Source organism: Paroedura picta, chromosome 10 (genome assembly GCF_049243985.1).
Source record: "Paroedura picta isolate Pp20150507F chromosome 10, Ppicta_v3.0, whole genome shotgun sequence".
Lineage (NCBI taxonomy): Eukaryota > Metazoa > Chordata > Lepidosauria > Squamata > Gekkonidae > Paroedura > Paroedura picta.
The window spans coordinates 26,265,824-26,375,159 of NC_135378.1; the positions used below are offsets into that span (position 1 = coordinate 26,265,824).

The window sequence follows — 109,336 nt, forward strand, 5'->3', positions numbered from 1 at the left end:
TGCCAGCCATTTAAAGATGATCACTTGGTGGGTCAACCTGGCAGCAGTTTGGATTAAATGGCTGTGAAACATTAAACATGTCCATTTCGCTCCTCCCTGCCTCCAAACTGGCGCAGGGGGGAGCTGCCAGTCATTTAAGCCTTCCCATGCAATCTCCCTTCTCCCAGTCCTGGAGAACGGGATCCAAACTGGATAGTTTGGGGGAATTCCAGCTTGGTTTGGGGCTGCTCAGAACTGGACCTTTTAGGTTTATGCTCCTCCCTATTGGATAATCAAATTAATGACTCTTAATTAGTTTTCTGCCTTTTCTAGCTGCCATTAACATGGTTAGTAGATGAAAATATAGGCTAGCAATTCCAGCTTTCATGGCTGTGGAAGAGCTTTTCAGAAGCATTTAATCGATGGAAAGGTTCCATTGGAAGTTAGCAACTGGGTTCAAACATTGTGTAAGTTTGTTTCTAGCTTAATCTTTATTTGGTACACTTAAATGGGAAAACACCTTAAACACAAAACTACAGCCAACTCTTGAAAATGGAAACCAGGTGACTGAAAGGATCTTTGCTGTGTTTGAAGACAAATGTGTCTTACAATATGAACACCCTGCAGAGCCAAGTTAAGAATTCCTAAGTTTAAGAGAAAGAGCTATGCCAAGTCATTTCTCACTAAATGGGGGAAATTGGATGTTTTGTTAAAGAACTAACACTATGTGCTTTGGCTTCATCAGAACAAAACATTCTTACTGGTTCATTTTTTGGGGGTAAAACCTGGGTAGAATACACAGCACCCCTTCAAGAGGAGGCAAGCAGCATGAAGCAAAGCTTTGAACCAGCAGGCATGATCCTTCACTTGGGATGGATTCAGTCTACCAGTCTTTCCTCTGCAAAGTTGCTTTTGTTCTTACTGTAAATTTAACAGAACTGTCTGAAGACTTGCAAATCTCGATGGGCTATAGCCTCCTTCTCACTTCTGCATGGGACGGGTGGGGAGGTTACACTGAGATTAGCCTGGCAATCCAGTTCTGCAGGAGTTGTGCTCACACTTAGAAAATGGCACATTAGCTGAATCTACCCCATCGAAAATATGCACGCTCTTCCCTGCTTGTAGAGTGTGCCCCAAGAAAGCTCAAGGGCCTTCACCCACTTCTTTGAGTGTGCTACTTCACATTTTAATGTTCCCAATAGACAAAAGGTCACAATGTCCATCTCACTGGACAGCTTCCATTAGCCTTCGTGTGCTCTACAACCAGTGTGTGTGTACTCTATTTAACATGTAGCCATTCACTTAATGATGCCAAAAAGAACTAAGGTACTATAAGAGCATCCTTCCAACAAAACTTGCAACATGGTGCTCACTTGTGGCTGGAGAATGCCTCTTTCAGAAAACGGCTTCTGTAACCATCAATCATCCTTGCTGGCCAATTAACCATTTTCCATCTCAAATTGTGTTGGTTTTTTCCCCCTTTCTGCCCAAGACGACAAAGGGTACTTGTAGGAAACTCTCAATGGGAGCAATCCACTTTGTTGTAAAAGGAGTGGGTATCAGAGTGTGGGTCTCTTGAGAATTAAAAACTACACAACACTTTTGTACATTTTTAAAAACACATTTTTTAAAAAAAATGTTGATTTCCACTGCAAATGCTTAATAAATGCATGTTTCCCTGAAAAAAGGTTTTCATCTTACTTTGTTGTAAATGAATAGCTGTCAGAAGAGGGGGAAGGAAAACCCTCACAGCACTGCAAGTTTCAAAAATGAGCCATGGTAACACATTTTTAAATGTGTGTGGGTGTGGAATCCTCTTAAGCAGTTTGTACTTCGGAAACTAGAGGCTACCCCCACCCTCTCAAGCTATGTCCAAATGTGAGGCAAGTGAAAGCTTGGTGTGCTGGGAACCTGGCAAGGGCTAAAGGATTATTAGGAAGTGCACCTGTAAGCCCATGCAGCACAAATCCCATTCTGTCCTTGAGATATAACATTCTTAACTCTTTGTTGTGAGCAAAGATATTTTGTGTATGGGCTCCACGTCAAAATGAAAAGCCTGCATGCTTCCAAGAAAAAGGGTTTTGCCAATCCGTTGGGCTGTATAGGATTTGGATCAACTCGCATACTTCAAAAGAATGCTGATACAAAGGAGGGCTATTTTAAGGCGCATACTTTATTTTGCCAGATCATTTAATACAAATGGAAAATAGGCATCACTAGAATTCATTATGTGTGCTTTTAAATTGTCCTTCAGCTGCTGGCGAATCTCTTTAGTATGCTGCTGGACAAAGTATATGTAGAAATATAGAACCATAGAGTTGGAAAGGGCCCTCCAGGCCAACCCCCTGTTCAATGCAGGATCAGTCTAAACGCATCCAGGGTAAATATCTGTGCAGCCACTGCTTGAAGGCCATCAGTGAGGGGGGAAGCTCATTACCTTAGCCAGCCGATTCCACTGATGAACTTACTCTGACAAATTTTTCCCTGATATCTGGCCGATGCCATTCTCTGTGTAGTTTAAATCCATTGCTGCAGGGTCTATCCTCTATTTCCAATGGGAACTTTTCCCTGCCTTCCTCTAAGTGACAAGTCTTAAAATAACCTTTCAGCTACCTGCTTTGGGAAGCTGGAATGCTGGTCACCACCACCACCACCACCCTCGCTAACTCAGTGGGATGGATTTTTTAGTTTTGGCCAAGAGGCAGCTTCCACAGTGCTTGCTAGCATAGAAGGAATTAAATAATCCAGACCATTCAGATTGTCTGTTTCAAGGGGCAGCAGAAAGGGGAGGAACCGAAGGAATCTTTCCAATCTATCCTTCAAATATGTCCCCACCTTACGAGGCAGAGCACCAGAACGTCAACCTTCTCGTTGGCTCCAGAGATGTATGAGAGTCTGCCTCTTGTATTTTTCTGCACACAGATGGACAAGCTCAGACACAGGCATGTATCTTGACTACTTCTACCAGCATTAAAGCTACTGCACTAGAATGGGTGCACAATGTGCTGCAAAGGCCACATGGTATCCAAAAAGCACAGCACAAAAATGGCCTGGTTTTTAATTTAAAAAATGTAATATAATACAGTTAAATGGTTAAAGTGGGAAGTGTGAAAGCATCATGCTTGCTGGCATTATTGCCCAAAAACTATTTTTTTGAACATGAGTAATGGAGTGTCATAATAGTATGTCATCCTTATGTGCAGCTTGGCCTTTCTCAAAAGACAGCTTGAGTCCTAACCATTCCTAGCCCAAACACCATCTCTGCTAGCACCACACTGCTCTTTTTCAGGAGTCTGGCACCCTTTCCACCAACCACGAAGGGACTGAGGTGATGGTATTTGGATACTGGCAGTATCCAGGAAGCTGCTGGGCTTAAAGATTTACTGGATATACAACACTTTGGACTGGGGCCCCTGTTTGCTGATTCTCAGTGTCTGGGGGGTCCTCTGCAGTTAGGGGAATTTTATTATATTTTTACAGTTCCGAATTGGCTTCCAAAGCAAATTAAAGTCAATAGAGATAACCAGATTAATAAAACAGGCACCTAGGGAGGAAATTCTCATTCAGATCAACCATGTGTTTTGGTACCTCCTCTTTATTCCACTCTTTCCCAAAGGCACAATGCAAGGGTAAAACTTTCTAATAGTAACAACTAATATGACAACTGAGGCCAGCTAGGATATAGCGCAATGCTCTTCTTTTAGGAAGCTCAATCAAAAGCAATCTAGCGGGTACAGGGTCCCCCCTCAACCCTTGTCACACATGTTGGCAAGAGCCATATCCATTCCATTCCAATCTATCTCAGGATGGGGTGGGAAGGAAATAAATCTGATTAGTGAACTCTTCATCTGTTCTCACTGATGGATCTAAAACTCATCACTTGTTCAAACTTATTTGACCTATTGCATTTCTTTGTCTGGAGAGAGACTCAAGTGTTCTGTCAACTGGTGTGTCTTTTTAAGGCTTCAGAGCTTTGCTGACTTGAAGAGACTGCACCAACAGTGTATCAGGGCTTTTATTTATTAGTGGACAAGCCAGGTGAGGTGCCCTGAACCTTTGTTGATCCAATCAATGGCTTTCAGTTCTTTCACAATGGATTAAATTTGGATATTACATTCTGTAGAAACTTGCTTCAGAGAGTTGAAGCACTTAAATCCTCATTCTCTCTTCCCACAGGTGGAGCTACTCTTCTTATGTATGCTAGACCAGTGGTCCCTAACCCCCGGTCTGGAGACCAGTACCGGGCTGTGGATCAGTTGGTACCAGGCTGCGGCTCCTCCACCCTGGCTGCTGCCTCGGGGGCTGCCCTGCCACTCGACAGCCAGCTCACCTTTGATACTCTCCATCTGGGGCTTCCCCTCAGCGTGGCACTGTGCAGCTGCTGCTGGCAGCACCCCCCAGCGGGTGGCGGGAAGTTGGGCGCCAGCGGGAAAGCAAGTGGAGCAGTGGCTCAGGTGGTGGCAACGTCCCTTGGCAAAAGTCTACCCCCCCCCCCCCGGGCCTCAGTAAAATTGTCAAGCGTTGACCGGTCCCCGGTGATAAAAAGGTTGGGGACCACTGTGCTAGACCCACAGTGAAGAATACAAAGCTTACTTGTGAATTCACTGAAAATAGTCCATGAAACAACATCATATAATCCTAATGCTGCTTTAGTGTTTCATAAGTCCTTACCTGTTGTAGGCTTCATTCCAGTTTGAACTCTATAGAGGTGCCATTAGGTACTGCTAGGTAAGAAACAGCTGACTTTAGAGGGAGCAAGCTGAAAGATACTTCTCTCACCTGGATCTCAAAAGTTTTGCTTAATGAGCAACTAAAGATCAGTTTCTGTTTCCACAGTTTCTGTTTCCACAAACAGGTAGAAATGAGGAGAAATAAGCATGCAAGACAGATTTTCTGCTGGACAACTACAGGAAACAACAGGGGATTGAAATTCCCAGCCGTGGTCACCAGGGGTTATTAAAATTAGGGATGCTTACAAAGTGCTCTTCAGACTTTTTGTTTTGAAAACCATGTGGTACTTAATGGTGAAATCTATGATTCTTCTGACACAATATTTTTGGAATCTGTACTGCAAGTAGTCATGAATGCCCTCCAGCAGAATGGAATTACTTTAGATTAAGTTAGGTCATTATTAAAATAAAAATATCAAAAAAAGAAATGGTTATTTAATTTTGTTTTAAATTTAGCACACACTGGGTACTCTGGAATACTAGTGCCAAAAGCGGTTATGGTTTTTAAGTGCACAGGAAGGTGTTTTCCCCAGGAAAGTGGGTAGATGAATGTTTAATGGTTTAAATTGGACAGCAATGCTAGTGCAAAAAGGCAAAATGGGCTGGTGAACAAAAGGATTCGTAATCCCTTACCAACATTCTAAATTTATCTCTTCTGGTAGAAGACATGTGTAAAGGCGTAAGTTAAATCAAGGGACCCCATCTACGACTGGCAGGTAGGCCAAGCAACACAAGGGTGGTGGGTTGGTTACAAGGCCAGCAGCCACCCCCTGGCAACCTGGAATCACAGGCAGGGAGGTTCCCAATGGACGAGTGTTGGACAAGGGTGGATCATGGCTCCAGCAGTTCTAAGTAGGGAAGGTGTGCCCCTGGTCACGAGGAGTTGAATGGGAATGAGGCTTTAGGGGAGGGGTCAACTGCTTGATCACATCTTAAAGCCACAATGCAGCATGCTTGGGGATGTCCAGTGGCTGGGTGAATGTAACTACAACCCACAGGGACCAATAAAGATGTTGCTGAAAACCTTAACCATGGAGTACTGATTTTAACCCAATGAGGTCTTGGCTCCTCCCAAGTCCGAGGCCCAGCACCCAGCAAGCAAGCTGCGAGTCCCCAGTTCCACATAGCCCTATTTTTAATCCATCAAAAGAGAAATTGAACTTTTAAAATAAAAAGCTGTGGTACCTAAGAGTGTTAAACTCTGCTGTTGACACCAAATACCCGTGCAAGCGCAAAACACACAAAATACAGTCGCTCTAATCTTTATGAGCTCCTATTTTTATGACCTGGTCACATCTTTTCAAACTGAAACCGCTTCTGCCAAAGAGTCCAGAATGTGTTCAATTCAGCAAGCTTCATGAGATCAAGAATAGAATGCAGATAACCAACCATTCTTGTGGACCATTTGAATCAGCTTCTCCAACAAGCATTTTAAGCTTCTCAGTGAAAGAAAAGAGAAAATAAACTTTATGGAGCATGGTTAACATGTTTTTTGCCAACATAAATGTGATCTTGTCACAATGTTTGATGTCCTGCAGCCCTTAAAGAGCCAGCCTGGAAAGAAAATGTTTAAAATTCTTACTCACCATTAAATTTAATTCAAGCTCTGTGAAGAGACTGGGAAAGTGTCAAAATCCTATGCCTCAAGATTAGTTTTTAGGTTCTGAGGATTTCACCAGTCCTGCATTATGTAAAACGCTGTGAAAGAGGCAAAACAAACATCCTACAGAAATGTAAGCAAAATGATACCACATGACACCTAGAAGCATTTATTTTATGCAACAAACTTAAATATGATAATGTGTACGTAAAAGTGTACACAGTATGCCAAACAATGCCAGGAAAATTAATATTGATGCAACTGTCTTCTAAATGAAACATTAAAAATGAGCTGGGACAGGAAGACAAAAACGTGAAACAGACTTATTTTTCAATCAGCACAATGCTTAAAATTGAGAGCAATCCTAAACATTTCCAAACGTTCCTTACAAAGCTGCCGAAGTCCAACTATTTTTAAAAATTGATTTTTTACATCAATAATAAAAATCTTGTGACAAACATTATAAAATCAAATACCGGGCTGTCTTTACTCCATTAAAATTTAGAATATTCCAACAGAACCACAGGAGTAAATCCACTTAGAAGTGATATATGTTTTTATAAAACAAACAACAATATGTACATTTATTGCAAATTATATTAAACTAAAACAGAGGGGCAAATTAAAAAAAATGAAATGTCTACTTGCAAATCAATCATCAAGTGATTACTCTCCCACTCTGGTAAAAGTCAGAAAGCAACATGTATAAAAATTGCCACTATGTGACTTTCGTAGCAGGAACCAAAATTTGTACACCTTATTTTTGCTGGAAAGTAGGCAGGTTGAAAGAATTATACATAAGAGTCTCCAAAAGTAAAGCAAACAAGAATTCAGATATCTTTCTTGGGTCTTCGTTTAAAACCTTATTCAGTAGGTTTCTACTTCTCATAAAAAGATGGGCAAAATCTGGTTCTAGGTTTGAGCATTTTAATGTTTTTGTAAGGACCTCCCTCTGACTTTCTTTAAAAAATGCAGCATGAAAATTAATGGAGTAAAACACTTTTAAACTCCAGATATGCAGGGACTGGAATCAAGTGTTAAGCAATTTGCTTAATTATTGACTTTTCATAAAAAAAGTCTCTGGGGAAATAAGTACAGATGCTTTTAGCCTCTCTCTCAAGAGTTTCTGCAGATTAATTTCAACTGAACGGGAAGCAGAGTTCTCCTTCTGTCTTCAGAGCTGAAAGCCAAGTGTTGAAATATTTTCAGTTCCTATATAGGAAGTTTCTTTGTTTTTGCAGAAGCTTGGGGCATGCCTGGATTGGGTCCTCTTTTCCTTCCCTTCTGGGCACATTTTCTTTTTACCTTGTAGAGAAGAAAAATGAAAGTTTCAGGAGGTGTGTTCCAGTCTACCCAAGTCAGGAAAACAAATTTTCCCTGTTCAAGTGCACATTTAATTTCTTAGAATGAATTGTGTATTCAGTGGTATCACTGCTGTAGAAATTAGGGGCCTATCTCCCTGAACACAGGCAATTTGTTTTCGCAGTAAACTCCACAATATTGTTACAAATTGATAAAGGGAGGAAAAAGAACATTCTTTTAATTCAAAGCAAGTGCAATCATAAAGATGCTTTCGCTCGAGTCTAGAAATTGCTCAGCAGTGGATTCGTAGGCAAATGGAGAGAAGCATGCTGGCCTGTATCCAACCACAGTTAAGAAAACTTAAGTTCTCTTAGGTTTTCCTTAAGAGAAGATCAGCAGGCCCTCAGGAACAGCACAAGGAGTCCAGAGGGGCATAGAACTGAACAAAAGAGCCACCCTGTCTAGGGAAAATTTGTGTCACATTTCTTGAATGCCGCTGGATACGAGCCAGGATTGTGTATACCTGCATTATCAAATCCAACATTCTATATCCACCCATTTTACAAAACTACAGAAGAAGGGAGCAACACCTACCATCCCCATGTCAACCCTTTTCATAAAAGGCCTGACTGCCACCACCTCCTTCCAGCACCCCCAGTTATACAAATCCATAAACGGAGCCCTGTATAAGCTGCCTGCTGCACCTTCAGGAAGCCTCCCTCTGTTAGATCTGTATCCTCAGTGTCTTCCTGGCTGCTCTCACAAAGTTTAAACAGATCCATTTCACTGGGAGAATATCCAGGACTTGATTCTATCTCCAACACTGAATCTCCATCACTTCCCAGCACCTGGCTTCTGAAAAAATGTTAAAACGGGAATATCATCTGGGAGTCAAATTCTAACTACATCAAGCTAGGAGCTGTGCTACTGCCCCTGCAGTGGGGGGAACAAGGTGATTCTTCTGCTTTTCAAAACCAAAATCAATTTGAGCTGTCATTAATGTTTTTTCTGAAATCTTTGAAGCGGACAAATGGTCTACAGCAGGGGTAGTCAAACTGCGGCCCTCCAGATGTCCATGGACTACAATTCCCAGGAGCACCCTGCCAGCATTTGCTGGCAGGGGGCTCCTGGGAATTGAAGTCCATGGACATCTGGAGGGCCGCAGTTTGACTACCCCTGGTCTACAGATATCAAATGTATACTACTGAGCTGGATAAAAGTACTGCACAAGGTTTTTAAAAGTTCCACATTTTATTTATTTGGACAATGGCTGCTGTCAAGCAGAGGCTGTTGAGTTTAAATAAGTCAAATGTTTGAACGTTTACCTGTTGAAAGCGTTAAAATACCAGATATTGCTAGAATCCAGACTTAAGAAAGAGCTCCTTAACCCTGGGCTGGAATCCATAAAGCTACTTGACACACAGACAAGGTCAGAGTAGCTCAACTTGTGGCTCAAAAGTTAAATAAAACCCAACAGCCATAAATGGTATCCTACCAGGAGCTTAATGTCTTTATGTCTTCCTGTTTTTATGCCCGACGCCACAAAAGAGAAGGACACACAAAAACACCTGTGGTGTTGGTTAAGCTCCTAACAGCACATGCTGTAAGGCTGGTGGTGCCACAAATTGTGTGGCTTTGTATGCCACAAATAATGTGAGCTTGCACAAGCCCAACTGGATTTAAAGTTCCATTTGCACATTGTTACTCACTTCAAAAGCGGCTTTCTGCAAAACATGGGGAGACCAACCTCACACTTTCAAGTTGGCCTTGATAACTAGTTATTTATGTTCACAAGTAAAGTGGTCATTCCACTGAGTCCTCTAGTACCTGCACTGAATTTGTGGATACTTGACAGGGTTTGGGGTTTAATATTTAACAAGCATCCAGTCAAACCTTCCATGGTTTTGCAGCAGAGTGACTTTGTCTTCTTACTAAATGCCAGATGAAGACTTCTGGCCAAGCTTTTCCCATTTGTCCGCTTATAAGCAAGATGGATAAGGAAACTGAATGGCGATAATTTTAAAATCTTTTCTTCCATGATCAGCAACCGATTTCTAACAGAGGACACATTTTGAACTGACAAAGGGCTGAAGGACCAGCAACTTTGGCACAGGACTACAGGATGAGAGAGGTACACAAATCCCATCCTGCTATAACTCTTCTTAGCACAGAGGAAAGAAAGCTCTCCTCCTCCCACATCCATATCAAGGCACCATGAATTCTTTGCACTACAGCAGTGCGGAAATGGGTTTTCAGGCCCCCAGAAAATCCCCCCAGTCCATTTCACATTGCGAAGAACTCAGAGGGAGGTAGTCATTGTGCAGGATAGTGGAGGAGGAGAGGCAGTCGCTCCAGGCAAGAAGATATGTGAACCATTTGATTAGCTAGTGCCTTTACTAACATGGAAACCAATGCACAAAGGACACTAGTTCACCTGGAAATCAGAAGTGTGGACAGAAATGGAGTTTTTGATAGCCCTCCTTTTAAGCAGTTTTCTGTGCACGAGCCAAGACAGAAACTGCCGAGGTGAATATGGGGATGAATTTGCGGACGTTTTGAACTATGCCAAGGAAGCTGGGTCACAGAGCTCTTGACCATAGTCTCAAACTGAATGGGAGAAAGGAATGGAAGCCCATTAACAGTGGGACTAGAGAGAACCCCAGGGATAAGAAGGACCCTCGAGGGTAAGAAGAATCCTCCGGTAGCCTAACCTGAAGGAGAAGGAGCAGTTCATCAAGAGCAAATCACAAAAGGAACAGCTGATCACCTTCACTGCACTCAACAGTAGCTATTACTGGCCAAAACAAAAATTAGGATTGTGTGTTTTGGTGTGGTTCAGCAATCACCGAAGCCTGAAGCAGTGCATAGGAGGCCAGAGCCGTGGTAAGGAGGGGCGGCAGCAGTGCTCCAGCTGGCACGCAGGTGCAGAGCGGTGCTGGCTGCCTCGGTCTTTGGTGATTGCTGAGGTGACCAAACTGTGCCAAACCCTAATAGAAACGCTGCAATTCCTTAAAAAGTCTCTTTCTGCTTGTTCAACTAAGAACAGTAGGTTGGATCATATTGTCATGCCAACAGAAATGGTGGAAGGCTGAAAAAAGGATGAAGAATCAGGCAAGACTGCTATCATCTCACTCTTCTGTCAATGAGAATCTTGCCCCATCACACTCTTTCCGCCAGCAAGATTAAGTGGATGCCGCTTTGTCCAATTCCTTGTCCAACCATTTTGCCTGACCAAGCCCGCAAACCTGGTCTTTTCTCAGTGACAGCATTTCCCTCACCCCCCCCCATCACAACACTAGTAAGGAACAGAAAGGTTTGATTCCATGAGCAACTTTCAATTGGAATCCGCTCAGTGTTTGCTTGAGAAGAACGAAAACTTGTAATTGGTTGCTCAAGCCACCGCAGGAGAAAGTTTTTGGCAAACTTTTTGTACTTTGAACACTTTGATATTCATCATTATCATCAAGTCAAAGTTGGCATCTTGCTCATTGAAAAATTCAATATCTGGGCTAGAGACAGATTCAAACAATTTTCAGATGGGAGGAGTTTGTTGCCATGTCCCCAAAGTCACTCCTGAAGGTAAGGAATCTACAGAATCAACATGAATGTGGTGGGGGTCAGGCTGCAAAAAGAAAAAGGGTCATCCCAGTATCCTCAATCTAGTTGTTGCTTATTTGATAGGACTATAAATATATTAATTGCATACACAGAATTATGCATCTTTTTTTTTTTTTACAAAGAAATTGGAATAGTATTACAAGGACTACAACTGTAATGGGGGGGAGTGGGCAGGAACAAGAGACAATGAAAATCATCAGGAGCAAGAATACAAGCGCCAGTAGCAAAATCAGGCTATGGAGTTCTTTCAAAACCACAGTTTCCACTAAAGCTAATTTGAGAGCTGTCAATAGAACCATCTGCACCTTTCCAAATTATCACCCAACAAAACCCAAGATTGCAAGCACAACACGCCCAGGCCTTCGTTAACGCTAAAATTTAAAGGTAAATGGTTCTGGTTTACCAGCATCTCACTCCGCATTTACGACAAATCTATTTTGACATTTCAGAACATCCTCAAGAATCGTGGGCATTTTCTTACCTTTGTAGATCAATCTGTCTCTGTGCTGGTACTGTTTTTTTTGCTGTGTCCTGCTGTTTTGGTGCTTTGGCATTACTTGCCTCTAACCCCCCTGGACCTTCTTGACTTGGCGCCACCCTTTTCCGTCCTCTGCCAGACGGTTTACTAGCTTCAGCGTTTTTTGCCGTGGTGCCCTGAGATTCCGACTTGGGAGGACGCCCTCTTCGGGGCTTGGGAGCAACTGACTGTCCCATCTCGTCCGTTTTCTTTTCTTCCGCCTTTTGATGAATATTCTCTGCCCCAGCTGCTGCTGCGGTTCTTTTTTTCCCTCGCTCTGTGCTAACATTCCCTTGTGTTGCCTGATCAGAATTCATCTCCTAGAAAAAGAAAATGAACCCTTAGCCTCTGACCAACTGAATCCCAGATGGTTATATGGCCATTATACCGGCTTCAAAAGCTGTGAGGTGCTTCTGAAGTATATTTCCAAGGGCAACTATAATAGCCAACTTGCAAGCACCACAGCAATGCCTTTCCCAAAGGATTTTATTTCAATGCTATTGACCAGATTTGGATATGTGGTGACAAAGGATTCGCTCTGAATATTTTTCAAGAGTTTGGTTAATATAACTCTGGTGAAGGTAAGTAAGTTGGTGCAGGCAGGAAAGATCATGCAAAACTGCAACCTTCTCTCTTCAGCACACTTGAAATGGGAGTATGCGTCTGAAGGCATTTTTCAACTAGGCTGACAGGCAGCTTGGTTTAGTTCCTATGCGGGATGGATATGTGCGAACAGATAATACTAAGGGCTGTTTTTACCTACGTAAGAATTTACTCAAATTCATTCCGATTCCCAATTTAACACGTTCCTAGTTAATTGGATACACTACGTCTCCCAAGGAGCTCAGGCCAACATATGTGATTGTGTGACGCTGACCCCTACCTTGTGGGGCAGGTCAGACTCAAGAGAAGGTAACTGGAACAGTATCACTCAATGAGGTTCATGGCTAACAGGGGACCCAAGTGTCTCTCCAGTCTGACATCCTGTCTATTACACGCTTAACTTTATTTCTGTTTTGCTTAAAACAAAGCAAGTCAGCCAACGCAAAATATTATGGATAGGAAACAAACCAGAAATGCATCATTACTGTATTGACAGAATGAGTCTTTACATCATGTAAAACACAATACACATGCCTATCTCATACCTAGACAATAGAACACCATACCTGAAAACATAGGAAGATTTCCAATCTTTTGAACAAGCAAGCCTCTATACATGCTGCTCCGCAGAGGACTAAATATCATCTCTGTTACCCTTCCTGCCTCGTAAACATTTGAAGGCTTCTCCTCATTCATTGGATATTCAGGAACTAAGGTAAGCTTTGCTTCAGTAAGTAACTTTCTTTCCATCCTCAGCAAAACTGGTTTTATTAATCTGCACTTTGTTTGAATGGGATGGCAAAGCAAATATAGTGGTTGCATAAAACATTAGGCAGCAATGCACCTTAATCATACCTTGTTCTTAACAGGTTCTATTTTGGCGGGAGTTACCGAAATAATTCTCACTGGATTCTCATCATTTTCACTGACGCCAGTTTCAGATATGTCTGAGCTCTGCTCTCTGTTGGAGGAATTAACACAAGTCAGTATATATTTTATTAGGCATCCTTGTAGGACTTTCTTCCTTTCAGTCTAACTAGGGAACATGTACACTAACAAGTAAGTTAAAAGTGTGAAAATCCTAGTTCTCCCACCCCCCAAAAGACCCTACTTTGAGCTCACAAAATAGCATTATATATTTATTAAATAATTTTTATTTAATAAAAATTAAAGGAGGCTCTGCTTTTTCATTTTAGCCTCACAACCGCTTTGAGAAAAAACAAATGCCTCAGTACAGTTGGAAAATATATGGCAATTGAAGATTTGAACCCAGGATTCTACATCTAGCTGAGAATTAGATGCATTTCAGTTCACCAAGTTCAACAGGCTTGAGTATACCTACCTCTGAGCTACACTGTGGAAATTAGGGTTGTGCGATTCGGCAGCTGAAATGGTACTGGCGCCTACGGGCAGGAATGGCCACTTCGGCTGCTGAATCGCAGAACCCTAGGTGTGGATGAAGTCTTTCCTTTCACAAACTCACCATCTCTACAACCATAGCAAATATAGAAATTGAAAGTGCAAGTCGTCTTCTGAATCATGCACATTTCAGAGATTCTGTTCCACTGTACAGGCATGGCAATACTGCATTACAAAATCCCTATAAACTTCCACATGCTTTTAATCTATTATGTGGTCTGACACTCTACAATCAGTAGAGAGAATTTATTTTGCTTGAGAAAAATTTTCAATTGGCAGCCAACCTTCAGCTTTATCTCATCATCATTATCTATAATTATGGCATTAAACATTTTATTGTTTAATACAAAGCATTGCACTGGTGGGATTACTGCACTAAAGCAGTCACATATGAATTTGAGAATATGCTTCTCCTGCACTTCATACAGCCAGGTACACAAACGCTGAAGTTACAGTAGATACCGAGGCTATAGGAGACCATATAGGCTTCAGTTCAAAATAAAGGTTTGAGTTAATGAAGCAAGCAAGACTGAGAATAATACTCTAACAAGTTAGGTGCTTAACACTGTAGAATCTCTAACAGCAAATACTTTGTTGTTACTGTTAAGTCACAGAATAAACTATATTGCAATGGAATGGGCTAGGGCTCAGTGGCAGAGCATCTGTTTGGCATACAGAAGGTCCCAAATTCAATCCCCAGTACATCTAGTAAAAAGAAGCAGTCAATGTGGAATATTCTGCCTGAGATCCTGGAAAGGCACTGCCAATCAGGGTAGACAATACTGACCTTGATAGACCAATAGTGTGATTTCGTATAAAGCAGCTTTGTATGTTCAAATCATGTAGACAACCATGCCCCCAAAGGATGGATTTTAAAAAGCCATACAATGGGGCTATGTATAGATAGAGGAAATTTTTCTTCTACAAACCCATGGAAGCCGCAAGTTAGAAGAAAAATCTGAATTAAAACACTGAGGAAAACAAAAACTCAAGTGGAAAACATGAGATCTCATAATGTTACATCATGAGATCTCATTTATTTGGGGGATTGCCTAGTAACCCCAGTAACAATGCTACAGAATGTGTGGGCAGCAGAAAAGCCAGTGTGGTGGTTGGTTGGTTATGAAGAGGAAGACAGAAAGGGGAAGTCAGCATTGGAAGAAAAGGCAGCTGAAAATGCGAGCACTAGAAGGAAAGTGGGAAGTAGAGACAAAAGAAGGGAGAAAGTAGCAGCAGAGGATCCTCCATTCCTGAAGATGATTTCTGGATTCTCCCCCCATCACGTATATTATGCCTATTGTACATCATCTAGTCTAGCTGGGAGAATCATCAACATATCAGTAAAAATTGTTTCCAAATAATTTGATTTAACCACAGAAAATTAAATTGCTCTAGCTGAATTTCCTTTGAATTCGTATACAGCAAATTTTTTTAGTGTGTTGCAATTAATTTTCTATGCAAATTCTGGAAGTTTTACATACTTTGAAGTTTTAAATTCAATTTTGGAATATGGACAAACACCATTACTCTGCCCCTAACAACCTGGCATGCAAAAGGATGAAACAACGGCAATTATTCAGACAATTGAAATGAGTGCAGTACAAGAGGAAAGCCTGCTTTTAACATCTAAACTATGCAGCCAATTGAAGTATACCTTGATCGATTTCCTGCAGGAGAGCTCAGCTCTGAGTTTACACTATTATTGCTTCCAGTTTCTGATCCTGTACTTCTAATATATGGTCTTCTTCCAGTTGCAGAAAGAGGTTTATTTACTGCACCTAACACACCTGTTGGTTTGGGCTAAAATATACAAAGTAAGTTTGTTTAATCATATACAGCTTCATGGTACAGATGGTCTGACCATTTGATTTCAAAACTCTTCCTGTATGGTGAAGTACAGTAAATTCTAAAAGTAGCAGCCAATAATTACTAAGCAAACTTGGGATAATTTTGCATATATAAAGTTAAAATGAAAAAATCTTAATCACAAAGTTGAGAAACTAGGACACAATCTACAAATTATTTAACTATATTAGTCCTTTGCTGAAATCAGTCATGTGAGTTTTCCAGCAAAAGTTAAACTGGAAAAATGTCTTATTCTGATTAAATAGTGTTAGCGAAAGAAGGCAAATACACCATGTACTGTTAGGGTTTGTCCATGCTTTATATCCCACATTTAGCCCAACTAACATGAGTGATTTGAAGCACAACAATATTTCTTTTGCACATTTTTAGTTTGCTGGTCTAAGTCCTTATTAATAAATACTGACTGGCAGATTATCCACTTTGTATCACTGGGTTATGTTAATTTAGGTGGGCACATAACCGATTAAGTGAGTTGCACATAATACTTCTGATACCATCAACAATACCTTTCCTGTTAAAAGAAGAACTCTTGTCTCTTCTGAAATATAATTCCTGTCATTGCAAAAATCCTGCAGAACAAAGAAATATTACTTATTTCTTCTTCTTAACCACATGCCCGGTTGAGTAAAATTTGTCAGAGAGCTGTCAAGATTTAGTATTACATCTTCTAAATAGCTATTTCTAATAAATAAAAATTTCATTCAAAAACAGGACAAGGGCTTTTGCCAGTTCAGGAAGCCCAAGATGACTTTATCCTTCACTTTCTTAAACAGATGCCATAGCCAAACACTGCTTTTAAAATAGATTCAGGTGGGTAGCTGTGCTGGTCTGAAATAGCACAACCAAGTTTAAGTTGTGATGGCCCCCTTTAAGACCAACAAAGTTTTATTCAAGGTGTGAGCTTTTGTGTGCATGCACACCTCCTCAGACAGAATGAAATGGAAATTACATGACCACAAATATAAGCAGAGAGTGGGCCATGGTGTTTATAAAATAAATGACAGATCAAGATTCAATAGTTCAGAACACCTCCAAATGACTGCAAGTAAGCTTAGTAGCATTTTTCTTTCATTAGAGAAGGAAAAAACATTGGATGGCTTTAGGATGATTATCAAGTGGATAATTTAGTTAATAAAAATTAAGAGATGCAAGCTCCTTTTTTTTTTGCATCTTGCTGCACCTGAAGTTATGCCAAACTAGAAAATCCAGTTTCAGACTGTTTTTTATCACCTTCCCAAAATCGAAGCTTAATGCAATTACCTTTTCAGGTTGTGTAAAAAATTTGGTCGGCAATACAGGATCCTTTGGAGACTCTGCATTACATAAAGCACTTTTGCTGTTGATTACACACAGGGCCACATCACATACAGTGTAGAGTTTCTGAAGGGAAAAGAGAGATAATGGTACATCTGGATGTTAATCTGACATTTGAAAAGAGCAAAATTGAGGTAACACTTTAATATAGACTTCTTTCTATAGGCTTATTTTGTGCTTATAAGAAAAACTAGATATCCCCTCCCCATATCTCATGGTACACATCTTGGATTATATGCAATACTGTAATTGTGAAGAGTATGTTGTATCAGATGGCTACTGAATATTTCCTGGTTTCCTACTTTCACATTACAGTTGTCACAAATTTATATTATTCCCTTTCTATGGAACAATTAGCACTGCGACAACTGTACCCTGCTAGATCTTTGAAAATATGAGACTGCTAACATGAAATGCTTACAACTAAAATTCTCTCTGGAGATAAATCAGAGATTCTGGCTTAGTACTCGTTTTGACGCATTCTGTCCATCTTGTTCAACAACTGACTTCAAAACCCTTCTCCTTCCACATTTCTTACTTCGTTGGCCTTTGGCTCATCTGGGGATTGTGCATCCCGCGTCAGTTTGATGCTCTCTGTCATCTTTTTCATGAAGGCATGGCTGTTGTTCTCATTCTTTGTCATTAAGACCTCGAGCATGAACCACAGGCACCTAATTGAAAAAAGCACCCAAACATCATAATTCATTCAGAACACTAACTCCTTACCCTATCAGGAAGCAGATTTTGAATGTGAAGGCTCCTCCCCCTCAAGCTCTAAACTGTGAATCCTGCAACTGCAGTTTCATGGTTTTAACTATTCGATAAAACTTAAAAAAACACCCTGAATGTATTTTTATTAAGGGAAAATGAAGAAAGCCAAATAAAGCAAGCCTCATTAATTAAAAGACAGCAAACTGAAGAAATTACCTGCAAAGAAGGTGTTGGACTGGGAGAAAATATGGCCTCAATGCTTAGCAAGGAACAGCTTACACAGTAAAACTATCTTAAATTAGCAAATGCTGGTGTGAAAATGAAATGTGCCCATTGCTGTTAGTGTGCACAACTTTTCAGAAATTAACCCCCACCTAACCTAGAGTCCCTTAAAGATATCTGAAGTTTGGCAGGTCAGATACTGTAAATCGGTGGTCCCCAACCACTGGGCCGTGGCTCCCTGCCTCCGCAGGGCCACGCCGCGCATGCGTGTTTGCGCCATGCACAGCTGCAAACACGCATATGAGGCACTCCCACGCATGCACGCACGCGCGGCTGGGCGATCGCCTTCCCTGCCGCCGCCGGTCCGCAACCTGAAAAAGGTTGCGGACCACTGCTGTAAATGACTGGAACTGGAAATGCCATACAGGTTCCTCTGTGTTCCTCAGAGGAAGAGTTCTGTACTCAGCAAAATAAACAGACATTCAAGGGAATGCAGAAATACACTAAATATTCTGTTGATAACAAAGATGTTCCTAATATTACACGTGTTTCACATTAAAATATTGGTGAAAGCGCTGAGGATGGATTTTTCTTCAGAAACAATACATACAATTTCATACAGACTTGCCCATAAATGCACTGATCTCCATTTACAGTTTTTGATGAGCCTAATATAGGAAAGCACATACTCTTTGATATCACGAAGCTGATCAACATCTTGAGGTTTTGTAAAATCTGGATCATGAGCCAGCAAGTGAATCATGTATGGTACCACATATTCAGGCAGCAGAGATAAAAGCTTTTCTGGAACAATAAGGCATAAAAAGCTGCATAAGCAACCAATGGATATAGTAATATACAGTAATATGTATAGAACATCAGAAGACTGGTTCAGTAGGAAAGGAGTCTTATACTTGTATAGCCCTTCCCCCTCATGCACTTCGAGTTGATTAGTTATTTTATGTTTAGTGCAAAACAGTTTAACTTTCTAGCACAGTAAAACTAGCAATCTATGGTTTGTATGCTTAATCTGGGATTGCAAACTAACTTCAAGTCATGGACCGGCATGCACCATTCTGGTTTGGAGGGCATCATAAATTACAGCTTGCTAGTTCAGGTATTATTTCATTTTTATACCCAACCTTTCTTCCTAACTGGGACCCTGAACAGTTTACACCATTTGTCAATCTTTCATTTTATCCTCCCAAATACCCTGTGGGGTAGGTTAGGGCCAAAGCCAATCGGTGAACTTCCATGGCAAAGTGGAGATCTGAACTTGTGTCTCCCAGATCCTAGTTCCATGTTCTAACTACTATGCTACACTGAAGAGAACAGAAAATAACAGCTTTGTGTCTAACAGGAATTAAGCACCTCTGAGTGTGGAAAGGGAGGGCTCTTTCCTCTGGTTATACAGTACAGCCATGGTTATACAGTACATGCAAACACCCAGAAACATCCCTGTTTTGATACTGTTACAAGAAAGCAATACAGTTATCTCTTTTTAAAAGAAACACCCTACAAAATGAACTTCTGCTTCTTGGGAAAGTTTCTGAAAACAAACATATTTACTCGTATAGAATGCCCCCAACAGTACTTGGAATAAAAATGTCATTGAGAATTGGCAAGAAAGTTTACTAACCGTTGGCCATAGGATTCTGCTTAATGTACTCTCGCCGTATACTTATATTTTTTAGCAAGCACTGTCTTGCATGTGCTCTCCTTTCCTTTACAGGGTCTTTGGCACACAATGCAAAAATTGCCATGTACTCCAATGGGAGCAGTAATTTTACCAGTGCTTTATGAAGCTTCTGAGCAAATATCTGCCTCACCTGGTAACATTCATCCTGCAAGAGTTAAAAGATCTTTTTAAAAACAGTGCCACTGAGCAATAAAAATCTGATAAACACTAAAAACATTTTAAAATATGGTTCCACAGAGTGAAACATTTGCAATGTTCAAGGACAGCCATAAGACAAATGTTATGTTGCAAGAAAGTAAAAGTAAAATATTTTCTTGAATACAAATTCTGGGGCTGGGAATAGGAGCTGCTTTAATTAACCATTCATTGCAAACCTTTAAGGATAATTACTCACATTAATGACCAGTGCACAGAGCTGGAACTGCTCTGGGGTTATAATTTCATGGTAACAAGGCTCCTGTGCAAGCTTCATTATGGCACTGCCTGAAGCCAATCGTAGGCGGGACATATCAGACTTGCTGCATAAAAAAGAAAATAAATTTTCTTCCCTCAGAAGTCACAGCTGTATTTAAAGATATGTATTAAAAAGATCTAACACATCACTCAAATAACACAATTTCTACTTGAGAAGTACCAGCCTGGGCCCCAAAACTTATTTTTTAAAGTAAGATTTTAGATCCTCATCAACAATTTGGCTTTACTAGTAGGTTTATTTATTTACTTTACCTTTCTCCCCAGTGGGGAACCCAAGCAGCTTAAATTGTTCTCCTTCCCTCAATTTGACTTTTACAACAACACTGCGAGGTAGGTTATGCCCAAGGTCACCCATCAAGCTTCCAAGGCAGGAGGAGGGATTCAAACCTGGGTCTCCCAGATGCTGACACTCTAACCACTATGTCCCATAGATCTATATAAAATCTGTAGCATCTAGCTGCATAAGGCTGTGGTGAAATCCTGACAGAGGTCATGGGTAATATCCTCCTGAGATAAGGCCCAAGCAGTTCCCCTGCAAAGGGCAGCTATTCAAGTACAAGGGCTGATCTTTATGCTAAGATCAGTTGTCACAGTGTTATACACCTCTTGAAAATACTAACCACCACCCTAAACATTGACCCAAAAGAAGTCGGATCCCAATCTTCTAAATATGCCACACTGTAGGTGGCAAAAATCACACTCCTATTACAAGTAGGACTGCAAATGGAACAAACACATCTGTTAGACATAGGGATACAAGGCTTCTGTACATCTATTTATTTGTTTTCATATGGCCAGTACACCTCTTAAGACTGTACTTGTTCAGGCACTTCTAAGTGGGGAAAAGAAAAATAGCCCAAACCAGCTGGTTCGTTTTTTGGCTGCTGGTTTTGTAGGGCTCAGGGGCTCATTTCAGAAACACCCTGAAACCTGAAACTAACCAGAATTTCCAGTTTGTGCCCATCCCTAGTCAAATTGTGCAGCCTTTCCCATTCACTCTAGCAGAGCAGCCCAAACTGATGTTTGCGATTTGGTAATATTTAATACAAGTTTGAAAATAATTTGCTGATCAACATTTGTAATCACTTTCTCTTCTCTGAGTTTTGTAATCGTGAATGTTTAAGCTTTCAGAAAACATCTTATTCCAATTTGAAAAAAAAAACCCTCATAGAAAAAGTGAAGGACAACTTTGAATGAGACTTACCTGATTCTCCTCTGTTCTGTCAAGTCTCCCTCACTGACCAACATAGCTGATAATAACCGGAGCGTTGAATTTGCAGATTTTGACTGATTATTTTTCATACCCAGTAACCAACGTACCAGAAGCTTAATTGCTTGAACCTATTAACCAATTAATAAGCCACTGTAATGTTGCTAATAGTATCAAATTAGATCAATTACTTATTGTTTACATACTTAGAGTTTACATACAGAAATTTTAGCACCAGGTCGAAGAGAATATTAATTTCTAATCAGTTTAGGAACAGGAGAAGCGAGATATATTGCACAAAGTACTGGAGAAGGATAACACTTTTGCACTATGTTTTCTCAGATTTCAATACACTGGTGGTTATACATCTACCTGAATACTCATTCACTGAAAAAAATGGAAAATTATGAATTTAAAAGATTTCTACCAAATCTCTTAACACTTACATTATTTTTTAAAAATTCAGGTATGGGAGTAGTATTTATTATTATTATTATTATTATTATTATTATTATTATTATTATTATTATTATTATTATTATTATTATTATTATTATTATTATTATTATTAGGGAGATATGTAGGCCTCCCTTCTCCACAAGTTTACAGCAACAATAAACATATTTATGTTTCCAATAAATAATGTTTAACAAAAATAGCAATTAAAAGTAAACAGTTCTAATTCCTACATAAGGCCAGAGCAGAGTTGAACAGAGAAAATATACCAAACTTGGGCAAAAAATTTAATGAACAGAAACCTTAACAGCATTTAATATAAATCTGATTTGTCAGAATATAGAAAGCAAACCATTTTTTCAATTGGCATTCAGACCTGAGAGCAAATTAAGCAGCCTCACATGTGCTCTTCCCCTCCCACACTGCATCTGGTTTAGAACTAAACCCTATTCCTTATGTTGTTCAAATCAGCTCCTTGTTTCCTACCAATCCACCAGGATTATAAACTACAGTTTAGTAGAGGTTTAGCATTTCAAATAGGAAGCAAACCAAAATTTAATAAAACTCTCAGTACAGCAGTTGCAACTAGTTGTGGCTCCTTATACCTGGGAAGTCTTCAAGCTACAAGCTGCGCAAGACAGGAGAAGGGACGATCAAAGTCACTCAGGCACTGAGCCTGATTAAGAGGGACCGAACCAGATTGCTCCTCTTGATAGTGAAAAGTCTGAATACTTTTATACATTTGTTGGGGAAAACCTCAATATGTCATACATAAAAGAAAATTAACCTACCTTTGCTAGAACCTCTGGAGAAACTTCTTCATCTGGGGACCACAATTTTCCATTTTTCTCACCTGTGGACTGTAGATATGTATGCAAGATCAAAACTTACTCAAGCCAAACACGAGTAAAATGTCTTGATTTAGAAGAGATTTTTAATTTGCCTTCCCACATGATCCTAATTGTATCACATATTTATATAAAAGATGTATTTTTATAAAACTAGTAGAAAGGCCCATTTTAAAAATGGGCTGGAGAAAGGGTGGCTCCCAGCTCTTCTGGAGGTAAGGAAGTGTAGGGGGATCCACCACCAGCAGAGGGGCATGTTTGCCCTACAGTGGTGGCTCAGAAGATTGGTGGAGGCAGCACAGTGTTCATTTGGGCAGTGAGCTGTGCCACTGGGAGGCAGGACAGAGGCAATGAAGGAGAAGTGTCTTCCCTACCTTCCAGTGGGAGACAGGAGGTAAGCTAGAGCTGGGTGGACAGTATGAAGGCTGAGTGGATGGGGTTCCCTGTGCCTCCCCCCAGCACCTGGGAGAGCAGGAAGAGGTCAGAGGGTGGCAAGCACGGTCATGCCCCTGGCAAGTAGAAGGGAAGATGGGGTGGTGGTGGGGAGCGCATACAGGAGGCCTTCCCCTGAGAGCCTAGAGATTGAAGTGGAGGTGGCCAGGGAGTATAGATGGAGGGGCCTCCCCTGGCAGCTAGTAGGGCTGTGCAGCAGGGACAGATGGAGTAGATGGGCAGCTAAAGCTGGGTGGCCGACCTCCTGCTGGCCCGTTGTCCTTGTGGCCTGTGCTGGAAATGGTACAAAGGAGGAGGGGGGCAGAGGAGAGGATTTGATTGGCCCTCAGTGGGAGGGCCCTGCCTCCTGAGGGCCAATCAGAATGCTAGTATATCATCAGAAGACTCCATCAAGACTCAAGACATCTTTATTTGCATAACAGAAGAACCCTTCACATTTTATGTGGTATGATTCTTCATTCTCACCATATAATTTCAGCTTTTATTATATCAAACCTTACCCTGTCATTCATCAGAAGATCTTTGACGATGAAATTTGCAACTACAGATTTCATTGGTGATGCAAACTGGTCTGGTGCTAACATGGAAATGTGGCCCAAAGAGACTAATGGAGTTATCAGTTGTTCTGGAACATCAGCATTCAAACTTCTACTCAGAGGCTAGGAGGAGGGGAAAGCATTTACAATTATATTGTGTATTAGCAAGTATGTACTTCTAAATAATGAAATTTCTTTTCAAAATATCAGCTTCAAGACCCAGAACACAATACAGACTTAGCCTTCTAATTTCAGATTCCAATGTGTTGGTCTGAAGTAGCACAATAAAATCAGAGTCCAGTAGCACCTTGAAGACCAACAAAGATTTATTCAAGGCGTGAGCTTTTGAATGCAAGCACTCTTCCTCAGACTATGAAATTACCATCATGACAGTGGGAATATATAAGCAAAAGTTAATCCAGTTACATTAAGTAGACTGTGTCACAACATCCAAATACAGCCATATGATAATTTCAGTGAGACTTATTGCAGCATACTAATTTGGTCTGAAAAACAATCACTTTGAACACTTCATATATAAATGAGTGACTCTTCCTTGACCACTTACTGATTTTCAACATTTTTATTTATTTATTTTATTTATATGTCCAGCTTCTGTTAATATGCTTTGAATGTTCCTCAAAACACTGATAATTTCTTTTTAGTTTTTTTGGAAAAAATTCTTTCTGTCTCTGTCAGGAAAATCAGCCATAAAAATGACGAGCTGAGATCCGAAGAGCTTCCCTACCCACACAGTAGCATGCATTTGCCAGCTTTCTCTGCCTACCCACTACAGGTCCTGGTACCTCTTCCAGAGCTGGTTCAAGGAGCTCTGACATTCACAAGCAAACTTTTGCCCAAGAAGGGAAAACATGGATTGAACAGTAGACAACAAACAGCAAAAGAGGGGAAACAAACTCAAACTCTTCCCTTTTGTGTGCAAAGGGTCAAGCTACAACAAATTTAAAAAGTAAAATATTTATTAGTGTGCACATATAAAATTAAAAACATTAGGGGGTCTAATGCAAATTGTACAGTCTGATATTCAGACCCCTAATGTTTTTAATTTCGTATGTGCAAACTATATAATAAATATTTTATTTTTAATTTGTTGTAGCTTGACCCTTTTTACAGAAGTTAGAAGGAAACAATCCCATTTGTACAATCCTTTCCAGCTCATGGGAGAAAGGCTGGGATATAAATGCAATACAACAAAGAAATGAAAAATGTTTTGATAACTTTGCTTCAGATATTACATTACAATTTACTTTGTTTCATGTGTCTGCCCCTTACAAACAGGGCAGGGTTCAGTCACACGTTAAAAGCTTCAGATCAGAAAATTACATCAGAAACACTGAACAGCTTTCACTATGATCTCTTATTGTTCAAGCAAATCCTCAGAAAATAATGCTGTAAATGCAGAAATCAAGCTTCCTTATGTTCTCTCAGGGCTCAAGAGAGCTATCAAATTACAGTATGTTTGACAATTTTACCTGTCAACTTTGAAAAACAAGTGAGGAGGTTGAGTCCTGCATGTGATCAGACCTATGCACACCTAATTAAATTATGATCTCTCAGTGTTATGTTACAAACAAAGCAAACGAAGGACACCAGAATAGCACAAAGGTAAATTAAAACTGAAAGCCTTGCTTTGCTTGGAAAATAAATTGATCAAGTTAATGAATATTTTCTTTCAGTTAAAAACCTGGGGAAAGGTGGAGTGCTCAAACTGAGAAGCTGGCTCTTATTGTGTCTTGAATTATTTCCCCCCCCCCTTTAACATAAGAATTGTTTTGAAATCATGGATAAGGATACAAATAGAGAAGTAGGCTGAAAACAACTAGGCTGACCAGTTATTTCAGAATGGCCTCAAGGAGTCACCCCCCCCCCAAAAAAAAGCAGTATTTTGAAACCAGCTCTAAATGAGTAACAAGTGGTGACACACAATTGTCAATTTTTCTACTACCAGACTTCAGAAAGCGGACACTGTCTATTCAGACAACACACATCCCAAGACTGGGGGGGAACAATGTCAAATGTATGAACTTGACAAAAACTACACAGTGAAATTTAGTGATTAAAGTCTTTTCAGACAGTTGCCAGTATTTCAACTAATTTAACTTACATGATATCAAAACATCAACAGAGATGCCTTTTTGAGATAATAAGCAGATCACTTCCAATTTAATAAACTACAGCTACTATTCATTAGTATGAATATAGGACATTTTAAATAATTTTTCTCCATTTCCTCTTCTAGTAGCAGATGAGAACCAAAGTAGCTTGGGAAAAAAGTAATATATGCCTCTAAGTTTTAGCCCACCTACCAAAACCATTAATGCTTTAGGAGATGAATCTGCCAATTAAAATTCGTTGTTTCAAAATATTGTTCAATGGTAGTGTGATGTTAAGTATTTGTAATGTTAAGGATTTAAGAAGACCTTAAGTATGGCCCATAGTGCAGTAATTAGGATCCCCTTCTCCCATGGCTTATATATAACGAACGACTCATACCTACCTCAAAGATCTGTGCAAGCTGCACTTCTTTATTTGAAAATATGGCATGTATACAATGAACAGCTTGTTTTGCTTGGTGAGGTGTTCCTCTCTTTGCTTTCTGATGCAAAATAGGGATTAGGGTTCTTCATAGATTTAACATAAAGAAAGAGAAATTATAGCAAAAATACATTCCTGTATTGTTTGAATGAAATTAAAATATTCCAGCAATCACCATTATATAAGATGGCAAAGGAAATAAAAAAAGCTAATTTCTGTGGATAGGTAGTTCAAGGGTATCAAACTGTTTGGGTATTGATCCTAAGTAGCACAAGTCGATATTGATCCTAAGTAGCACGTGAAGTTAAAGGAAGGCCACTCCCCAGCCCCCCCATTTTATTGCAACCTTCTGTGTCATCCTCCCCATGAACTGTACTTCTGTAGGTCAGTGGGCCCCAGGAACAGTGTGGGCCTGCATTAAGAAGGACCATTTCCGTTGTTGGAACTGCAGCTAACGAAATAGCAACTTAGGATTCAAACCTTTCTTTTCCCCCCCCAAACTGCACCTTCAGAACTTCATTAGGGTCACAGTTATACCTTGGGAGGCAAAAGGTGATCTCCAGTATCTGTGCTAGCCTATGATTTGGATCCTGTGGGCCAAGGAAGTGCCATGCAGGTGAAGCTAGATTTCCATTTGGCACAAGGGAGGAATTTTGGACAATTTTATACCCTAACTGCAGCCCCCTGTGCGCTTTGGGACTTGCAGGAAAGATTGTCGTAGTACCCAAGCCAATAATATAGACTCAACACTTATTTTCTTCAAGATATTCTATTTTTCTCATCGAAATTAAGAAATGATGAGGAATCTTTGTATACAATTGCTGAACTGCTTTAAAGAATGTCACTCATCCTGCAGAACAGTGAGGATTTTGTTGATTCTCTAAGTGAACTCTAAATATAGTTGACCCACTTCCCATGAATTTCCTGTTTGATCCTTGGGTTTTTGTTTCAACAAATCCCATTAGCAGAATTTGTCACTAAGTTCATGTCTGGAATTAAAATCAGTGCATATCATAAGAAATGCATTTCTAGTGAAACGTTGTCTTGGCTGCACCGATTCTCTTTAAGAAGGAAAAATTTGAGTCTGTTCACATGAAAAGATTTTCCTTGATCTTCTTTAAGAATATAGTAAAAAGGTTTTAAAATTAGAACTTTAATTTCCTTACTAGAAATATGCATAGAATAAAAAAGCTGCGTCTTTATATTTAAATTTCCCTAAAGTAATTTTTTTTTGTTATTAAGGCAATAATATTATGCACATTTTATCTATATTAGGCTTGTTACCTAGCATCTTTAAAGCTTGCCACTTTTATCCCATCCAGGCCAAAGACTGTACAAATCTTATGTTCAACTTGGAGGGCATCAAGAATTTTGTTTTACAAACCTTATTTACAGTTAATGATAATGATGCAAAAAATTATGGGTAATGTTGGTTTTTGAAAATCAACATTCCACTTTCCCCTGTGTTCAAATCAGTTTTGAAATTTAAAATAATCATAAAAAATAAAAATCAGTAAAACTGACCAGTAAAAAAGCTGCAGCAGCAATGTAACTAGAAACAGCAACAGTTTTGATTTTTCAGGACAATGCAGGATTCAGAGGACAACCAAAACCATAAGAAGTAATAGACAAAGAATTGCACCAGCAAGGAAAGAGGTTCCCTGGTGCCAATTCTAAAGTAAAAAAAGACTCAAGTAAACTATGTTAAAAGTGTTCTTGGCAACTGGAGGAAGGCACTCACGATCTTATCTGTGGCAGATCTGTCTCTATTTTGTGGCCTGTGTTTCTGAATATCTGAATGGCTGCCTCTGCTACCTTATCATCTTCCATCCTGAGGCACTGCAGCAGTGATTCGTACGTCTCTGCAGAGTGGAACGAGGTAGGATGCGTGAAAGACAAAACCTGAGGATACATATCAAACCAAAAAGCATTTAAACGCAGGTAGCCAGCATTTTTCAGGCAGAGCAAATTATGCATATTCATTTTTCACTTTAACATCCTGAGCAACGTGAGAGAAATCCTTTGAGAAATCCTGATTAAACTCTGCCTTTATTTTACAAAAAGGAAAAATTGTTTGATTTCATGGAAACAGAGAACATGGTGGCAGGCATCCCCCAATGTGGCTCACCTCAGCAATGCCAAGCAAATAACTTGTTTACTTTTATATATAATGCCCCCCCCCCTCAAGTCACATACATGGAAAATAATTTTTGAAGTAAAAGAAATCTTTTCAAATTTAAAAAGCATTTCTACATATACTATACCACAAAGGTGATGGTGGGGGAACGTAGGGGGAAAGCAGTAAAATATTTGTTTCTACATGTTGCCTCGAGTAGTTTTTTTCACTGGATTCAGCTGGGCCTCTCTCAAGGCTTCATTACAACACCCGTTTCTTATCCCCACTATATTGAGCTAGTATCTCCAGTTTTGGAGCACTGCCGTGTGTTCTTCAAAACTGGCATTACACATGGTTCTGCCTCCATGAACCGAGCACTGATCTATGATGCGTCATGCAAGGTAATTCAATATTACCTCAAAATAGCATTGGTGGATGATCTCCAGAGCCAACTGGATCGGCCATACTCCTACGCCTTGATCTGTCAGCTGTGTTTCACGTGGTCGACCACAAGTTATTAGCCCACTGTCTTGCCAGGGCTGGGATTTGGGGAGAAGCCCTTCAATGGCTATGTTCCTTTTTCCAGAACCGGGCACAAGAGGGTGACAGTGGAAGAGACTCTGTTGCGCCCATATGGCTCATCATGGAGGACCCACATCCAGCCAGTGCTGAGATAGCTGCATTGGTTACTAGTTATTGCTCAGATCAAGTTCAAGATCTTGGTTTTGACTTTTAAGGTCATTCGTGGCTTTGGCCCTTCCTATCTGAGGGACTGCTTGTCTGCTTATGCTCCCAGCAGGGGTCTTCCCTCTTTGGGTACTAAACTGTTAATGGTCCCTGGTCTCAGAGAAATATGCCTAGCTTCAACCCGGACCAGGGCCTTCTTGGTCCTGGCCCCAACCTGGTGGAATGAGCTCCCGGGAGAGCTGAAGGCTGTCAAAGTTCCGCAGGGGCTGTAAAACGGAGCTCTTCCACCAGCTCTTCATTTGAGGTCAGGTCTGTTAAGATCAATGGACCCCCTCAGGCTATGCTATTCTGACAAACCCCTTCATGGACAGTTGTGCGGAGGCTGGAAGATTTTGATTTCTACCATCTTGTGTTGGTGATTTTTATAGTTTTGGGTTTTAAGGGTCGCAATTATTTGATCCACCTTGAGTCCGAGGAGGAAGATGAACTATAAATTCAATTAATAAACAATAAATAAAATAGATACACACCAATTTATTAATTGCTATATGGATATAGAAAAAGGGTGTCTGTTTCCTTCCTGTTATCACCCATGAAAAATAACTGAAATCTTAACTCAAATTGTTGGAAGCAATGCCCAAAAACAGTCAGACAAGCAATTAATCTAGAAGCAATGCTGACTGACTGTACAACTGGTACCTTGAGAAGTTCAAGCCCAGAACGAATAGCTGCATCAGGGCTTACGCCCTCCTCTTCATCATCAGCTGTCCCTTCTATGGACTTATTCATCAATTTGACTAATGCACTAAAATAAGAATTAAACAGCATATGTTTAATCAATGTCAACAGCCACGGCTTATATATTACAAAGACAAGGTCTGAACTATTATTCTTTTCATACCAATCAACTAGAACATATTGTCAGAGCCAGGTTTAGGTCCTTTGATCTTGGCTCACTAAATTTTGTACTCAATTTTTCTTATTTCAGATTTTTAAAGGTAAGCATATTTTTCCTTCTTTCAACAAGCAATCATGTAAAAACTTTTTTTTAATGGAACTGAATGGCTTTAGCTGTTTTCCAGCAGCTTTTAAATACCGGGATAAGGAACAAAGATAAACAACTACTCAAGATAGTCCTTAGTCAGCCTCACCTGATGGCTTCTGAGTCGATGTGAACAGGGGCAATTCTTTCCAAAAGAAATTTCACCATCTCCAGGAAAGGATTGGTTGGCTGTTTAGGGTTTGCAAGTTTCCGTGCAATCTCCCTCTGAATAAAAGGGAGAAAAAAGAGGCTGGTTGAAATTGCCAAATAATATATGCATAAATGGTAAAGGTAAAGATATCTCCTGTGCAAGCACCTGGTCATGTCTGACCCTTGGGGTGATGCCCTCTAGCATTTTCTTGGCAGACTCAATACGGGGTGGTTTGCCAGTGCCTTCTCCAGTCATTACTGTTTACCCCTCAGCAAGCTGGGTACTCATTTACCAACCTCAGAAGGATGGAAGGCTGAGTCGACCTTGAGCCGGCTGCAGGGATCGAACTCCCAGCCTCATGGGCAGAGCTTTCAGACTGCATGATTGCTGCCTTACCACTCTGCGCCACAAGAGGCTCGTAAATGGTACTCTGAATAAATGGTACTCTGAATAAAAAGGAATAGTCTTCTTAACAAGAAAAAGCAAGCAAACACCCTATTTTGGTCACAATTCACAATACGTTGTTAATATGAAGAATCAAAATCCGTAGAACAGTCCTGGGTTTTTGCCATATGTGAACTTGGCACAACACACACTTTGATTGCTTTATTTTAAACTTTTTTATTATATAGTTACTTTCTCCTTTATCACCTTCCCATTCTTTACTCTGCCCTCCCCCCTCCATTTAATTTTTCATACCTTCCTTTTTATCATAATTACACTATCTGTAAAAATCCAGAGACACAAGCACAGGTTTAATCAACCATTTTTGGCTATTAGTAGCTACTATAAAACATGCCACCAAGAAAAATGACTTTGTGTTATGGTTTTTTTTAAATCCACTTATGGTTACTCAGTTACAACGGGACCACCAAAACAAAACAGCACTAACACATCTAGCCGATCTGACAGACTTAAAAAAAAATTATACTACACATTTTGAGAAAAAAGGCTGTGTACTTGTATACCTCACAACTTTGACAGACACTCTTGCATGCATCAACACTCAGTCCTTTCAATAATGGGAAATGTTCAATCTGCATACAAGGTCTATATACAGGGTTCATATCCCATATAGAAAGGAATACCAAAGGGGCTATGGAGGGGAAAAGGGCATTAGTGTACTGGTGCTCCTTGACCTACCAATCACTGTGTTAAAGCATCTATGTTTATATGAGAACAGTACCAGATAGTGATGTACGTTATTACTGCCCATGCTGTAGTGGGAGATTCAGTGGGATCTTTGTTATTATTAATTAGATTTATTGCCCGGTGCTAACTGTCAAGCCATCTTGCGACAGTTACATAAAATAATACCCCACAAGTACATAAAACCCCTTCATCTCCATTAAAACAATACCCTCATGGCAAACCATCCCCTACCTCTGGACCGACAATTTCCCCTCCCTGTGCCTCAAGGGACAACTTATGGATGACGACTCCACTGTGGATGGTCTAGTCTAGGGGGGCTCATCTGAACTCCTGTGCCCTGACCTGGTGGAAGAGCTCTGTCTTAACAGCATGAAAAGGTGAAAATCATGTCCTATTGAAATCACAAGGATTTATTTCTGGGTTAAACATACTTATGATGCCGATGCACCACATTTGTTCTATGCATCCATATTCTCCTGGAAATGTACCTAAGGAGACCCAATAGATATCTATTTTTTCAAAAAGTCATCAGTGCTTGCTTACCACGCAGACGTCTGCCTGCTTACAGGAACACGTAGGGCTGATCAACAGCTCAAGCTGAGAACGAAGCTTCTCATCTTCGCCAAGCACTTGATTAAATTTCTTTACAAAGTCCTGCGCTTTCCCTGGATCGGGAAGATTTTCTACAGAATTAAAACACAAACAATTTTAGGTTTCAACAGCAGCTTTTAAAGCTGTATCAAAATACGTAACATTGAACCACAGTTCTTACTTGCTATGGTCATCAGCTTCCCAAACATAGCGGCACTGTTGGTCTCTGACTGAAGAGAAAGAAGTTGAAAGTGAGCATGGAGAGAAAGAAATCAGAAGTGAGCATGCATATGCAGCGTGCTTCCTTGCCCTGCGTCTACTCCTACACATGATTTCCAAGCAGTAAATAACTACAAGTTGGTGCAAATGCAGTGCCATAGCCAAACCAAACTGTTATCTATTTTTGGAAAGGTTTGATTTGATATTGCCAATACCATTGTTTGAACTCTGAAAGCAGCGAAACAAGTTACCCAACAGTGAAGAGGTGACATGTCAGACTGTGGAAGACTGTTTCATTTAACAGCTGGTTATTTTAAGAACAGGGGTACTTTTAGTACAGCCTTATGCTGACAGGAGCTCATGGTAATTGTAGTCCATGGACATGTGGGGAGCCACAGTTTGGCCACCTCTGTTTTAGTAGAACAGATATAATGAGCATTTGAAAAACCAACAAAATAAAGCAATTTAGATTTTCTGAAACCGTACAGTGGGCTGCTTATGCAAGTCCAGTAACTCTCGCACATGACTCCTCAGCATGTTCTGGCACTTCCACATCTCGTTAAGTGCCCTAGACACACAAGAAATGGGAAAAAAAGTTAGTATGCAGTAAATCAGCAGTGGGCCACATGGAACCCACTTTGGCTATGCTATAGCTGGACCTCTTATCCTGCTGGTCCCACCACCCCCTTTCAACAGTTTGATAGCAATCGATGTCTATTTTTAAAACAAAAACAAATGATAAACTTAAAATGTTCTAATATAAGTAATCATTCACAAAAACCTCTTGCAATGGTGGGGGAGAAGGTACACTGAACCAATTTCAGAACTATTTAGGATCCTGCCACTTACTGAAGCGGAATTCCAAGACATAACTGAAAAGTCCACTTTCCCCATTACAAGTCCAGCATGATGAACAAGACAATTTCTGTTTAGAAGGCATTCAAATTTTCAACCCCACTTAAAAACTTGAGCAGTTCTCTCTCCAAAGCACACTCACTTAACAGCATTTGGATCCAAGCTAGCATACAAATAGTATAAGCATTTCATCCTTTCTTCGGTTTCCAAATTATGGGGAACAAGATACTGAGCAAAAATTTTCTCCACTAGTAACCTGCAACAGAAATAGATATATATTTAATTGTTTTGAACTACCCATTTCCCAAAGAGTACACCCACGGCAATTTACAACAGTATGCATCAAGCACACAGTACAATAAATAGTAAAACAAATCAGGTCTACAACGAACAGCCGCTTCCTAAATTATGTTTGCAAAACTGAAACGGCAATAAAAATAAGCAAAAAACCCTCCAGCCAAAACCCATTTCACAGGCAGGTAATAGTCAACATGTCTACTGGCAACCAACTCCACAGAACTGAGGGCAACATTACCTTCAAGGCCTTCCGTGGCTTGGGTCCCATTTATCTGAGGGACTGCTTGTCTCCTTATGTCCCCCCGCAGAACTCTTCGCTCTGCAGGTAGGATTCTGCTGGTTGTCCCCAGCCCCCAGAAGGCGCGCCTGGCCTTGGCCAGGGACAGGGCCTTTTCGGTCCTGGCCCCAACCTGGTGGAACAAGCTTCCAGAAGAGCTAAGGGCCTGATGGAATTGTCAATGTTCCGCAGGGCCTGTAAAAGGGAGCTCTTCCACCAGCCATTTGGTTGACGCCAGGCCAGGAAGAACAGCTCCCTTCCTACACAAGCCTATAGAAAGCTGTTGGCCCGGATACTCTCTGAAGCGACCCTCCTGGAGGGTTGACGGTGAATGAAAGAGTATCCTGCAGACAGTGTTTCTCCACCATCTGGGGGTTTTTTAGACTTGTTGGGCATTGTTTTATGTGGGGGCTTAAATGTTATGTAAACCACCATGAGCTGGCTGTGCTTAGAGTGGCGGTCAACAAATAATAATTGTAAAAGCCTTAAAAATGAACCAACATCTTGAGGGATTATGTTTCCTAACTACTTCCTTCCAATGTTTAAGTCTGCTCTTGAAGATATGCCTCACCATACTCGCATGGGGGAGGAGGAGAGGAAACTCAAGTCTCCTTGGATAAAACGATGAGTCCCTCAAGGAACTCCAACAACATGAATTTTGCTGACATTGGCCAAGGGTGATGTTGCCGATTTGTAGAGGTTTGTTGGGAGCACAGGAAGAACTAAAAGCCCTTGAGTTGCACAGAGAGGTAGACAAGGCCTCTGAAGTAGGTATTTATTTATTATTTACCCTACTCTGCTTCTATTGAGACACACTGCTGTGCTGCAGCACATCTTTTCAAAATCAAAATCAACACAGAGTATTTTCCTCACATTGACTTCTTTGAAAGAGACATACAAAAGTTACATTTTAGGGAAGTGACCAAATAGACTCACTTGTCGTCGATGCTATTCTGATAATATATGTGCAAAAGCTTATCCTTTATCCAGCTCACTTTCTCTGCTGCATCTTTCCCAGCTTCAGCATGAAGACAGTATTTCTTGTACAACTGAGCAAGCCCCATCATGGCTTCTTTCCTTACACGCCACTTACAGAAATAGGACAAAACATTTCATTATCATCACTGCTTTGCTTAACAACAGATGTCACAAGCACTTTTACTTAAAATGCTAGCCACTATAATACGCCTGAAATGCTTCGATATGAAATTATCATGGAAGTGCTAATGCTTTCGTGGTTCTTTTTCTGAGAATTGCAGAATTATAAAGTGCCCAAGACATTTTACTTTCCCCAGAACAGGGCACCTAGTCATAACAGGAGTAAACAACAACATGCTGGGCATCTTTTGATTAAAATGCAGACTATACATGTATTGAAAATGGAGAAAGAATTTTTTTTGGGGGGGAGAGGTAGCAGTTCAGAAGGTCTAGGGATTTACAGCAGGAGTGTGAAAGCTCCATGCCAAAAGGAGTTCATAGGATTCAATACAGCATCAATGCTAAAACTAAGGTAGGAAATATTTGACAGCCAATGAACAAGCAAGTTTTTATCTCCTATGTGCCCATGGATTCCAAACACTGAGCCAAGGGCACATTTCATTTATAATTACACGAATCATCTTAACCCGCAATCTTATCCTCAGATTAAAAGGGGACACTGACATTTGAATGACCGTATCAATAATTAGTCTTAGGTTTTTTTGTTCCTAAAAACCACCATGCAATGTAGACTATGCTATCTCAAACCATCGGAAAGGTGACTTTCATAGCTTTGTCTCTTTATACGTAATAACAAGGAGAGAAATGGTTTCATTTCTTTTACCCTCTTGTCCAGTGTTCTCTCTCGCACAAAGCCAAGTAGCTGGTCATTGACTAAAGAGAGATCCCTCTTGCCAGCAGTTATTATTGTAACAATGACATCATGTCGAATAGCTTCTTCTGGATCATGGGATCTAACTTTTAAGTACTCTGTTCCAAAACAAAACACAAAGCATACTATCACTAAGTTCTATTGAAAGATACAAAAAATGCATGTATTTTGCTTGGTACTAAAAAGAACCACCACTGTAGCAGTACTAAAACCATTCATAAACCTTCATACATATCTTCTGGAGCAGTTTTCAAGGCAACTAGTGAAGACTCTCTCTCAATACAGGTTTCTGGAAGGAGTTGGCAGTTGCTGTCAAGAGTTTGGGTGTGATCCTGGACTCCTTATCTATGAAGCCAGGCATTCTACCATCTTTGCCTGATGTGGCAACTAGCACCTTACCAGACAGCACCGGACCTAGTAACTATGATCCACGCAACAGTCACCTCTGGACGGGACTACAGCAACTCGCTGTACATAGGGCTGCCCGTGAAGCTGCTCTGGAAGCTTTAACTGGTCCAGAGCACTGCAGCACAGAACCTTACCAGGGCCCAGTGGAGAATACACAATCCACCTGTGCTTTTCCAGTTGATCAGGTTCAATGTTTTAGTTTTCAATTACTAAAGGGTATAAACATTCCATATCTGTAGGACTGTCTTCTCCCTTATGTCTCCTAAAGGAGTTAAGAGAAGAATTTTCTCAAGATTCCCAGCCCCCAAGAGGTTAAACTGGCCTCAAGCAGAGCCAGGTAGAATGCTCTACCTGAAGAGAACAGGGCCCCATGGGACCTGGAAGAATTTGTCAAGGATTTCAAAATACAGCTGTTCCACCAAGCATAAAAGGCTGGAAATAATACCAAAATTCTGGTCTTCCTGACCAAAACATCAGTCAAATTATCATCAAATTCTGATTGTTAACATTTATGTATATTCCACCCTCTCTAGATAGAAAATGAGTTTAATTATTTGATTTTAAACTGGAATATTTCTGATTTTAATACTTATGATTATTATATAATATTGTATTATTATATTGTTTATAAATTGGTTTTTATGCAACCTGAGCCTTTGTGGAAGGGCTATTATAAATAAAATATTATTGTTAATAACTGACAGCTAAAGCAACTTGAGCAGGTTTGTTGAACAAAGCTCAGATTTGCATTAAAATGACAATATCAGAAGAATTAGAAATGGCTAAAGATATTTGAAACAACTCACTATTGGTTTAAGTTTAGGCAATGCAACCTATTAGAACCACCATGTTGGCTCCTATTCTTGCATGAAAATGTGCCTTCGATGATCATTTCATAGAATCGAAGAATCATAGAGTTGGAAGGGGCCATACAGACCATTTCAATGTTCAAGCAAAATAATATGGTCACATATTTAGATTTCTGCAAACTTAAATGGACTCCGGGGAATGGTAGAGGACAGGAAGGCCTGGAGGATCATTGTCCATGGGGTCGCGATGGGTCGGACACGACTTCGCACATAACAACAACAAAATTTAGATTTCACAGCTATTTTTCCGTTTATTGGGCAACAATGGCATGATATTGAAACAATTATCTCTATGCAGTTTTGCCAAATTATTTTTGAGTCAAAAAGCTTACCAGTGAGGTCTTTTGCTAAATCTGGATGGTTCATTAAACAATGACTTGCAAATTTCACGCTCTCTAATCTCACAGGGACATGGATATCATTAAATCTGGATGAAGGAAAATATCAATTTGCAATTATGAGCACATTCAATATTAAATATAACCTGAGTATGTTTTTCATAAGTGTCAGTATCTGAACAACCTAATGTAAATATATTACATGGTGAAAATAAAGCAAGAAATGTAGGACAAGAATATGGTCATTCTTAAAACTAAAGTCCCATGAAGTTGAACTGAAACAGTTAAAATGTCTAATGCCAGCAACGAAGTTACTTAGGGTAGAGCAGAAAGTAACTATAAAGCCTTCTCATAACACTTGAATCCTGTATCTGAAAACACAGGCAGCTTTATCACTTCTTCATCCCACCAAACTTACTAAATAAACTACATTCCCAGAAGTTTTGTTCCTGAGGGTCAAAGGACTGTCATGAACAGCATAAGGGGCAAATCAACAAAAAAAACACCCTCCCCACCAGAACCTTTTTGCTGTCAGAAACTGAACGCAATCCTAAGTCACGAATTTTAGAAGTATCTAAAAACAGAAGTTAGTATTAACATGCAGAAGTCAATTCTGATTAAATAAAAAGTGAAACACTGGGGAGGGGGGAGAAGAGACAGAAATGGTTGGAAAAGCATTGCTCCTAAGCCCACTTAAACTGAAAATATATCGGTATGTTTCCTCACCGGCCAAGAAAGCACTGCCAAAGAGGACGGTTCTGTGTTGCGAGGTCAGAATCTTTAGAACCAAACAATTTAGCTAGAAGCCGAACAACAGCCAAACGTTCTTCTCCATCATTGCTCTATGGATGGAAAGAAAAGCAACTTTTGAATAATAATTGGAATTATGAGGAGTACAAATGTCAAGTGCTCCAATATCAAGACTATTCAAGTACTGAACTCTTGGTTATGTTCCCAAAAGAGGCAATAGGAAAAGTCAAAAGCAACATGGCAATCTATGTCACGAATTCTGCTTAGAATTCTCTCCAATTGTTCTCGTATTCCTCTATGAAGAAGTGACTGCTCTAAGAAGAATCCCAGCACAATGCAAGTAACTTATCCGAATATTTATTTATTTATTTAAAACATTTCTACGGTACTTTCCTATAAATATACTCACAATATTCTACAATAAAAACAAAAGATGCAAGTCCAACATGTAATAATCAAAACAGGGCTCGTTCATCAAGAAAAGGTCATTTTCATCAATATGTTCAATATATACTTTCAATTTAGTTTGGGCACCTCTAAGATAATTCTGACCTAACTGTATGAAGACATGCCTAATAACACTGGGAAGCTCAGAGTATTTCTCTCTGTGCGTGTGGGGTGGTGGTGGTGGAAAGGACTGTCTTTTATCAGTCTTCCCCTCTTACTACAAAACTTCAGTTTGTCCCTCATGCTGTTTCTGGGAGTCTCCCTGTCCCCCAGGGGAAAAGCATTTGGGGCTAATAGTGGGCTAGAGCTGGACAGGAGAGGCAACAAGGAGAGAGCAAGCTTGGTGTAGTGGTTAGGAGTGCGGACTTCTGGCGAGCTGGGATTCCATGCTCCGACACATGCAGCCAGCTGGGTGACCTTGGGCTTGCCACAGCACTAATAAAGCTGTTCTGACTGAGCAGTGATATCAGGGCTCTCTCAGCCTCACCCACCTCACAGGATGTCTATGGTGGGGAGAGGAAAGGGAAGGCGACTGTAAGCTGCTTTGAGGCTCCTTCGGGTAGAGAAAAGCCGCATGTAAACACCAACTCATTATTAGTCAAACTTCTCTCTGCTAATGCCTTCCATGCCAGAGATTATCAGTGGGATCCAACTCAATTTCCTTCTGTCTTCTCTACTGATTCTACCAGTTAAGGTAACAGTCTCCCCCCTCTTTCTAAACCTTCCCTTCTCCATTCTTTTCTTACTTGGTAATTAATCTCTCCCTCTCTCATCCTTCTTCCCACTAAACATCATCCATTGACCCTTGTTGGAAGACTACCCATAATCCCCATTGCCAGTTTAATCACTACAAGTGCAGAACATAACCAGGCTGTGTTATTATTCTAGCATTTTTTCCTAAAGACTGTATTTTATTAAAACATTTCTTCCCTGTTTTGTCCACCCCCCCCAAGACCCCACCAAAGCAGGTCACTACTTGATGAAGGCACCCTAAGCACTGTCTTCAGTGCTCCAACACTGGTTCATTGCAAAACTCTTGTATTGTTTTGATATAGCCTAACATGTTTGCCATGTTAATCCAACACTACTTAGCCAATAGCAATTTTGGTCATATTTGATTAATCTGATCCAGCACCTTTATTGGAACAAATCATTTTGCCTTTAAAGTCTGAGATCCAAACAGCTCCTTTAGGCATGCCCAGTAAATATCTTTTTTTTCTTTTAATTATATCTATACAATATTACTAAGGGAGCTCAATCTAGCCCCAAGAGCAGGCAGAATGCCTGAAGGAGAGAATTTACAAACATTTCCACATAGTTTTTAACAGGCCTCCATTCTATTACAACCTTGTTTTGACACACACATATCAACTTTCAAATATGGTTTACAACTTAATGGGAGGCTATTCTTTGATAAAGTTAAGCCCAAAGCACCACTAAATATGTTGACGTATTTGAGAAGTTCTTTGGAAGCAGACCAAAAGATAGACACAGCCATTAGCAACTGGGTAAAATAATTTGTTCTTCCAGGCCACAATTCCACACATTTGACCTTCTTACTCTTATATTAAATGCATTTAAATTCTAAGAGTGCAATTTTTCTCTTACCTTCAGTTTGAACTCAAGCTGTGGCATTACGGATAATAATAAATTAGGATCAATAGCAAAAAGCTCCTGTATTAGATCAAATACATGCTCTGACAAGTCACTTACAGAAGATTTTCCTAGTACCAGAACCTGGTTAAAAAACTAGAAAAAAAGATGTTATTCAATAATTATGTTTTCAGACTTTTTCCTTATCCATCCATGGTTCCTCTATATATTTGTGAAACAGCCTGGGGCATGGAATGTGTCCGGCTGTCCAAGTTGGAATCAAGATGCAGCACCTGATTGGCCCTGCCCCCGCAGCTTCCACCCTCTGTCCCCGGACTCTAGCCTCTTTGCTCTCAGACATGCCTCAGTGCCTGGAGCCTGGAGCAGGTAAGGGGAGAGGGCCCTGGGCAAAGGGTCATGGTGGATGGCCTGCTAACAGCCTCTTGCCCTGCCAGGCTGGGCCTCCTAACGAGGGCCTCCCAGCCTGCTAGGCTGCGCTTGCTAACAGGCTGGCCAGCCCCCGCCCACCCCACTTGATCCAGCTGTGACCCAAAGCCACCTTAAGTTGCCTGGCTGGGGGCCTGGGGAGGAGGCCCTTTCAAGCCCCGTTCTTAGGAATGGGCTTTGAAGCTAGTTAATAAATAAAAGTCCATTAATTACAGCTGTCATTAGTGCTATGCTACAGGGGAATGCAAATATGATAAACTGCCCAGTCTGAAATTGCAGGAATAGAGCTAGGAGTGAGCTGCTACAGGGCAGAAGTTTACCAGTAACCAGCCAGATCCAGTGTAACTAATATGTTAGCCTCGCTTTCAGTATAATCTTCATATCACACATTTATATTTTAATGACCCAACTACTTTTAGTGATTATTTAGTTCTTAGATGCTAAATTTAGGAGTCCAGGCACTTGCATGGGAACCTGGGGCAAGAATTTCCAGACAGTTCAATCCCACAGAAAGTGAGTTCACCTCCCCACCACCACCTCAGCAATGGTCTCTGCTCAATCTACCTTCTCATATATATATTAAGCATTCATAGGTCCAAAAGCAAAAGTGGCAAGTGAAAACATATTAATGCCTATATTACATACATTGGCAATACATGGCTCAATTGTCTGGACTGTCCTTTTCAACAGGACTTTTGCAAGATCAAACGCCTGTTTATTAAGGTTCTGTAATAAAGAGAAATAAATTAGGAAAATTCTTCCTTTTGTTAATGATCAATATAAAAACACCGGCTGTATCTATAGAGGCACATCATAATATACAGGGGATAACATGCAAACTGTGCTTCGTATATAAGACATTTTTCTCGAAAAGCCAAACATATACCCCTGTTGACATGGGTGCAGGGGTAGCATAAGAACCAGTGTGGGCTAGTGATTAAGAGTGGTGGCTTCTAATCTGGCAAACTGGGATTGCCTGCTCCTCTACGTGCAGCCAGCTGGGCGACCTTGGGCTAGTCACAGTCTTGATAGTACTGTTCTCTCAGAGCAGTCCTGTCAAGAGTTCTCTCAGCCCCACCTACCTCACAGGGTTTATGTTGTGGGAAGAGGAAGGGAAGGCGATTATAAGCTGCTTTGAGACTCCTTCGGGTAGTGAAAAGCGGGGTATAAAAATCAACTCTTCTTCTTTACATTCATGTACACCCTCAGTCTGGATAGAAAGCAAAAGTTTGACTCAGCACAATGTTACATTCATTTGGAGATGGGATCTCCCTGCACCCACTATCTGTACTACTCCATGAAGGAGTGTTGTAAAAACATTTTTGCACATAGATCTTTGATTTAAAGCTGCTTTTATTCTGGCAAACTCCTTAATTCACGAGCTGTCAACTACCACACATAGACAGAACTAACTTTTGGCAAGCCACTAATTGCTACCCCCACTCGATTATGTTTCACCATAATGGTCACAGCTTTCCATAGATAACAAGGGTTCTGACAAGCTACCACAGGGCCAGGTACATATATCAAGCATTTTACAGTATGCATGCGTCCAGCCATCTTCTCCCACAAGAGATGATGTATAATGATTCAATGTGTAGGAAGAAAAACGCAAAGACAGAAGCATCACCTCTGTAGTTGGTTTGCCCCAGAAGCTTTCTTACAAATCAACAGGACTATACACACAATTGCATTTTAGGAAAATGCACCGACAGCCAGGTACTGTACTGACAGAACAAAAGAATGCAAGGGAAGGAGAGGTAACAAACTAACACAATTCTTCAGGCAAAACATGTAACAAGGTAAGAGTTAAATGAAACTATGCTGGAAGGTGGTAGTTCTATTTGCAAACCTTGTGTGCAGGGATGAGGTTGATAAGAATTGAATCCAACAGTTCTTGAGTCACTCCATCGCCTTCCATGATGATAGAACTCATCAAATCTAGCATGTGCATTTGTACTTTCTGGTTGTGGCTATTGCTAACAATAAAATTAAATTAGATCAGTGTAACAGAAAGAACACTGCAAAATCCTTTACTAACCTACAAAATGTATGTCCTTTCATATTCTTTAACATTTTGTCCCTGCAAGGGTAGTCAAACTACGGCCCTCCAGATGTCCATGGACTACAATTGCCATGAGCCCCTGCCAGCAAATGCTGGCAGGGGCTCATGGGAATTGTAGTCCATGGACATCTGGAGGGCCGCAGTGACTACCCCTGGATTAGACTATGTGACATTTTCCTTCTCTTTTACAACTGATCAGACAGCTTCCACTCTGTGTTCGAACACCTAGACCTGGAGGTTACATCATGGCCAACCCAACATTCTTCCATGTTTGTTCTTCCAGCAAAAATCAATCACCCGGTACATGGCATTAATATAATATATGTGGAAGACATTAAATTATGATCTGCTTTAAAAGCAAAATGTATACAATTAGCAAAACGTCTTATACAAATGATGGAGGAAGGATGCCATTGTATATTGCAAAGTGATATTTCTTCCCACATAAACAGGGCATTCACAAACACAGCATCAGAATTATGCCTGGTCAGATGGAAATGGCAGGTTTACCAGGACCCTCCATAAGTTCTATTTTCTATGGGGGAATTCTCAAAGGCAACACTGAAAGACAGCTTAAATTCTCCCTCTATTCCTGATAATCCCTGCTTTGGGAAAAGAAGGGCTGACTTCGCCCTTTCTTCCAGCTTTCTTGTCAACTGCAGCACATCTAATTTGTAAAAAAGAACATGGCAGAAGAGACTGAGAACCAAGCCACTCTGAACTGCAGACCCCATTCCTGTGTTTGTTTCTTGAGCATGACTGACCCCAATGGACTCACTGGACACAAAATAAAATTATCTTGCCTATCAACTTAACCATGACTGGTGTAGGAGGGTGCAGCTTTCATTTCACCACTGCAGTTCTTACTGTAATTCACAGAATATGTTTCAGTGCTGTTAAAGCTGTCTAAAAATAAACATTTTCCTCTCTAAATATTTAAGAGGAGTACACAATACCATTACCATAAATATCTAATTTCCCCCATAACATTTTGGAATACATTTCATATACTTAAAAAAACCCTGCATGTTGAAACTACGCAAGAATTCAAAATAATCCAACTTACTTGATAACTGAAAAGAGAGTCCTAAAAAGCTGAATAAAAATTTCATTGCAATCTTCCAACTCAAAGCAGATGTTATAAGATTTAACCCAAGCTAAATTCTACAACAAAAACAAAGCAAGGTTTTAAATTATTTTTGAACAGAACTATACAGATGTAAGTGATGCCAATTGTAATCACAAATCTCAAAGCAATTTGCTCAGCATTACCTAAAACACATATTGAAAACTGATTTGCTAACTCCAGACTACTTGCAGTTTACTCTTCTGCTCCAATAATGTTTAAGCAGCTTCACACAGCATGTCTCTGATAAAAATATTATTAAAATAAGTCTAGGATCAGAGAAAGGACTATTTTTGCTTTATACAACTTATATAAAAGTTATATCTAGTAAAAAAAAAGTTACCTCTAGTAAGTAAAAGTATCTGTTAAATTGGGGACTTTTAGTATCTTCTAATCCTTTTAACTGTCTTGTAATAAACAAGAATATATCCTGTAAAATAAGAAAACAGATTTTAAAAAATACTTTAAAAGGTGGACATTTAATATACTCTAGTTGAAGCATTAGATTAAATGTAATAATTGTATTTTTATATCCCACCCTTCCTGGTTGGTTCCAGGAGGGTAACAAAAAGACATAAGCAATTAATTTTACACTGATAAAACAGTTTTTTTTAAATTGTAAATATGCATTAATCAAATTGTATTAACTTATAATCTTAAAATGTCTTCTTAAGGACCCTGTTGAAGGGTCCTTAACTATTTCTAAACGTTGGGGAGTATTGAGGTGTTTAAAAAAACTACTTCCCCTTGAATATACAAAGAACTGAAATGGATGAAAATTATTTGCAAATACTTTTTACCTTGAGTTTGTCATGGGAAGTATATGGTGCTTCTGGGGCATAAATTCGAAAGATATCGGCCAGGCAACATGCTACAAGGAGACGGACATCTTTATTGGGATTCCTGAGGAAGAATTCTGACGCAAGGTGCAAGGCTAGTGGGAGATATTGTTGTTTTTCATCTTCTGAATCCTGGTCCATGTCCATAAATGTTTTCACTACCATCTAAGGATTAAAAGAAATATTTTGTCTTCATGTTTTATTCTGAATTTATTATATAAATAGATATGCAATGACCAACTCAAACTTACACTAGCTTTACAAGCTTTCTCATAATGCACCATTACTTATTTAGTCACCTTTGAAACAACAAACAAGATAAAACCTATATACAGCATTGAATAGGAATAATTTAGAGATATTAACTAACAAAAGGCAACCATATCTATAAGCCAGAAGCGACAAATTTTAAATTAGACTTACAAAAATTATAAATTACACAGCAGCATCAAATAGCAAATATATCAGCAGCTAAAAATGTCTTCAATAATAAATCCATTTTTACTTGCAGACCACACAAGCAGGGTAGGGAATGCCATGGGCTGCTACTTGAAAAGTGCCAATTTCAAACACAGAAAGCAATAGGCGGTATCTACTATCCTAAGACCTAGGGTGTTGAGAGGAACCGATAATTATTAACCTTTGATGTTTGACCACTGGCTCAAAGACAGTCCTGCTAGACTTAAGAGAGTTCAGCTGGAATTATGATATCCCTCAGGCATCAACCACAGGCCTGGTGGAAGAGCTCCGTCTTACTAGCCCTGCAGAACTGTTTAATGTTCCATATGGCTCTGATCTCATCAGGCAGAGCGCTCCACCTGGCCTTGGTTAAGGCCAGTTTAATGTCCTTAGGGGTGGGGACTTGAAGCAAATTTGATCATTTGACCTAAGTGTTCTTCAGGTGACATAATGGGAAAGACATAGCTATTGAGGCAGAGAAGCAAATTATGAGAGGCCTTGACAAATTTCCTTTAGATCAGGAAGTAGGCCCCACTTTTCAGACTTCAGGCATGTTCTAATGATTGCAAACACTATACCTAGTCCTTTTCTACCGTTTCTGATTAAGGCTATGACAAAGGTACCCAGGACTTCATAATCACAACAAAAAGTTAATTTCTAGCCTCGATAAGAAACACTCATTTGGGAAGAACTACAGAATTACACACACACACAAGTTAATGTACAAATATATTCATGGGGCTATTAGTACCTGAATCAGGCCATTTTCAGGATATACTTTTTCAGGGGTCCATCTTCTATTACTTAGGATGCATTAATGCAAAATGAATGCTAAATTGTGCATTTTTAGGCCTTGAATATCTCCCACTCCCCCAATCTTTCTGAAACTACTGAAATCCCCTTCTAATGGGGAGCTGAAGGGGGGAGCTGACAGGAGCTGTGAGAAGCAGCAGCCGCCAAGCTTAGCAGCAAACCGTTTATGTTTGTAAAAAGCAAAACAAACAAAAAATCTAGACACAAGATTTTTAGACACCATGGTCATTTGCTGTCAGAGTCTTCAAGTCTTGGATAAGAGACACTATGGAGCTACAGGTAGATTATAATGCGCCACAATACCTGGAATAATTTCTCTGAAATTTGGCCATAATCGCATACTCTACTGATTTCATAACAGTCAAATCTTTAAAAGTTTTGTTATTTGTTCTACACATCAGCATCTAGGCATTAAGCAAATACAAGATCATGTCAACCTAATCAAGCTAAAGACAAGTGGGAACAGTTCTGTTTGGCATATGGGGACAAGTGGTACAAGTACTCAAACAATTGCACTTTATAATGACATTCCTGTGACAGCTTTCTTTTAAAATAAACACAATACAAAGAGATCATTCCAACTCTAATTAAATGTACAGAGCAATCTAACACAAGCTTATAATTTGCTATTGACCTACAGCAAATGGCTAAGTTGCCAACTGTGCAGCCAACATGTGTGCCACCCATGAAATTCTGGGCTGGCCACACACCCATTACAACGTCAGGTGGTAGTGACGGTTTGACTGCCTTAAGGATTAGCTGCAGGAAAAAGTCAAAGTCAGATGATCACCAGATCAGCAGCTCAGATCTCGAAACAATTTGCCATCTCCGATTCAATGATAGAATAGTTGGAAAGGAGATTATAGATCAGAGCAAGTCTAATATGGTGCACTCCTTCGGAGGCAGGAAGAGAACTGGCTTGTGGGAGGGTTCTGACCCTCAAGGAAGCAGGAAGCTGTAGAAGCTTTGTCCTGCCTCCATAAGTGAATGGTGGGGAAAACCCAGCAAGATGCCCTCTGCCACAGAAGGAGAATGAAGTGTTTCTCTGCACATATAACAAAGTAGTAGGTTTCATACTATCCAGCCAGGCATTATTCAAAGCTCAAAACGTGAGGAGGGGCTATAGCTCAGTTGCAGAGTTCCTTTCTTTGAACGCCAAAGTTCCCAGATTCAATCCCACCACCCCCAGTTAAGGATTCTCAACCCAGAAAGTCTATGGAGAACCATAGGCACTCAGAACACAGAATACAGTGGTAAGATGAACCCACAACCTGCAGATGTAAAAAAGGAGAAAAGTGTAGAGACGCTATTATTGATATCTAAAAGCCAACAAGCTGGGATTCAGACAGATCACTTTTGGCCACTGAACTAATTACCATAGGAGCTAACAAAGGTGTCCCAACATGTCTTTCCACAGTTCTAATATTTCAAAGTAGAGCATTTCCCACAGATCAAAAGCAATAGGCTGGTTTTACTGTAGTACCTTATAATGGTATAAAAGAACCTTATAATGTTGAGGATGTCTGGATGTCTTTAACTCCTGGAGACACTAAGGAGCTTTTTACTGCACCATTTTACAATGCCTTCAACTCACAGAAGCAACTTTTTATAGTGGAATATTATCTGACTGCCAAGACAGTTTCAGCAGCTTATAGTTCTATCCTATATTTGGCAATTTTACCCAATCAATATCCAGCAGTTAAGCTGAAGTACTCCAGTTTCAGGTTTCAGTTGCCAACTGGTCCTTGATGTAGAAGGTCCACACTCAAGAGGCAGATGAAGAAACTCCTGACCTGACATTTAAGTAACACTGGAAACCATGATCTACTGGGGCAAAAGGTAGACAACAGCAACTGAAATACACAGAAGCGGGTCTTGCTTGATATTTATTTGTTTCTAAAATGGTCATAAAACTTACAGTAGACTAAAATGAAGATGACCCCACTGGGTAGCATCTAAAATCTATCATAATAGTTCAATGAAATTTGTCAGGAACCATTATTGATTCTAATTTGCTTAGGGCTAAGGAAGCCATTTTCATAATCTTTGAAAGTTATTTATTTATTCTGGGGGCTCAGGGCGGTTTACATAAGAACAAACAATACATAAAACAATCTATAAACATGTGAATAACTTTACAATAATAACTAATGGTTGTAACCGTATAACAATGTAACAGTATAAATAATATAGACAATACAACAGTGCAACAATACAAACAGGTCCAGAGCATGTTGGTAGAATTCTGAGGGGGGGCAGGGGGGGAGCAGGGGCCTTTCAGTCGCTGTTGATTATTTTATTTATTTGTTTGAGTGAAAGAGAGAGAATGAGCATCAATAGGTGTCAATGATCACCCCCAGATGATCTGGCAGTAGAGTTGGTATCAGCAAACTGTGCTGAGGTTCAATAGGAACCACACAATTGTAGGACATCGATATTCTTTCCCATAGCCAGGAGTGCATATAGCTTGAAAGCAGACCAAATCAGAAAATTGTGTAAATACAGATGAATGGGGATGTCTTGATGTTTAAGACTACTATTGGATCTACTACTACTAAGATCTACGAAAATACCCTTGGCATAATGAAGAGGCCAAGGACCATGCTCTGAGCTGTAAATACTGGTCTCAACACAAAATTGAATAGTCTTTATATTTCTCTGTGATGTGATAGGGATCTGTAGGTAAACTTCTTGTAATTTTAAAGGCATGATATATTATTCATTCTCAATTGTTACTGTGAGTGGGACGTCTTCCCTCAAAAACCTTTCAAGTAGATAAACTGATTAAGAAACATGAGATCCAGTATCACTCTCCGGTGCCCATTCCTCTTGGAAAAAAGAATATCCTACATATTCAGAAAGCAGTCTTCCCCACACCGATACGTCATTGCGGACACACTTTATGTTTGTTGCCTTTGTCAGGCATGTCATCCTGCTATTGCTTCTGGGGGATCTAGAAGAGAAGTCTTCTTGACTAATGAGCCAACAAGCCTATACGAAATTGGGTAAAGCATTCTGCTTGTGAATCAGACTATAATCTCTGGATTCTATAAATATTCTGACCAAATTTCCTTGAAGGTATTGTCGAGGTCACCTCTAAACAACTGTTGCCTCATTTAGATTTGTACTAGTAGAAAACTTATATTGAAACTGACAGACCATGCTGCACAACTTTCTGTAAGAACTATGAAGTGGCAGAGACAGCCTCAAAGAAAGCTCATATATACTTAGAATAAAACTTTGTTGGTCTTAAAAGTGCCATTGGACTAAAATGTTGTTCTATGGTACTATGTCACCAATTTATTAATTATAATCTACTGGGCCTTGATCAGAACTCCCCATCAGAAATGCCCAGAGGAGAACATCCGGGGAGTGCTGGAATTAATCAATACACCAGAAGAACTACCTATTATATCACTACTTTGAGCCATCATGGATGTTGCTAAGCTCCTAGGATCTGTGAAGGCCACTACTTGGGTCCTGGATTCTTGCTCATCCAAGTTTCATGGGTCAGCCATGCCTCAGCCATCTTGAGGATGCCTCAAAGGAAGAAGAGGCCAGCACAGCCGGATCAGAGATAGCAGAAGCCAACAAACAAGAGAAAGATGTGCAAGCATGCCAAGACTTACAGTAGAACACTTGTATAGAGACACCCCCCACACACATATTCAGCTCTGATCCAGTAGATCAGTGGCTCAACCTTGGGGGCGCCTGGCCCCTTCTGCAGGGCCCCCATCTTTGTTGCCACCGAGGTAGCAAGTGGTGGGTGGCTGCGAGGGCCGGAAGCAGCGGTGGGCGTCAGCAGGCGATGGTAGCAGGCAGCGGCATGCGGGCAGGCATCAGCGGCAGCCGAGGAGCCAAGGCAATGGCTGCTTTGACTGTTGTGTGCCTGAGCATGCACAAACAACAGACAGGGCAGCGTGGAGACGGCCATTGCCATGGCTCCTCCTCCACCGCCTGCTGCCGGCCGCTACCCACCGCTGTCACCTCAGCACAGCCCTAGAGGTGACGGTAGTGGGCAGAGGCGGGCGGCAGGCAGTGGCGGCGGCTGTTGGCTGCCGGCGGAGGAGCCATAGCAATAGCCACCTCCACGCTGCTCCGCCTATTGTGGGTTCAACTGACCCCTGCTGACAGGGGTCTCTTCTCTCCTCTCTCTCAACTTTACAAGAGACTCTTGTAAAGCAACCCTAAGAGCACTTCTGGGAGTGTGTCACTGAGCAGACCCACATAGGATGGCACTGTAAGTACCCCACTGATGCCATTTGCAGGATATCTACTTCTGCAGGGCACCAGCTTCCATTCTTTAAAGTGCAGTATTTGCAATATGTTACACTATGCTTTTTCATGCCATGAACTGTCATCACAAACATCAGCATGGGACTGTTAGAATCATAGAATAATAGAGTTGGAAGGGACCTCATGGGTCATCTAGTCCCAACTCCCTGCAATATGCAGGACCCACACACAACCCTATCGCTCATCCACTGTAACCTGCCACCCTCTTGAGCCTTCACAGAATCAGCCTCTCCGTCAGATGGCTATCCAGCCTCTGTTTAAACATTTCCAAGGATGGAGAACCCACCACCTCCTGAGGAAGCCTGTTCCACTGAAAAACCACTCTCACTGTCAGGAACTTCTGGATGTTTAGATGGAATTTCTTTTGAATTAATTTCATCCCATTGGTTCTGGTCCGTCCCTCCGGGGCAAGAGAGAACAACTCTGCTCCATCCTCTATATGGCAGCCTTTTAAATACTTGAAGATGGTTATCAAATCTCCTATCAGTCGTCTCCTTCACCAGACTAAACAGACCAAGCTCCCCAAACCTTTCTTCATACGTCTTGGTCTCCAAACCCCTCACCATCTTTGTTGCCCTCCTCTGGACACGCTCCAGTTTGTCAACATCCCTCTTCAACTGGGGTGCCCAAAACTGAACACAGTACTCCAAGTGAGGCCGAACCAGAGCAGAGTAAAGCAATACCATCACCTCCTGTGATTTGGAAACGATACTCTGTTTGATACAGCCCAAAATCCCATTTGCCTTTTTAGCCACTGAATCACACTGCTGACTCATGTTCAATGTATGGTCTACTAAGACTCCTAGATCTTTCCCTTCCTCTCCCCACAACAGAGGTAAGGGGAGCTGAGAGAGTTCTAACACAACTATTCTGGCAAGGCAGCCCGTAGTAGACCATACATTGAACATGAGTCAGCAGTGTGACTCAGTGGACTAAGAGAACTGGGACTTGCCAGCTGGCTGCACATGGAGGAGGAGGGCATCAAGCCCAGTTCTCCCGATTAGAGTTCATCGCTTCTTGACCACTATACCAGACTGGCTCTCAGCAATGCCTTTTCAGTTTTTGTAGTCATTTACTGGGGGAGGATAGAAAACATGCATCACCACAAGTCCATTCCATTCATGCAACTGACTACACGGACCACAGAAATGCTGCTAAGCTACCAGTGGCAGACAACTTTCACTCTCTCTTCCTAAATCTGAGCCTGGTGCAAAGGTTCAGCCTCCTTTTTATCTAATGCATCCTCTGATGTTGCCAGGAGACTCAAACAGTAGTACTATTCAAGCAAGCTTGCCATTAATTAGCACTCAACGTATGACAAGGAAGTTGCTATAGATGATGAAGCAGTTTAATTTTCAATTCACTGCAAAGAATTAATCTAGAAAAAAATCCTTTCAAAATTTATATACCACCTCAGGGGAGGGCAATATATAAATGTAATTAATTAATGAAATAAATAAGAAATAAAACAGCATTCATTCACTACATTTATTTAAACACATAACAAAAAATGTATCAAGCATTTCATAAACCTAGTTTAGCATTCTACCATGATCAAAACAGGACATTTAATTGCAGCAAAAGTATATAACAATCTGCTGCAAGGTGAAAAATCATTTGTTAAGTCAGTGGCATCAAATGACACCTTCTGCCAAGTAAATTTAAGAAGCTCGATCACTGTAACTGAAGGAGTCCCCCCCCCCATCATGTTCCACTTTTATCTGCTCTCTCTCCTTCCTACCACAGCAACCCCTGCAAAAGCCTGTCCATTTAACAGCATTTATGACCTACATAGTCCTTACAGTATTCAATATGGAAACACAAGGCATAGAAATGTGGCTTCTGCATGCATGACCTACTCTAACACTGCCACTCCTAGCTTTAAACAATTACGCTGTCACCAGCCAGGCGAGAAGGAGGGATAAGCAAGTCAGAGAACAGTGGTATAGGCCCTTTCATATACTTCGCCAGCACCAAGTAACCAAGCCTCAAAAATCCCATGTACCAGATTACCATGCAACTAGAAATTCTCAGCAATATTCCACTGTAATGTTTCTTGGTGACTTTCAGAAGTGTAAAGCTTATGATGTCTTGCTCCTAAATTTGAGCTGTCTCCCCAACCCAAAGAAAATCTGTCAAGTCCTGCTATAAATAATTTCAGAAAAATCTGCAAGCTTCCATGCTAACAGCAATTTAGATATCATGTTTGCAGGTTTTGACCTAAATAGTAATCTATCAAACACTTAAACTGGTAAAACTTTTAAAAAGTGGACAAACTACAAGTTTCAGGGGATTTAATATGAAAAACAAATATAGATCTGAGAAAATACTGTGCCAATCCGTGCCATAGTGTATTTACTTGCTATTTCAGGTACATTCTACTGTGGAAAAAAGGATCAAGGCTACCAATACAAAGGAACCAGGAAGGGGAATAGTTAGTAAGAGCAGATACTTCTCAAGGCCAATTAGGAGCCCAGCTGAAGAGAGTGAAATTGACTATTGTTTGACCACCTGGGGATCCACTGGAATATTACTTACAACTGTATATAGGAAACCTCTGTCACAATTTAAAGTATCTGGCCATGGTTGTATGTGTGTGTGTAAAACAAGGTTGAGTACCCTCACCTGAATAAGTGTTGTTAAAAGCTTCAACTCCCAATTCTGGTTTCATCTTTTCCCTGACAGTTTTATGGATTTAGGGTCATATTCCAAAACTTTCACCTCTGATACAGAGCTTTGAATGATTACCAGATCTCAGGGCAGTATGCCTCTGAATTCCAGTTCGTGGGGAAAAACAGATTGACAGTAGCTGCTTTCATATTTTGGTTATGGACTTGCCAGAAATGTATGGCTATCACTGGAAAGAGAAATCACGAAATTACTTTTCTCTCTGATGGTTCCAGTAAAGCAGCTGTACCCAACCCCCAGTCCGGGGACCGGGACCGGTCCATGGATCAGTCGATACCGGGCCGTGGCTCCTCCTCATCCTCCTCCCCGGCTGCTGCCTCGGGGGCTGCCCTGCCACTCTGCCGGCGGCTCACCTTTGGTGCTCTCCAGCGGCTGCCATGGCTGGGGCTCTCCCTCGGTGTGGCACTGCGCAGCTGCTGGTAGCGCCCCCCAGTGGGTGGCGGCGGGAAAGCAAGTGGAGCAGGGGCTCAGGCGGCAGCGGTGACGTCCCTCAGCAAAAGACTATCCCCCCCTCAGGCCTCGTAAAATTGTCAAGTGTTGACCGGTCCCCCGTGATAAAAAGGTTGGGGACTACTGCAGTAAAGCATTTATTATGTACTTTAAACCAACTACATATAATACTGTAATTAAATCCCTTAAAATAAACCTGAAACACTCAATACTGGGATATAACTTACATGTCTTTTTACTTAATTAGCACCTTTGATTTATATTTTGTTATATTATGTTTATTATGCAGTCAGTAAAATATGGTATCTTTCTAACCACACACTTGAAAATCACTCAAAATATTTATTTATTTATTTATTATTTATTTTATTTATTTTTTAGATTTATATACCGCCCTCCCCGAAGGCTCTATCTATTATGAAACATCTATATCTATTCATAGGGCACCGTTCTCCCCTTTATTTCTTTTATTATTTGTCAAAATTAAAGGCGTATAGTACAATTCTGCAGTTTTTACAAACTACTTAATAGACCAAATTGAGAATGCCCTAGAGTTACCCACACCACTTTTTGTAATAGCAATCAAACTAAAGGGAACATGTTTTTGTTCATCAGCCTAATGTTACATATTTTCAAAACTGCATATTTTAGGGCAAAACTGACTACACAGAAAAGCTGGTTTTTATACCCTGTTTTTCACTAGGAGTTTCAAAGTGGCTTGCAACCATCTTCCCTTCCTCTCCCCACAACAAACACCCTGCGAGATAGAGCTGAGAAAGCTGACAGAACTGCTCTTTGAAAACAGCTCTAACAGAACTATGACTAGCCCTAGGGCACCCAGCTGGCTACACATGGAGAAACGGGGAATCAAACCCGGCTCTGCAGATTAGAAGCCGCTGCTCTTTAATACTACACAAAAATGGCTACTACTACACATGCATTTGCATGTTCTTAAAAAATTGTTCAACCAGCTAGGAGTAAAGTACTAGCAGTACATCATCCTATAATAATTATTATCTTTAAGAATACTGCTGGATCTCTTGTGAAAATTTATACTTAAGCATATTCTATAATATTTTATAGTAATACTTTATCTTTATAGCCCACCCTTTCCAGTTGACTCAGGATGGGTAACACAACTGAATATACAAAATGTTATGCTATACATAAACTAATTAATATATAAAATTCAAGTTAAAATATATTAGAAGTCTTAAAACCTTACTGGGGAGGAGGCTAATTTATATTGGGCAACTTATGAATGCCTGCTTGGAATAATATCAGACTAGGTCAGGCTTGCCTTGGAAGCCTGTTGAGTGACCTGTGTCCAGTCCCGCACTATCAGCCTAACCTACCTCACTGGGCTATTGTGAGGATTAAATAGAAGACTAAAAAAGAGGTTTTAAGTCACTTTGAATCTTCATAGGGGAGGAAAGTGTGGTATAAAAGGTAAAGGTATCCCCTGTGCAAGCACCGGGTCACGTCTGACCCTTGGGGTGACGCCCTCTAGCGTTTTCTTGGCAGACAATACGGGGTGGTTTGCCAGTGCCTTCCCCAGTCATTACCGTTTACCCCCCAGCAAGCTGGGTACTCATTTTACCGGCCTCGGAAGGATGGAAGGCTGAGTCAACCTTGAGCCGGCTGCTGGGATCGAACTCCCAGCCTCATGGGCAGAGCTTCAGACATCATGTCTGCTGCCTTACCACTCTACGCCACAAGGGGCTCAATTTAAAGTGTGGTATACATACAATCAAATAAATCAAATGTAGTTATCAGTGGCTTAAGCAGAGTTATAATCCCATGTACTCATTTTTTCTTGATTAAAGTGCTTGTTTAAATCAGACATCCCAATTTCTACAGCTGAAATCTATTTATAAACCTGTCTTCCAGTACTGTGCTTTACCACTGCAATCATAAACTAGCACAACACCAAGCAGTCAAAACAGCAAGTCAACTCAGGCTAGAGCTTTCTCAGTCCTGTCCCCGACCTGGTGGAATGAGCTCCCGGAAGAGCTGAGAGCCCTGATGGAGCTGTCTATGTTCCACAGGGCATGTAAAACAGAGCTCTTCTGCCAGGTCTTTGGTTGAGGCCAGGATCAGGAAAAATTGAGGCTCCTCCTCTGGACAATGCTAACATCATGCAAACCCATCCTGCAGTGCTGGCTAAGGATGAGGATGGGGGAGGGTAGTTGAGGGATTCTGCCACCTTCTTGGGTCTGTTTTTAAGAGGCTGACTGGTTTTTATTGAGGGGTTTATCGATTTTTATGTAACCTTCCATGAGTCTACAAAAAGTGGCAGGATAGACATTCAATGAATTAATTATAAGCTAAATATGACAACTGACTAACAGGAGGAGGGGAGGGATAAAATCGTAAAAAATAAATAAAATCTTTCCCCATTGTTTTTTGTCCAAACTTCTCTGCTGACTCTTTGCATTGTCTAGGAATTAAGGCATCACATGAACAGATATGGCTGCTGTCATCTTAGCTCAGCCTTTCTCAACTTCTTTACCGTTAACATTTTTCAGGCTTTTAGAAACCTCAGAAGTAGCATTATTGTGCAGAATATTGTTGGGAACCACAGATATGCACAGACCCACTTGGGGCCCCTCCCCTTCCCACACCCTTCAGACCATCACTGGTCACAGGAGGTGGTCAACATGACCATATATGGTCATATCACCAAATAAATGTTTTAACAAATTTTAAAAATATATAAGAAATTAATTTCCACCTATTCAGGAAGCCCTTCCAGTGCCATCAAGCAACCTCAGGGTTTCACAAAATCCTGTTTGAGAAAGCCTACCATAGATCATATCGAGAACCACAACACAGCAGTTGGAAAAGATACCATAAAAACCAACAAACAAAAACAAAACATTTGTTCAGAAGGCAGACAGAATATAAACACAACATCAACTGTAGCTTTAGGCTACTAGGTGTGCAGTAGGGCAGTGTTGCCTCATTGAACACTGCAATGTTCTATAATTTGGACCTTGGTGTATGGCTTTTGAATAGAGATCTATTAAAGCTTCAAACACCCTTTGGAGCCATAACATAGAAATATAGAAATGGATCCAGTGAACCAGAAGCGGTACTCCACCCATGAACAGAACTTTCCCACCTTCCCTTCCTTCTACAGCTTACTGCACTCCCTGAAATTCTGCCTCCAGGGTTCAGATGATGCAGAACTACTATCATAATGATCCACAGCTATATCTGTATAACCAAACAGATGACTGATTAGGTAGAAAGTTAGTAGAACAACTGAGCCAGGCCCAACACAAGAGAATGACAAAAACCCCATCAATTGTAGCAAACAGAAATTAAACTTGGTATCCAATCTCTTTCCACTCATTATTTAAATATTTGAAGAACTGGACAACTAACTGCATTAATAGCCCCACTCCCACTTTGCAGATAATTACATTTGTTAGACAAATGCTATACTGTTTTATACTGTTCTGGTTGTTCCTAATTTGGATTGTGCTAGGGACCAATGATCTTGCATTAAAATACAAGCAGTGTCACAGCAACACACACAAATTCTCCTACACCAATACTTCATAGGGTTCATATAATACTCTTTTCGCATGTGTTATGCCAAAACAATTAATAGTCAAGAGACTATTAAGTATCACACCATGAAGTCGATTGGATTGCCTTCATTTGGGGCTGCACTGTTTACCCTGGCTGTCTACTAACAGCTTCAATCATAGGCAGGTGGAAAAAAGCAACCAAAAGAAATCAACGAAGTCCATAATAGCAAAGAGAAAAGCAGGATGTCTATTCTGCTACCTCAAATTGGTCATTAATACTGTGTGGGAGAACTAACAAGATGGGCCATCAACACATTAGTAGCAAAAGAGAACACAAGTCTCTTGGAAGTAAGCAATGTGGTCTCAAAGACAACTGTATAACTTAACCCGAACATTAGCTACTTCTACAGTGAGGCAATTAGAGTGTACAGGCTTGTGAAGATCCAGACAAAGTGCAACACATTCAAAACTACTGAGGGATATAAGAGTACAAAAGAATGCAGAAGGAACATCACAGTATTAACCTCAGGACACAGAACACCAAACCTCAGAACACAGGACACCAAAAGCTTAACTGTGTCAGATCTGTTGAAATAAATGTTCCTGGCCATACAGACACACACATGTACTGTCTACTCTGAAATTAATCTGTCCATGCAACCAGTAATTAACAGTAACATGTCACTGTTTTAGTAGTAAGACAGTTTCAGTTGTTACCAACCTTTATTTTGCAGGTTTCCAAAGAAAAGAAAAACAATCCAACACTGAACACAACTGAACTGTAAAAGATGATGACAAGATGAAGACTGGTATTTTGTGAAATCTTGGCTTTCTGCTGTTATATTAATAGCCAAGCTATCTGCTGTTTATCTGATGGGCAGCATTTGGATACCAGAGAAAGAGCCAGGATTCAGCTATAAATCTCCTCTACCATACAATCCCATGCAGAGTTAACCCAGCCTAAACCCACTGTTTGCAATCCATTTAGAGTTAAGCTGCATAGACCTCCACTGCCAGGTTCATTTAAAGCCAACAATACAAAGAAATCAACCACTATATGTAAGTAATGCATTCCTGAGAGGTATAGTTATCGTAAGTTTGCTAACAATCACAAGGTGTTAAATACTGACATTTATTGTGTCACAGTATTTAACATCTTTTCCATGGCAGACTAGCTAGCTCAAAAAACTAGTTCTCTTCTGTCTCACCGTCCCCAATTTTACAACTCTTGCACATCAATAAACACATGTAAGACAAAGAAAAAAACTTGTAGAACTTCAAAGGAGATAACAAGGCTCACTTCTGCATGAATTAACTGCTACAGGCTTCTCCTTTTTCCATTCTGGTTCAGATAATTAAATTCAAGACTCTCTCTCTTGCAGGAATTTTTCAAAGTTTACCAGGCTTAAGGAGCACACCTCAATCACTTGCTCAGCTTCCTTCCCTGCTTGAGGCAGTATCTGAGCACGGCTGGCTCTTTCAGCAACTCTCCACCAATCCTGTCCTAGTCTCCCCTTCCCAGCAGCTTCACTGTCATGTCACATAACCAGGAAACTGCTGCCATTGGCTCTGCAACACCCAAACAGGCTCCCTCCCATAGCCACAGATTGGTTGTATTGGGGAAAATCAGGAGAAAGGCAAAGTTTAAATTTCCAAAGGATATTGACCCAGCATTTGTGACTGTCTTGCTATTCATAGTTGTTTCCAGCATACATCAGTCACCAAAAAGTAGCTAAGCAGCATACAGGAAACCGTGAAACTCTCTATACTCTTAACAGAATATCCAAGTACCACGCCTATCAGAAAACTGGAGCTGAAGTAATGCCTCTTAACATACATCAACCCGGGCATAATCCATATGCATAATCTCAACTATCGTGAAAGCTTTAGAGGTTTCAAGCATAATCAAGGAAAGCAATCTTTAAACACACACATTATTTAGAGTCACAGGGACACACGACAAGTCGATACAAACAAGAAGATGAGACAATCAATATATTTAAAATGATCCAATGAGGGTAGTCTAAAAAGCCAGAAACGAAACAAAAGGTACCGAGGCTCACCTTCAGGCGCTTGACCACTTCATCGTTCGTGATTTTATCGGTGATCTCTTTGACTCCAGGAGGGTAGAAGATGATTTTGCCGTCGGCAGGAGGCTTTGGTTGGGCAGATGGGAAATCCATCCTGGTGCTGCTGGTTATAAAGTTCCCTTCTCCACAGTCCTCTACCGGCCTCTATCGGTCAGAAAACAAAAGTTCAGCGGAATGGAGGCGACTTTCGAGAGCTTTTTCTTTTCCTTCCCCCACTGCCAAACCTCGGCTCCAAGGAGGCCTCGCGGACCCGCCGCCAGGCCCGAAGGAAGGCCTTTTCCCCGACCGCCCCCCCCCCACGCTCGCCACACAGCCGCCCGCCCCCGCCGGCCCCCCACGCCCGCCAGGCCCGAGCCCGGCAGGCTGAGTTTGGGCCGCCTCGCGCGCCACAATGGGGAGGGGGGGACGCCGAAACGCCTCCTCTTTTCCTCGAGGAAAGCGATCGCCGTCCGAGGAAGGGTCCCGCGGCGGGAGAGGAGAGCCCCTCTTCCCCCCGCCCCCCGGAAAGACCCCACCACGGGCGCTGCCCCCCCCCCTTCCCCGGGCTGAGGAGGCGAGGCCTAAGCGGTTAGGCCGCAAAACTCTCCGGAGGCACGGAGGAAGGGAAGGAAGGAAGGAAGGAGGGAATGGCGAGCCCCCTCGCCCCCCCAACCCACCTCACCCGGCCCCGCCAGCAGGCCCTGAGGAGGCGCGCCCTCCGCGGTGGGGGGCAGGACCCGACGTCCCCAGCGCAGAGAAGCGGCGCAGGCCACTCTCCAGCCACTTCAGCGGGCTTTCCCGCAACTTCCACCTTAAGACCCCCCTCCCTCCCCTCCTTCAAGCCCCCTCGTCCCAACTTGAGCCCCGGACCCCGCCCGGGAGGAGCCGCCGGGCCTCCCCTCGCGACCCGCCCCCGCCGAGGGGAGGGCAAGCGGCCCCCAGGGAGCCCGCCCGACCCCGAAGGGAGCCCGCCCGCCCGCCTTTTTACCTCATGCAGCTCCGGAAGGTGCAGCATTGAGCGGCCTCCGGGGGTGGCTGCTGTCGTGGAGGAAAGGGGGGCGGCGGCGGCGGGGGCGGCCGGGGCGAGGGGGAGCGGCTGAGCGCGGAGGCTGCCGCCCGCTGCTAGTCCGCCGCGGCTGACGACCGGCGCCCTGCCCTCGCGACTCCCTTCCCCCGGTGGCTGCCTCCGTCCCGGCTACTCGGCCGGCGCGTGCGCCTCGCTCTGCCCGTCGCTCGCCTGCCCGGCCGCGGGGAAACAGTGCCGCTCGCCGGCCGGCCGCAGAAGGGCAGCCCTGGAGGAGAAGGAAGCCGCCACAGCAGCGCCAGCAGCAGCATTTGGGCTCACAGGCCAGCTAGAGGGTCGCCCTCCTTGGCCTGGAGTTTGATCTCCGCCCGAGAGGCGGTGGTGGACTGCGGCAAGGGCTCGCTGGTCGGTGGGCTCAGAGCCCGCGGTGCTTGGCGCCCAGTAAGCCCTCCAGTTCCAGCTCAGTGCGTTTGGCCCGACAGGGAAACGGTGCAGAGGGCTCAAGAGCTTCCAGCGCGCTTGAGATTTGTCCCACTTCACGCTTTTGGGTCTTTCTTCGGAGCTCCGGTCCACGGAAACTCATCGGGCAGCCAGTGTCGTGCCTCCCGTAGGGACTCCTGCTTTGGTTTGCAGGCAGCAAGGATGTCCGGCCAGGCCACAGGCCGCTATGGCAAGGCAGATTGGAGCCCAGCCGTCTCTTTTTTTTTTGCTAAATATTGGCCTCCCCACGGGTCAAAACCGATTAGGCAGAAGGGCTGAGTGGGCTTGGCCTGTCCCACACTTCATACTTAGATTTCTTATTGCTGCTGCTCTTCTTCCTTTGTTTATGTTAATACTGTCTTTGAAAGGATTCATGGCCCCCACCTGGCAGAAGAAGCTCTCCCGAAAAGATCAGGGTCCTTCCTGAACTGCAGCAATTCTGCAGGGCCTATAAAAGAGAGCTCCTCCACTAGGCATTTGATTAAGGCTGACTGACTCAGTAACACCCTTCACAACCAGAACCCAGACTCACCTCCTTATGGGTTCATGCAGAAAGTTAGTTAGAATGTGAATTGTTGTATGACCGTTATCCAGTTTTGAAACCCATTGTCATGGTAGTTATGATTATTATGGTTCAATGTATACCGCGCAGAGCTGCAAAAAACGGGAGGTATAAAAATCCAAATAAAATAAATAAATATATCCCTATGTTATGTGTAATCTGCCCTGAGCCTTGTGGGTGGGAGGTATAGAAATACAATAAAAACAATAAAGTGCATCAGTGGTGACTGCTCAGGATCACTAAAGGGAATCTCCACCTGGAATACTGGCAGCTATTGTGAGATACAGCCTGCTTTCAGACTGTTATAGTAATCAGCATGTCATGGGCTATTGGTATACGACCTGTCAGTTTTCTAAGTGGTAAAGAAATTTCAACTATTTGGGGGCATACTTTAAATCTTCCTGCCTGGGGAGTAAGATCTCAGAGAGAGGCCCTCTTGACTGTCTTACTAATCAAAGAAACACATCCAGTGGGCACACAGAAGGGCCTTTTTGGTGGCAGCCTCACAATGGAAAAACATCTCTAGTAAGGTGCACCTGAGCCCTTCACTTTTGATCTTCAGGAGGCAGCTGAAGAGATTTTTATTTAAGATTGTATTTGATTAAGTTAGGTTTTAACATTTTGCAGTCCTGAATCTTTAAATGTTTTATAGCTATTGTTTTATTTATATTGTAAGCTGCCTTCAGTGCTGCAAGATAGGCAACCAATAAATGTTTGGAAGGAGAAATTTTAGATTCACAGACTTTTCTAGCAACTAGAATGCCTTACACCAAAAGTAGTGGCTTTACTTCGTAAATCTATTGTTCTGGGACATTTTGAATTAGATATATTCAAATTCAAATATATTTTAGATTTTTGTAGTATAATAATTGAACATAAAAGACCAGTGGTCCATCTAGTCTGATATCTTATGTTACAGAACAGCCATCCAGTTACACTGGACAGCTAACAGCAGGGCAGAGATGTTGAGGCTCCCCCTGATGTTGCCTCCTGGCACTAGTGTTCAGAGGTTTACTACTTCTGAATTTGAATATTTCCTTTAGTCACTATGGTTAGTAGCCACTAATATTGTATTACTCCATGTCTAATTCTGCTAACACAATCTCCTTTTAAAGCCATTTATGTCTGTGGCCATCACTATACCATCTGGGACTGAATTATTTGAGTAAATTCATATGTTCTTCCGTCCATACTTAATCTACTGCCTGTCAACTTCATGGATGCCCTCAAGTTCTAGTATGTTTGGAGAGGGAGAAAAAGTTCACTCTGGTCACTTTGTGCATAATTTTATAAGCCTCTGTATCATGCCTCTCTTTGAGTCATCTATTTTCCAAACTGGAAAGTCCTCTCTTCCGTACTTTTTCTGACTCTGTTATGTCCTTTTGGAGATACGGTGACCAAAAGCACTGGGTTGCAAGCCCTTGGATTTAATCCCCCAGGAAACCTGTGGACCTTTTTATAGAGTCTGATGAGGTGGCATGGATTCTACATCCTTCCAATTTCAGATTTCTAGATCACGTAGTAGTGCTCCCAGTGAGTGACTCAATCAGTCCCAACTCCCACGCATCCTTATCTGTGATACTATTGTATAATCAACTCACCTGGATCAAGATACAAGAGAGGGGAGGCATAGGACTAAGTTTCCTAGAAGCAATAATACAAATTAGGTTGGTGTCTGTTGTAGAACCATCTGATTTTGCTCCTCAAAGTTGATCAAAAACAAAATACTGGTACACACCTGACTTATTTTTATTTATTTATTCAATTTATATACCGCCCTCTCTTTAAGTGGGCTCAGTGCAGTGTACAACAGTGAACAATAAAAATAATGTAAGTTAAAATTAACAACATTTAACTGTAATTAGCAGCCACATCAGTATAATTATTTTTAATATAATCACCTTCTATGGGTCCATATCCAAGATAAGATGTTTCCATGGGGGGTGCTTTGGGGACGTTGTGAATCCAGACTAGTCAGTTACCAACAAGTTGTTAAGGAATTGTCAGCTATGCAGAATTACTATCAGCCTGAATTGAATGGTAGCCAATCTCAGAATATTGTATGTGCAGAACAAAGTTTGAGTCCAATGAACTTTATTGCTCTTAAAGGTGCCATTGGACTCAAACTTTGTTCTGCTGCTTCAAACCAACACAGCTACCCACCTGAATCTATTGTCCGTGCAGACTTTCAACTTTCACTAAGCACATTTTAACATAAATGGCATGTGAAGGAGAGCAGGTTTCAGATTGTAAAATATTACTATTGAAAGCAAGAATGATGGAAGTTTCAGTAAAGTGTTCCAAATTAGGACAAGGTAATCAATCGCCTCTGAAAATACTAAATAAGCTGGCATGTTAAATTGTAGGTTCCCGTTGGGTAACTGTTACTCTGGATCAGAAAAATACAACAGGAGTCCAGGCATTAAGAAGCCACCAGACTCCTGCTTGATTTTATTTATTGATTGGATTTTTATACCGCCCTTCCATACAGCTCTGGGGGGTTTACATAGAACTTTATAACAATCTGTCAGGTAACAATCATAACATAACATGGACAACAACATTGACATATCCATGGAGAGATTAAATTGTTCAGTCATGGAAAGGGCATCTGAGGAGGGGACGACCAGCAGATATTTTGGGTCAGTCGGCCTCAAGCGAATGCCTGGTGGAGGGGCTCCCTTTTGTAGGCTCTGTGGAACTGTGGGAGTTCTGGCAGGGCTCTGATCTCCTCAGGGAGCTTGTTCCACCAGGTGGGGGACAGGACCGAGAAGCCTCCAGCCCTTGTTGAGGTCCTGCATGCTTCTTTTAAACTGGTTCACTTAAAAAACAAACTGTGATGCAACCTACATTGGTTCCCTTTGGAAGAGACAGTAGAACAAGTTCAATACTTTTTTGTGGTATTTACAAATGTAAGGTAAAGGTAAAGGTATCCCCTGTGCAAGCACCGAGTCATGTCTGACCCTTGGGGTGACGCCCTCTAGCGTTTTCATGGCAGACTCAATACGGGGTGGTTTGCCAGTGCCTTCCCCAGTCATGACCGTTTACCCCCCAGCAAGCTGGGTACTCATTTTACCGACCTCGGAAGGATGGAAGGCTGAGTCAACCTTGAGCCGGCTGCTGGGATTGAACTCACAGCCTTATGGGCAAAGCTTTCAGACGGCTGCCTTACCACTCTGCGCCACAAGAGGCTCTTATTTACAAATGTAAAGGTAAAGGTATCCCCTGTGCAAGCACCGAGTCATGTCTGACCCTTGGGGTGACGCCCTCTAGCGTTTTCATGGCAGACTCAATATGGGGTGGTTTGCCAGTGCCTTCCCCAGTCATTACCGTTTACCCCCCAGCAAGCTGGGTACTCATTTTACCGACCTCGTGGGAGGCAAAAAGGTACTCCTATAAGGCAGCAAATCCACTGTCCTACATCAGATCTTCACAAAAAGAAACTTTGCAACAGCCTCCAAGCACTGAGGTACATCAACCAATTCACAACAATGTCTGTCTGCTTCTGTCTCTTTCAAATGCCTCCTTTAGCTGGGAGCAACTATCTCCTTTTACAGACTTCAACAGAACCGTCAATGGACCAATTATCCCTCAATGCGGAAACATCTACAGTAGATAAGGGAAATTTCCATTCTTTTGTTAAAGGCCAATTCCTTTAAGCCAAACTCCTAACTAAGATTCAAATGAGTAGCCGTGTTCCTCTGAAGTAGCACAATAGAATCAGAGTCCAATAGCACCTTTAAGACCAACAAAGAAGAGTGCTTGCACTCGAAAGCTCACGCCCTGAATAAATCTTTGTTGGTCTTAAAGGTGCTACTGGACTCTGATTTTATTGTCCTAACTATAAGTACAGTATTCACAAGTTAAGACTTTAACAAATGATCCCAGTATGTAAAGTCAATGTATGCACATATTTTAAATATATAAATATCATGTACATGCAAAAAGAAAAAGCTACAACTGTTTTATAGCTATAAAACAGAAACCCATTCCAAATTATAAGACTTTGAATTGCTTCTTGAAGGTCAGTAAATTAGAAGAGCTGGTTTTTATACTCCACTTTTCACTACCTGAAGGGAGTCTCAGAGTCTTACAATCACCTTCCCTTCCCCTCCCCACAACAGACATCCTATGAGGTAGGTGCGGCTTAGAGATTGATCCTGATTGAATTTGGTTGATAAAATATTGATTCTATTTGTACTTTTGATAAAAACAAATATTAAGGGAGGTTGTTTGTATGTTAATGTTTTTATATACTGTGAAGGAACAGAATTGGTGAACTTACAGTGCTGTTGATAAAATTGTTTGATTTTCTCCTCTCCCTTGTATTTCTGTGGGCCAATGTCAAGCCGGAAAGCAGGCAGGTTGAAGATTGGGAGGAAATGCACTTCATGAATGGCAAATTTAGATAATCTAAACCAGATTAGATAATCGCGCTAGCAGTATCTGGGTTTTTTTATACTAGTTTAGCTGTTGCAGTTGGGACTTTTAGATGAGCACTGTAATGAAAAGTCTACAGTTTGCAAGTGATGAACATGACTAATTGGGGAAGGGGGAATTCTCTTGCTAAGAAGATTTAAACTTTTTTAAATGGAGGAATGTTCTGTTAAATTCTTTCCACTCAAACTCTCAGTAGCCATGGCAAACATTAATTTCCAAACTTGTGAGATGCTGTGGAGTTCAGTTTCTCAGATATCCTACCTTCCTGTAGATTCGCCAACCTTCTAGAGTGACTAGGAGATCTCCTGGAATTCAACTGATCTCCAGAGAACAGAGATCAGTTCAGTTCCCCGGACAAACGGGAGGCTTTGGAGAGTCGAAAGTATGGTATTATACCCCGCTTTGGAGAGGGGCCAATATGGCATTATACCCCGTTAAAGACCCTCCCCTCCTCCAGGAAATCTCCAGGGATTTCCCAACCTGCAGCAGGCAACCACCATAGCCATGGTCGGTTGCAGAAACCCACTCTCTGCACATGTTCAGAGGCGCTGCTACCCTCTCTCCCTAAGGCGGAGTCTTGCGGCTGAGACCCGGCCGAGAGACGACGGGAGAAGCCTGCGGGGAGAAGGCGGCTGCCGCGGTAGGCCTCGCGGGGCCCGAGGCGGCGCTCAAGAGTCCCCGGCGCGTCTAGGCCCCACTGGGCCTCTCCTCTATCGCAGCCGTGTGGTTCTCCGGCCGGCCAGGCGGCGGCGCTGCGTCCTGGGGCGCGCTCAGGCCTACCTGCCCTCGAGCCTCGACGCCCGCTCAGGACAGCGTCGCGCCCGAGAACGCAGCATTGGGCGGCACGGAGGCGGCCGTGAGGTAAACCCCCCCGCCGGGAAGCAGGCAGAGGCGGGCTGGCTGGAGGGAGGGAGGGAGGGAGGGAGGGAGGCGAAGTGCGAGGCAGGGCCGCGGCGGGGAACTGCGGGAGGGAGCCCGCCTGCCCCACAGCCAGCCTCCACCGGGCCTGCTTTCGTCCCCTTCTGGGGCCAGCCGGGAAGACGGCCCCGAGGGACGGTGGCCGCGGGGGGTCATCGGCGGGACTTGAACGTGGGGCCGGCCCCGCTCGGGAGCCTTTCCCCCGCCGCCCTAGAGCTCGATGCCGGGGCAGACGAGCCCCTTCCTCCCGGCTCCCTTATGGGGCGCCGTTCAAATCGCGCCCTCCCAGCCTTCCTCCTCCGAGGAGCTCGGGGCAGCGCGCCGTGTGTTCGCTTCACGGACCCCGCCGCGAGGCAGGGCCGGCTGGGGAGGAGCAGAGCCGAGGTTCCCTTCCCCATTGTATCCTCACAACACCCCTGTGGGGTGGGCTGCGAGGGGGTGGCTGGCCCGGAATCCGCGGCCAAGGTGTGTGTTGGGGGTTTGGACCCACCTGGCCCTGGTTTGGCTCTCTCACTGCGAGGGAGGGGTTCTTTCTTTAAAAAAAAACAACAGAATTTATTCCTAATGTTGTTTATTCATTTGACTATTGTCCTTCCCTCCGTGCGGTTCACGTAGGAAATACAACATTCACACACAGGCAAAAACACATCAACACATCACATGATTAAACATTTAAATCCACAGATAGGAATCCAGCAGTACTAGAAGTTCTTCCACAGACAGCTGCAAGGAATTCTTTTGCCGTAGGCGGATTCTGAATGCTTTTACATTGGGAAGACTTCGGGAATGAGAGCCAGTGTGGTTTAGAGAGGATAGCAGGCTAGGATGTTAGAGATCCAGGGTTGAAAAATACCACCACCATCACCACTACCCTCACATGGAAGCTTGTCGGATGTCCTTGTGGCTAGTCATTTGCCCAGCCTAATCTACCTCCAAGGATTGTTGTAAGGACAAAATGGATGAAGGGAGGACTGTGTATGGTTCTGAGCTCCTTAGGGGAAGGGCAGGATCCATATGTACCACATAGATGTAAACAACACAATCGAATGCTTTGTTAAAACTAAATGTGCTGATGAAAAATAAAAGCCTTGGATCTGCTCCCGATGTGTTTTGACATCGCTGGCAGATAATGTTGTATGCCCTGTGGAATGCATACTCTTAAAGTTGATCAGAGTATGGTGAAATGTAGGATCTTGCATGCACATCAGATTAGAGTTGTGCATAAGATTAGCTGATAGAAATTTCTGAGTGGGTGGGAAGTACTCCTGTTTCCAAATTTCACTTCTCTCTTTTTAGGAGGTGCCCAATTCACTTTTCTGTTTTCTCATTTCCTGTCTTGCCCAGACTGTGCCATAGAGTTAGTATTACACATACGTTCAAACTTTTTAAAATGGGGGAGGGGTAGCCAGAATGGAGGAGAATCAGATTGTATTTGGAGTTGCTAGGGTAAATTTGTTCAGATGTTACTGATTGACTAGAACAGCTTGCTGTACTATCAAGGAGTTGGAAATAATGATGCCTTTTGAGATAGTTGTACTTGTGGAGGATGGTGCTTTTGAAGTTTATTCCTTTTGAAGTTTATTCCTATGCAGTCTGCATATTTGTTAATAAATGGCTCATAGGACTCTGCTCTGGAACTTCTAGTACTGCAGTGGAATGGAAATCACAATATTGTATTTTAAGATTTGGACTGTTTGCATGGCAGCTATAGAAAAGATCCTTAAAAGAAATTAGAGTGAGCAGTTTGTAGTTGATTACTTATGGCTATGTTATGTTTGAGGTAAGAAAATGATTAAGTAGGAAATATGCTACATTTTGAAACGTACTGGAAGCAGTTAACAAGATTGAATTGCTAAAATTTTGTTTTCTGTATATTCCAGATGCTCACCAGAATGGAAATATATTTTTGGAAGAATTCTGTCCAACTTTGTAATAAAAAAATAAGCTTTTGAAGTGGCTTATAGACTTGCCACAAAGAGTGGCAAATATTGTTGAAGTGGCTTATAGACATGTCACAAAACAGCATCTAGTACAGGTAAGAATTTAAGTCTATAAACTTTGTCTAAGACATTCCAAAACTACCTAACATCAGATTTATAACCAAAGCTGATAAAGCCAATGTGGAGATCATAATTCAAAAGACTGTCTAAAAATAAGGAAGTATTAACCAGCTTTCATGAACTTGACAGTGAGTCCTGACATGATGGGCCCTCTCTTGGATGGGGTTCTATAAGTTGTATTGGGGTTTTATACAAATATATATAAAGGATTGCTTTGTTAGTAGTTGACACATTAATGCTTGTGTATTGTACAAGTGGAATGATGGTGTTTTTAATACTTTATCCAAAGGTTAAGTCTCTAGACTGGTATAAATGAGACTGGTATACCAGTCTCTAGACTGGTATAAATGAGGATAAGATGGAAACTGTACAAGTTTCTGAAGTTTATACCTTTTCAGACATTCTGCCCTTCTTCTTTCCTGGAACCCTGGGATTATCATAGGACAATTGAGCAAATTAGCAATTGTACAAGAATATGCAAGTAATACACTAATAATGAATGCATTGTTAGTATAAACAAGCTCTGTGGGTGTTGCTAAACAGCGGCACACCCTTCAGTTCTTTTAAACAAATTGGCTTAGGAGGATGTGACTCTGTGCAGGATTCTACTGTGAGTGACTCACACCTAGGGATGAGCAGTTTGGCTCAAATAAGCCTGAAATGTTGAGTACTTTTACAACTTATCTGCACATCACATCAGTTTTAGCGAGCCAAAACAGAGAAGCCCTAGGTCTGTTTAAATGCCTTCCCTGCCAATGTGCCTCCACCCCCTGATTCATAAGGAAGCCCCCATGCATCTCAAACTCTTTGTGCAGACAATCTAAAATAAAGTAGCTGTGTACCCAGTCTTCACTTCTCTCATTTTAGGAGAAAAGGAGAAGCTGGTTCTAAGCTCACATCATGCTATGGAAGATTGTCAGGTCACTGTTTACTTCCACAAAGACTGCCTGTGGCCATATAGTGTCATGGCAGTTAAGTGGATCTGGCAGTCATTATCGTACCATAACTTAGAACTAGTCATTCCTCTTGATGTCATTAGGTGTCTGGCAGCTTCCTTTATGGTGTCATTTGTTAGAAAGAATTGAAATGAGGGCTGCTTGCTAGTCTGATTCAATCAAGAGCATATCTAATAGAAGAGAAAAGCTGCTTCTTCTGGCCATTTGCTGTATTTGCATCTCCATATAGCAAGAACTGACTGCTCCAAACTTTTAGGACATCTCTCTTTTACAGTATGACTTCTACACATATTTTAACTTGTGCTGCTAATATTAAGCATCCCCTCCCACCATGGTGCATTCCAACTTTTTATCTGGCTTTACTATAATCTTTTTGGAAAGGTAGCAAAGCTGGGGTAGATGCTGTGTGGATGAGAAAATTTCAGATTGTTTTGAGTCCTACCCATATCATTGCCCTGTCCCCATCCCCCGTTCTTTGCAGTCACTGTTGTGCCCAGTAGGAAGATGCTTTACATTCTACTGCTGAAATGAAATGGTTTATGTATAAGTGAAGTCTCTACATTTGAACTAGAAATGATAACATCTAACCTTTCTTTATGTCATTAAAGGTGTTTGTTTGTTGTTTGTTTTTAATTACATCTAGCCTCTTGAAAGTTAATAAAGTTAATACAATCTCCACTTTTCCATATTTATATATGCTTCAGCTTTATCTGCATCTAAAGTATTTCATGCTTATTTCTCTAACTGTAGATTAATGAATTACAACACGAAAAATCAGTAAAATCAAGAATGGAGAATTCATTTGTTGGAAGGTTTAAAAGAAGATGACCAGCAGCGTGAATATTATTTTGCTTTAGCAATTAATTTCCCAAAACCAGAGATGAAATTTAGAAAAAAAAGGATGTTTCTAAGTCTACCTTTATAAAAGTGGAAGATGTACACATAACAGTGAGTATTTTTCATCTTTAAGACTTTTATAATTCATCTGTCGTTATAATCTTGGAGACTGTGTCCAAATGACTATATTATTTTTCATCTATTTCACTCATGTGATTCATTAGAAAACCAGAAATGTTTACGAGTTTGAAAAAATAGTTCTTTCTTGTGTTTAAGAGTTCAGTGGTTTCTTTTTAGCTTTTTAAGAGCCCTTTCTAGTTTGAAGTCGTGGAGAAGAGAATTGAAGACCTTTGTGTAGTATAATAAAAACGAAAGAAAAAGGAGATGATTCAGTTGCATTTTAAATAAGTGTCCTATCTCTGTCTCTTCCTTTTCGGTTTGCAGTTACCCATCTGAATGTGCGGTCTATTGAAAAAAATAATCTTGTTTTTGATGGAACCAATGTTATATGGATAAAATAAAACCTGCAGGAAAGTTTTATTTTGAAGAACAAAATGCCAAAGAAAAAGAAAAGTCTCGGCGTGAGCCCCTCAAGAAAGAGCATGAACTCGGAAACAATTGCTACTGGCTTGGTGCCTGCTCAAGTTGATCTTCCAATGTCACAAGCACCACCTGGGGTCAATCAAGAAGAGCTTTTCAGCAGCCTGTCAGAAATGTTTTCTGATTTGGATCCTACTGTCGTTTACATGGTACTATCAGAGTGTGATTTCAGAGGTAAATCAAGCTCTGCTGTTTTTGTCAACACTTGTTTCATGAAAGAACTTTTGCCTTTAGGTATGCAGTTCATCTTAGGAATCAGGGAATTGAGTGAATGAAACAAAACAGTTTCTCATCACTGTCTTTGTTCCCCAAAGGGTCTGAAAAAAGGGAACTGATTTATTTGCATTTTTTAAAATAGCTGTCCTTATCTGTTTATTCTGGTATTGTGAGCTAGTGAACAAGTGAATCTGACTGTGAAATTTTGGGGGTCTTTGCAAGCTTCTGGGGAAGCTGAATGGTAGCAGTGTATAAAGTAGATAAATGGCAACAGCCAGCCAGCAGGGTGACTTTGGGCTAGTCACAGTTCTCGTAGAACTTTCTCATCCTTGCTTATGTCACAGGGTGTCCGTTGTGGGGTGAGGAAGGGAAAGATGTTTGTAAGCTGCTTTGAGGACCTCAGAGGTAGTATTCTCAGAAGGTTCCAGACAACAAGGCCAGCTAGACAGGTACAGATTAGGTGTCTTAATAAATGGATGAAAAAAATGGTCCCAGGAGAGGGCAAGCTTTATTTGAACCAAAAGAGATTCACATTGCTAGAAGTCTTTGAGCCAGGATGGTAGGAGCTGGAGTGCTTGGTGCTAAATGACATTTTAGATATAGCCTGTGTCTCAAGAGAGCCAGCTTGGTTTAGTTGTTAAGAGCGATGTCCTCTAATCTGGAAAACCAGGTTTGATTCCACACTCCCCCACATTGAAACCAGCTGAGTGATCTTGGGCCAGTCACAGTTCTCTCAGAGCTAATAAACCTTAATAAATAAGATCAGAGCCTGTAAAATTTTACAATATCCTGGATTTTGGGGCATAGATTAAATCTGAGTCATGTGAGGTTTACATTGAGCATCCCTTGAGCCTAGTATTTATGGCAAACTGTCTAGAGACTTCAGCAAACTAATTCCTCCCGTTTTACAAAAATAAATCTGTAATGGATACTCAAATGCTATGCATTTTATGGTGTCTGGAACTCTGCCATTTTTAGGACTTTTTTTCTTCTTGATTTCAAACTAATGTATATCTAGCGTGGAGAAATCCCATATCTCCATCTTACTGGTAGACATAGAACTATCATGTTTGCTTTTAGAAGGAGTAATGATAACAAAAATTAAGAGATGAGATTAGTATTTGCCTTGACTACACCCAAAAGTAATGAGAGTCTGGAAGCAAAATGATATCTTGTTTATTGATTTTTTTGCTTTTCTATTCAAGGCCGACTTTTACATGTTTCTTGGAAATGGTACTTGGTATCTCCATTTTTTTCCTGTTCTTTTTGGGTTCTTTTCAGAATCTATTTTATGTTAGTATAATCCCTTTAAACTTTATCAGGCCTTCCTCCATGGTGCTTTTACTCCTTCAGTAGACAGCTTTTAAATATCATTCCACATTTCTGTCAAAATAATTGAACAAAAGATTATTTAACATGAACAAGCCGTTTTGTCAGTGGTAGAACACATGATTGTGTCTCTTGTTTCTAAGCTGTTCTTTGCTGTGTTGTAGTGTACTTTCCTTTTTTTCTTTGTAAGCACTGAAATATTAGTTTTTGCTCAGCTACTGTCTTGTCCTTAACATTCTGCAGTTGATTGTAGCATTTTAGCTCCTTTTCAGCACATTTTCTCCCTAAACAATTATAGTTAGACCTTGGTTTTGTGTAAGGACAAAGACACTCTTGATAGCAAATGAGTTCAAAATGTTTGTTGATTTGACCTTGTTCCTGCATATTGACTCCAGAATACAGTTGTACACACATCAGGCCCACTGAAATAAGCAAGTATTTGAGCTCCTGTAATTATGCATTGTGCTATGATAAATAGTTTGAAACCCATCAAGCATTATATAATAGATCCTCAGGGGGATCAAATTTACCTCCACATAGTCTGTTAGATTAGCTCAGGGCACATTGTTTGTTGCTTCCTAGGTGGCCGAAGAGTTGAAGAGTGTTTTTCAGCCACTTAGTCTTTAACCCTTTTTTAAAATTGGAGAGTGGGCAGAAGGCCATGGAAAACGACAGCACAGAGTACTGCTTGACACCTTGAATAAATAATCAGGTAACAGGAGAGATTAAATTCCTTAGCACTTCCTGCACTTTTCTTGATGTCTTTCTACTTCAGGAATAAGTCCTGCATTGCTTCTGGTGACTGTTTCTTTCTTGTTTTCATAGTGGAAGACGCCATGGATTATCTACTAGAATTGTCCATGGCTGCTAAGCGGGTCATGTCTTCGTCTGAAGTCTCAGGTTTTGATTCCATTTCGGCATCGCTGTTTGTTGAAGATCAACCAAGTGTTGTTGCTAATGAAACAGAGGACCAAAGTTCTTCTGAAATAAGATCTGTGAAGTTGAATGAAGAATTGGAGAAGTTTTCATCATCTGGGGAACTGGTTTATTTACTACGTAATTCTTTTGGGAAACGTTATCTCAGTAGTGAATTGAAGGATCTGAAGAATGATCAAGTCTCAGGGATTCTGTCTCCAGCTTTGGGCAACAGTAGTTCTAGTTGTGCTAAGAAGTTATCTGAATGTGCAGAGTCCAACTTGGGATACAATGCTGTACTTTCTTCCCAACAAATGGAAACAGACAGTGAAAACATGGAGAACTTCCTATTTACTTTAAATCCTGGCTACTATAAAACCTCTGAATCAGTTTTAGGAAAGTGCAGTGTTCAAGCAAACAACCCATTAGATGACATGGCTAACTTTGCACAAATCCCAGAGAACTGTAGTTTGCCAGAAGTAGTACTAGACAGCAATGTAGTTCCAGAAGCCATTACAGAAACCAACGTGAAAGTGTCTCGTGCTAATCCAGATGAGATACAGAATGCTATCCTGGACTACACAGTGATAAATGGCATGCCTACTGATCTCTGCCAGGGAGTTGCTGAGTCCAAAGTGAATGCCCTTGTCAGTTCTAGTTCCCATGCTACTAAAGAAGAGGAAAGTACAGCAGTTGTTTGTTATAATCCTAAAAATATTTCTGTTCCTGACCTGTGCCCAGTAACCAGTTTTAAATTGGACCCTCTTGTGAATATTGACCAGTCTCAACAAGCATGGAATTCACATATTTCTGTTCTTCAGAAACACTGTCAGGAGTCTACCTGGAATCTAATGGCTCCAGCCTTTTACCCACAGAGTCATAGCTTTGTAACTCCAGTTGCATTCAGCCCAGGACATTGGCGGCCTACTACAAATTATAGAACTTTTGGAAAATTAGATACTCCAGAAGAATCTTCACAGTGCTGGGATATCTACTCTTCTTTGGTGAAACACCGGGGAAATAAAGATGAGAGGCAAACAACTAATGTCTCTCAAATACGTCAGCTTTCTATTTCTCACATGAGAAGAAAGACACCTTTTGTGGGTCATGTACTTGTTCTTCTCAGAGGAGTTCCAGGATCTGGCAAATCATATTTAGCAAGGTAGGTGGTTAAATGATGATTACAGATCACCTGCATTAATCTTACTGTAGAGTCTGGTGCTTTTCAGTTTTGAACAAAGATAGCTATGGGTGAATGTGAAAGCTTATAAAACTATGCACAAGGTGGTTAAAGAGAAATTTTTCTCCCTGCCTCATAAGACTCAGATATCCAGTGAAGTTGGTGAGCAAAAATGTTTAGGACAGACAAAAAGAAATATTTATTTACTGAATGAGTAGTTAAATTTTAGAATTCATTGCCACTAGATTTACTGATAGCCCCAAGCATTAGATGGGCTTTAAAGGGGTTAGGCAGATTCATGGAGGAAAGGTATGTTGGTAGCTATTAGCCATGTTGACTAAAGGGAACCTCCATATTCAGAAACAGCAGATCTCTGAATTGTAGAGATATGAGGCAGCACCAGGGGAAGTCCTTGGTCTCTATGTCCTGTTTATAGCTAGGGTGACCAGTTGCCTGCAGTGTTAAACAATATGCTTGACTAGATGGATCACGTGTCTGATCCACCAGGGCTTGATGTAGTGGTTAGAAGTGGCGGCTTCTAATCTGGTGAGCCGGGTTTGATTCCCCGCTTATAGTCATGTGTATGATAGTACCATGGCTAAAAATAAAACTTCAGGGCATGAACTTTAACTAGAAGATTGCATAACTTTAACTAGAAGATTGATATGTTGTTGTTATTGTTATACTGTTACACTGTTATATTGATTTTGATATTGATTTTGATAGTGTTCTATGTGAATGTTCAAAAATGTTTTATGTAAACCGCCCAGAGCCGTAGGGAAGGGCGGTATAAAAATATAAATAAATAAATAACTGACTTGTTGGTATATTGCACATTTTATTCTTAAAATGCTTTGAAGCAACATTGCTGAAAATTCTAGTTTTCCTGTTTTTTTTTTCTACAGGTCTTTGCTTGAAGACAATCCTGGTGGAATTATTCTTAGTACAGATGACTATTTTTATACAAAAAGTGGACAATACCAGTTTGATGCTGATCGCTTATCAGAGGCACATGAATGGAATTGGAAACGTGGTAAGAGTTAGATATAGTAGAATAACAATAAAGAGTACAGGAATCTAAGAACAGGAAAGAATTCCCTGGAGTCCTTGTGCCAGGACTGCTGGGCCCCATCTAGCTCGACAGTGAGCTGCCAAGAATGCTGATCTTCTGACAACTGTCAGGGTAGATCACCTCCTCCAGCAATACTGCTGCGGGCTTGCTGGGATGTCTGCCTGGGTCCTACTGTGCTGCTCCTCTGGCGAGTCGTCCAAGCTTGGAGGCGACTTGTCCTGAGGCCCAACGTACCCCAGAACATAGAGCTGGGTCTCAGCCCAGCTGGACCCTGCTGCTTGTCCTCTGTCAGGGCTCTAGGCTGTGCCTGAGAGAGTACTGGACCCGGACAAGAGATCCGAATCGGGACTCTCAATTGGGGATGCAGGGTCAGGAGCACCCTCTAGGTCAGGGATAGTCAAATTGCGGCCCTCCAGATGTCCATGGACTACAATTCCCAGGAGCACCTGCCAGTATTCGCTGGCAGGGGCTCCTGGGAATTGTAGTCCATGGACATCTGGAGGGCCGCAGTTTGACTACCCCTGCTCTAGGTGCTTGGTGGGAGTTACAATGGCTGGCAGTGTCATGACATCAATACTAGTGGAATTGGGTCCTGCAGGACATTCAGCACATTGTAACTAGGTATGTTGAGGTTGCAAAATCCCCCCCCCCATGGATTTCTTGTGACACGCTACTTTCAGATCAGTCCCTTTAAACTTGCATTACCCCAGTGGCACTGGGTTCTGCTGAGCATTCTGTACTCTGAACTGGTTGTTCTGGACTTGAAAAAATGTCCCCTCCCTTAAAGGCCTTCCCTGTTTGTCCTTATTACAGAGAAGGAACAAAGCACGTCTCCTAGTCCCCTTAGTTGTATGTAACAGTCTTTCCAGGAGTTTTCAGCAGCTCATACCATCCCCCAAAACCCAGAGAGAATCTCTAAACATCTGGCTTAATTTATATGATAGTTCTTATTTGAAAGGAAATGTTTCTTTAAAAAGTTGTGTTCATTACAATGAAATTAAACTTTGATTTTTTTTAATCTCTTGGTATTTTTTTCAGCCAAAGAAGAATTTGAAAAAAGGGTCACTCCTATAATAATAGACAACACAAACATACAGGCTTGGGAGATGAAGCCTTATATTGCTTTGGTTAGTAATCTATAATTTAGTGGTGTTGTTATGGAGACCTGTTGTCTCTGGGCTCGCTCACAGTGTGGTACTTCATGTATATGTTCTCCAGAGTTTTGTTCTGGTGATCTCTAGGGGAGAGTCATAAATGTTTTTGGGGCTTGCATGTTGTCCTTCTTCCTTGCTATGTCTCGAGGCAAAAAAAATTGTGGCTTGTAGCTACACTAACTTCTCCAGCAATTGTGGCTTGTAGCTACACTAACTTCTCCAGCAAACATCTCCAGTATAACCTGTAGGCTCTTAATAAGGTAAAAAAAAATCAACTGAACCCCTTCAAATGTGAGAAACACAATGTCTTTCACAACTTTAGCGTTCCCAGCCTGGGTGGAGGTCACAGCACATGCCTTAAGTTCCACTCCTGATTTTCCTACGGTAAATATTTTCTGAACGTGGTCCCGGTATCTTGTTGTTTAAAGAGACTGTACTTAGATTTTGAAAGTATTTGCCATGTGTGTTCCATGGAATTTATAATTCTAGCATCTTAGATTATTTAATATGCTTATAATGTGGATACTCATATTCAGTTTTTGGAAGATCTAATTTGTGCCAGTACTGATAATTTACCAGTGAGTCTTCTGTACTAAGAGTTGATGCACCTTTTAACTCCATGCTTATCCTGCAGAAATGTGGATATAAAAATAATGACATTTTATTAGGGTGTTTACATTTGTTATCTTTTTTATTCAGTCGCAGCAACACAAATATAAAGTTATATTTCGTGAACCGGATACTTGGTGGAAGTTTAAACCAAAAGAACTTGAAAGGTAAAAATATTTTCTTTCTCATTAAACATTAGAAACAATATAGTGACTTTATCTAGAACAGATCCTGGTATGACTAAACACAGAACATGATTATGCCAGTTCGAACATTATAGATTGCTGAAGTATTCTGAATTGTTCTAATTTGAGTTGCATCTTCAGTACCATCAGAGCTGTCCAAATACTTCAGAAATACTATTTGGCTATACTGATTGCTTTTAAGATTATCAAACAGATTCCATAAATTTGGGTCTATACTTGAGTCTGTACTCTTCCTGACCTTTGATCTAGGAGGCCTACGGTAGTGGGGTGGGTATCTCTCAGACTATGTGTCTAGCACAGGTTTTCTTTGCAGTCCCCTTTGACCCCCAAATAGGCGATGCCTGCAGTCACAGGACCTGCATGGACAATAATGCCATGTTCACTGTGGAAGCTTCAATGAGGAGCAGGGAACTGAGTGAAACTTCTGTACCCAAATTTCTGCTGGTATGAGAGAGTAGAAGGGTGATTCCTTCTGAGCCCCCTGACCTGCAGGGTTTTTGTCCTTGTCAGTCCTTTCCAGGGGTCAAATGAAAAGGAAATATGGAGAATAATCTTATCACCTTCTGTCGCTGTTTGGCTCTCTACAACTCCTAGCCTTTGCTGGCTGAGGAAATGGAATGTTGTTATCTATCCAGACACAGTTACTGATCATCCATAGGTACAGCAAGAAACAAAGAATTAAATCAAACTGCATATTAGTGTTTTACTTTTATAGCCTTGGGCTTGTTGCTTATATACCAAGGTCTGTACTTGCTAAAAGTATTTTAGAAGAAATAATATACCGGACTCTTAATTATTTCCAGAGCTCTAACAAGAGTAGTTGAAAAGATTGTCATGATTCAGAAATATTTAGATTTAGATTTCTTTAAATTAGATAAAAATAGTTCATTGTATTTCTCCCTTACATTTGCAAGTTGCCTCTAAAATTTAGAGTCTAAATAGTCAAATAGAAATTGAAAATAAAAGGTGCTAAAATCTCAACCTCTCAGGTTAGAGATCTGCATAATCAATATTTAAAATACTACTTTTAAAAAGTAATAAATAGCTATGCTTTCCTGCTTAAAAAGGCTTCTTCATTTGTTTATTTTATTTATTTATTTATTTTTGAATGTATATACCGCCGCTCTTGATTGTCTCACGGCGGTTTACAATAAAACAATAAAATACAATACAACCCCTAATAAAAAAAACCCTTAGTACACTAGAAAACAGTAAAAGATGGCGGTACAATAGAGTTCTAAATCCCACCCCCTTTCCAACTTACGGTCAAAAGCTCTCTCATTGGGAGAGAGGGTCCTGATCTAACCAACACTAAGGGTTCCCCCATTGGTAACTCCGTAACCTCACCTTGGCCTCAACCATATGCCTGGTGGAAGAGCTCTGTCTTACAGGCCCTGCTGAAAGCTGACAGTTCCGACAGGGCCCTTAGCTCTTCTGGGAGCTCATTCCACCAGGTTGGGGCTAGGACCAAAAAAGCCCTGGTTGAGGCCAGGTGAATGTCCTGGGGGCCCAGAACAACCAGCAAATTCATACCAACAGAGCGAAGTGCCCTGCAGGGGGCATAAGCAGATAAGCAGGGGCGAAGTTGCATGTTATCTATGTGTAGATAGTACTCAAAACCTGTTAAATTTTGACATTGCAAAATGTACATCATCTAAATATTTAGCCTCGAATGAGGAAAGGAAATAATGGGAAAGGGCTACATCTTTTAACGTTGTGAAGTTACGCTATCAAATTTTGTTGTGAAGTTATGCTATCAAATATTCCCTTATTTTAATATCTAGGCGAAATATTCATGGAGTTTCTAAAGAAAAGATTAAAAAAATGTTGCAACGATATGAACGTTGCTTGACTATTAGTACAATTTTGAATTCTTCAATGCCAAGCGAATCGAAAATTGCAACCTTTGAAGAACTTCATCACAGAAAGAGACAAGGGTAAGTTAATATTTCAACCTTCCAAATATGAAACCTTGAATTTGTGTTTTGAAAACTCCAGTAAGGCCTTCATCAACTGTGCTCTCTCAGAACTGTGGTCAAAGAATTGGATTTTAAAAGGAGGAAAACAGAATGTTTAATCCTTGCACAAAGCAGTCTTCTATCACCTTAAAGACTAACAAATATGTTGTGGTGTAAGGTTTTGAAAGCATGTTCCAAAACATGTTTCTGGTCTTCAGGGTGCTGATGTAGGAGTGCTGGCACAGTTGGACAAACCCAGGTGCAAATGCGCTAGATCTGTGCAGAACTCTTATCCAAAGCCAAGGCCTTCATCTTAGGCCAGAAATTTCTCCCCCTTATAGAAATCTCTTTTCTCAAGGGTTCTGTGAGCTTGCAATTCATTATATACATCACTGATCAGGACACTCTGCATAGATAAGGGTAAATGTCAAATCATACAGGCATGGACAGTTATGTTTTCTTTCTTTGCTTAACACTTATGTGTACCTTAGGATGATCAATAAAAGGAAGTGCCCCTTGAGGCATCAAGAGCTCTGCTCATAGACCATAACCAAGTGTGTCTGTTTACTTCATCTGGCACCCAAACAGGGACTTGAACCCTGGACCCCACATGCTACAAGTCCTGTTTCATAAGTTCGCAGGTATCAGTATAGTTTGATTAGAAGCCCACATACTCTTCAAGACTGCTAGCCAACACAAACATTCTCCTTTTCTTTGGATAAATGTATTGTTCAATATAAGTTGCAGAATGCTTCAAAGGAGTTGTAATCCTCTGCCAGTCAACAATGCTTTGTATGCTTAGTGTACACCCCTATTAAAACAGAGCACTGTTTTTCACACTCGAGAGAGCTGTTGTCAGCACAGGTTCTTCAGCCAGAAGAACAATCCTAAGAAGGTCTCCTCAGCAGTAAATTCCATTTTAATTAATGGGGCTGACTCCCAGGAAAGTATTCTTTGGACTGCAGCCTTAAAGACCTGTGTGACCTGAGAAGGATGCAGAAGAAGTCTGGGTTAGGTAGCATATACCATGAGCATAGACAACTCAGTTTGTTTTGGTGGAGGGAGGAGGATTACAAATACTACTCATTTCTGTGTATAAATTAACTTTCTTCGGTAAAGTGAATGGAGTAGCTTTCATGCACAGTGTTATTATACTCCTAGTATATATATAGCTCCCATTTCCCCCAGTCATTTCTCAGCAGCATTCTATTCTTGCTGCAACATATCTGTTTTAAAGTCAAAGAACTATATTTTAAAAAACTATTTTGTCCTCTTTGTCTTTCAAGGAATGGATAATATATACTTTGCCATGTCTTAGCAGAAGAGTGTGATTTCTAAGACAGGGCCTTTTGTTACATAAAGATTATGGCTTAAAATGCTTTAAAAGATGTACATCTGACCTGAGTTGCTCTGGTGTAATTTCGTAATAAAACATACTACTACTACATCTGACCTGTGGGCATTGCTTTGGGCTGTTTTAAATCTATTGTTTGTTTTATAGGAAGGAAGATAAACTGTCTTATGGGGAGGACGAACCTTTTGCTCCACCTTTAAAATGCACAGAATTGAGCCTGGCTGAGAGGCGTACGTTAGAAGGAGAAGCACCAGAAAATCAGAATCTTCAGAATGAAAAGAGAGAACTTGAACATAAATTATTAGAATGTCCTTCTGAATGCAGCACCCCTCTGGATGACTTGGATACTTACGCATCACCCATAAGAAGAGACAAAATGGGCCCTGTTCTTGAAATGGAAATAATTAAAGCTGACCTTGAGAAGTCTGAGGATAACACAAATTCACAGTGCAGTGTTAAAAATGTTCAGGAGTACAATAACAAGGATTTAGATGTTCAAACGGAAGCAAATCAGTGTACTGATATAATGTCAGAAACAGAGTTAACAGAGACAAGAACCAAAAAGAAGGAATGTTCCAGTTTGGAGAAATCAGAAAGGCCAGAGATACTAAATTTTGTGGGAGACTGGCCTGTAGAACATACTATGGGGCAGAGGCTGAAAAGAGCAAGAAAGTTAGGGAAACACACCACAAAAAATGATGAGCAAGATAAAGGAATGAGTGCACCTCTACTTGACTCTTTACAAAACTTACATTTGGATGAAAAAGTGCATAAGGAGATGCTACAGGAAAACAGGCAGGAAGATAATAACCAGCCCTCTGTTTGTGTATTTGGTGCTGATTCAGCGGAAGATGCTTCAAGATCACTCACGGTAGAGGACTGGCCTATCCAGAGTTTTTTAGAGCAAAGACATCACAAAACAAAAAGAATGTCCAAGAGACATCTTAGTGAATCAGAAGAGGTTGCAGGTGATCATTACGATACCCACAAAAGTGTTCTAAGCACATTGGCTGTCTTCCCTGGAACATCAGAAAGCAGGGACGAGTTACAGGTCTCAACCAAGAAGGAAAGCAGTCAGGCACATGAGGTCTCATCTTCTGAAACTGTTAGCGAGAAAAAACCTTTACAGAGTAAACGAACACGCAAGCATCATAAATTAGCCCTGACGTTTACCAACATCTTGGCCTTCAGCAAGCCAGAGGAACAATTACCGTTGTCTCATTTGCTGGAAGAGAAGGCAGGTAAACGTAGCTCAGCAGAGGCAAGTCAGTATTCACAGACAGAACCCAAAGATTTTGCTCTTTTGTGGAGGCTTGAAAGAAACATGATTGCTTCTGAGGATACCAGGGTGTTGCATGGTAGATTGGGTGGATTCATACCCAAAGGTGTTGATGCTTCTCTAGGTTGTACAGAAAAAATACCATATAAAGTCACCTATGACAAAAGCACCTATGTGGAAGAAAGTGAACTTATTCATATTGATGAATCTGAGAATCTCAATATTTTGTGTAAACTCTTTGGGTCCTTTTCTTTCGATGCACTGAAGGACCTGTATGAAAGATGTAACCGGGACATTGATTGGACTACAGGAATCTTACTTGATTCTGCTGAAAAGCTGTGCAAAGATGACAGTGCTGAATGCTTGCAAGAAACAATGGTTCAGCTTTCTGGTGTGGCTCTTGACTCTAAAGAGAGACCAGCAGAGTCTACAGATCATACCCAGATAACCAGAACGTCAAGAATTATGCAGAATGCAGAAGATGAGAATTTCGCACTCGGTGGTGGTGAAAAACCTGCGGATGATTCCAAGCTAAGTGCCAAAATACCCAACCTACTTCCAAATGATTTGCTTGTTTCTTTAATAGAAAATAAATTCAATCATAGTGTTCGAAGTAGTCCTGTAAGGGAATTGTATAACGAAAAATCTGGTTTAGTTACTCTGGAAACTCAGGCAAAAGACATACCCCCTACTTTACAATTAGAAAATGATACTCAGAGTGCTACTTTGAATACTGAAATTGGCTTCTGCGTTCCTACGACTGTCCTTGATTATTTAAATGGAAGTTGCAATACCGAGACAGAAGCAGGTAACGGATCTTCAGAGGAACAGCAAGAGTGTTCAGAGCTAAAAGGTGCAGCTGCTCATACGCGGCTGGCGAATCCAGAACTTCTGAAGGGCTGTGTGAACAGTGCAAGCCAATCCGAGTCCATTGAAGAAATGAATTGTAAGCCTGTGGTTTCGGCTGCAGCAGAAAATGTAGAAAGCAGAATGCCTCACAGGAATAGCTATCAAACCAAGTTACTGAACCCTATATCTGTGTCACAGTCGGTAAATATAGATTGCCTGGAGCTGGTCTTGCCTCCTGAACTAGCCATTCAGTTAAATGAAATATTTGGACCAGTTGGTGTTGATTCAGGTAAGAGCACCATGAACAATTGTTTATGTATATCATTGTTTGTTAGAAAATGGGAATCAATAACATATTGGGTTGGCCCATAAACTGGGCATTTCTGGATTCGACCTTACATAGCCAGCTTTATATTTCAAAGGAATTCTACAGATTCGTGTGAAGCTAAATTCCAGGTCCTTGAAAAAACAGCATTTATTATATAGGGCTTGGGCCTGTTAGGAATCACAGGTATCGAAGATCAATTTAGAAATCTTTTCAGATTCCAGTATTGTCCATTCCTCTCCCATAATCTGTACCCTGTGTTTCTGGATCATATTCAGTCTTCATCGGTCCAGTTCTGCATTCAGTCATTTCTACTTGTGTTCCCCCTCCCCCTTTGGTTAACTTACAAAATGCCTGCCTTATGAAGAAACCCCTTTACCTTCTCTGTAGGTCAGGAGTAGTCAAACTGCGGCCCTCCAGATGTCCATGGACTACAATTCCCAGAAGCCCCCTGCCAGCTGGAGGGCCGCAGTTTGACTACACCTGCTGTAGGTGGACTGGGCAAGCTGCTCTTTCACGATCAACATGGGGGCCAACCACTTTACTGTTTGATACAGTGACACTAGGGAGAAAAAAGACACTAGGGAGAAAAAAGATTGGATATGAACATCCTGAACCATATTGACAGAGGCATGATTGTGCTGTATGGGGTTAGTAGGCAGGCTTTGCTTCTGTTGGAGTGCTTTCCCCAAGAGCATCATGTGTGTGTCCGTCCCCCCTCTCCCCCGTGAGTGAATGGGTGCACCTGTTCACTTACATGTGTCCTGGGCCACAAATTTCTAAAGCAGGGGTAGTCAAACTGCGGCCCTCCAGATGTCCATGGACTACAATTCCCAGGAGCCCCTGCCAGCATTTGCTGGCAGGGGCTCCTGGGAATTGTAGTCCATGGACATCTGGAGGGCCGCAGTTTGACTACCCCTGTTCTAAAGCATGCAGATTGAAGGCCCTGTAATGATACCATCTTCCTTATTGTGTGAAACTGTGATGTCACCATTCATGGCCACTGTCCCTTATATGGGGGGAAGTAAAATAGCGTTTTGGTTCAGGTAGAGGCAAAATCTGTTCCTTGACCCCACCGTTGGGTGTCCCAAATGGCAGCCTGTTTTAGTTTGTCTCATAGAGGTCAGTCAATATCATAATCAGTTGCGCTGATTCTTGACAGAAAAGCTCTAAACGTCCATCTTGTATCCCTTACTTTGTAAACTGAATGATATATTATTTTGAATCTTCTTTTAAAATAATTCTTTGAGTTACTTTGCTTCTTATTCTGCATTAGAGACCTGACTCATGAATTGAGTTGATTTGAAAACATTGTTATGTCTGTTTTAGATAGTGCTGTTGATTAACTCATTCAGGCCTTGATTATTTCTTCGTCTTACAACTGCTTGTGGGGGGGGGGGGCAGAATGGGTGGGCTAAGTGTAGTTGGTGTAGTACTTTGGCTGAATGTGTGTTCTTTCTTCCATAAGAGGAGTTAACTAATGAAGATTATGTAGTGCATATTGACCTGAATTTGGCCAAGGAAATCCATGAAAAATGGAAAGCATCTATTATGGTAAGACATTTCTTATGGTACCATTTTTGTTTAGGTATGGCCCTTGCTCATTTGCAACCATAGCTATATGCTTAATGTTCTATCATTTGCGAAATTATTATATAGGGCATATATCACTTAAACATCTAGAGTACTCCAGCTTCAAAACAAATCTCTCTCTTTTATACATGCAACCCAAAATTCTAACTCCCTTTGAAAGAGGGAGCTAGTATCTGTAAAGCAGTAGACATCTAGAATTTCTTGAAACTGTGTGCACACACGTTGGATTAAGGTACAACTTTGATATTTTTCATTTATTGGAAGGAATAATTAGATATAGATTGCAGAAGAAATCATGGGTTGTATGGAAAAAGCTGTAACAAAAACTAAAATGAGATGCCTGGAACCTTGTGGGCAAATTGAGGGATGATTGGCACATATATTGGCAAAGTCAGATTCATTAAAAAATTTCCAGCTGGTTTCAACAGGAGTAGGTTTGTATTTGGAGAAACTATACTGAAAGACAGTAGATGTTAACTCCAAAGCTAACTTCCACGTAAATATATTTGCCATGCCATCCTAAGCAGAATTGGGCCCTTCTCAGTCTTTTGGCTTAGAACAGGGGCGGCCAAACGGTGTCTCTCCAGATGTCCATGGACTACAATTCCCATGAGCTCCAGGGACTCATGGGAATTGTGGTCCATGGACATCTGGAGAAGACACCGTTGGGCCAAGCGTGGCTTAGAAGGGTGTACCTTTGTTTGGGATGGCACTGTTAGAATTGTTTTAGCTGTTCGTGGTTAGGTGCTTCTTAAATGCACTAACCATCATTCATTGAAATAACTAGTGCAGTTACTTATTAGATGAATAAGGATTGTTTGTTGTTCAAAAATTACAATTGAGTAGCCAGAATATTGTTGTCTGCTTCCAGAACTTGTTACAAACTGATACAAGTATTCAAAGTACTGGGGACCTTTAATCCACTACTGTTCACCAGGTACGCAGGATTATCATTGAATGCACCATCCCATTTGTTGAGGCCAGAAATTTTAAAAAATTGCACAAAAGGTGACTTTAGCAGTCTTTCTTTTATTTCTTTATTTTTTTTAATTTATTACATTTATATAATACCTTCCCCTGAGGCTCAGGGCAGTTCACATGAAATGTAGAGGTATGGGAAAATGCAGTAAACTCAGTGACTATGTCAAATGGATAACAGAATAACAGTAATAAACAGTAATAATCTTGCAGCACAATCCTAAACAGAATTACATCCTTCTAAATCCATTGTAGTTTATAGACACAGAATGGTGCAACTGTGTTCAGGATTGCACTGTTGTTTTCTTAAACTAGGAAGTGTATTGAAATTACAATGCTTATAATCCATTAACATGTTTTAATTTAGAAGCGACAGAAGAGAGAAGGATTGCGTGAACTACTTGTTGAAGGTAAGCCAAATTTTCCTTCACTACACTGGCCTTTGCATTGCATAATAATGATTGCATGATAATGGTTCCAGTATTCATAGAAGCTCTCCACAGTCGTATGCATAAGAAGTTGGGCTCCCTATCTCAAAGAGTTTCAGTCCAAAATTCAACAATGGCAAAATTAAACTTTCTTCCATGTAGAATCACTTAAAAGTGCTGGTATTCAAACTAGTGAATCCTGACCTGATTTTAAAATACGCCTCCCCAGACTATACCACCACTAAAACAGTTCAAAAAGAAAGATAAAAATGGGCAGGGTGGCGGAGAGCAACGAAGATGAGAAAAAGAGAAGACAAAGAGAGCCTGAAATATAAGCTAAAAAGTAAATGTTGGTCCACTAAGGTCAGATACCCCATAAGAAACACAAGAAAATGAAATGCATTTGAATTGTTGGTTTTTTTAAATCTTCTTTCGCATAACTGCCTTCCCTTTGTCTTACTTCTGAAGATCCTACAGAATTTGAGCAGTTCTGTCTACAGGATATGGACAATGGCTTTCCTCAGCATACAAACCCTCAAGTACAAAAAACTGCTTCCTTAGCCTCTTGCCCACCTACAGAAAGAATGGCAGCTTCAGAGGTTTTCCCCTTCATGGATCACTGGAATGTCCAGACACGGAAAGTTTCGCTTCGGGAAATAATGTCTGAAGAAATAGCTTTACAAGAAAAACAGGATCTGGTATGAATATTACTTATTGATGATGTCTTTGCCATCCTATCCTGAACTGCAGTAAGTAACTGTAGCAGAACATGGGATTAATTACTGAACCCCTAAAGCAAGAGTAGTCAAACTGTGGCCCTCCAGATGTCCATGGACTACAATTCCCATAAGCCCCTGCCAGCGCTGGAATGCTGATCATGATGCTAAGGATGTAAACTTAGTCCTATTGCCGTAGTCTAAGCATAATGTTGTGCTGGTGGCTGTAATATACAGTAGTAAACCTGTAGGGAAGAATTCAGAACTTGTAAATTGAAGGACAAATGTGGCTCACTGGTAACTTTACGTATTAACAGGGATTCCTAAACAGAGTTCTACTTTTCTAGGTCTATTGAAGTCAGTGAATTTAAGGTAAAGGTAAAGGTATCCTCTATGCAAGCACTGGGTCATGTCTGACCCTTGGGGTGACGCCCTCTAGTGTTTTCATGGCAGACTCAATATGGGGTGGTTTGCAAGTGCCTTCCCCAGTCATTACCATTTACCCCCCAGCAAACTGGGCACTCATTTTACCGACCTGGAAGGCTGAGTCAACCTTGAGCTGGCTGCTGGGATTGAACTCCCAGCCTCATGGGCAGAGCCTTCAGACTGCATGTCTGCTGCCTTACCACTCTGCGCCACAAGAGGCTCTTCAGTGAATTTAGAAGGGTATAAATCTGCTCTGGATTGTATGGTCAGTAATAACTAGAAATACTGTTTTATCTCTCTTAAAGAACATTTAGGCTTATCCCTTTCTATTTTATTTCAGTTCATTGTTATCATCTTTATTGTAGTAATGATGGCCACAGAAATATAAACAGCTATAAAAAGAGATTAGATAAATTCATGGAGAATGTCTATCAGTGGCTACCATGGTAATTGAGGGGAACCTCCTCATTCAAAGGCAGTCAACCTCTGAATCCCAGAGCCACGAGGAAACGTTAGGGGAAAGCCTCAGCCTCTATGCCCAGTTGTTGGCCATCCAGAGAAACTGGCTGGCCACTGTGAGACAGATGCTGGAACTAGATGGGCCAAAGGTCTGATCCAGCAGGACTCTTTTTATGTTCTTATTTACGTTTCTTCAAATCATATAAAGGTTATACTGTGTATATGGAATTAAAGCATCCCTTGGCTTCAGCAGATCTAAGGTACTGTTTTCCGAAAGTGTCTTGAAGACAGTTCTGCATGCAACCTTTTTGTTCTTCCGTGCTTCTTTATGAACAGTTTTGCCAATCACAAATTATCTGAAACTAGCAAAGACATAGAAAAGTGTGACATTTTTTTCTAGTTGCAATTCAGCTACATTATTAGTTCATCTAAAAAATACTTCTTTGTTATGTAATTATAATGAATACTTTGTTTTCTGGATTAGAAACGTTTCCCCTTCATGACTACTAAAGACTGTGCTGCCATCCTGAAGGAGAAACAGCTACTGGAGATGTTCCCAACCATTAGCCCAAACTTCCTAATGGATATCTTCAAGGACTACAAGTAAGCTCTGCTTTTCTTAAGTTGTTACTATCTTGTAACATGATGTATTATCAGTAGAACAGACATAGTCTTTCCATCAGAGGCTGCTTGCTAATGCTTCTTTCTTCCCAAAGTAATATTGGACATAATTTCAAAGAAGCATGAGCTCCTTTATAGACCTATCCTTGGTTTTCCCCAGATGTTTCCAGTGACAGTCATGCACATATTTTGCATTGCTTGACCATCTTCACTGTCTCCTTGGGGTTAAGGCAAGGATTCCCAACCAGGACTCCCTGGATTCTCGGGGCTTCCCCAGCCTTTCCCCTATATCCCACCTTAATGGACACACTTCCGGCCCAATTCTGGGGCTCCTCGAAGCTTGCAGCTATTTCAGAGGCACCTCCATGGTCAAAAGGTTGGAAAGGGCTGGGTTAAGGCTTTGCTATAATGTGGAATGCAATGGGGATGATGACTGCGGACCAGAGACGGGCTTTGGGGTTACCTCTGTGCTCCAGATCACTTTGTGGGAAAGGGTGTTAAAGGTCTAGCCACTATTGGCATGTTGGCAGAAGAGGCAGTGGCCTGTTTTTGTAGCCTTTGCCTTGTTATGAATACATTGTTTGCAAAGTACATTGCTATATAAAGTTAGAAAGATCAACAGTCTGCTCTCCTTCCCTCTCTCTCGTTCTAGCACAATGTTCCTTTTTCATTTGATGAGGTATGTTCAAAATTATTCAGTGTACTTTGTTTGCTTTTTATTTGCTGTAGTTATTCTTTGGAACAAACAGTCCAGTTTCTGAACTGTGTCCTGGAGGCAGACCCAGTAAAAACAGTTGTTGCCAACGAAACTGCTCAGGGTACCACTCTCTCTTCTTACGGTGTTTCAAAGAGCCGAGAGAAAAAGGTAATGGCCCTTCTGTACACTCATCACAAATATATGATCTCTCATTTTAGTGAGAGACAGATCCTCTGACTATGTTGTCTTAAACAACAGTTCTTCAGTTCCCAGCCCAGTTGCCTGATTTTGTTTTGTTCAGAATCTTGCTAAAATTGCACTGCTTTATATACACGACAAATGTTACTTGCATTGACTGCTTGATTGCCTAGACAATTTTATTCATGTTGTTTTTCCAATTCTTTAGTCCTATCCCCACTGCATTATCTTGTTTAAAAACATTTGTTGTCAGGCTGAATTATTTTATCGTATTTTGTACTCTGCTTGCTGATTGACTGAATAGTCTTTCTGATTCCTGTAATCCCTGCCCAGACCTACACCATTGTACTGTTTTACTAGGAATCACTGCCATTACATTCTGAGCCTGTTATCCTACTTTGTAATTCATTTGCTGATTGACTGAACAGTTCTTATGTCTGTCTGTCTGTCTAATTTGTTGACTGCCATTCCCAGACCAGCCACTTTGTAGTTGGTTCACATCAACTGCAGCCACCCTTCTTCCCGTCCAACAACTCAATAGACCAACAGTTCCCTGCCATAGAAGTGGGGTGTTCAGCAGTGTTTGAAGCCGTTCCAAGTTGTTTAGAGTTCTGCTGGAGTTCAGATATTCAATATATAGATGTTCAGAGGAAGGACCCAGTAGATGTTCTTCATCCCGGCCTCAACCAAACGCCTGGTGGAAGAGCTCCATCTTACGGGCCCTGCAGAACTGTGATAGCTCCAACAGGGCCCTTAGCTCTTCCAGGAGCTCATGTTATTTGGTATCCACCCGGAGTCCAAGCAAGAAAAGTAGACTGTAAATTAAGCCAATATTAATACCTGTGAAAGGTTGGTTTGGGTTGGTGTAGGTTTGGTTTCTTCCCTGTGGCTATTTTGAAATGAACCGAGATGTTTTTATTTAGTGTTGTTGGTCTGTTCTCCACAGTGGAGACCTAAAGTAGCTTTCAGCCTTTGACTGTGGTCTCAATAAAGCTGTTTTGAATTATAGGCCAAAAAGTGCAAGGAGTCAGATGGTGACCTCCTCTCCGATAAGAAATTCCAGGACTTCAGGTACCCAGGATACGATGACTTCAGGGCAGAGGCTTTTCTTCACCAGGAGAAATGGCACGAGTGCCTGAGAAAAGCGGGGGAGGCCTATCGCATGGGCATGAAGCCAGTTGCAGCATTTTATGTGCAACAGGTAAATTATTTTATTGGTAGTGATCTTGCAGCTTACACTTCCTGTATTGGAAATGTGGAGTATTTTGCAGTTTCCATAAGTCAACAAGGTGGCTTTTGGTGCTCACAGAAGCCCTCAGATGTATCAGTACTAGAGAACCACAAATCACGTATGACTTGATTTGTGCATCTTCCTGGGGTCTCCCTATGGACTATGTACAGAAATCAGTATTAAGGAAGTTTTCCCACCAGAAGTCCAGAGTACATTTAAATCTGTGCAGATATGTGTAAATGAAATTTCGGTTCAATTTATTGACAAGGATTTATTTACGTGAAAAATGTACCACTGTTATCGTCCACTGATTTAAAAAACCCTGTGATGCAGTACATTACAGGTGTTCAAGGAGAATAGATTTAAAATAAGTTTAAGGTAAGAGGGCTCTGATTTGGAGGGACTGGATATGCTGTTTGAATAAGTTTCCACCCCAGGAACGAACTTGCTTATGCCAGGATGGTAACATTGAAAACACCAAACATGTGATTTTTGATTGCTGCGTTTGTAACCAATTGCATCAGGAATTACTGTATTCCATCTTTACTAACTTAAGGGTTACTTCAAGACAAGCCAAATTAAAGGAACTCCTTTCAGATAAAAATAAGAATTTATCCCATATTATTGCCAAATATGCAAGATTAGCAATTAAATGTAGAAGTGCCTGGCTAAATATGTATAAGGATTTGGACAGATCTATTGAAATGAAGTATTTTGGAACTTTTAATCAATCTTATATAGTGTTTTACAGGTTTGTATTTTGCACTGGTTGTTGACCAAAATAGATGTGTCTGTCTGTCTGCTGTTTGAATCCTTCCAGTCTGTACAGACAAGATGTTTGGGGGCTTTCTCTTGCATTGGTCCTTTTCCAGGGACTAGGCAAAACAAATGTAGGCTTTCTGCAATGTGCGAGTCAGGCAGGGAAGGGCTACTCTAGCTCAGTGATTCCCAAAGTGGGCGCTACCGCCCCCTAGTGGGTGTTGCAGTGATCCAGGGGGGCGGTGATGGGCCACAGGTGCATTTGGGGGCGATGAATAACTATTAACATTAAAAAAAAATTAATTTCCAGGGGGCGCTGAGTACTATTGTTTTCTGGAAAGGGCGGTAGGCCAGATAAGTTTGGGAGCCACTGCTCTAGCTAATTAAAGCTCTGCAAGCTGCCATTTGGATATCCTGTAAGAAAATTAATGTAAGACAATATATAATGGTTTCGTAGTTAAAACCACTAGGCTGTACTGGATGCAGCTGAGAGTTTAGGGCATGCCCCAAAGAATGTTTGACTTTTCCCATCCCCAATGATGACCTGCTGTTGAATCTCACTTCATTAGTGAAAGGGACGTGCCATGAGGCTGCTGTTGGAGAAACATAGGCACAAAGTGCTATTGGGCATGCTTGAGGGGGGTTATTTCATTTTATTGTGGTTTTAAATGTGTAACCCACTACGAGCCAGCTTGGCTGGGGGTAGCGGGCTAGAAATCAAATCAATCAATCAGTAATATACCCCAGCACAGTAATATATCCTGCACTGTTGAACAAGGCACTGTATTTTTAAACTACTCTTGTGGATGCTTCTTTTAACACTGTAAGGCAGGGTTCCATTGTTGTCTAGCAACTATTCTTGTGCTCCATTAGAGATTGCATAATATTTACTCTTCCTCTCTGATCTCTGTTCCTGCTTTGCACAGTCTCATTTGCCTTTTCTTGTACCTGGTTTAATCAGGCCTTGTTTGATCTACTGATACAAATACCATCTAACCGTACTGCTCATTGTTCTTGAGACACGGGAGATAACAGCTCCCTACTCATGGGGTCATAATTGGAGTCCTGATATTCAGTGCAGCACTCAGGTTGCCCCTTGTGATTTAACAGCTGCTGTGTGTTTCGAATAAAGGGCCGCCTTCATGAGCAGAAGATGAAAGAAGCCAACAGTGATGCTGCCATGCAAATCTTTGAGAAAGTGAATGCCTCCTTGCTGCCTGAAAATCTTTTGGATCTGCATGGTCTTCATGTCGATGAAGCTTTGGACTATCTGTCTGGAGTACTGCAGGAGAAAATGGAAGGTACCCCCAAAAAATATCTTTTCATCGTAAAACAGTTTGCTTGTTAAATATTGTTATTGTTAAATTTTTAGCCCACTACTCCCAGACTACCCCACAGTAAAATACCCAGTAAGGCAGTATAGACATTATCCCTCCCCGGCAGTAATAAACTAACCTCCCGCTCCTCGCCCAACAGTCTTCTGTCATCTCATGCCTTCAGGGGAGGGGGGGTGGATGATAAGGGAGTAGCCTGCTGTTCCAGCTGTCTTGGGGAGGGGCCCTTAACCTTAACTGAGTAAAGTTGAGGTTGGCCCCAGTTAAAACAAGCTATGTTCTGGCCCCTGCCACTTATCTGTCTCAGCTGGTAATAAGTAAACAAAGAAGGGCATTTACCTTTGCAAGATGCTCCGTCTTGCCTTCAGTTCTTGTAGAGGGTTGCTATCAGAACATTCCCCTTACACTGAGACAATCATAGAATCATAGAGTTGGAAGGGGCCATACAGGCCATCTAGTCCAACCTGCTCAACGCAGGATCAGCCCAAAGCATCCTAAAGCATCCAAGAAAAGTGTGTATCCAACCTTTGCTTGAAGACTGCCAGTGAGGGGGAGCTCACCACCTCCTTAGGCAGCCTATTCCACTGCTGGGAATGGTGAATTTTTTTTGGGGGGGGGGAATGGCGAAATTGATACAAGAAAGCATATATTGTTCCACTGTCCTGCTTATGTAAACATTCGTAGCAACTTGATTGAACCACTCCTTAAAAAGTTGTCAGAACATCATGATGTAGATCAAAGAGGCTGCTAAGTGATGAATCCCCCCAGGTGACAACTCAGCTGGCTAAGTTTTGTGCCGCTGATATAAAAATCCGATGCTCTAAAGTAGCATAGTTTTAAGTCCTATTTTTATGATCTGTTTTAAACTGTATTACATTAAATGACCATATTCTTTTGGTCTCTTATGTATCGACTTCATATAACTTGGTCTGAACAACTGTAATAAAGTTTGATAACCTTAACTGCCTTGGCCTCAACCAAAGACCTGCCAGAAGAGCTCCGTCTTGCACCCCTTACAGAACCAAAGAAGTTCCAACAGGGCCTTTAGCTCTCCCAGGAGCTCATTCCACCAGGCTGGGCCAGAACTGAAAAGGCCCACGGTCCAGGGATTGCCAGCATAGAATCATAGAGTTGGAAGGGGCCATACAGGCCATCTAGTCCAACCTCCCCTGCTCAATGCAGGATCAGCCCAAACCATCCTAAAACAATGTTCACATCCATAAAGCAAAGAGCCCTGCGGGGGAGAGGAGGGGCATAAGAAGGGCTTGACTACAATGGATATGTTAAACTTCCATGGAAAATTATTCTGTCGTCCCCCCCTCCACCACCCCTGGAAAAAGCAGGTCATAGCACTGTTGTCTTTGGGTAGTGGTTATAGCTCAGTGAATGAAGAAGACACTTTGCGTATGGAAGGCCACACAGTTCAGTCTTTGGATGCTCCAGTTAAAGGGATCCAGGATTAACAGGTCTGGGGCAAACTCTGCCAAGCTGCTGACTCTGACAGCAGACATTACTGGGCTGGACTTGCTAATAGCCCATCATTGCTGGGCTGGACTTGCTAATAACAGTCACTGTAAGGCAATTGCATGCGTCCATATAAAGAAGTGAAGATAACTTCCACTTACTGATCTTCTTATGCCATTACATATTTATTTTAAAGAGCTGTGTGTGAGGAGAGAACGCCATGACCCTTGTCATTACCTGTGTTACAGAATGCAGCCAGGCTGGCGGTAAACCATATCTCTACGTGATCACAGGAAAGGGAAACCATAGCCAGGGAGGGGTTGCGCGCATCAAGCCAGCAGTCATTAAGTATCTGGGAAGCCACAAATTCAGGTGAGTGAAATAGTGCTCAGGCTAAAAACTTACAGCCTGCATTTATCAAATTAAAGAAAACAACAACTGGTGGTCTGTTACTTCTAAAAGAAATAGTGGAAGGTTTGGGTGTATTTTCAAGAGCGGTTTGCACACATCACTAGGTCCATAGGATACTCTCGTTTTCTGTGACACGTCTGTATACAGCTTCACTTCATGCATCTCAGCTACACCATGCTAAGGTGTAGCCGTTGTTTAGTTTTACTAGTTTTTCACCTGCATGGAAAAGATGGAAACAAGTGAGAACATAAGAGTTGTGAATGAGCTTAACTATAAAGCTACTGGCAAAGGGAAGATGGAAGACATAGTGAATTTGGGCCCAGCCTTATATAAAGAGAGTGAATCTGGGTAATGTTTTTTTTTCCCTCTTGCAGCTGTTTGATTACGTCAAACCCATCTTATAATCTAACATGTTCCTATCTATTTACTTTGAAAGCACCTCTTCATCATATATCATAAAGCACAGCTTTTTAATTTGATGGCCAGGACACTTTAGGGTGCTTAAATAGAATTGGTACTTGATACCAATTAAATAGAATTGGTACAGTGGTACTTGGGGACCACTGGCTTAGGGCATTCATTCAAATGGGGGGGAAAGCACATAAACTTCCTTAAAAAATAAATGTAGAACTAGTGATTGATTCAGAATATCACCTCTGAAAAGTTGCATCTTTCCTTGATTCACAGGTTCACAGAAATAAAGCCAGGCTGCTTGAAGGTCATGTTGAAGTAAAAAGCCCCCATGAAGAGGGCTGCAAAATCCGAGAGTATCAAGACCCAGGCAGCTTCCAAGTATATTAGGATCACTCTCCTACTCTTTAGAGATCCGTGTTTGCTATGAATGTTTTTATTTGTTTTAGATGGTGTGTTTGTCAGCATGTTCCCCCTGCCCAACTGAATGGAATTTCTTTGTTTCATTTTTTATAAAGGGAAGCCTTTGGCTGTCATAAAGTGTATGTCTTTAAAGCACCTCTGTACAAGGAGGAAAGCCCTGGCTCCAGTTCAAAAACATCTCTCCTTACCTGGTATAGAGAATATCAGTGAGACCCCAGGATCTGCACTTTTTAACTCTTCCTGCTCTCTAATGCCTCTGGAAGGCAAGTAGCTCCCTTTGTATGTTTCCAAGATTATTTTGAAGAAGATGAAGCCACTGGAAGCTGGATAAAAGAAGTGACATGCTGGGTCCAGTAGCAGGACTGAACAGTTAGGTATACTCTGGATTCTTTTCCCTGGTCTCATAGCAGGGCAAAAGAAATCCTTAAGTAACAAGGACCCATTCCAGTTCCCTGCACTGCCTAGTGGAAGCGAAGAATTTTAAAGTGATCTCATTATTGTTACCATGATAGATTGGTCGTAAACTCTGTAGATTTCATGTGAATTAGAGCTCAGCATAAACAGAAACCTCCTTGTTCACCTAGTGTCCGGTTCCAGCCTGTGTTGTACAGCTAGGAGAGTCATGTGCAGCTGTCCTTTGCATTGGAATGTGCAGGGAAGCACCTTCTCCCTTCGAGCTCTCTGAATTAGGTCCCCTACGTGGGAGGAGCCCTGAGAGGAGCCACTGGTTTGGGACAGCAGTCTCAAAGTCATCAGGGGGGAAATTCCCCGCTTACTTTGCAATAAAAATCATGTGCTCTCCTAGAGAAGACCTCAGCGGATTGGCAGAGTCGATGCACAGCAGGTTGCCAGCTCTAGGCCACAGCTCTGCAGACAGCAGTGTTAAGTGGCAGCCTGTCCCAGCACTGTGCTGCCCTGGTTCAAAGAGTCTTGCCTACTGGATTTCTGCCCACATAGCTGTTAAAGCACAAGTGTCATATTCATGTCAGGAAGGGTAGTTCATGTAGCTTCATTGGGAAAAAATCTTTCTTTGATATTGCCATAGCAGCATATTTCATACAGTTTTTTTTTTAATGCATGGATTTGTTGCCGGGGGTAAGGGGTGATTTAACTTAGAGGTGGTTTTAAGACACATTTTGGAATAGCAAACCATATGATGACACTGGTTATAACTTTCCCTCTGGATTCGGTGCCTCCATAACAAACAAGCTACAGTATTGACATGTTTTAAAATTTTATTTTCATCAAGAAAGAATATGCAGTCAGCGTACCTCTTCTTTTAAAGTGGAAATGCAAATGCCCTTTGAAATATATATTTTTTTGATTTGGTGTTCCGAGGATAGCTTCAGGTTGCATGCCAAGAATTACGTAAACAAGATTGTGATTTTTTTTTCCTTATCTTTAGCATACGGTGAATTTTTAGGGAGTATATTTTCAAACCAGGTGCCTCTTTTACATAGAATACCACAGAATGTTTGCACATATATTGTGCATGCAATGCAAATCTCTACAATTACTGGCTAAATGAACTCAGATAAAGTTTTTGTCTACATTGCATCAATCTGTCGTCACCCTGATCCTTCAAGTATACAGTTTTCACTGGAGGGCAAAAGATTTCCAGGGTGGCGATGGCAGCAGGAGGCCCACATCCAGTCCTGAGAGTGGCCAGTGCCTTGCAGTTCCAATAGCAGGGGTCACCTTTCTGATGACCTTATTGTCTAGGCACCGCCTTTCTTCTTCCTCCAGATGCAACTTGCAGGTGATTATTTCTGGTACACCTAACCACATTTCAGGAAAAAGAAGTCAGAGTGTAAAGGAGAAAGCTTGCTACTGCTCTCCTCCTGCTTCCTTGAATCTAGACCCCTGTGCTGGTGTGTGTGGGGACATTATTGTTATTATGAAACTTTTAATGTGAAAGATGAGTATAATTTAAAGAAAAACATCTGGCTAGAAGCAGCATTGGCATACAAACCTGAGCTGCTTTTTTGTTTTACAGATCTATGTGGAAAAACAGACACTTTTTCTCTGTCGTAAAGTGACACGTTGGTGGTGTCTTTTTTTTAAAGATTGCATGCACCGCCAGATAGCCAAAGAAACAAATTCTGTTTCTCACCCGTTGCCTTCAGTGGCAAAAGACAGGTGCATTTTCAGACTTTTTCTTGGATTCATCAATGAAACATAGTCAAGAATTTGATGTAACTTAAGGCTGCTTTACACTTTACCATAGCTGCTGCACAGTTATGTCTTTTGCTTCATGTTCAGGTGATGGAAAACTATTATTTCCCATGTCTTGTGTAAGCAGTAAAGAAATCAGACATATTTGTGTCAAATACACACACACATCCCAAATACGAAGAGGCATTTGCAAGGGAAAAACCATGCTGTTAAGCAGTGGTCCCCAACCCGTGGGCTGCAGCCCAGTGCCGGGCTGCGAAGGCCTCGGTGCTGGGCTGCAGCTCCTTCTTCCCTCCCCCCCCTGAAGCGAGAAGCTCGCCAGGCCGCGAGCAAATCGGCCGCCAAAGCGGCCGATTAGCTCGCGGCCCAGCTATCTTCTCGCTTCGGGAGGGGAGGGAAGAGAAGCTTGCCGAGCCGCAAGCTAATCAGCCGCTTTAGCGGCCGATTTGCTCGCGGCTGGGAGGGGGAGCCGCCGCCGCCGGTATGGCGGCAGCGCAAACGGCCCCCGGACCGCCCACTACGCCGCAGCGGTCCGCAGCAAGCGAAAGCTTGCGGACCGCTGCTGTTAAGAGCTCGTGTTGACTGTATAATACACTGGTGTAAATAGCTGATTTTCTTCTGGGTCATTGATGCATTCTTGCTATGGCATTCAGGTTCCCTTTGCAAACTGCCTGATGCTTTTCACTTACTTCAATGACACCTGCTTAGGTCAACTGACAGCTTGATTGTACCCTCCAGCTCTTCTTTTGAAATTGTAGTGGGTTGTTATTAGGAAATGACCATTTGAGAGTTCTGTACGTGTACAGAAAAAAAAATAGCCAGCTTTGTATTAAAAATTAAAGCAGTCGTTCTAAAGATGCAAGAAGAAAAAAACTTATTTTTGTAATGCCCCATAATTCTACTCTGTTTAATCAGGAGTGGTTATTAATGTGAAAGATATCTTAAACTGTGAGCTATCTTAGATTAAACTCGTGAGGAAGTCCAGTGAGCACGTATGAATAAGTATCATTGTTAATGCTGCCAAACTTTTAATGCAACTATTTAAAAGAAATGACCTTTACTCAGGGTGGTGGTTTAGGGGTGGGGAGAGAAAGTGCCTAGGGAAATGAGAGAGTTCCAGTGTCAGTGGTTACTGGGAAGTAATTCTATAAATATAACTAGCATTACAGTGTGCCGTCCAGTTTTTGTGGAATATTGCCTAATCCTTCCGGGACAGAGGAACAGCGTTCAGCACGCTGAATATTGGAATACTGCATAAACCCTGACCTTCGCTGTGCTCAAGGATTACAGACAAATTCACAAAATACATATTGCCCTCCACACTTTCCATGGACTAGTGCAATATATAAAACAGATGACTACGTATGTGGCCAGCGACAAATTCTAGTCGTTGCCACTGGATGGCAACCTATAAATTCAAGAAATTGCTACCATCTGTGAGCCCTGGTCATATGATAACAACTTTCCATGTAGGTGGCCAAGCCTGGTCAAGAATGTTCATATGGGGGGGGGGGAATCATAGTGACTTTTTTCTATTCCAAAGGGGGGGGGGAGGCTGTTGACTCACCTGCTGAATAGACAGCAGATGATGGCAGCTCTAGTATCAAAGTGTATATACTGAAATCCAGTATCATGCCTCTCAATTGTCACGTCACATATAAAAAAGGGGCCAGTACACTGATGAACTCTTATTTTTAACAGAATTTTTTTAAAAAAGAAAAAAAATGTATAAAGCTACTCTGTTTTCCTAACTTTTTTGTAATGCTTTGCTGTTAGCTTGTATAATTTTATGTGAAGAATTTCAAATAAAATCCAGTTTAATAAAGAAATTATGATTCCATGCTCTTTTTTAAGAGGGCAGTGTTCAAACTTGAGAGAAAATGAACTCAGACTGAAATGTTTCATCAATCTCTTTAAAGAAATGACTGAAATATAAAGTAAAAACCTAGAAAATTATGGATGGCCTGTTTTTTAGCTGGGACAGCATAGTAGGTGGGTGGATGGAGTCACTGAAGCAGTTGGTGCAAACTTAAATGGACTCCGGGGAATGGTAGAGGACAGGAAGGCCTGGAGGATCATTGTCCATGGGGTCGCGATGGGTCGGACACGACTTCGCACCTAACAGTAACAAAGCATAGTAGGTACAGAAACAACATAATTCAGAGAGGCCCCTAATTCAAATGTCCCCTAAAGTCAGATGCGTGCTTGCCTTCTCAGCTGCAACATGAGGATATCGGCCTACCTTGTAGTGCTGTTGTAAGGGGATGACATGATGCAGGTGAACTTCAAACACTGGAAGCCCTTTACCCATTTGCTGGCAGGGGCTTCTGGGAATTGTAGTCCATGGACATCTGGAGGGCCGCAGTTTGACTACCCCTGGTCTAGTGGAAGTTCATTTGACTTGAATGGCTATCCATATTTTAAAAAGTGATATTTTCTCCGTTTGTCAGAGATATGCCGTCTAGCTAACTAGTTTTGCACATGGAGGGGTTTTTCAGCACAGAGAAGCACTCGTAGAGAAGTAGGCCTGAAAGTTTGTGGAAACCGATTCCAAGTAGTGTGGGAGTTATTCGAAATGGGATTGTGAAAGCTGTTACAAGTGCTTTAACTTAAGGAACTTGGAATCCCAGTCCATGAATACTTTTCAAAGCAAAAATGTAACAAGCCATTTGAGTGCTACAACAATGCTTGGTTTGGAAACTAACTGTATGCCCAGGATTGTTGAAGAAGAAGAAGAGTTGTTTTTTATAACCTGCTTTCCTCTACCAGAAGGAGTCTCAGAGTGACTTATAATCACTTTCTATTCGTCTCACAACAGACACCTGGGGGGGGGGGGGAGCAGCAGAGAGAGCCCTTATGTTGCTGCTCTGTGAGAGCAGTACTATCAGGACTGTGAGGAGCCCAAGGTCAACCAGCTGGCTGCATGTGGTGGAGGAAGGGGGGATCACATCCTTCTCTCCAGATTAGAACCTGCTACTCTTAACCACAATACCATGCTTAATACCATAGTGGATGGAGATGGTGGTGGATGGTTGTGAGAAATCCTAATGTTTCCTGTCCCAAGCTCTCCTTGTGTCCAGGAATCCTAATCCTGCTGCTTTTTCACATTTCCTTCTGAGTAAATGTGCCAGGGAACAGGCTGAGGGGGAATTATGATGTTTACCATCATGCCTTCTGTGCAGAATTTGGAATCCTCTCTTCCTGACTAGCCTGCCCTGTTGTAGGTGTGCTTGTGCAGAAGACCACTTGGTGAACAGTTACAGGTAAATACGCCCCTGAGAAACTGTTTAGCTTGAAAAGTGATTGAAAAGTAATGTGCCTTTCCTACCACTAGAGGGTGCAAATGCTATGCTGCGTTATGTTGTCAATTAGCATCTTACTGCTTTTTGACTCCTGTGCCCTCTGCAATTGCATGATCCAAAATTAAGTTAACTGTGCTCCCTTCCCCTGGACATCTTGTTGTCTGTCCCAGGTTGGACGCTGTGGAGAAGCTTCTGTACACCTCCAGTTTCCCCCCTGTCTTTTCTGTGATCCTTCCCAAACCTCCTTTGCTATGGTGAATTGGGAAAGATTGCAGTAATACCAGACAGGCCTCATATAACAGAAAGTCTGGATCTTCCTGGTCCTGCCCATGGGGCATTTGTTCCAGTCCTCAGCACTGTCTGTTTCCCTGCCCTCTCCCAATGGATTTTGAACCATAGAATCTGAGTGGGAACGGGCTCCAGGGTCATCTAGTCCAGCCCTCTACAGAATGCAGGAAATCCACAACTACATTTGCATTTTAATGGCTGTTGGCTTATCATTACATCATAATAATCTTCGCGTACTTTGAATGACCACCTTTCCTTAGAAAAACACTCACACACTAGCCCTTTTGGTTGTGGAGAGATGCCTTTCTCCAGTATGTCAATTGACTTTTTTAATTCATAAAAAAGCCCCCTTGGGACAAGGGAGGAGAGACACTGTCAGGAGAAACACATTGACACCTGCCATGTGAAAGCCCCACATGTGTTTTATTGGCAGCTGCAGCAGCAAGTCGCACAAACACCCTGAAAATGGACATCTGTAAGGCAACCAGTGAAACAGAATGAGCGCCAGGAGGAAATTGCACAGATAGGGTTTAAAACACCATTTTTATGAAACTGAGCCTGTCCCCTAGGTCAGGGGTAGTCAACCTGTGGACCTCCAGATGTTCATGGACTACAATTGTAATCCATGGACATCTGGAGGACCACAGGTTGACTACCCCTGCCCTAGGTAACTGCCTGGCCCAGAAACTCTGACCTGGCCTTCTGCTCTTCATCGTAGAGCAGAACCTTCTAACTGGCAAAGCCCCTCCAAATTTTGGAAACGGGCAGAGGAGAAGGCAGTGAGGATGCCCAGTGCCTTGGTGGCTCACTGAGGGTTTAAGCCCGGACAAGCTGGGTAAGGTTCTTCCTCTGGCTCTCGTGAATCAGAAAGTGAAAGTGCCATCTATGTGGGTAACTCTTCCATGAACTTGTGAATTCAGAAAGAAACAGAAGTAGAATTTCAGGGGAAAGGTGACGGTGGTACAGATGACACCACTTCCTCGCGGTAGATGGAGTTTTCTAATGAATTCTTTTCAATAAGGTTTTCCTAACTGACATCACACAAAGTGGAGCTGGAATAGCCGTTGCCTCCAACAGATGTGACAGCATGACGAATTACACACACAAAACATCATTAGTGAAAGCAGGCAAGCTTGAATTTAATTTTGCTCTACTGACAACAGGGAGGAGTAGCAGATGGCCTGGGTGAACAGGGTATGGTGACAGCAAGAGAGTCCTGATAGTACTGAAGAAGAAGAGTTGGTTCTTATATGCTGCTTTTCTCTACCTGAAGGAGTCTCACGGCGGCTTACATTCGCCTTCCTATTCCTCTCCCCACAACAGACACTCTGTGAGAGAAGTGAAGCTGAGAGAGCCCTGATATTATTGCTAAGTTAGAACAGAAGAAGAAGAAGAATTGGTTCTTATATGCCGCTTTTCTCTACCCGAAGGAGTCTCAAAATGGCTTACAGTCGCCTTCCCTTTCCTCTCCCCACAACAGACACCCTGTGAGGCTGATTCAGAATAGTCCAAGGTCACCCAGCTAGTTGCATGTGGGGAGTGCAGAATCAAACCCAGCTCACCAGATTAGAAGTCTGCACTCCTAACCACTACACCAAGCTCATGGAAATGGTTACTTGAGACAATTGATTTCAAGAAGGTAGTAATTTTGGTCTTCAGTAGATGAGGTAAAGAGCCTCTTGAGGCGCAGAGTGGTAAGGCAGCGACATGCTGTCTGAAGCTCTACCCATGAGGCTGGGAGTTCAATCCCAACAGCCGGCTCAAGGTTGACTCAGCCTTCCATCCTTCCGAGGTCGGTAAAATGAGTACCCAGCTTGCTGGGGGGTAAACGGTCATGACTGGGGAAGGCACTGGCAAACCACCCCGTATTGAGTCTGCCATGAAAACGTTAGAGGGCGTCACCCCAAGGTTCAGACATGACCCAGTGCTTGCACAGGGGATACCTTTACTTTTACCTTTAGATGAGGTAAATTCAAGTCCAGGAGTGCCTTAAAGACCAACAGTCTCCTAGAGCTTTGACTGTCAAAAGTTTATACTCCCAAAACCTTTTGTGAGTCTCTAAGGCATTCCTGGACTTGAATCTTGCTTGTAAGATAGCTACATTGTTCGAAGAATCTGACAGAATGGATCCGGGTAACTTGAAGAAGGGAAAGGAGCTCCCCAGTTGGCAGAATCCAAGGAAGTGGGAAATAAATTGGAGCTGTTGGAGAACTTCTTCATCTCCAGTACTCTGTGCAATCACAGCCTGGGGGTGGCACATGTGCAGAGTGGCCTCAGAGGGAACGTCCTGGTTTCTAGGACCGGCTTTCTCATACACGGTTTCGTGAAACCCTGAGGTTGCTTGGCAGCCCTAGAATAAGGTGACCAGATTGTCCCACTTTTGGAGGGACATCTGGGGGTACCTGACAAATTGTACTTATGATGCAATTAAAATATATATATTAAAATACTATATTTGTGTTCAATCCATTCTTTTTGTTGTTCCATATAGACCAGATTTTTAATCAAGAACCCCCCCGGTCAATGGTGTCCTGCTTTTCCAATGTTAAAATCTGGTCACCTTACCCTAGAAGGGTTTTTTAAGTGGGTGGGAGTTAATTAATTTTTTAAAATTTGGTATACATTTATCAGGTGATATGATCATATATAGTCATATTGACCTCTCCCCTCTAATGGCCAATGATGGGCCTGGTGATGATGATGTCTTCCGTTCAGTCGTGTCCAACACTCAGCAATTCTATAGGAAAGTCTCCACCATGCGTCCCTGTCTCTGACTGCTTCTTTTAATTGGTTCATGGTCATCCCTGTGTCAGCTTTGATCGTGTCAAGCCAGCAGATCCTTTGCCGACTATGTTTCCTTTTGCCGCTGACCATTCATGATTTTTCTAACGAGTCTGATTGTATGATGTGTCCAAATTAAGTGAGCTTTAGCCATAATACGTTGCCTTCTAATGACATAGTTGGTTTGCTCCTCTCTAAAACTAACTTGTTGGTAACTTGATGGGCCTGGAGGGGGTGGGAAAGGGAGGATCCCTGGGGGATGTGTCCACAGCTATGCTTCCCAACCATATTCTACATGATCCGCACCACTTCTGGGGTTTCTCAACAATAAAGAAGTTGAGAGCAGTGGCCAACAAGTCAAATAACAAATAAAGTAAAAAATAAAGAAGACTCTTTGAGTTGAAGTAGCTTCACGTGTCAGCTTTTTCTCTCTCTCGGTACGAGCAGCTGGCAGATCTCCTGTTTGCCTTCACACTTTAATACCCAACAAGAGAAGCAGAGTTAATAAACAACCGTGAATTATGCAGAGCAGATTTCTCTCCATCATATTTTTCAGTAACGTTATCAGCTCTGGATTGGGACACGCCTGCAGACATTGAGGGTGGAGCTGGGAGTGGGCAGGAGTGGACAGGATTGGGGGCAGGGAGGTTTCTCAGTGGAATATAATTATATATATGGGGAGCTCTGTCACCTGGAGATGAGCTACATTTCCAGGGGATCTTCAGGTCCCATCCTGGAATTGGCATCTCTGTCTTTTAGAAGACTTCTTGAACACATACAAGGCATAGAATCAGCCATTCACCACAATGAGCCAATAACTGAGGCAGGAATTGAGGTCTTGGAACTAAATTGGCATCCTACAATATTGTCAAAATAACTAAATGTCACATCTAAAGCAAGAGCTATTTGGATTGCATGTCTGGCCCACGTGGGGCTCGCAGTCCAAATAGCCCTTGCTTTAATGTGACATTTAGTTATTTTGACAATATTGTAAGATGCCAGTCTAGTTCACTCATGCACAGAGTTCTTGTGCATTCAAGCATCTCGATTTCCCCTCAAAGAAGACAGTGGATTTGCACATACTCAAGAGGGCACACAAAGATCTGCTGTCCCCACTGAAATCAAACAAGGCAGCCTGGATGGGCTAGGGAGACTGAAAACAAAGAGTTAAGGGGGATGGGAAATTATAGGCCGTCTTCCCCACTTCCGTCTGCGGTCACTCAGCCAGCTTCCTGACTGAGCAGAGGTCTGAAGCTAGGTACCTGCCGTTGAAGACTGGCTGCACCGCCCTGAATGCATTTGTGACTTCTATAGGATCCCAGGTTCAGGGCTTCTCTGCACTCTCAACTTACTCCTGATTTTCTTAGGTGTGGAATTGGGTTGAGCTCAGCTCTTCTAAACATTTGCCATCCATGTACATTTTCACAGACATGGTGCTAGTTTATTTTCTTCTGCATAGGCCTTCAATCAGGATTTCACAAAACCTGAGGGGTTTCACGAAATCGGGAGGGATAAAATTAATTAAAAAAATATTTTTAAAATAATTTTTAAAATGTTCTGGGAAGAGGACCATATAATCAGGGAGGGGGCTGTCATCGTTATTAGGGTCACAGTATTCCCCCTTAATCTTTTGCACATGTTTTTTTTATCAATACTAGGGTCAAAGCCCATTGCATTCAGGAATACAATGGGTGCTAGATTAGGGGGGTGGGGTAGAAGAACTCTGTGGAGAGCCTCCCCCTTCCCCCAGGACCTGGAAAGGCTGCAGGCAGCTGTTAAGAAACACGCTGGCAGGGGCAGCTCTCATGCAGCACGGATCTGCAGCCTCCAAGCCTCAGAGGGAAGTGGAAGGAGGAGGGGGTGATTAGGGGTGCGGGACAGAAGGTGATGGGCTGGCCACTGGACAGACAAGCAAGCCGGTTGGAGGAGGAGGCACTCAGGGGTGGGACAGCCGCCCTCAGTGGGTGTTAAGCACTGAGTGGCACTTAAGCCATGAGACCATGCTCCTCCTTCAAGCCCTTAACAGAAATATTAAGTAGAACAGATAACCATATCATGGTTGCATTTTTTTTAATGGCACTAAATTTTTCAATATATGGCATACCGCTGTAATTATAGGTGAATACAACAGAAAATACCGTGTACGGCTATAAATAAATGTATAATTACTAATACAGAAGCAATTTGGAACCTAAGTCCATGCCATGTTTGATAATTCCTACACTAGGTTTTGTTGTAGTCAATGTTAAATTTAGATGCTTGTTGAGGAAAAGGATGAATGAATTTTGGATGAACCTGGGGACTGCATTTATACTAATGAAGGCTTGTAGCTGAAACATCTAGCTGGTTAAACACTATGAGTTCCACTTTTTGATACTTCAATTGATAAATTGACAACACAAATGCAAATTGTTTTTGTATTGATATTTATAACTGTATTTATATCCATGCACAGTATTTTCTATTGTATTTAGCATGAAACTGTGTAGATCTTATTCTGCTTGTAATTATAGGTCAAGCAGGTTCTCTGTATTCCCAGCATGAATTTTGAAAATGTAAGTTTCTCATCTGTCCCTTGCAGAGATACAACTATATCTCCACAAGGAAAGGGACTAGAGATATATTTTTTAATGAAATCTGTGCTTTCAGCCAACCTGCCCCATCTCTTCATGGGAGGTAGTGCTCCTCTGGCATATTTGTTTCCCTGTTATTCCCTCCCCCCCCCCCAAAAAAAAGATTTGTAGGTCTTATGTTTGTAGGTAGACATTACCTTTAGAAGAATTATTTTTATATAGCTTGTTGTAAGCATTCTTCTTTTGAAATTTCTCAATGATTGTGCACCCTTCAGCATTCTTCTAGTTTTACACTTTTGATTTTTGTAAGAGCCACATAGTAACTTCCAGTGTCTCTGCCATTCTGTGAAAATCTTTTGATTTTAGGTCAGTAATGAGCAGAAGGGTTACCACTGCTGGGTTAGGCCTCTTGAAAACATTATACAAAAATATAATATTTACTTATTTGTTTAATATATTTACATCCCTTCTTCTATCCTCATAGCCTAACAAGTTGCTCAAAAAGGTAACAGTCTGTTAACTAAATAAAGTAGTATTAAAACAGTACGCAAATTAAAAAGACAAAACGTTAAAAACACAAGACAAATCTGTCCAAACACCTGCACCCAAATGCTGTCTGAATCAAAACTGTCATGCACGCTTCCCTAAACGCTGCCAATGAAGGCACCAGTTGTACCCACTGTGGTTACAGTTTCTGAGGACTGTCCCTGCCCTAGAAAAAGCCTAGTTGTCACTATACAGACAATTCTAATAGAAGGCACCACAAGGAAAAGGATGCCTAAGAACCAGAACCAGCGTGTCAGTGTATGCCCAGAGGAGATGTGGTGGTCTGATAAGGAGGAGGGTCCCAGGCTGTGAATGGCACAATCAGAGCTTTCCCCTCAAACTTGGAAGCAAATAACCAAAAAGTACAGAGGTGACTGTTCTGAGTAGCTGCTACAGTCTGTAGAAGCTGAAGCTTCTGTGCTGTTTTGGAAGACAGCCTCACAGAGATAAATTCAGGTTGATCTGAAGCAGCCAAACCAAGTCTGAGTCCGGTGTCTCCTCTGCACACGAAAGCTCATTCCTTGAAAAAAAAACCTTTGTTGGTCCTAATGGTGCTACTGGACTCAAACTATGTTCAGCCCCATAAGCGGTAAGTCTGAAGGTTAGGGTGCTGAAGAAAAAAAATTGACTTTTTGCATGCCCATTTCATAGTGTGGCTAGCTGTGCTTTAGGAACGAACACTTGTGCCCTAGGACAGGGGTAGTCAACCTGTGGTCCTCCAGATGTTCATGGACTACAATTCCCATGAGCCCCTGCCAGCTGGCAGGGGCTCATGGGAATTGTAGTCCATGAACATCTGGAGGACCACAGGTTGACTACCCCTGTCCTAGGAGCTGGCAGCATAACTGGAAGCTTCAGAGGCAGTTTCAGACAGGTGAGCACAGCTTCTTATCAGTAGATAAAGACCCCCAAGAACAGGGGAAAAGATTCTCAGGCATACACGAAGGATCTTAGGCATTCTTCGGCATGCACAGTCTTCCTTGACATACAAAAACGATATAGTTGAAGGAATCGGTCATGGCTACCACGCAAATTGTATCACATGCACTACTAGCAATGCCAGCAAACCTCTGCCAATTATTGAACGGCCATGCAATGTAACTGGGGGGAAGGGAGGCGATGTAAAATCACATAAACTAGAGTATAAATGTAAAATATCACAAAGAAGTAGGAAGAATGCAATGATTTTATGGTTAGGAAGGATTCTTTGGCCCGAGCAAAATAAAGTCATAGGAATTTTTCACTGCCTCAGTGTGACTTTTGGATTAAGAATCCCTCTTTTGGGATCCAAGAATTTCACCATCGTTTCTCTGGTGTCAGAAATGGAAGAGGCCAGTTTATGAGCAGTTTATCATCAACAAGGCCAGAGCAAAGAGCAACCCCAAGCTCTTAACCTGATTTGTCAAAGAAAGTTTAACCCAACCTGGATCTGTGGACGGGCAGCTGGCAAGTATTCTGCCTTTCCAGCCACGTCCACTCTAGGGTGTCCTTTTGTTTACCCTCTGCCATTTTACCTCAGCTTCAGACAATGGCCTAGGATCTTTATAGCTACTTGTGAGGCTGAGACTCCTTTTACTTTATTGTATGGGAGCACTGATAACTGCTGCTTCTCACTGTAAACCAGGGATGGACCCAATAGTGACTCATGGGCCAAACCATGCCTACAAAGCAATTTTATCTGTCTTTCACTGGAAATGTTAAAAAGGTTGGCTAGGCACAGGTGCTCCAGATGTGTCACCATGACCATTAGGTGATTGAAACCACTGATTCTGGAGATTTTGAATGTGAAGCTGGAGGCAAGTAGGGTTTGGGGAGGGGAGGGGCTTAAATGGGATATAATGCTATATAGCAGGGGTAGTCAACCTGTGGTCCTCCATATGTCCATGGACTACAATTCCCATGAGCACCTGCCAGCATTTTCTGGCAGGGGCTCATGGGAATTGTAGTCCATGGACATCTGGAGGACCACAGGTTGACTACCCCTGCTATATAGAGTTCATGTTCCAAAGCAGCCATTTTCTCCAAGTGAACTGATCTTTGTCGCTTGGAGACCAGCTGTAACCCCAGATTTCCAGCCACCATCTTGAGATTGGCAACCCCAGTGATCACCCATAAATGGGTCAAATTGTGCAGCTAAATATATTTCTGCCCCCATCCTAGGCTATTGTCCGGAGAACAGAATTGCCCCAATGAATGCAGACAGTTGAGATCTGGCTCCTTTAAAGTATTGTGCCCCAGATAGTTGGCAGCAACTTAGTAGAGAGACAGCTCCTTGTATCTTTCTTTTGAAATGTTCTATGGTAACTGCTAAGCCAGAATCAGTGCAAGACTTTTGGATTCCTGAATCAGAAGTTCCAGGCAGAATCCAGTGAAAACTGGATGTTCTGCTTTTGTTTTTAGTTTTAGAGGAGGAGGAGGTCATGTAAGTTTGCCATTGCAAAAATAAACCAGAGCTTTCCGGTACCTTAAAATGAACACATTTTTATTCTAGTGTAGGCCTTCATGCATGAGCATCCACTTCGTTAGAAGCACCGGGTGGGTCTCCACTAGGCTGATATTTACATAGAGGTTATAAGGGGGAAAATATAAATAGCAGAGTTAAAGGTTTAAAATTACATCTCACCTTGTCCTCA

General features: G+C 41.7%; 2 protein-coding genes across 5 annotated transcripts; one reads left to right on the plus strand and one right to left on the minus strand.

Annotated features, from left to right (window-relative positions):
- Positions 1–6,462: 6,462 nt before the first annotated feature.
- PDS5A (PDS5 cohesin associated factor A) lies at positions 6,463–59,792 on the minus strand. Of its 2 annotated transcripts, XM_077301728.1 has the most exons (34): positions 59,555–59,792; positions 58,561–58,731; positions 44,214–44,417; positions 43,757–43,843; positions 43,354–43,451; positions 42,075–42,201; positions 40,868–40,948; positions 39,791–39,931; positions 37,712–37,827; positions 36,980–37,074; positions 35,323–35,468; positions 34,437–34,588; positions 33,069–33,182; positions 32,558–32,639; positions 32,034–32,082; positions 31,805–31,944; positions 30,068–30,183; positions 29,616–29,721; positions 27,855–28,015; positions 26,076–26,199; positions 23,522–23,680; positions 22,512–22,580; positions 21,259–21,395; positions 19,975–20,098; positions 19,521–19,725; positions 18,571–18,685; positions 17,487–17,619; positions 16,895–17,014; positions 16,141–16,203; positions 15,423–15,568; positions 13,205–13,310; positions 11,711–12,066; positions 8,316–8,466; positions 6,463–7,614 (listed from the first exon to the last, which is right to left on the minus strand). In XM_077301728.1, exons 1-34 carry the CDS (start codon positions 59,579–59,581, stop codon positions 7,522–7,524), a joined length of 4,314 nt encoding a protein of 1,437 aa, XP_077157843.1. In that variant the 5' UTR covers positions 59,582–59,792; the 3' UTR covers positions 6,463–7,521. The 2 variants fall into 2 exon arrangements, with proteins under 2 accessions (XP_077157843.1, XP_077157844.1); XM_077301729.1 differs by lacking the exon at positions 8,316–8,466 and having other exon boundaries at positions 59,555–59,790.
- A 5,990-nt stretch (positions 59,793–65,782) lies between these two features.
- On the plus strand, positions 65,783–99,042 carry N4BP2 (NEDD4 binding protein 2). 3 transcript variants are annotated; one of them, XM_077301731.1, is made up of 19 exons: positions 65,783–65,933; positions 67,871–68,025; positions 69,757–69,954; positions 70,281–70,617; positions 72,814–74,065; positions 74,989–75,116; positions 76,194–76,282; positions 77,009–77,085; positions 78,909–79,061; positions 80,584–82,853; positions 84,358–84,443; positions 85,828–85,870; positions 86,357–86,586; positions 87,974–88,092; positions 88,840–88,975; positions 90,015–90,206; positions 92,128–92,296; positions 94,042–94,165; positions 94,892–99,042. In XM_077301731.1, the coding sequence occupies exons 4-19, from the start codon at positions 70,398–70,400 to the stop codon at positions 94,935–94,937; spliced, it is 5,334 nt and encodes a 1,777-aa protein (XP_077157846.1). In that variant the 5' UTR covers positions 65,783–65,933; positions 67,871–68,025; positions 69,757–69,954; positions 70,281–70,397; the 3' UTR covers positions 94,938–99,042. The 3 variants fall into 3 exon arrangements, with proteins under 3 accessions (XP_077157846.1, XP_077157845.1, XP_077157847.1); XM_077301730.1 differs by having other exon boundaries at positions 70,288–70,617; XM_077301732.1 differs by lacking the exons at positions 86,357–86,586; positions 87,974–88,092; positions 88,840–88,975; ... (2 more) ...; positions 94,042–94,165; positions 94,892–99,042 and adding an exon at positions 86,118–86,333 and having other exon boundaries at positions 70,288–70,617.
- Positions 99,043–109,336: the final 10,294 nt, after the last annotated feature.

What these genes read in the sequence shown, in the direction of transcription:
- N4BP2 (XM_077301731.1), top strand. Translation starts at nt 70,398, where the DNA reads ATGCCAAAGAAAAAGAAAAGTCTCGGCGTGAGCCCCTCAAGAAAGAGC. An exon ending in TGAATGGAATTGGAAACGTG is followed by an intron (nt 75,117 to 76,193) that starts GTAAGAGTTAGA and finishes TATTTTTTTCAG; the next exon opens with CCAAAGAAGAATTTGAAAAA. An exon ending in CAAAGAGCCGAGAGAAAAAG is followed by an intron (nt 88,976 to 90,014) that starts GTAATGGCCCTT and finishes TTTGAATTATAG; the next exon opens with GCCAAAAAGTGCAAGGAGTC.
- PDS5A (XM_077301728.1), bottom strand. Translation starts at nt 59,581, where the DNA reads ATGCTGCACCTTCCGGAGCTGCATGAG. An exon ending in ACCTCATCCCTGCACACAAG is followed by an intron (nt 40,949 to 42,074) that starts GTTTGCAAATAG and finishes TCTTTATTACAG; the next exon opens with AACCTTAATAAACAGGCGTT. An exon ending in CAGAATAGCATCGACGACAA is followed by an intron (nt 33,183 to 34,436) that starts GTGAGTCTATTT and finishes TTTCTGTTGCAG; the next exon opens with GTTACTAGTGGAGAAAATTT.